Source organism: Erpetoichthys calabaricus, chromosome 17, assembly GCF_900747795.2.
Source record: "Erpetoichthys calabaricus chromosome 17, fErpCal1.3, whole genome shotgun sequence".
In the NCBI taxonomy this organism is placed as follows: Eukaryota; Metazoa; Chordata; class Cladistia; order Polypteriformes; family Polypteridae; genus Erpetoichthys; species Erpetoichthys calabaricus.
The window spans coordinates 37,367,972-37,512,150 of record NC_041410.2 but is presented as its reverse complement, the minus strand read 5'-3'; positions in this window follow the sequence as shown (position 1 = coordinate 37,512,150).

Here is a 144,179-nt window from a genome sequence, read left to right as displayed (position 1 = left end):
CAGTGCAGCATTTGACACTGTCAGACATGACATCCTACTGTCCAGAATGGAGAACATGCTGGGTATCTCTGGCACTGCCCTCCAGTGGCTCAAGTCCGTAGCTATGGACTGGGTTATCATTTTTATGCAGATGATACTCAACTCTACTTCAATGTTAAAAGTGGAACTTCATCAGAGCTTTCTCAGCTCACAACCTGCCTTAGTGAAATTAAAACCTGGATGGAGCAGAACTCTTTAAAATTAAATTGCAATAAAACTGAACTCCTGCAAATTGGGACTAAAATGCAACTTAATAAAATGAGCTCCTTCCCCGTTCATCTTGGCGGTGATCTCATCAGACCTGCCTCTACTGTAAAAAATCCTCCCTCTCTTATTGTGCCCACATAAATCACATTAAGAAACTTTCTTACTTTCACTTCCGTAACATATCCCGTGTTCGCTCCTTTCTCTCCTTCTCTAATGCTGAGAAACTTGTCCATGCTTTTATCACATCCCGCATTGATTATTGTAATTCCCTACTGGCAGGTGCCCCTTCTAATCTTATATCACAGCTCCAGCTTATTCAAAACTCGGCTGCAAGAGTCCTTACTCGAACCAGCAGCAGTGAGCACATCACACCCATCCTGCTCCATCTTCACTGGCTCCCTGTGTCTTACAGAATCGAATATAAAATTCTGCTAATAACCTACAAAGCCTTAAATAACCTCGCGCCAAACTACATCAGTGACCTTCTCCATCACTATGTGCCTGCCCACCCACTAAGGTCCTCTGATTCTGGCAATCTTGTTGTGCCCCACACTAATCTACACTCCATGGGTGACAGGGCCTTCAGCTGTATAGCGCCCAGACCCTGGAATGACCTACCGAAATTAATCAGGTCAGCTGACTCCATGAATTCTTTTAAAAAACAACTCAAAACTCATCTGTTCAGGAAGGCTTTTAGCTCTACTTGACTTTATTACCCTTCTCTCAGTTTACTTCTCTGTCAAGATGCTCATGTAACCTGTATGTGTCTGTGTGCTAGACCACCAATGATGTTGTCTGTTTTTTTTTTCTGAATTCACTGTCATAATCTTCTTTACTTATTTATCTGGTTTGTACAATGCTATATACTGTATACCCTGCCATTCTTTATTAAATTCTGTAAGTGCCTTGAGCATGGGAAAGGCACTATATAAATAAAAAATGTATTATTTACTAAAAAAAATATTTTTTTCAACCAGAGATTCAATATTCTTAGTTCATTTTCTTTGTTGAATACATGTCACATCCCCACAAACATATTTATATTACATTGTTTGAGTTTGCTAGACCCTGGGCATATCGGTTGCTGGGGTAGCTCGCTTGTGAAAACAAATCTGAAACGATCTCGGTCACGCTATGAGCACCTACCATCAATGGTAGCTGAATAAAGTTGGGTTTGCTAAAGTACTGAGACTCAGCCTTGTATTTTTTTTACTTTTCACAATTTGGGACAGGAACTCCTGAAGAGAAAAATGACAATGGCACGAATAATAAGAAAACAACGAGTCAGAGCTCCCATCTCAGGTGATGAATGCAAAGAACAGGCCTGTCAATTCAAGTAAATTTCTATTAAATCCCTGGTGATTAATCATTCTGAAGGCCGGTGCCTTCCATCAGAATGTTCACACAAACACAACAAGCTGGACCTGCTCTATTCAAATTTCAATTGCCTCTAAATATAAACCTATGGTACAACCTGAGCAGGCTTGTCCTCATCTTACTTCCACCTACAACCCTGTTATTGACAGCAACTGTTCTCTGTTATACAAGAAATGCTTAGTTTCCCAGAGTTCTTGTCTTATTTGCATCCCAGTATTTAATGTTCCATTCAAACACCTTGTTATTCCTGTCAGTTTGTTTAGATGATAGTTTAGAAGAATAACGGATTAAACACACCTTTTCTAAAGTGGTCTCAAACTTGGTTTACAACGGTTTCTAAATTTTGTGAATGTCATCATTCACTGTTGAACCTTTGCTGCACCTCCTCCTCCCATCCCCTGGCTGTCCCTGATGTTATGATGTCATTGCCTGCATATCAGCTTTTCTCCAAACCTTTAAAACTTATTAACAAAAATGGAAACCAGCAATATCTGTCAATTAATTAACTGATGAACAATGATCAGTTGACAGTGGAGGAGATTAAAATTGTGAACAAGAAAATCAGACACAAACACAGTCCTGGAGACGTCGGCGAACTGGCTGCCTACACCCCACTCCTGGACATTCTGTAGTGGACTCCAGTCTGATGAAAGAATTCTATCCGATGATTCCAATGCTCCTTTGACTGAAATGACTTTTCCATATGCAGGAGAGCAGCTTCACAGGACAGCAGTGGCACCAAATGCTATATACGATACTGAGATGAGAAACGGAAAAGAGAAGGGTTAGTAACAGTTTGTAAATATTGTGATACTTAGATTTCGTTACAAATTACTAACAAACAGAAATAACATACTGTATGCCTAGCTAATCGACAGCTCTAGTCAGGTTATGCTAAACTAAAGGTTCAAGTCTTCAGTCTGGATTTAAAAGCTGGGACTGAAGAGGCACATCTTGTATTAGCTGGCAGATCAGTCGACAGCTTTGGGGTCCTGTAACCTTCTAGACCTCCCACTGTTATTTTATTAATCCTTGGAATCTTAAATAGGCCAGCATTTCAATGCATGGTCTTGTTTGTAAGTAACAATAAGCTCAAATTAGTAAGTAGGATCTTGGCCATTTAAGGCTTTATTAGTTAAAAAGAGGATTTTGAGCTTAAGCTTCACTGAGACCCAGTGTAAGGACTTAAGCACTGGAGTTGTGTGTTTGTATTTTCTGGTTCATGTAGTAATTCTTGCAGCAGCATTTTGAATTAAACTGAAAACTGCCAGTGAGCAATACGTTGCAATGGTTGATCCTGCTAGAAATAAATGTGTCAATTAATTAATTATAATAAAAATAGTAGTTATAAGCTCTATAATGTAGTTATAGTCAACGCAATCTGACTAGGTATAAATGCAGCCCAACATATTTTGTCAACATCCTTGTTGCCACTGAAACTTTGTTAAGAAAAGGGAACACCTCAAATTGTGCTCCATGAAGAAGAATTTTATTAGTTTGGAAATCAATGGCTTTGAATAAAAATGATAAATGCATTTGGTACCATGTTGATGTAGATGTTTTGGAAAGATTCATTGAACCATATAGTCTTCAATTAGATTAAACAAGTTGAAAATGTATGCGAAAATAACCCAAAAATGTATGGGAAAATACTGTCTAGAATTTGGTAGTACTTTGGTTCTAAGGTTAGTTTTTAATATTTTTATCAATGTTTGAAATGCCAAATTTTAGTACTACTATATTGATCTGAATTGCACACGTGACACTTTCATACAACATAGCCCTAAATATAATTGAACACATTTACAATCGGATGATTTCTATTGAAGAAGAAATCACAATAAGTGCACTTCCTGTTTCTAACTTTTTTTTCCTGTAGCTTTGTTTTAATTTAGAGAATGGAAAAGTTTTGTTTTATTTATCATAATTATTTTAAGTGTTAACAATCTGGAAGTCTGGAAAGAAGTTCTAGAAAAAAATATAGTGCTGGGATGTTTTCTTTCATTTTGTGTACTTGTCTCTGTTAAACAAGGTATGTTACTATAGACTTTGTTTATTTTGATAGGCCAGGCTCCCATATAGCCATGATTCTATTTGTTAATAGAATTTCATGCTCAATAATAAAGTAGTAGATGCCTATCATATAAGGAAGCAGAAGCCCCTGGCCTCAGTCTTCTTTGTTGTTAATCCGCCCTGCAACAAGCGACTACACCAACATTTTTTTTTGTGTCTTCATCAATTCTCGCCTACCTGTAAACTTGGCAAACTTTAAGCATTCTCTTATATAGAAAAACCTCAGCATCTATAGGCCAAGATAGTCCCTAAATTTGCTGACATATGAATCTACTAAAACCAATGTCACCTTACATAACTTTTGTCATGGGGTATGTTAGACTTGTCAACCACCGTTAATTCTTTGTTAGTTGTGGTAATTGCAACTCAAAGACACATGATATCCTATATGGTGTTCCACAAGGCTCTATCCTGGGTCCGCTGCTCTTCTCAATCTACATGCTTCCATTAGGTCAGATTATCTCAGGGCACAACGTGAGCTACCACAGCTATGCTGATGACACACAGCTGTATTTATCAATAGCACTGATGACCCCGATACTCTTGATTCACTAACACAATGTCTTACTTGTATTTCTAAATGGATGAATAGTGATTTTCTCAAACAAAGAGATAACTGAAATTTTAGTGATTGGCAATAATGGATACAATGAGGTTATCAGAAATAAACTTGATGCATTAGGATTAAAAGTCAAGACGGAGGTAAAAAGCTTAGGGGTAACTGTTGACTGTAATCTGAATTTTAAATCGCATATTCATCAGACCACTAGGACAGCATTTTTTCACTTAAGAAACATAACAAAAGTTAGACCTCTTATATCATTGAAAGATGCTGAGAAATTAGTTCACACGTTTATTTTCAGTCGACTAGAATACTGTAACGCATTCCTCTCAGGACTACCCAAAAAAGACATAAATCGTTTGCAACTAGTGCAGAATGCAGCTGCTAGAATCCTAACTAGGAAATGAAAATTCGAGCACATTTCTCCAGTTTTGATGTCACTACACTGGTTACCTGTGTCATTCAGAATTGACTTTAAAATTCCGCTTATGGTTTATAAAGCCTTAAATAATCTTGCCCCATCTTATATATTGGGATGTCTGACGCGATATATTCCAAATCGTAACCTTAGATCCTCAAATGAGTGTCTCCTTAGAATTCCAAGAGCAAAACTTAAAAGAAATGGTGAGGCGGCCTTCTGCTGTTAGGCACCTAAAATCTGGAATAGCCTGCCAATAGGAATTCGCCAGGCTGATACAGTGGAGCACTTTAAAAAGCTGCTGAAAACACATTATTTTAACATGGCTTTCTCATAATTTCACTGTAATTTAATCCTGATACTCTGTATATCCAATTCATTATAATAACTATTCATGGTGGCTCTAAAATCTGTACTAACCCCTACTATCTCTTCTGTTTCCTTTTCCGGTATCCTTTTGGTGGTGGCTTGTGCCACCACCATCTACTCAAAGAACCGTGGTGTTCCAACAGTGATGGATTAAAAGCCAGAAGTCTGCATGACCATCATCATCAAGTCCTTCCGTGAGAACCCTAAATACAAAGAGGACTATTTCATTTATGTTAGGTAGAATGCCCAGAGGGGACTGGGCGGTCTTGTAGCCTGGAACACGTGCAGATTTTATTTTTTTCTCCAGCTGTCTGGAGTTTTTTTTTTTTTTTTTCTGTCCTCCCTGGCCATTGGTCCTTACTCTTTTTCTATGTTAACTAATGTTGTCTTATTTTAATTTCTTATTTTGTCTTTTATTTTTATTTTATTTTCTTCATTATGTAAAGCACTTTGAGCTACTTTTTTGTATGAAAATGTGCTATATAAATAAATGTTGTTGTTGTTATCTGGTTCACTGTGTTTTCACTTATTTATCTCAGTAGTTTATCACAAGGACCATCTTTCCTAGATATTTCTTCTAACTTCCTTTGGTTTGATTAAAGTACCAGAGCAGATGGCCATCTCAAGTATCACCTTAATTAAATTTTACTCCAAGGAGACATGGTGGGTTGGCTCAAGCTTTCTGACAGTGAATGGCAGTTGTTGTCACTCATGCTTTCAAGACTTTGAGTCACCAAAAAGTACAGCACATTCTCACCAGCATCTGCTGCCAGCAAGTCTTAAGGATTACAGAGAGACAGAGCTGGGTCTTTATGTGATACCTACTACATGGCTTTTTAAAAGACTTCTGTTTGCAGTGCCTGATAAATAAATACACCACACATTTACTAAAACGAACTGCCACTTTTCCCAAGTCTCATCAATAAAACATTCACATTCTCTTAATACTGATTGGACTCTGCTCATTAAACATGTATGTCACATTTATTATATTTGATGGATAACTTCTCTTCACTCCATTACATTACATAAAACTGCTGACCTTTATCAATGGCCTAAGTCAATATCTGGTATTTGCCTGCAGTGAATATTCTAGAAATAAATTAAAATGATTTTGTTCTTTTGTGAAAAGATTGAACTATTAATTAGTCACAACTTATGAAACACATTGACAGGCACATACAGTATATTTAGAATGTATATTTTTGAGAAGCATTTAATGGGTAGTAAAAGTACAGTGTATTTATGTGCGAGTATACTTGTATTTGGCTGTGTGTTAAAAAGTCTCAGAGAAAAGGAAATCTTCTGAAAATTAATGTTTCTTCTATAAAGAGGAGTGTTCCTCTAAGGAAATAAATTAAATATAAAATTAAGTGCTGATATTGGGCAAAATCTTTCAAAAATCTATTTTATAAATAATCAGGTCTGTCATGAATATCAAGCTGTGTATTATGGCTATAAGTAAATCTTAAAAGAAATAAATCTTTTCCAGACTAAGGACCACCAAGGAAGTGGAATAGGCTGAAACGCTGGCAAAATTGATGTGGCAACTATTTGTTCATTGCCTGTAATAGCAGAAAAGTATATAAGGCAGTCTTTACTATCATCGTACCACAGAAAAAAATCGGGAGTGGTCTCACCTAGACTTTCTCATATACTCAGATATGGGGATGGATATTTGAGGAATAAACCACAAGACAATGATTATATTGTTATATTATTTTTATAATCAAACTCTGCAGCTGCATGAATAAAAGGAAAAGTACCACTTCCGGTTAGCGGAAATAGCCCAAAAGTTGATAGAAATCTACATTTTGTACCTAATACTTGTAGGCAAAATTTTGTTAATCTAAGTGAAAGCGTACTTAAGTTATCATGTTTACATACACACACACAGACAGACACACAGACATAATTCCAACAGTATTTTCTGACTCAGGGAGGTCTAAAACGTCGAGATTCATCAATATCTCGAAATGGAATTTTTGGAGGATTTCAATACTTTCCTTATAATTCATATACGAGAAAGTAAAAAGCAAAACAAAAAACAAAACAACTAATCCTATCTATTTGGCCAGCTCAAAGAACTTAATGAGCACTGGTCAGTATTACGAACAAGCCAATTAGGTACCCCTCAGTGAGAACAAGCCCATAGTTGCAAGACATCTCTTGCTCATAAGAAACAGGAACCCAACAGAATCTAAAATGAGGTAACAGTTTCTAGTTATTTCCTGCAGGTCTCTATGGAAAGACCATTGGATACTCCTGAATGTGCCTGTGTGCCTGAATTCTTGAGCTTTTACTGCAGTTTTTGTTTATGTTTTTGGATGTGATGGATCGTTAGGAATGACTCTGTAATACGTTACATAAATTGATCTTCACAGAAGCTATTACAAAGTATATGCCTCTCTGGGGCATACTGCCGCTCAATGCACAAACTGGTGTAGTGTCTACATGGGTCCCAAGTTAGAGTTGCAGTCCAGTTCCCACTTTTAACAGTTATTCACAACAACACTTTATGGAAGGCAGGAAAGAATAACCCTTTAATTTTCCAAATGCATACATAGATAGGCATGACTCAATGAGAGAACATTCAGAGAATTGGACGGGAATTTAAAAGCACTAACCTGTGTGCATTTCAGTTTCCACAATGTTACATGTATAACTAATTTAACAATTGGCAAGGAGTGTTTTGTCATGTTCTTGTATTGTACAGTATATCTAAGTTATTGCACACTAGGCAAGAGACAGGAGTCTTGACTAAGCGAATGAGGGGCAGAGGTGGGTCTTCAACTCAAAAGTGTAATCCACTGTGAATGGACTTCCTTTTTGTAAACTAATTTTCCGTTAGGTATTTATTTAATAATATTCTAGTAAAAATACATGTGTTTGGGACATGCTGAGCATATGATTGGATGACTTGACATGCAGATTATGGGTAACCTGAGGTTTTTTATGGATGTTTTTGATAATGCTTACTGTGGTTTAGTGTTGGTCACAATAGATTCCCATTCATAAGAAATATGATCTCCATTCTCCATGAAATCATGGGTTTCAAACGTTTTCTCGGCTATCAATCCAAACCAGTAACATTAAATAAATTCAATTTTTAATTTTATCTATCTATCTATCTATCTATCTATCTATCTATCTATCTATCTATCTATCTATCTATCTATCTATCTATCTATCTATCTATCTATCTATCTGTTAAAATTACCATTTCAATTTTAAAATGAGTGTTGAAGCAAGAAAAATCCCACATCAGACATATTCATTGTGGGTTTTTTTAATATGTGTAGTATTATTTTCCAGCTTTGTTTGCCTCAAGATGCCATCATAAGGAACAACACTTAATTTTGTTGTATTTAAACTGAATCACAAAATTAGACTTACATTAAGTCAGACAATTAGCAAACACATCACACTGTGCTGTTTGTATATTAACAGAACAGAAATTGATATGAGCAGTAGAATTTTTAACTTTTTATGTTTCAGACTTTCTTTAGGGAAAGTCTGTTCTATTTATTTAGAATTCATAGTTACCTTGATACACAGCAAACTTCATAACAGTAATTAATACAGTGAGTAACGGCAACAGTAAGTGTATTTTGTCATATCCGTGCCTTAAGTCTTTAGTTTTGCACTTTTATGTTTTTGTACTTCGCATTTGCATACTTTTGTATATAGTGTCAGGAGTGTAATCATTTAGCTGGTGTATGTGAACTAAATTAAAGGAGACACACAGAGGGTGCTGTTTATTGATGCTGGAAATAAAACAAATCTGTGTGTTCTCTTCATAATGGAGAGAAAGACTTTTAAAAGCAAAATAAGGCTCCTTTCTCTAAAACTGATTTTACTACAACAAGGCAGCATACCAGAGAAGTGATCACTTTCTACATCAAAAAGAGTTCTTACTTCACAAAATTTGACTTGATGTGCCATCCATGTCATTGTAAGATTATGCCTGTATTTAAATCAAATTGCTAATTGAAATACCATGCAAAAATGTGGTAGAGTTAACATATTTAAAAGATTCAATTCAGAAATTTTATCTTACAGTAAATTTGAGAATACAAAAGTATTATGATGTGAGCATAAAAAGGTGTTGTTGTTTGCATGTAATTATTTGTGCAAAACTACTTTAGTGTCCTTCTCTTCATCAAGTCAAAGTATCAATCCCAGCTAGACACAATCGCAGAGAAGAGATGCAGTGTAAACCTCCCAGATTATGAAAAGCTGGTTGTGACGTGACATTTCATTCATTCTAATACATTTGGTAACTTAGCAATGTACTAATACAAAGATATTACTTTCATAGTCAGGCAACATACAGTAGGATAAAAATAAAGTAAATATTAATATATTAATATTATATCATTTGAGGCTAAAATACAGACAGAAATTAATATACATGATATATATTATTCAATGAGAACATTAAATGTAACTAGAATTTTTTGTCTATATACTTTATATATACATTAAAGCCTCAGTTAACATATCCTCTGAGAAGAATGCTTCTTTATAACAATATCAATAATAGAGTAAAATGTGTGATGGTGCAAGCACAAGTTTAAGTACCCATCTTCTAGAATGCTGTGGCAGTCATTGTGCAATTTCACTACATAAAATAGTCATTCTCTGTCATAGATATCATGTGTACTGTAAAACACAAAGTATTTCTTGAGTGTTCTGTGAGTACTTTATATTTCACACATTCTGTAATTTATATTTTATAAAGTAATAAACACAATTTGCCCAGTATGCCATAAAAATGTAAAACAATATCTTTAGAATATAAAATGTACTATATATATATATATATATATATATATATATATATATATATATATATATATATATACTGTAAAGATAATAGAAGCTGGAGAAAAGAAAGGCCACATAGCAGAATCATCAGGGTTAGGACATGGTCATAAGATGAACAGGTGCAGAGTGCGGAAGAAGGACACAGGTAGAGAGTAATTTCCTGTAAGTAGTTACAAGGTGCTTCATATCTGCAAAAATCCATTAGCCTGGGTGTGTGGCCACTGGTGAGTCTCCTTAAAAATCCTGCTGGGATAGTCTCATGGAGTTGGAGAAAAGTGAAGCAGATGGTGCTGCCTCTGACTACATGTTAGGTGTGAGGTTGAGCTGGCAGCGTGAATAGACAGGCATTGAACAAAATACATGAGAACATGAGCAGTTGCATTAAAGGAGCTGTTGAAGATCATGAATGGAGCTATGAAAAGAGAGGCTACAGAGCATTGAAGAGTGGCACAGGCAGAGAGTGCTTGATTCAAACACCTAGAGGGCACTTCTCCACGGTTAAAATGAATGTGCCCGAGTGTGTGGCCACCAGTGAGTCTCCTTAAGAATCCTGTTTGGATCGACTCGAGGAGTTTGGAGAAAGTGAATTAGATGGTGTTGCCTATTACTCCACATTAGCTGTGAGGTTGACATGGCCGGCAGTGAGCATGACAGATGAGAGCATTTGGAGCTGTATTAAAGGAACCATAGAAGATCAGGGCAGTAGCAGCATTGATGTAGATGGCTGAAGAAGCAGATAATATGCTCCCCACTAGGCATTGTTCAAAATTTGCATCTATATTCCTCCTGTGCTAAATATATCTCCAACAACAAAGCTTCTCATAAGAAACTAAAGTCCTGGAACATACAGTGGTGTGAAAAACTATTTGCCCCCTTCCTGATTTCTTATTCTTTTGCATGTTTGTCACACAAAATGTTTCTGATCATCAAACACATTTAACCATTAGTCAAATATAACACAAGTAAACACAAAATGCAGTTTGTAAATGGTGGTTTTTATTATTTAGTAAGAAAAAAAAATCCAAACCTACATGGCCCTGTGTGAAAAAGTAATTGCCCCCTGAACCTAATAAACTGGTTGGGCCACCCTTAGCAGCAATAACTGCAATCAAGCATTTGCGATAACTTGCAATGAGTCTTTTACAGCGCTCTGGAGGAATTTTGGCCCACTCATCTTTGCAAAATTGTTGTAATTCAGCTTTATTTGAGGGTTTTCTAGCATGAACCGCCTTTTTAAGGTCATGCCATAGCATCTCAATTGGATTCAGGTCAGGACTTTGACTAGGCCACTCCAAAGTCTTCATTTTGTTTTTCTTCAGCCATTCAGAGGTGGATTTGCTGGTGTGTTTTGGGTCATTGTCCTGTTGCAGCACCCAAGATCGCTTCAGCTTGAGTTGATGAACAGATGGCCGGACATTCTCCTTCAGGATTTTTTGGTAGACAGTAGAATTCATGGTTCCATCTATCACAGCAAGCCTTCCATGTCCTGAAGCAGCAAAACAACCCCAGACCATCACACTACCACCACCATATTTTACTGTTGGTATGATGTTCTTTTTCTGAAATGCTGTGTTCCTTTTACGCCAGATGTAACGGGACATTTGCCTTCCAACAAGTTCAACTTTTGTCTCATCAGTCCACAAGGTATTTTCCCAAAAGTCTTGGCAATCATTGAGATGTTTCTTAGCAAAATTGAGACGAGCCCTAATGTTCTTTTTGCTTAACAGTGGTTTGCGTCTTGGAAATCTGCCATGCAGGCCGTTTTTGCCCAGTCTCTTTCTTATGGTGGAGTCGTGAACACTGACCTTAATTGAGGCAAGTGAGGCCTGCAGTTCTTTAGACGTTGTCCTGGGGTCTTTTGTGACCTCTCGGATGAGTCGTCTCTGCGCTCTTGGGGTAATTTTGGTCGGCCGGCCACTCCTGGGAAGGTTCACCACTGTTCCATGTTTTTGCCATTTGTGGATAATGGCTCTCACTGTGGTTCGCTGGAGTCCCAAAGCTTTAGAAATGGCTTTATAACCTTTACCAGACTGATAGATCTCAATTACTTCTTTTCTCATTTGTTCCTGAATTTCTTTGGATCTTGGCATGATGTCTAGCTTTTGAGGTGCTTTTGGTCTACTTCTCTGTGTCAGGCAGCTCCTATTTAAGTGATTTCTTGATTGAAACAGGTGTGGCAGTAATCAGGCCTGGGGGTGGCTACGGAAATTGAACTCAGGTGTGATACACCACAGTTAGGTTATTTTTTAACAAGGGGGCAATTACTTTTTCACACAGGGCCATGTAGGTTTGGATTTTTTTTCTCCCTAAATAATAAACACCATCATTTAAAAACTGCATTTTGTGTTTACTTGTGTTATATTTGAGTAATGGTTAAATGTGTTTGATGATCAGAAACATTTTGTGTGACAAAAATGCAAAAGAATAAGAAATCAGGAAGGGGGCAAATAGTTTTTCACACCACTGTATCTACTTTGTTAAATTAGGCATTATTGTATTTTTTTTGTGATTACATTTTTATTAAATGTTGTAAATGAATAACAGAATATAACAGAAGCTTGCAATTATATTTGAGTAATACATATGAAAAAATAAAAAAGAAAGAATTTCTCCTCTTTTGGCAATCGCTGGGGTGAGAATGCTAGTAAGTAAGACATGCAGTAGATCTTACACATGCTAGCCCACTACTGAAAAAAAAAGGATAGTAAAGGAGGTACGACATTCCCAATGAATCTTTTTTTAATTAATACTTTTGCCACATGACCCATTGATCTTTACTGCTAAGAGTCTGTGATGAAATTAATGCATTTTCTATCTATCTATCTATCTATCTATCTATCTATCTATCTATCTATCTATCTATCTATCTATCTATCTATCTATCTATCTATCTATCTATCTATTTTGAGTTATGTTATTGGTTTATACAGCGCAACTTCTGTTTTTAAAATGTTCTTATTGTTTTATTTATTTTGGAAAAGTTTTATTTTAGTACTTTATCTACATAATGCAGTAGGATTCATCACATGACCATGATTGCCACATTGGCTACATCACAGGACAGTATAAATATGGCGGCGGTTCCATTGTAACTTACCCCTCATTTGGATAAAATCTCTAAAACTCTCTTTAGCAATACTTAGCTTTCACTTGGCTAGTGTCAGGTTTGTTTTGGTTTACTGAACTCTTTTCTGCCTTCGACTGTGATTCTCCTTTTGTTGTCATGGTTTGTTTGCCTAATCGTTTTGCCACTTTTGTATTTGAACTTTCTCAAGACACTTCTATACTCACATAATCATTTCCTGGATATTTTTTACTTCTCTCACAAATATCATCAGTCTTGGTGTCTCACTACAGTTTGAGGATAAGTTAATCGTAATAAGATGATTTCCACTGATCAAAAGAACGAGAGTATGTCACTATTCAAGAAAGAAGCCAATGTCAGTTTAGACCCAATGGTACCTAAGTAGAAAATTCAATGCTGCACATTGGTGATATAGAGAGAGACAACACTGTACAGCTGGGTCCACAAATGCCAGAAAGACCTGAAGCTCAAAACTAGGTCTTTAAAACTTTTATCAGGCCTCCAACCACAAAGAAGATCTAGCCCAGAAACTCAAGACAGAAATGGACCTGTACCCTCTAAAAAGTTCAGGTCTATAAATTCCAAAATGGTAGAGGGAGATCCCATACATTCCAGGCATAAAGAACAAAACAGAGTTTCTTATAATAAGAAGAAAGGCTAAACATCAATACCTAACACAGCCTAATCTTATGTACGAATAAGGGCTTTATCCATGGCTTGAGTGTGTTTTATTTTTGTTGTATTTTAGATATTATTTTGTGTTATTAATTATGATTTTGTTTTCATTCTGCATTTTATTGAATTTTCTGTTGTGTGTTAATTACTTTGCAGTTTTGTATTATGTTAGTTTTATGTGCTTGTTTTTTGCCTTGTTCAGTTTATACAGAACCTAAGTGACAGAACCACCTAATAATGTAGTTGGGGGACTGCCACCAGCAGTATATATTGGAGAAGATGATGTTACACAGCAGCCTGATCATTGCAGTTGTTTCTGACTACTTGGTTTGTGCTTTTTTGTATTTCTCTGGATTTGGGGCTCCTACTTTGAAATCACAGTACTGTCTGGTTCTGTTTTTGGATCTGTTTCCTTCGGGTTTTCCTTTTTGGCAAACCACTTTGGTTTCATTGATTTTTTTTTCTTCTGCCTCTGTTTGTTTTAGAGTCCCTGTGAATCCTTCCAATTAATGATAAATATTAAAGGAACTTTGCAATGGTTGACCTTTTTCCCTTTTGTGAATTTATTCACTTTCCCTTTTTTGTGCTTTGTGAAGGTAAGCCAAGCAACACAGGATTACTAATCAATGTAAAAAGAGCAGGGGGCTATTTTCCGTACGTCACTTAAATCATCCGAGATCAGATGCCTCATCTTGGATGAGTTAATGCCAGTGAAACTCATCCGGGATAAGTCAGTTTTTCAAACGCAACCGTGTAGTAGATTAGTCTAGCTGAACCTAATCATCCGAGATGAATGTGCTGCGCCCACGCTGACTGAAAAGCCCATATATATTGAGTCTAGAAAACATGATCAGCAAGTCTTTGATAGGCTGTAACAAAATGACAAAAGAACGGGCACATTTTTTTTTCACATAAGCGGAGCAAGACCTTTTATTCGAAGGACATGAAGAATTTCAAGATTTAATATGCACAAGGGGTAACACTGCAAAAGCAGCAAAAAACAGAAAAGACGGCTGGCAAAAAGTGGCCGACAAATTAAACATGTGTGCATTGTACTTACTGAAAGCAGCGTTTCATTTTCTATGTGTCAGATTAATTATTATTTAATATGTCATAATTCCAGATCAAACGTGAGCACAAGGAGAACACGGGAACAGGTTAAAGTGAAGTATAAGAATATACTTCAGACTGGTAAATATTGGTATATACAGTGGGGCAAGAATGTATTTAGTCAGCCACCAATTGTGCAAGTTCTCCCACTTAAAAAGATGACAGAGGCATGTAATTTTTATCATAGGTATACCTCAACTATGAGAGACAAAATGAGAAAAAAAAATCCAGAAAATCACTTTGTCTGATTTTTGAAGAATTTATTTGCAAATTATGGTGGAAAAAAAGTATTTGGTCAATAACAAAAGTTCATCTCAATACTTTGTTATATACCCTTTGTTGGCAATGACAGAGGTCAAATGTTTTCTGTAAGTCTTCACAAGGTTTTCACACACTGTTGCTGGTATTTTGGCCCATTCCTCCATGCAGATCTCCTCTAGAGCAGTGATGTTTTGGGGCTGTCGCTGGGCAACACAGACTTTCAACTCCCTCCAAAGATTTTCTATGGGGTTGAGATCTGGAGACTGGCTAGGCCACTCCAGCACCTTGAAATGCTTCTTACGAAGCCACTCCTTCATTACCCAGGCGGTGTGTTTGGGATCATTGTCATGCTGAAAGACCCAGCCACGTTTCATCTTCAATGCCCTTGCTGATGGAAGGAGGTTTTCACTCAAAATCTGATGATACATGTCCCCATTCATTGATCCTTTAAAAGGATCAGTCGTCCTGGTTCCTTTGCAGTAAAACAGCCCCAAAGCATGATGTTTCCACCCCCATGTTTTACAGTAGGTATGGTGTTCTTTGGATGCAACTCAGCATTCTTTCTCCTCCAAACACGACGAGTAGAGTTTTTACCAAAAAGTTGTATTTTGGTTTCATCTGACCAAATGACATTCTCCCAATCCTCTTCTGGATCATCAAAATGCTCTCTAGCAAACTTCAGATGGGCCTGCACATGTACTGGCTTAAACAGGGAGACACGTCTGGCACTGCAGGATTTGAGTCCCTGGCGGCGTAGTGTGTTACTGATGGTAGCCTTTGTTACTTTGTTACCAGCTCTCTGCAGGTCATTCACTAGGTTCCCCCCGTGTGGTTCTGGGATTTTTGCTCACCGTTCTTGTGATCATTTTGACCACATGGGGTGAGATCTTGCGTGGAGCCCCAAGATCGAGGGAGATTATCAGTGGTCTTGTATGTCTTCCATTTTCTAATAATTGCTCCCACAGTTGATTTCTTCACACCAAGCTGTTTACCTATTGCAGATTCAGTCTTCCCAGCCTGGTGCAGGTCTACAATTTTGTTTCTGGTGTCTTTTGACAGCTCTTTGGTCTTGGCCATAGTGGAGTTTGGAGTGTGACTGTTTGAGGTTGTGGACAGGTGTCTTTTATATTGATAACGAGTTCAAACAGGTGTCATTAATACTGGTAACGAGTGGAGGACAGAGGAGCCTCTTACAGAAGAAGTTACAGGTCTGTGAGAGCCAGAAATCCTGCTTGTTTGTAGGTGACCAAATACTTTTTTTCCACCATAATTTGCAAATAAATTCTTTAAAAATCAGACAATGTGATTTTCTGGATTTTTTTTTCATTTTGTCTCTCATAGTTGAGGTATACCTATGATAAAAATTACAGGCCTCTGTCATCTTTTTAAGTGGGAGAACTTGCACAATTGGTGGCTGACTAAATACGTTCTTGCCCCACTGTATATACCAATATTTACCAGTTTGAAGTATATTCTTGTACTTCACTTTAACCTGTTCCCGTGTTCTCCTTGTGCTCACGTTTGATCTGGAATTATGACATATTAAATAATAATTAATCTGACACATAGAAAATGAAACACTGCTTTCAGTAAGTACAATGCACACGCGTTTAATTTGTCGGCCAGTTTTTGCCAGCCGTCTTTTCTGTTTTTTGCTGCTTTTGCAGTGTTACCCCTTGTGCATATTAAATCTTGAAAGTCTTCATGTCCTTCGAATAAAAGGTCTTGCTCCACTTATGTGAAAAAAAAATGCGCCCGTTCTTTTGTCATTTTGTTACAGCCTATCAAAGACTTGCTGATCATGTTTTCTAGACTCAATATATATGGGCTTTTCAGTCAGCGCGGGCGCAGCACATTCATCTCGGATGATTAGATCCAGCTAGACTAATCTACTACACAGCTGCGTTTGAAAAACTGACTTATCCCGGATGAGTTTCACTGGCATTAACTCATCCAAGATGAGGAATCTGATCTCGGATGATTTAAGTGACGTACGGAAAATACCCCCCTGCTCTTTTTACATTGATTAGTAATCCTGTGTTGCCTCTTACAGAAGAAGTTACAGGTCTATGAGAGCCAGAAATCCTGCTTGTTTATAGGTGACCAAATACTTTGTTTCCACCATAATTTGCAAATAAATTCTTTAAAAATCAGACAATGTGATTTTCTGGATTTTTTTCTCATTTTGTCTCTCATAGTTGAGGTATACCTATGATGAAAATTACAGGCCTCTCTCATCTTTTTAAGTGGGAGAACTTGCACAATTGGTAGCTGACTAAATACTTTTTTGCCCAACTGTAACTATTTAAAGAACTGTTGACATAAAGAATCATATATAATGTAAAGAACGTTAATTTTAAAGCTAATACAAAGGCAGACAAGCAAAAAACAGGTGGAGGTCCACGCAGTCCAGACCTAACCCCTGCAGAAGAGCTGGCTCTCCAGCAAAATGCCCATTGCCCTGTTTCTGAGGGCATTCCAGGGTAACGCTCCTCCTCAGAACCAGTGGCAGGATGCAGTGGTCACTTCATTTCAGGTAAAGGATGGTCATTGCATATATTTGTCCTCAATGTGTGCCAAACGTAGGTTCCATATAGCCCTCTTTTTTTGTTGGGTCAGTTGCAGGGAATGTCATATCCCTAGAACCTGTGTCTGACCAACGAGATATTTGACGAAGATCAAATATTTGATGAAGACACTGTGTCTGATTATTCATCAGGAGGAGAGGTACATTTTCCAAATAATGTTTGATCAAACTCCACTGTGATCAGTCCCATATGCCCCAATCACATTTGGAAACCCTGGGTAATGAGAATGTTAGGCTGATTGTGAGATTCTTTATGGAACTGTGGGTGTTTTTGCCTGTGTATTACCTACCTGCAATGGCATGAAACTCCTCTTTTGTCTGCACACGCAGGTGTCCAGGAAACACTATGAAAACCCGAAGGAAATATTTCAGAGCCAAACAGACTTTATGAATTGCCTGGCAAACTGCACTTTTAGTTAGATTTTCCGCATCGCCTACAGTATATAAAAAAAGTGCCTCTTGCAAAAAACCTCAAAGAAATGCATACTGTCTGTGTGGTTGTGAGAGCCCGACTTCGCCGAGTTTGACTTCGAATATAAGGTCCTAATAAATTTTTGAGGTACAATATTCCCCCTTGGCTAAAGTGGTATCTTTCGAAAAGAATTTCCTCCGGGAGCAATAAAGGATCTTGCCGATCGCACAAACCCCTCTCTATATGAAATTCTCTTCTTATAATTTGCGTACCGATATCAATTGGTCGCTCATTCATGAACGGCGAAGTCATGACTAAATGAATTCCACGCACGGAGACTGATTAAGTGTGTGAGCTAATCCTTGCTATGACAACACTTCCAGCAAGAGTTTTGAAAACTGACAGATCCAGGATCATGCCAAATCATCAACAATTATATCCAGCTAAACGAGTAATCCATGTACGAAAAATACCCCCCAGAAAATAGAGCAAGAAAAAAATAACGAAATCAGGAAACAAACAGAAACATGCAAAAACGAGTAAAGAGCAAAATATCAAATTAAAAATCAAAATAAAAAAATTTTCAGCAACATATATCACAAAACAAATAAAAAAAAACAACAGAATAAATAAAAATAAGGGAAACAACAAAGCAATCTTGGGAGGAAGGATTGATGAAGCCACAACAGATGAGTGGTCTAGAAAGAGGAATACAATGGAACCTCGGTTTGCGAGTAACTTGGTTTACGAGTGTTTTGCAAGATGAGCAAAAATTTTTAATAAATTTTGACTTGATAAACAAATGAGGTCTTGCAGTACGAGTAGTATGTATACGCTTTGTCTGCTGAGTGTCATGTAATCACAACTGAGCTGATGGTTCTTCTCTCTCTCTCGCTTGCGGGATTGGGGGCAATTGTCTCCTATTCTCCGTCTGAGTCGGCGTGCCTCACTCATATAGTCAACATCAGTACGAGCATATACTGTTTACTGCAGCATTAGCATTGTGACTGTGTGTGCGCACGCTCGTGTGTGCGTGTATGTGTGTGTGTGCGTGTGTGTGATCGCGCGCACGTGTGTGCTGTGACGTGCGAGTCCCCGTCTTGCACCCTAAAACACGAAGCTGATTCTCAGTACTTTAGCAACACCAGCTTTATTCAGCTTGAAACAGCAACAGTGCGGTTATTTATTGTAGCGGGATCTGCCGCTCTCCTATACACAGACAGAGCAGTTAGGCAGGGCCCTGCCTATTTATAATGTTCCTTGTTCCTTGTATCACCCATCGACGGCAGGTGCTTATAGCATGTCCATGATCTTTTCGGATTCACTTTTATGGCGAACTGCTACAGCGCCGGGAGACTGCGATTGTTTTGGGACGTTCTTCCGCCTGTCGTCCCATTGGGTGCAATCCCACAAGAGTTTAGAAACTCACTCACACCAGCCATGATTTTTTTTAAAGGTAAAGTGTAGGTTAATTTGTTTTATGTATTTTTACTTTATATTTTGTATTAATCATTTTTATATGAATAGTTTTGGGTTGTGGAACAAATCATCTGAGTTTCCATTATTTCTTATGGGGAAATTCACTTTGATATACGAGTGCTTTGGACTTACGAGCACATTTCCGGAGCGAATTATGCTCGCAAACCAAGGTTCCACTGTATATAAGGAGAGAAGGGAATACGCTAGGAACTTTTGGTGGACATTACTGAAGGAATGGGTTGGGGATAGTCCATTATGACATGCTTATAAGAAGGAGGAAGACAAAATTGTTGCACAAGTTGGAGCTGAGTATGATGATGATTGAATTTTTTAGTGGAAATTGAAATATTTTTAAAGTACTGTTTAAATCAAATGGTGATATAGGGTTCTGGGTCACAATAAATTTAAAAGGCACAAAATAGATCAATAGGAAGTCTTGTACAGTGAGCATATAAAGTGAAAACAGTTTTTTACAAAAAGTAAACAAATAAGTAAAGGCTATTAGTATATATGCCGAAAGGGTTGATATGGAAACACCTTATGTTTTGGAAAAAGAAGAAAAAGAAAGAAGAAATAGTGAACCTGGATCATCAACAGCATCACTTAGAATAGATACTGTATAAGTCAATGAGGTTTTTTAAACCTAAAAATACATTAATTACATAACATATTTTTCAAAAGTCGTAATACCTGCCAGTCTATGAATATCTAGAAATTCTAGAAATACTCTGTAAAGTGCAGCCTTAACTGAATATATAATTATTTTAATAAGCAAATGAAGGAGATAAACAATGAATCACTTCTGATAGTCTATTAATAAAATAATTAACAATTTAGAAGAGATTATACATAATTCATAGTACTAATCTTAAATGGTATTCAGGCTTATTCTTAAAAAAAATATGAAACGTTCACATTCAAATACTGCAAAATAACTGGCCCTTGTCAGGCTGTCTGTTATCAGGAATGGATGTTATCCTTTCAAAAATTTCAACACAATATAAAGTTCATCATAAAGGCCACATGTACCTTTGGAGAAGATAAATGTTAATGTTGTACCTGGAGACACCGAATGGACACACATATTTTCATTTGTGAATGTTTCATTTATAAACAAAATATGCAGTATGCCTCAAGTCTGTCTTTTTGTCAGTATAAAAATATAACCTGTTAAAGTTTCCAAGTCTTTTTCACCATTCTTTTTTGAAATGTACAGGGGAAAGTAGGGTGAAATGACACCTTTTATTGGCTAACTAAACAGATTATAAATGTAAGCTTTCGAGGCAGCTAAGGCCCCTTCATCAGGCCTGTAATCTATTTAGTTAGCCAATAACAGGTGTCATTTCACCCTACTTTCTCCTGTATCAGTCTATGACTAACATGGTACAACACTCTACTTTTTTGAAATGAAAAAGACAACAGCAGTTTAAGTGTAATGTAATTCCAATTTAAAAAAAAATAAATGCATGATATTTTATTTTCTGAGGCAGCTTCCTGACAATGTAGTAATAGATATTATCTCTCAAAACTTTGTTCAAATGATTGAATAGGACTGTCATTCCTTCTGTGAGCAGGGGAAACAGAGAGATAGGACTGTGAACTCTGATTTGGTCAAAACATGGTAAATGTGTTGTAAAACAAAAGTATTATAAGTTAATTTTCTTTTGAGAATGTTGTCCATTGAGATTTTTTTTGTACCATAATTATGTATAACAAAATTTAATGCAATCCATTATTTTATAACTTTTAATCATTTAGGCTTTAGTTTGCTGTCTACAAGTTATTAAAAATATGAATAACAATTTAGAATTTTAATAGTAAATTGTATTGCTAGTTTTAATGCACCTTGTAGGAAATGAAACTTAATTTTAACTTGCCTACCCAGGGACAGTGATAATAATGTGGGAAGGAGGAGTGATTTAACTCAGTTAATCAATTACTGGTCTTACTTTCTGCAATGCCGGTAATTAAGTACATAATTTGACAAGACTGCTACTTTATTTACCTTACCTTTCTCTATTGTTGGAGGTGCATCTCCAGCCGTTAGACTGGACACAATCGTTTTAAGAAACAGAATAATACAATTTATTGATAAAACACTAGGATTATAGAAATATAATAACTGCATATATATATATTGTCAACGGAGAGACAAGTGAGCCACAAAAAGAGTTGGGGCAGCCACCCGTATATTGTTTCCTGGCTGAAAAGAGTTAAGTGTTGTATACAATTGAGTACAGATTTGAGTTCCGAACAGAACTGTCTTGATGAGGCAAAGATGGTAGTTTTAAAGGAGAGGACAGGAAGTGACATCATCAGAGCCAGAACCAGAAGTGACGCCCTCAGAACCAGCCGAAATTTCCCATAATTGGTCTGCAGTGGAAAGAGAGAAAGGGTCAGTACACTCTGCCACCCCCTGGTCTGGTGTGTTATTTCCCTCATTCAGGTCCTTAAACTACCTCCCATGCACACATATGTCACTATAATTATATATATATATATATATATATATATATATATATATATATATATATATATATATATACTGCGGTGGGTTGGCATCCTGCCCAGGATTGGTTCCCTGCCTTGTGCCCTGTGTTGGCTGGGCTTGGCTCCAGCAGACCCCCGTGACCCTGTGTTCGGATTCAGCGGGTTGGAAAATGGATGGATATATATATATATATATATATATATATATATATATATTGTGAAAGAATAACTCCAGGCACATAAAGGTTTGGGGTTTCTGGCCCCGTATACTGTAAAGAAATATAGTTTTTACAGAACAAAACGTTCATAAACTGGCATTCAATATACAGCGCCATAATGGCGGAGAGAGGAACATTTATATGGGGGGACTGGAAGTACGTGAATGGACTGCTGGGAAGGAACTGTGATGGATGCTGGGATTGCTGACGTCATCTGGGAGAGACAGAGGGAAGGCGGAAGTGAGGTATTGTTTTCATGTTTTCAGGAGGATTCATGGCGGTGGTGCGTCCCTTTTTCTGCAGAGATAAAGTAAGAGAGGTTAGTACCCCGCCATTCCCGTCTGACATATGCTTTCGCGTCACGTTTTGGGTCATTCCACGGCTCCCTAATCGTGCATGCGTGACAATATATACATATATAAAGATAAAATGATGTCTGATGTTGTGCTGAGTATTTACTTTGTTTCCGGTCTGGGTTCAAGTGAAGGATTCTTCTTGCATTGGAGTGCAATCATTCTCTTTGCAACATGGTCCTTGTTCAGGTGTGCAGTTAAGATCTTTGCTGTCTCATCTGCAACTTCATAGGAAAAACGATTACTCTTTCTGGCACATGAGTTTAGATGCTGGAATCCCCTACTTGAAGTAATGGCTTGTTCTTAGCCTTTTCAGCCCACTGGCCCACAGCTTGGTTTGGCAGAGAGATTGTCGCTTTCCTATCCACAAAGAGTAAGACATTGGCAGTTCTCAGCTTTTTATTTTCAGAGAGATGTTTCAGAGATTTTCAGTCATTTTGGAGAGTGTGCTCAGGAGCGACCCTGGGCAGAGTGCCCCAGGGAATCCCTTGAGAGTTCCCTTGAGAGAGCCACTTGAAAGAGCCAAGGATAATTTTCAGGATGTTGTAGTGAGTTTTAAGGTAATGTATAAATTCTCCTGATTGGATTAAAATAGCTTTCACTTATATAATTAGTGTCTCCTCATAGGCGAGTTCTTCTGTTCATCTGAGTTTCCATGCGTTGATTTACAGCTCTTTGTTTTTTGCTTGAGTCCATTTCACACCTTCTGGCTCAAGAAGCCTGAAGAGGGGGGCCTCTACAAAGATGTCACTTCAATGCTGATTTACACCCCTGTTATCAGATAAAGTACAGGCAGATCCTGGAATGAAGACTTCGGTCACTTACATTGGAATGTAAATTGGGGTTTGGCGCAGCTGGATTTCTGTTAAATCTCCTTTCTTGTAAGCCTGGTGTGCCCCTAAAGCCTAGAAGAATGAGCAGCGCCCATTTTATCCTACAAATTTATTATGCATACTGTGAAATGACTTCATTGGTGGGTGAAGGGATGAGGATTTGCTCACTCTAGGTAATTTTATAACATTTCTATTTATGCTTTAGTTAATTATTGATGGTCAGATGTTTCCTAGAAAGTAGTCAGAATGAGAGTTACAATGTGGCTGACCTGTAAGTACAACATTTTTCTAAATGTTTCAGTAAAAATGCATAAAAATGCATTGTGGTGTGTTACATTCACCTATGTTTAAATTAATACATACCAGAACCCAAACAACATGACAGATACCAATTTAAGTATACAACTTAGATTCCCCAGAAAAGCTAAAAATGTTCATGATTGAAGCTTTCTGAATATCCCTTCAAATTTTGCTATCTAAGAATTAGGAAAACTTGTGTGTATTAACTGCTGTTTTTTATACTTTCCACAACTGAATCTGGTAACTAGGTACTTTACCTCTGCAACTGCATATTAAAAAAGTGGGCAAAAAGAAAAAAAATCTTAAACACCCACCTGATTAGTTTTTTGTTTTCTAATGACCGTCAAACAACTCTGTCCTGGTTGCAGTTAATCTTACATAAAGGGAAAGAAACACAGGAAAAACACAATTCCTAGCCTATACAATACAATTTTTGTATGTTTATTAAAGCCAGGAACCTTTGGACTTTGGATTATATAGTGTTCTGCCCTGGGGTTTAAAAGTGGCAGACAGTAAAGCAAGAGATGACCAGAAAATGAATTGTAGTCAAAAACAAATAAGTTTGAAACCAGGAAATCAAGCCATCCTTTAAAAAAAAAGAAATTTCAAAAACTTACACACTCTAAGTATTCGAGAAATTATAATAACCTTGAATGATGTTCTGTGATGCCAACCTTTATACTATCAAACATGTGACGCTATCACATACAACTCCTGCGCCAGTAATGGGTTGCCGATTCATAGCAACCTTTTCCTAAAATAGTGGTTCCCACTAAAGAACAGGATAACGTTGTGGGAGAATCCAAAACAAACTAACATTAAATAAGTAACTCTTAAACAAAATACTATATTATCAGATGCAAATATGAATACTTAATACTTCCAAATATTAATAAGAAATAACAACATATGAAAAAATGTTTAACGCTCAAAATAAATTTATGAAACAAACATACTCAGTATTTGTTTTTGAAGTTGTCCTAGTGAGGTAAAATTTATAAAATTTAAATTCTTATATTATGACCTATAATTACCCAGCAATTCTATTGGAAGAATTTAAGATGAGGTGTACTAATAGCCAGTGCTTGAAGTGTGCTGGTACTCCACTCTTTTCAGTATCATGGGCTTTTCTTGCCCACTGGCAGTGTTTGAACTGAGCTGGTACTCCTCAGTATGCAGTCCCAGTACTTCTGTGTTTTACTCTTTGGAGTTTCGTCTGTTTTCTTTCATACCAGCACTTCTCACAACTCTCCCAGTACTATTATGCCAGATGTGTTGGCCTGTGACAATTTCTGGGGACTGTATGCTGGAAGTGTAGCTCTTGCAAAGATTTTTTTTACCCAGGATGCACTAAGTTACTTATGTCATCTCACATTATGATTACTGTGTTTCTCCTGGTACTTTCCTATTCTGCTGGTTTCAAGCTAGCTATGAATATCTCTGATAATGTTCACCTGGTTACAAAAGAGTGTGGCAGAAGAAAATGGCAGAAGAAAAAAAACGGCATTTCATAATCAGTGTGAATCAAAACATGCTGAAATACATACCATTAGTCAGAAGCATCATCGTTTTCAGTAAGCGAGCGCCTCCCTTAAGAGCACTATTAGCAAACAGCCTGTTGACACAGCAAATAACAGCAATATCAATATTGATGAATGGCCAGACTGGTCGTTCAAGGCAGCAAATGCTGTACTTTTAAAAGACTAAAAGCTGGGGTGCTTTTAATATGATACCATCTTACATCAAAGTTACAGATTTTCATTTGAATCACTGGAATTTATGCATCTTCATTAAAGAAAAATAAGTTGTGAGCATCTACTGCTATATTTAATATGTTGCAGAATTTTAAAATATACTATGACTTTGATTTTGTGGTATCAACAGAAATGCATACCAACATGTGATTTTTTTCTCTATCCTTAGAGGAGTTGCACAAATTATTTTCACTTTGTGTCCCTTTTAGGGCACTGTTTCATTACGTTTTTGTTATGGAAAATGCAGAGTAAAGTATTAAATGATTTAGCTGATATCTCTACAAGATATTGATTAAAAAATAATCAAAAATGACACAGTACTACACATGAAAATGTTAATCAAATACCAAAATAGTAAAATATAGAATAAATAAAATATATACTTAATTTTACTTAGAATTATTTCCTCCTGCACTGGGTTTTGCATTAGGCATCAGGCAATTGCAATCAAGCTCCATCAACTTCAATGGCCTCAATTTCGTTGCATGCCAGGTTGACTGTATGGAGGTCTTTGAGAAAGGTGAGCCTCCAGGTTTGCTTTGGTCAACGTTACTTCCATTTCCTGTGCACTGGCGACCACAGTATGGCCACCTTTGGTAGTTTTTAGTGATAATATCGGCTAGAAGGTGGTTGTTTAACGATGTACTTCTTCATTTCCGACATGGTCACGGTATGAGATACAATGGATCAGTCAGAGGCACCGTTGCTGGAACACATTCAGGCATTTTGCAATAGTTATAGGTGCCTTCCACATTTCACTGGCATAGATAGCAGTAGGAATTACAATGAAATTCATAAGGCGAATTTTAGCAGGTAAGGCAATGCTGTTGGATTTCCAGATAGGGCAAAAACAGCGCATAACAGCCATTACCTTTTTAATCCGACATTGGTTGGACTCGCCGTCTGTCGCCACAATGTTACCAAAGTAGGTGAAGTCAAAATAACCAAAATATTAAAGGTTTTGTGCACTGTCTTTAAAATGTATTTAAAAGCAAAAATATCAAAGTTAATAAACGTAGGAAACAAACAAAAGATAATATCTAGTAACGTCACTGGAACACACACACATGGACTACAGTACAATACATATATGTTCCTTCCTACCATCTATTGCTCGTTTTCTCTGTCTTGTCTCTGGCCTGTCATCGGGACTCTCTTATTTACTGCCAATGCATGCATTTTTGCCTGCGTAGCTTCTGAAGTAGAATTACTGTTCCACTAGCAGGCATCAGCATTTAAACCCTTTAAACCCTTTTCCAGCATGCCTCTAGGGCTTAGCCATTGGTAGGTCTACAGAGTGAGTCTGATGGTTTCTGTAATTTCTCAGGTAAATACGATGTTAAATTGGTAGCAGAATCCTTTCCTATCCTTCAAAAAACCGCTAAAAGCTCATTATTTTAATTTGGTTTTTTTTTGTAACTACATTTTAGTTTTATTTCTAATAGACAATATGGGCATTGAATTATCATGTTTTTCAGGGACCAGCAATCTTTACTAATCTCTACTATTTTCTGTGGTCTTTTTCAGTTCTTCTGATCAAGGCGCACCATAAAGCCATCTGTGATGATGGAACGAAGGCAGATGACTCCGCTGTCCACAAGACCAGCTTCATCAAATCCTATCATGTGAAGCCTGATAACAAAAAGGAATGATTTAGGAACATTTATGTTGGGTAGAATGTACAGTGGGGACTGGGTGGTCTTGTGGCATTGGAACCCCTGCAGATTTTGTTTTCTTTTACAGCCTAACTGGAGTTTCTTTTTGCTTCTTCTGTCCTCCCAGTCATCTGACCTTACCTTTTGGTTTTTGCTACTTATTCATTATTATTATTGCCTAATCTTAATGTTTTTCCATGTCTTATAAGGCACTTTGAGCTACATAGTTTGTATGAAAGTGTAATATATAAATAAATGTTGTTGTTGTTGACTTGGTGTCCAAATTCCTCAAACTGCAGTCCTATTGAGCCTCTGTGTGATATGCTCGAAAAAGAAGTCTGATATGTAAAGGCCCAATCTCGAAACTTACAGGACTTAAAGGATCTGCTTCTAGTGGCTTAGTGCCAGATACCACAAGACACCTTCAGAGGTGTCGTGGAGCCCATGCATCAACAGGTCAGAGCTGATTTGGTGGCACTGGGGGGGCCTACAAAATATTAGACATGTTGTTTTAATGTTGCAGCTGATTGTACACACTAATATACAAATATGTATACCACTGATATTTATGGTGAAATTATTCCTAGCCAGCAGCAAAGGTTACCGTTTGCTGCTAACATCACTTCTGCTGTTTTAGCTACAGTACATGCTGCTTCAGAATATTTCATGGATTATTAATGTTCATTGTTTCCTTATGTGAAACAATTTGTTATTGGCTGCAGAAAGAGTTGTGGGACTCACTGCTGAAGATGTCTCAATGCTAGTTAAGAGATGTTCCAACTACACAAAATAAACACCAGTTATGATGAAGCAGGGTGTGGTAAGCACTCAACGGACAGGCAACACAATGGTAATAGTGGAATAATGTGTAAGAGTGGAGTCTTGTATGTGCAACCTGTTGGTGGTTTGTCCAGGTTTTTTCTCCCATAATCAACACATAGCAATGGGTGTTCATAAAGGTGTTATGAAGGTTTCTTGAATAATGTGCTGGTCCATAAATGCTAAACCCTCACACCGTGCTGGTCCTTACATTGTATTATTTCAATTGATCTTTACTAAATCGTGTCCCAGCCCTTCTCAGACTGCTAGTGTTGAGTATGTACTATGATACATGGAGTCCAGGGATTTGACCCCAACCAAATTCAATCTGTTGTTTTAAGACTGAAGTCAGAGGCAGACCTTTAAAGTCTTTCAATTGCTAAGGTTGTTTGCATTTTGATTCTAACCCATGATAACTCATTTTAGCTCATAGATTCTCTTATTCGCATGGAACCTATTTCAGCTCTTTTAAATCCTTGTGAAGAATGCTAAAAAAGTAACAGGACTGGCTGATACAACTGACAATATGCTTGAACGTAGTTCTGCTTACTTAGCAGGGATGTGCCACCTTCATTTTCATTTTGAAAAAAAAAAAAAAGTTAAAGACCGAATAATGGAGTTGCATTTTATTACGTTTTGAACATACCTAGGATGCTGAAAACTGTTACCATCAGTAATATATTGCTTCTAGAAGAGCTACAGATAGAGGGAAAGTCAGACCAGCGGCATCACATTAAATCTCATTAAAAGTGTTTTTTCTGCAGCCACAACTTGACTATCAAGTTATTTCCACCTCTGCAAAGAATGATACAGAATCATATATTAGCATATTACTAAGAAACAAACATCATCTTTTCATAGCATAGTACTGCAAGATGAACCCCTTTGTCTTAGAAGGGATACAAAGATATGCTTTCAAAGTGTGTTGTTTTGTCAGTTCAGCATAGTGAAGCTGGGTCTCACCATATTCTGAACCAGCTCAAAGAGCAGAGAGGGGCACAGCACTTCTCAGCACATTACTTACTAGCTGCAGAAAATGTTGTGTCACCTCACTATGCAGAAAAGAAAAAGAGAATGTTGAAGAAAGAGCTAAATACGACAACTGACACAATTATTAAAAACAAATACAGGCAGCCTGAACAGTAATTCTAATCATACATTTTGAGCTTTGATTAAAATACAGAAAACAATGGAGCATCTCTTAATTAATTCAGTTCAGTTTAATTTATTCTTAATATGATGCATTTCAGCAAATAAGCCCGGAGCTTTCAGCAAAATTACATTATAGTCAAAATAAAAAAGAAAACATGCAATAAAATACAAAATCACTATGCAAACTACACAGATATATACAAATATATTCATATCTATAGACTCATTTTAAAATATTCAGTTTTTAATGCATTTGGATTCATTAAGATGCATATGCATCCAAGAATATATCAAGTTAAGACCAGCAGGTAAAAATTTGAGGAAAACAAAATCTTGTAGTCCAGTAATGACTTACCTAGGCCTGCAAGTCTTCTACAGTACACATCCCATCTTGTCATCATCAGAGGTTATTGGCATTTGTCTATTTATTTAATGACTGACCTGCCACTTTCATTATTGTTCTGATGGTAATGGATTGTTATACAGTATGGCTGACATGTATGTGGAATATATGGTTTTTTTCATTGTTTTCTTTTGCACAGTGAATTATTTCTGGGTTAATGAATGTTCTTTGTTTTGACATAATAAACTGCTCAAAACATGTAAGGGAACACTTTGACAGCACATCAGATCTTAATGGGAAAAAAATCCTGCTCAATATTTTTACTGATATGGACTGGGTAATGTGTTATGAATGAAAGGATGCCACATCATTTGAAATGAAAATTATCAACCTACAGAGGGCTGAATTCAAAGACACCCCAAAAATCAAAGTGAAAAAATGATGTGGCAGGCAAGTCCATTTTGCTGAAATTTCATTACATCAACGCAAAATCATACTCAGTATTTTGTATGGCCCCCACATATTTGTTTGCATGCATGACAATGTCGGGGTGTAGGGTGTGGCATGCTCCTAATGATATGACAGATAGTATCCTGGGGGATCTCCTCCCAGATCTGGACCAGGGTATCACTGAACTCCTGGACAGTCTGAGCTGCAACCTGGCGGCATCGGATGGTCCGAAACATAATATCCTAGAGGTGTTCTATTGGATTTAGGTCTGGCGAGCATGGGAGCCAGTCAATGGTATCAATTCCTTCATCCTCCAGGAACTCCCTGCACACTCTCGCCACATGAGGCTGGGCACCAGGAGGAACACAGGACCCACTGCACCAGATTGGGGTCTGACAATGGGTCCAAGGATTTCATCCCGATACCTAATGGCAGTCAAGTTGCCGTTGTTTAGCCTGTAGAGGTCTGTGCGTCCCTCCATGGAAATGCCTCCCTAGACCATCACTGACCCACCATCAAACCGGTCATGCTGAACAATGTTACACGCAGCGTAACATTCTCCATGGCTTCTCCAGAGCCTTTCACATCTGTCACATGTGCTCAGAGTGAACCTGCTCTTATCTGTGAAAAGCAAAGGGCACCAGTGGTGGACCTGCCAATTCTGGTATTCTGTGATAAATGCCAATTGAGCTCCGCGGTGCCAGACAGTGAGCACAGGGCCCTCAGGCCACCCTCATGAAGTCTGTTTCTGATTATTTTGTCAGAGACGTTCACACCAGTGGCCTGCTGGAGGTCATTTTGTAGGCTCTGGCAGTGCTCATCCTGTTCCTCCTTGCCTAAAGGAGCAGATACTGGTCAGTCCTGCTGATGGGTTAAGGACCTTCTACGGCCCTGTCCAGCTCTCCTAGAATAACTGCCTGTTCTCCTGGAATCTCCTCCATGCCATTGAGACTGTGCTGGGAAACACAGCAAACCTCATAGCAATGGTATGTATTAATGTGCCATCTTGGAGAAGATGGACTACCTGTGCAACCTCTGTAGGGTCCTGGTATTGCCTCATGCTAAAAGTAGGGACACTGACCTTAGCCAAATGCAGAACTTGTGAAAAAACATTCCAGTTTTTGGGGTCTTCTCCTTGTTGCCCCTCTAATGCACCAGTTGTTAATTTCATGAACAACAAAGCAGCGTGAACTGATTAACATCCTCCTTTGCTACTTAACTGACCAGATCAATAGCCCAGAAGTTTCATTGACTTAATGCCATACTCTGATTAAAAAGTGTTCCTTTAATTTTTTAATTCCATCAACTGATTTTATTACAGATGCTTCTTAAGAAAACATTAAGGATGAAGGTTGGATGTTGAGGTTGTATGTTGGTTCACTTAAAAACTCTTAGTCATTGTTATCTTGTAAGTCGCTAGCTTTGATTGCTGCCAAGAAATCAATCTCTTGGAAATATATTTACCTCCAAGTTACTGCATAATGAGGTGGTTTTACTGATAATTAGTCTTGAAGTTCCTTGAAGAAAAGTTATTCTTTTATACTACCCTTATTTTGTCTTCAGTTTTAATTACATTTAATGAACTTTCTCTAGTTGGTACATCCCTAACTAGGCATGGCTGTTTTCAGCGTTTACCATTACTTGTCCTGACGGAATCTAAACAAAGAGTGAGTTACTGAAGTAGGTAGAAAATCACCTACCTAGAGGCCAAAAACTAATTCTGACTTAATGCATTAAACTTATGTTGTTAAATGAGTGCTCTTTCAGAATTAAATGTTCATAAATATCCCAGAAACTACTTCACTTTTTCCTATAAAAGACATGTCACCTTATAGCAAGTAACAGATTTGCAAAAAAATGTTTTGAAAGTGATTCCAATTTAATTTGCTGTGCCTAGAGTATAATTCTCCTTAGACTAACAAACATTTTTTCAAACCTTGTCCTGGATATTTTGCACATTTATACAATCACTAATTCACAAAATTGCAATGACTATTTGAGATGTGGAACTAGTTGTATGCTTGATTTATTTCTTGTTGGCATCATCACCCGCTTAATACTGCAATTAGTGCACTTGAAGTCTCCTGCTGGAATAAAACTACAAAGGACTCTACATTTATGTTTGCCTTTTTATGATTATGATCTGCCTAAATATACCCTTGATCTACCTTCAAGAGGCAAATTAACTGTCATGATCAAGTCAACTGAAAGAGGAGAAAGGTACAAATTCTCCTTCATGGTTGCTAGATTGCACCTTTCATTTTATTTTCAGTGGCAGAGGTTAAGTACCTAGATGGTAGATAAACTTTAATCAGAATTCCAAAGCCGGAGTCATAACCAGTACATTCAGCTTGGAAGTAAAACCAAAATTCTTAATAAGAAGCAGGCAAGGTCAGAGTACTGATTGTTATTAAAGCACTTTCAGGATAATGGTTATTCTGGACCACGTTTTGACAATTTTGTAACATTTTCAGTGTAAACTTGGTTGTTTGAGTCCTTTCTTTGTGATCATGACATTTTTAATTGTTGCTGGCCTGGTGTGTCAGTCATCTCAGGGCATTTTGTTCTTTCTTTGCCTATATTTTTCATTTTTAATTGTTTAGTTAATGATCGTACATTGTTCAAGGGATCTAGGGTGGCCTCAATGTAGTGGCATCACTGGGAATGGACTTTGCTTATTTTCCCTTAGAATAAGAGCAGGTATGAAAAAGTGGAAGCTGTTCTAATCTTATTTTGAATTGTCAGATTTTTTTACTATTCATTTACTGGAACTTTGAGTCTCTTTTGCTATCTGTAATTTTGCATATTCATTTATTAGACTTTCAGAGGACATTCTTTAGTTTTTAAAGGCTACGAGCAATTTAATTTAGAAGCTACAGTAGTTATGTAGGTGGATGCGCAAGGTAACTGTGCAGAATCAGGGGAATGAAGCAGACTCTTGCAAGTTTTACATAGGGCTGCTCCTTAGCTTCTTTTTTTCAAGAATTACCATGAGTGCATTGAACATGACTTCCTTTATCTCCCTGATAGTTCTAAACCTGACCCAGCACCATGTTATGGGCTTTTAGCCATCCATCCATCCATTTTCCAACCCGCTGAATCCAAACACAGGGTCACGGGGGTCTGCTGGAGCCAATCCCAGCCAACACAGGGCACAAGGCAGGAAACAATCCTGGGCAGGGTGCCAACCCACCGCAGATGGGCTTTTATATGCTTTATTATTTCTGTTGCTTTTTGAGAATAATGTCATCTGGTTCACCACAAAAGAAGCTTTGTCACATGCTTGATATGTGCTGCATTAGTGCCATCTTGTAAAAGACAAATTGCAAAAGTACATATTATTATTACAAAGCAGAAGAAGACACTTGTCATCACAACAGTTTTCATTCTGACAAAAAAATCTTGTTGGTTCACAAAGTTAAACAAGCAATTTTCTTTGCTTGTAAATAAATCTCCTTTGTTTTGTCTTTCTAAGAGTGTAAAATGCAAAGATGAACGCATTTATCTGTTGGTAAACTATGAATTCACTCGGTTGAATTTTAAAGTTTTTCATTTTTTTGTGACAATGTAGGATGGGGACCACTAGAGAGTCAGCTGGTTTGTTTGGCCAAAACAAGAGGCCCGTTCTCTGCTTTGTTCATTTACCTACTTGATACACATATGCTTATACGACTATAGATGTGTTTGTGATGTGATTATGTTCTGCTTTTTGGTGGTGTAATTCTAAATGATCACTTAAAGGATAAATCTGGTATTTTTCAAATTACATTTATTTCTTCTCAGTCATGGTATATATTAATTTGCAAAATGAAACTGAATTCTAAATAAGTAAAACATTTTTTATAGATTAAAAAAAATTCTTCTTAAATGCACTTGCATTTCCCGACATGAAAATAACTTAAAACTTACCAAATGCGTTCATTATGAAGCAGCAAGTTTTTGATTTGTGATAAACAAATAAACTGGAAGTAATACATTTTATCACAGATTCTTGGTACTATTTTCATGAGGTAAGGATATGTTTCTTGCTCACAGTGGGCATTGTGGGTGAAGTTTTGACACCCACCTCACCTCCAGAGAGCAGATGTTCGAAGCTACAGGCTATATATTATTCTGCTTTAGTCTCTGCAATTCTGTTTCTTCAATAGTTGTATTCTGCATTTGACGTATGCTCAAATCCTATGACTTTTTTTTTCCTAAATGGTGCCTGTTTTTTGCCTGTTGCAGTCTGTGTTATTTTCATAGCCTGCGGAGAAAGATTCATGCCAAGTGGTGTTGTAGTGGTGAAGAGCACACATAAGAGTTAAATTGTACTTTATACACAGAACAGTGAATGTGAAATGAACTAATCACATGGTATTGCATTTTTTTATATAAGCCTTAGATTTTGTAAAAGCCAACCTACCTGCACGTCGATACTAAGTTCACAGAATCAATCAACACCAAATGTTACGTACTTTCTGTGTGCACGCGCAATAAAAACAATACTGACAAAATGAAAATGGCAAAGTTTTCAATGGAGACAAACCACAATGAGACAGACTGCAATGGCACAAACCATTATTTAATTTTATAATGTTTGCGAAGTTGCTCTTGCTGAAGATATGGTAATAAAAGAAGATAGAACAATGTTTTTGAATGAGTAAATAAATACAGCATATATATATGGTTAGAACATACAATGTCCGTGCCATGAGGCAGGAACGACAGCTCTGCACTACAACACTGTGTATGCTAAAACATCTGTACTAAGCTTACTAAACTTCAATGGATGCCTGTAGCACACAACATGCATGCTCAAAATTTCTCTTGCTGAGTATATACCATCAAAGCACACGTGTATTATGATACCAGTGATATTTTTCAATATAATATAATAATATATATACAGTAATCCCTCCTCCATCGCGGGGGTTGCGTTCCAGAGCCACCCGCGAAATAAGAAAATCCGCGAAGTAGAAGCCATATGTTTATATGGTTATTTTTATATTGTCATGCTTGGGTCACAGATTTGCGCAGAAACACAGGAGGTTGTAGAGAGACAGGAATGTTATTCAAACACTGCAAACAAACATTTGTCTCTTTTTCAAAAGTTTAAACTGTGCTCCATGACAAGACAGAGATGACAGTTCTGTCTCACAATTAAAAGAATGCAAACATATCTTCCTCTTCAAAGGAGTGAAGCAAACAAATCAATATGTCTGTTTGGCTTTTAAGTATGCGAAGCACCGCGGCACAAAGCTGTTGAAGGCGGCAGCTCACACCCCCTCCGTCAGGAGCAGAGAGAGAGAGACAGATAAAAAAATCAATACGTGCCCTTCGAGCTTTTAAGTATGCGAAGCTCCGTGCAGCATGTCTTTTCAGGAAGCAGCTGCACAAAAGATCACAACGTGAAGATAATCTTTCAGCATTTTTAGATGAGCGTCCGTATCGTCTAGGTGTGCGAACAGCCCCCCTGCTCACACACCCTACGTCAGGATCAGAGAAAGGCAGCGCAAGAGACAGAGAAAAGTAAGCCGGGTAGCTTCTCAGCCATCTGCCAATAGCGTCCCTTGTATGAAATCAACTGGGCAAACCAACTGAGGAAGCATGTACCAGAAATTTAAAGACCCATTGTCCTCAGAAACCCAGGAAGCAGCGAAAAATCCGCGATATATATTTAAATATGCTTACATATAAAATCCGCGATGGAGTGAAGCCGCGAAAGGCGAAGCGCGATATAGCGAGGGATTACTGTATATGTCTTTTTTTGAGTGGGGGGGGGAATAAGCTTATGTATAAGGAACGTTTGTGAGTGATTGTGTGACTATTTTCAGTGATTATTTTCGAGTTGTCTACAGAACAGAGAGAGCAATTCACATCTGCTCAGATATAATAAAGCACTGGTTATAAAACCGTAACATTCATGCAGACACTTCTCTGCACATGCCAGAATGTCCGATTGGGGTCTGAATAGGTTTTTCTGGGCAGAATTTGGTGAAAGAATTGTGCATCTGAGTTGATTACTTAATCAGGAAGAGGTGTGAAATTTTCAACATTTTGTTGTTTTTTTCTGCTTTTGAATTAGTGCACCTGGCATTAGCATTATGACAGGATATTTATGGAATTTGATTGATGTAAAAAAGTCAGGGACAGATGGAGAATAGGTTGGCCTTGTTTGTCCACCTCAGCATGCTGCCAGTGCAACCCTCACCAGGTTAAGTAGATTGAAAGAACACAAATTTAAAAAAAGAACTACACAAGGTCAATGTACAAGTTATTTATTGTGATACTGTTAAATAACAAACATGTCAGCTGACAATACTTTTATGGTTTTGTTTGCCTTCAGGATTTTTGATTTAAACAAAAAGCTGTTTAGAGAGTTATTTGTCATCTCCCAATGTCTTCTACTCATATTCCTAATAAAAAACTTGCACACTTATATTCCTCAAGTCATGTTTAAATATACATAATAAAGCTAGAAAAAAATATTGAATTTCCAAATAAGTTTTCTCATCAAGGCTGTTTAGAAAATGCTGAACAGAACATTTAATGCTAAACTATAATAAAATATATCTTCTCTAAGCAGTATTTGAAACTGTGCTTTTAATGACAAATTCGACCTTCCAGCTTCTGTGAAGGGGTTTTGAGGGATAATCCTTGAGATTTAATCGCTTAATCCTCAAGGACAATATGTGCCCCTTTGAGATTCACAAACAACTTGAATTCCAATATTTCAAATGCAGTTAACCAAGAAGCAAATGCTTATGCCTGTGTAAGATGTGACTCATCCCAAAGCTCAATGTGAATCACAAATTATATTGGTCTGTAGCAGCAGTAGAAATTTCAACGAAAAATTCGCTTCTATTTATAGAATCTGAAGTCTTGGGAGATATAAACTTTATCTTAAAACTACAACCTATTCATGAACTTTAAACCTGATGCTTCGGAGAGAAACTTTAAAACCTCAGCACATACTTTCTTTTTTCAAAGCACAGCATGTTGAGAGCCACACAACACAAATTGATCCATAATGCAGCCAAGGAGACTCTAAGAAGTCAAATTCTTGGTTTCCACAAAGGGAAGCAATTCCAGAAAACGGAAGGAGACTGACTGTATGCCTCTCTTTTAAAACAGTCCTTCAAAATGTAAGAAGATACACAAAGCAATTGTCTTTTCATGGAACTACTTTATAAGCTTATTTTGCACTTCTTCACTTTCAAGGCAACCCTTATAAAGAAAAGAAATGCTTCAGAAAAACAAATTCCTTTGGTCAAGTTGGTGTTTGCATGAAGTATATGTTCAATACTTCAACCTGTTTATCATGTTTTGGTCATTATTTATTGTGCCAGACTACCTGCCTTTGTTTCCTAGAATCAAAATGGTATTTTGTATTTGTTCCTGTTGCTACTTTTACCCTTGCTGTTATGAATTGCCAAACATGGAAAGAGAAACCCTCAGAAAAACCCTGGCCACTATGAAACTATTGAATAAAGAATAAGTAACACAAGGAAATCAATAAATTCTTTAATCAAAGTTTGGAACACCCAAAAGAAAAAAGGTAGTGAATAAAAATACAAAAAATAATACATACATACATACATACATACATACATACATACATACATACATACTGTGGTACCGCCAGGTGGAGCTCTCCCGACAGCATGGACGTTCCCCGAATTCCAGCAGGGCCTCATGGACTTTGTAGTTTATATGCACAGCGCTGCTGGATACCATGGGGGCCTCCAGGAGTCGCTGTAGGGAGGCTGTCGGACTCTTATGTGCCCTATAACCCGGAGGTGCGTCATGATCACATGACAGGAAGAAACGACGTGCCTCCGTGGTGAAGAAGAGTTTTTATATGACCCGGAAGTGTTCCTAATCACGTGGACAGAGAGGGCGAAACACTTCCGGGTCAAGAACTATAAAAAGACTATGGGAAATCCCAGACGTCGAGCTGAGCTGGGTGGAAGGGTGGCAACGCGTCTGGGAGAGGAGGATTGGATTATTGATTGATTATTGTTTATTTATATGAGTATTGTGGAGTGTAGGGTGCTTTGTGCACCGTTTATTGATAAAATAAAGTCATATTGGACTTTTATCTGGTGTCTGACGTCTGGTCTGAGGGTTCAAGAGGACAACCATGCCTCAATCTTTCACAATACATACATACATACATACATACATACATACATACATACATACATACATAAAATATCAGATATAAAATCACAAAACAGAAATTCAAAAACAAACAAAAATGTACCAAAATAGTAAGGAATATGCCAAAATCAAAGGACTACACAAAACACCTTTAAATAACAATTTATAGATTAGTCAACAGACTACTCTATAACCACATAACTCACTCATACAAAATGGAGATTGTAATTTTTTTTTTCTTTTTTGGCAACGCCAATATATTCGGGACCATATACATTACTGGTTCTGTAGGTGGCAACTTGTAAAATAATATTGTAAATTCTATATTAACTAACATAACATACAGAACAGTGGTGATCAAATCATGTTTCCTTTTGCTTGATGGGATTTCATAGCAATTTGCCACACCAAGGGAAACCATAGATAGATTTTTGACAAAATACAAAAGCAAAAGCATCACAATTCAATATGTTAATAAAAATGTTAAAGATGAACAGGAAGGTGTGCTACAGCCAAATGAGACTACCACCAGGAAAAAGAGGAAAGGTATGATCTATACCTGATGAGCACAGAAAGTTCTAAGACAAGTGGATAGCTGAATTTTTATTTGTACCTCATGGAGCTAATCTATGGTCAATGGATCCACGTGTGATGGATGGCCAGCAGGACACCCAAAGAATGGAAGGATAGGGGAAGGCAGCTACTCTGTGACAATGCCTCCCCCAAGACGCTAGATGACGATTTCCCTGCAGCATACCGGTGCCCCGGATACCGTGAGATCTGGAGTTTGGCTTCACAGCCCTGCTGGGTACTGTTGGTGCTGCCAGGAGACGCCGCAGGAGGATCTGGGTATTTCTACTTACTGCATAGCCCGAAAGTACTCCCAAGTCATGGGGACGGAAGCCCCAAAGTACTTCCTGGCTGAAGAAAAGTCAAGTTCTCCATCTGACCTGGAAGTGCTGGCAAGTCACGTGGTCGGAAGGACAGAAGCACTCCGAGTCGAGGACTATAGAAAGGACTGCTAAAGACCCAGCAAGGGAACCAGAGTCGGGAGGGTAGTAGACAACGCTGGGAGGTGTGGAGGAGATAGAGAAAGAATTGTATGTGTATTATAAGTGTATTTATTTGCATGTGTATGGTGGCTGTGATGCTTAGGGGCACTATTTATAAAGGAAGAAAAAGAATTAAAATACTTCGTAGTACTTTTACCTGGTGTCTTAAGTGTCTGTCTGTTGGAGGAGCGACAGTGCCCTCTAGTGTCCCACATGCAATTACAACTCAATTTCCAAATGAGAGACACACAATTTAAATGGCATTTCCCCACCTGCAAGTAATAGTAGATAAAACAAAACCAAACAGCTTACAGTTTTGCTGGATGAGCAGCAAAGACTCATTCTCAGAACAAACTCAATGTCTGAGTATATAACAGAGACACAGATAAAGAGTGTTTTTTGGAAATACTATAAGTTGGTTTCTGCAACAAAGATGTGATATAAAGCAACTTATGGCACTGCAGTTATCAGATTTGAGTATATTGAGGCTGGTTGAACACACTGGTAAAGGTCTTAACATCCAGCTAATAGCAGATCTATCCACTGGTTCCTGCTTCAGTATCACATTGGATAGCATAGACCAGACATTGTCCAGTTATGAAAGTCAATTTATTTAAGGAAGAAATGTTGTGTTTACTGCAATGTCTTGACCAAACTAGTGATAAAAAATAGGTGAAATTCCAAACCTTGTTAGTTTTCAATGCATCATTTCCCAAGAGGCTCTTGTAGCAAAACTCGGAATCAATGAGTTGCAAAATGTGATGCAGTTATCCTTGTACGTAGTTAACTCCCTTGTTTCAAAGGCCCTGAATCACTGACAGTTTTGCCTGCTGAACAGTAAAAGACACAGTACAGTGATTTAGTGATGTACAACAAAATGAGATGGTTATCATGTGACAGAGTACTCAAGCTCTTTCTGAGCGCCTCTTAGAAATACAGCAAAGGGAAAAGGGAGCCAGAATTGAAAATCCCTGAGTGGATGATCAAACTGGCCCCTTTGACTGACGTCACACTTCATCGGAACACTTTAAATCTCCATCTTCCAGGAACAGAGAAACACCTGAGCAACTTGATCCTTGTAGTAGAAGAATAGCTGAACAAAATCATGAAAGTGTAAACGCTCAACAAAGACCTCATTCATTTTCCAAACCGAGAGGTGTTACTACAGATAACCCTGAACTGCTACATTACTTCAAACACAGGGCATTTATAGAAGAGCCAGAGGAACTAAAAGAAGAGTTTGAATCCAAATCTTATGATTTATCTTTTGAGTTCAAAAATTTTTTAAAATTTCATTGATAACCCTTTTCTTATGACTGTTACCTATGATGTCTTGGTTACCCAAACTGGTACACTTCTCTTGAACCTGGGACATAGATAGTCATGAAAATGAGGATGTACAGGACAATGAGGACACATAACAACTAATGTAGGTGCAAAATAGTGCTTTTATACTTTTATTGCACAATAAAGTCTTCAATAAATAAATAAATACTCCAAAAAATACAGTGTTTTTAGTTAGGTTAAGAGCAACAATAAACAATCCAATAAATATGTTTAAATGTGAAGTTATAATTTTGTCAAAATCTGACCATTAAAATGAATACTAGCTTTGATGGTTCTTTCTAAAATCAACGTCTCCTCTGCTCAACCATTTTTGACCTTCTCACCAAGCGCAGCCATGCCTGCAGCTTGGCTTTTGTTGCAGTTGCCATCCCCCAGCATTCAGTGGTAGCTCACTCGACTCATTTGGTCGCTCCTGCTCCTTGAAAGTTCAGCAGGAGCAACCCTGTTCCATGAGTGCTGCCCTCTCACTCCTCTCCGGGCCACTTCCTGACCTCTTGCCTCCACACTCCCACACCAGATCTGCCACAATCCTGTTTCAGTTGCTTTTCATTTCTTTTGCTTAACCATACAACTTCTCCTTTCATTTATTTTTTTTCTCTTCTCCCCTTCTGTATCCTACTCTGGCTCCTTGTATACATCAGTGGGTTCAGGCACCTAATTACACACCCCAGAGTGCTAATGAGGAAATTGGCTGAATCACAAGCTCTGCCAGTTCCCTCATCAACACCCTGGAGCTATTCATCTAAGCTACGGTGCGCACATTCGCCCTCCTGGAGCCTAAGCTCATTGTTTTTTTAAAAAAACTCAAGCATTGCCCAGACTCCAAATGACTTTAACCACATTACTTCTCTTGAGTGCAGTCATTACACAGCTCTGTCCTAGCTACCATGCTACATTTGAAAAAGAAAATATGGATTTACAGACAAATGACAATCTGATAGCTGAGATACCAGCCAAGACTGGTAGCGATTTCTGTAGTATGGTCTCTGTGGTAGACTGTCCTGTGAAACAATTCGTGTAAAGGTCATGTCCTGTTTTGTCAGCACATACACATGTGAATCCACATTTTACTCATGAAATGCAGTGGATATGAATCACATAAACAGACTAACCAATGTACACCTCAACTACCTTACTAAATTATGAACAACAAGCTACAAATACATCAGTAAAACTGTCAGACTTCGCTGTTCTCACAATTAAGGTAGGGCTGTTTTCATTTGCACAGCTATATTTGTGTGACTGCTTAATGATCTTAATACACTGCATTGTAAAAGACATCTCTCAGTGAATGGCAGGGAGATTCATTTATAGCTAATTTAGAAAGGTATGTTGTATGGTGGTCCTGTTTGGTAGATGGTGGTGTCCCCTCTAGTGGTGTCCCCTAATGTGGATCTCATGCTAGCAATAGTCAGGAACACTGCTGTATAAACTAACCCGACTTTGCCAAGTTTGAAGGACATTTTGGATAACTGAGTTTTAATAAAAACAAATAAGTTTGTAAAATGATTTTTTACACAAATAAAATATTAAATTATTACTTGATTTTAAAGTAAATAAACCTAGGCTCTGTTCCAATAATAACTGTGTACTAAAGATAAATGTAGTATTAAAGTAGGTCTCTTTTATTTAGCATTTAGACTTTCATGTCTCAACTTTCAAAACATTACACTTCACAAAGGGATATTATATTAAATGATATCTCATCACCATCTGCCAGTATTTTTGAATAGCTGCTAATCTTTTAATTTATCTGCTTTGAATGACTACCTTTTTAGCCTAGATGAATGACAATAGTTATATATAAATCATTCTATTTTTTTTAATTCTGTTGAGTACTATCTAGGAGCAATTTTAATATTATCTACAAAGCTAAGTGACCTTTCTCTGAAATGACGGGACACATTTTAAGCTTTAATTTGAAGCTAAAACACTTAGGAAAACAGTTCAAGAGAATTATTTCAAGCCTTTGTCTTCAAGCTTTGTTATGCCTTCCTACCATTAACTTTGTTCATGGGAAAGTGGCTTCTGCTGCATCTTACTCATTTGGATAATCAAATATTTTCTTAAGTGGTGGCAGGCATTGACTTCATTAAAAATGCATGAAAAGCATGCAGGAACAATTAAGAAATCATTATAACATATCAGACATACTGCTAGTAAACGTAATGCGTGAAATACCACATTAGCACCTTGGGTGTTTTTTTTTTGTTTTTTTTTAATTTGTGGCACTGTGGCGGACGGAGTGATGTAACAACGGTCAATGGAAACCAAAATCACCAACTCACTGAGGGTTGAATTCAACATCAAACTCGAAAATCAAAGTCAAAAATTGAAATCACCAGCTGATCCAACTAGCGTGAATTTCACCATGGCAACTCATAATGTGACTCAGTAGTATGTATGACCCCAACGTGCCTGTATGCATTCCTGACAATGTCTGAGCGTGCTCCTGATGAGACGGTGGATGGTGTCCTGTATATTATAAAATAAAATATTATATCTTTCCCTAATGGTGCGACAGTAATTCTAAAATGAAGAAAGAAAAAATAACACTAAAAAAAGGATAGATACACACTAAAACCCACATTAAACCCAACAGTTTCAGAGGAAAGCTCCTGGCAAAGCATGCCGTTGTGGGTTTCCAACAGTTGGCTCTGGCCACTTTGAGAGAGTGTGGGAGGCGTTTATTCTAGATATGGGCAGGAGCGATGTCTTTTATCCATCTGTAGGTGAGATCTAATTTTGCTGTGCAATACCAGAGCTTATATACTTTTCTCACAGTCTTTGGTGCAGTTTCCAAACATGGGATATAATCTTTTGCTGGAACAGCACACAGTAACTACAGACCATAAACTCACTGCCAAACCACAGGGTACACCTACTCTCCTTTAATAGCCTGATTGAGTTGTCTTCACTTATTCTCTTCCCATTTATGTTTCATCTTCACCCTGTTAGTTTGCTTACATGGCAGTAATGCTTTTTTCCCTTTCAGTGGGCTTGCATAGTTTAGATGTTTCCACTGGGTCTATTCATACCCTCAGTTACCCGTCCAAAAATGTAACGTGGAATTAAAACCTTCAGATCACAAGGACACACTTTAAACTTTTGGCCAGAATATTGTGTCTTTAATTGATTCTTATGAAATATGTTGTCTTCTTTTTGTTCTCCATTAAAGTACAGTGACAGAGTTCTCTATTATGCTGGTCAAAGTTCTGGAACTAAATGATGGCTTCAAAATTTTGCAAAATATCAAATAAGAAAACACAAAGGAAAAAAAAAATTGTGCTTAAATGTTGAAGGTCTTAATGTGGGCATTAGTTGATATTTAATACTAGCTGTATAAGCCCGTGCTGTAAAAAGCTCCTAGAAACCATGGATTCTGGCACTTCAATCAATCGCATCGGTTGTGTATTAGCGGCTCCTTGTCGGTTTCGTTTTGCTGACTTGCTCGCTTCCATTGTCTGTCAGTATCTAAGCGAGTTTTTCCTCTCCTCAGAGGTTTTGTTTTGCCGATGTGCTCGCCTCGCTTATGTATCAATGGTGGCGGTTTCCCTTTGGCGACAGAGTCGCTTTCTTTGTGCTTCATGTTGTAGTCTCGCACTTCCAAGATGCCACGCATTTCCGGGATGCCTCCCACTTCCAGGCTGGACAGACAGACAGACATACTTCCCAACGTAGACGTTTATATATAAGACCAGCTGTGTAAGCCCGTGCTGTTAAAAAGCCCGGGGTCCTAGAAACTATTGAAATCATTAAAAAAAAAATTGAAATGTAGAGATGTCAGGTAATTGACAGGAACTACTCTGGGCGTCTCTCTCCTAGGTTTCATTGTGGTGATGTGCTCACCTTGCTTGTGTATTAGCAGCGGGAGGAAAAGTAAAAGGGATACCGTTTTGCTGATGTGCTCATCTGGCTTGTGTAATAGTTTCTCTCTTTTCTCGGCAGTTTTACTTTGGCGACAGAGTCGCTTTCTTCTTCCAACTCGTTAACTTGGGGCTGCCTTGCCGGCTCTCTGAGCTTCATGCTGTAGTAGCCTTGCACTTCCAGGCCGGACAGACAAACAAACACACTTCCACGCGTAGACGTTTAGTTTTCTGTTTCCTCGGAGGTGGAGCTCTTACTCTGACTTCACCCCTCACTTCCGAGCCAGACAGACACACACACTTCCATGCATAGACGTTTATATATAAGATTATTTGGAATTATTTTAAAAAGAAATCACATCCTTTAGCCTGTTGAAAAGACAATGGCAGGGTCACATCTAGTAATGTGGTCTCCGCAGTGACCATGGAACAGTGGACTAGCTCAGGGGTGGGCAGATTCAGTCCTGGAGGGCCGCAGTGGGTGCAGGTTTTTGTTCCAATCCAGTTGCTTAATTAAAAAACAATCCTTGTCAATTATTTAATTGCATGGCTTGCTAGTGTTTTAACTCTGCCATGTCAGGTCATTCTCATATCCTAGATTTATTTTCCTTTCTAAGGATATCATCCAAATGATTTGAAGTCTAAAACAGATGAGTAATTCTCAGTGCTTCACTTTTTTCTCTTCACTTTCCTTCCAAGTATTTAATTAAATCAAATAGTGCGTGATAAATACACACAGGTGTAAATGAAAACAAGCTAAATGGAAAAATGCTGGTCTCTTTTGTCATTTGCATGGTATTGCTAATTAGGAGCAATTAAAAACCAAGAATACAGCTGTTTAAGACTAAAATAAGCAATAAGGGTTCAAAATCTTAACGAACGAGACAACTAAAGTGAAGCTGAAGTGTTACTTGAGCAATAAGGGCTTCTTATTAAGCAATTGGGTTGGAGCAAAAACCTGCAGCCACTGCGGCCCTCCAGGACTGAATCTGCCCACCCCTGGACTAGCTGTTTGTCATTCCACAGATACTTGTGTGCGGTGGTCGTGTGAGTCTGTCAGTCTTATCTACATTTTTTTAGAGTTAATGAAGCATTATTCTAGCATAACCAACTGAATTTTGTGCTAAGTACTGCATGTGGTAAAGTGTGTGCTGTTTGAATTTGCACAACAAGAATGCATCTGGTCTCCTATTAAGTTTGTAATTTTCATGGCAGGGATATTAAAAGGAAGCCAAGGCACAGAGTGTATCCAGATTCAGAAACTATCAATTGGATCTTTGTTTTTTGTAGATTATGATGCCATAGTCTTATTTGAATATGAATTAGTGGCCAGTTCACAAAACTATATAACAGAAGCATCTGGACTGTCTTGTTTGCTCTGTGCTATTGATGTTTGTTATTATTGGATTTTGTAATTATATGCTGTATCAATTCATTGTTTGGTTTGCGATTTAGTGAGGGTGGCAGTGTTAGTGTGCTTAGGTAATATGATAATGATTTTGTTCTGGTCTTTTGCTTTGATTTGATTCATTTGTATAATGTAACAGCTGTTTACTTTTTAGGAGGAATTTCCAATTAGTGATTTGCTTTATGGGATTGGTGTCCTCTTGATTTAGATCTTTTTACAGAAATTGATTTGTTAAAGCTTGTGAAGTATGGTACATCATCTTGTTTGCCTTTAAAGGCAAATCATTATAAAGTCTACTGTGTATTTTCTCTTCTGCAGAGATACATGTGATTTGTTTTTCCTTTAAAGTAGTTTTTTTTTTCAGATAAGCACTCCTACTCTGTCGTTTTAAAGACAAATGACTGAAGAAAACCATTAAACTTTGGAATTTGGGCTTTTATATTTAGCTTCTTTTTGGTACCAGAGGTAGGAACTGTTAGGGAGTTTAAATACATGATGGTCTCTTGTTTGGTCTTTCAGATGTTGCAACAATTTACATGATTCACAGGTTAGTTTTTGTGTCATTTGAACATTTATTCCTTTTTTCCCTCGACTTAGTTATGACATCTAAAGTGCTGTGGTAAAGTAAGTGCATCATTATAAAAAGGTTTAAATCTTTTAATATAAGTGAATATATATTATCTGAGACATAAGTGCTATGATTATTGTAAAATTTAACAAATAACACTAAAATGCTACAATTTTTTTAAGAAAAAGTGTCCAGAATAGTAAGTGTAGCCTGGACTGCAATAGATTGTGTTGCTACTTTTATCAGATATATTTTGTAACTGACACTTCAACTGGTAATAATAATTACCTATTCCTACATATAGAATGTATGCAACTCCTTCATGTGTGAGACCTTTCTTCAATTAACTGGTATTTCTTGTCTTGACAGCATTTCACCAGAATTCAGATCAGAGCTTTGACTCCCTGGTAACTCTCAATTAGCTGATCAGGTACAACTTCATCCTGAAAAATTCTGAATTTACATGGCTGAATGAACTCCCAGAGTGCCAAAGCAAACCAGGCAAGTGAGTTCTTTGTCCTGTAAATGTAGCGATTAAGACAAGCAGCAAGCAGCAATCTATTATTTCCACTCTAAAGCTCCAGCACTTCACTCCCAGATAATCAAACAAGGCATGAGCTGGGAGAACTTTGTGAACGTTCTGCGATGGTGGGGGGATGGAATAGCAGGCTGCTTGTCTTAATCGTCACATTTACAGGACAAAAGACGCTGACGGAGAGGTGCGAACAGATTTAAGGTGGGCCAGATTTACGAGTTTTCTTGTAGGCTCTGGCAATTCTAGTGTTAATAAAGTGGTCTAATGAGCTTGTGCCTTTAACAATATTTGGCTCTCTACTGGTTATTGTTATGACTAACATAAGTTAATTATTATTTTTTAATTTGTTTTCTGCATCTTGTGAAAATAAATTATACATGAATCCATTTCTGGAATTTCTGTTTTTTTTAATCATTATTTTACAATGCCATATAGGGCTCCATCATTTTCTGCCATTTAGCATTGCAGTTTCCATGGGGATTTTACCAGAAGACATCCCTTGATTATCCAAAATCAGGATTTTTAGAGTTTTTTAATGTGTTTTTGTGGATGAAAAATTTAGCTTTTGTGTAAGGATTTTGATTTATGGTCCTCGTTTAGGATTTAAACGATCATTTTGTCTTCCCAGTTATTAAATTTGTATATTTCCTTGCCATATCTCTTCTCCCGGACCTCATCATCAAAAGGCCTCTCTGTCAATTGCAGACAGAAGTATTACATAAAAACTGCCTAAGGAAATGAATAACAGACAATAAGGCTGTCTGGTAAAATACTAAGGAGTGTATCAGCAAAAGAATACATACTGTCAAGCATGCACACCAGAGGGTCATCTTCCGGGTTCGCCTAAAGTAAGTAACAGTTTTTTAGCAGTCTTGCCTCCTTTTTTTGCCTCACAGCCTTGAGAAACCGGCCCTTGAGAGCACTGAAGCAAAGGAAGCCCCTCCTGGTCCACAAAATATAAAAGCGGAACGCTCCCGGAAGGTAGATATTCCAAAGAGGACAACAATAGTCAATAAGAAGGCGCATTGAAGTGCATAATTTTCTGATTTCTTTTTTTTTTTTTGTTCTAGTGGAGCTTTTCTTGGCTGGAGCCACAAGAGTTTGACTTTGTCCTGATTCACCCCATTACACTTCATAGGCAATATATAGTTTGTGAACCAAGACATGTCTTATAAACAACACTGTTGACATATCACAGAGAGCTTTGTTTTCTAAACATTCCCCACAACACCAACACTCCTTACACAACCTGTGAAACAATCAAATTGAAATGAATGAGAAGCAAAAACATGTATAAGAAAGGGGCAGACAGGCAAGCTTGTCAGTTGAAGGCACCGCGGCACTAGCTTAAAATGTCAATATGAAAATAACAGGTGAAAAACAAGGATGTGATGATTTTCAGGATGACTCAGTAGGGTGGGGTATACATAGTGGTGTGACAGTGTTGTAGTATTAAGTTTAACATGCTTTGGCAAGGGTAAATTCCTCCTCATGCTGTATTATTATTTTAAAGTGGTCCAATAAATTTCACTCCTGATAGTGGGAAAGAAGTGTTTGTTGGACCACTGAGAACTGTTAGGATACCAGAAAACATCAAAAGGGTGAGGCTGTAGGCAGACCCCTTTGCATTTAGCACAATAATACAGTTGGTAGCATAGCATTAACAATTTCAAACTGGTCTGTTCATCAGTAAGATGTATTTTGTCACCCATATAAAATGCAAATAGCACATCAATTTTTAGGAATAAGTTAGCTGCAAGAGTCATCTTTGTACTTTCTCGTATACGAAATATAAGGAAAGTATTGTAATCGTCCAAAAATTCAATGTCGAGATTTTGATGAATCTCGACATTTTAGACCTCCCTGACTTTCTTGTATACAAAATATAGGGAAATTATTGGAATCCTCCATAAACTCTATTTCGAGATTTTGATGAATCTTGACGTTTTAGACTTCCCTGAGTCTGAAAATACCATTTTTGGAATTATGTCTGTGTATGTGTATGTAAACACGGTAACTTGAATACACTTTCACATAGGTCAACAGAATTTTGCCTACAACTTTTAGGTATAAAACGTAAATATCTAGCAACTTTTGGGCTATTTCCGCTAACCAGAAGTGGTACTTTACCTTATAGTCATGCAGCTGCAGAGTCTGATTTACTCAACTTTACTTTTATAATAATTGTTCAATGTATTATTAATTTAGTTTGATTTGTTGTTGATGGTTCTTTAATGTACATAATATAAAAATATAATCATTGTCTTGTGGTTTAATCCTCAAATATCCATCACTGTATCTGACTACACGAGAAAGTCCAGGGGATACCACTCACGATTTTTTATTAAATTGTTAAATGAAAACCAGCATATGCTGAACAATTTGTGAACCTATTTAGAGGAAAGTACTATTAATGGTGGAGTTCATTTAAAAAATGTTATTTTAAAAAAACAATATTATTTAAGAAAAAGTAAGTAAAGTGCATAAATAATTATTTGTTGACTGTCTTATTCCTTGTCCAGCTCCATTATTCAACTCACTAAGTATCCTCATATTGAACCCATTATAAGTAACTAATTTCTCTCAATTTTAAGTGTGCATTAAGCATTTACACTGGCTATTTCCTATTTTGAGTTGTTGTTATTGTTTTTTTTTTGTAATATGCTTGTTTTCCACTTTTCTATTTTAGCAATATTCTTTTAAGAAATATGCTTGAGTTGAAACTAAAACATTTACTGTTTTTTCATTATATGGTGAATGTTAGTAGTCTATGTATGGCTCTGCTGTCACTATGGTTATAATATTTTTCTTGCGTCTCACTATGATACCAATTTTGTTATTTAGCTCCTCAAATTTAAAACGTTTAAGAACTCCTGTCTTAAAGCAATAGGCTCTGTTAACTTTCAACAAAATTATATGTAACTGTAAAACAGTGCATATGCAGTAAATACCATTTATGTAGCAACTGCTACAAACTAATAAGTACATCCTGTCAAAGGGAATTGAAACGACAGGATAAAGGGTGGGGTATCTCCTCAGTAATCCCTGTTTAATAAGAAAGCCTACTTTCAAAATAAACAAAAAGCAAACAAAGGATAATTGTTAGGGTCAGCAATAAGTGTTGCTCCTGTACTGTAAACTGTTACTGCCAGACTCATGTTCCTGACTTAATGCCAACTTACAAGGTAAATTGATCCTTATAGTAGAACTGAGGCAGTAGAGGTGCGACTTTCAGTTCGGAGGCATCAGCCTCAGTAGTCTCCTGTTCTGAACATTGTCTTCTGAGAGCGAAAGGGGAAAGGTTGTTAGTGAATCCCCACTATAGTGGTTGTAAAGATTCTAAGATTCACACTGTCCAGAGATTGCGATTTATTTATTTTACTACAGGGATCCCTGGAACACACCCAGCTTTGACTTGGAACACATACACGCAGACAGAGAGACACTGATAAAGAGGATCGATGAATCAATAAATAATAAAGATGTGTAGCACCCTTTCAATGATTTCTGTAACTCTCCTCTTTTTACAACTTTCTTTAAAGGTTGTTCTAGATGTCTTAGGAAATCATAGTTTCTCTCCAGCTCTTTGTCATGAAGAGCAAAATTCAAAATAAAGTTCTTCCCAAGATACTCTCACCAAACATAGATGCCAAAGCCTCTATATGTTCCATAGGGCCAGCATCAGAATTCATAACCTTCACAGCCTCTCTAATTTCTAAAGCTGGTCCTTGCACACTTTCCACAATTTGCTTTTTTTTCTCTCTGTCAGAACAGTCACATTCTTCTACTAATAATCATACTTGTTCAATCCAGTTATCAAAGCATTTTCTCTTACTTGAGTTGGCAGACATCCTGAAAATGAGCGAAGTCCACGATAGGCTGTATTCTCATTATAAGGCTGCGTAAGTCTTAGCTAATAACTCACCCACAGCTCTAATAATGGACTCAGGAGAACTAGACTGACTTAGTCCTAAACATTCTTTGTTTTTCAGAGGTTGTCTATCATTATCATCATCAGGTGTCAAACCTGAACCACTCTCTGTCGCTGTGATGGTAGCTTGAACGACCTCAATAGCAACCACAATTTTCCAACAATTCCAGCCAAAAGAAGGTACTATCTCAGGGGGAAGGAGCATATGTGTTACTTTGTGATGACATTCATAAAGCATGATCATACAGTCCAAGAAGGTATTAAACACCTAAGCTCTAACCTTAACTTGGTGTCACACTTTGATTGTGTGCATTGTGTCCTCTATTACTGCAGTCTTTGTGTCAGCAGCAACACTTGTCAGTAATACTACATAAGCAGGAACTATTCCCTCATAACTACACCAGCTACACAACAGTGCCCGCAGATCTGTACTTGTAATACTAGCCATATTGCAGTATATACAAATATATTTTATTAGTGCTCTCTGAACTCTAAATCAATGTCAATTGTCAAATTACTCTTAACACTAATGATTAATGACATCACAAATGAAAATATATGCAACCCATATGCAATCTTCTTACATATAAAATTATCACAGTTCCCTGTTTCAACACAGTATCTTCAATGGTATAAGTTAAGAAAACATGTCATATCATATCACTTATAAATACAATATCCCAGCAGTGCCTCCACTTCATAGCACCCTTTCAATGATTTCTTTAAAAGGGGCTTCCTGATTTCCCTTAAAATATTAATAACTAGCTGTCCCTTGCAGCTCTGCCTGCATCGCAGTGAAAAAGGACAAACTTTAAAAATCAATAAACAAACAGGTAACAAACTAGGCAAGGTACTCTCCAAAACTTTTCCAGAGGTAGACCGACTTGAACGGAGGCTGGCGCGTGAGTGAGGAGGACCCCACCTGGCTCCCCACTCCCGACGTCACTCTTCCCCCTCCTCTTGGCCTGCAGCCTCTGTCTTGGATTAACGTGAAAATATTAATCCTGCAAGTGAACTATGATACTTAGCGTGATGGGAGCGGTTGCAAAATCAACCGGAACGTTCAAGAAAATTATAGAAAAAACCAGACCTAAATCCGTTAAGTAATTCTCTTATGAAAACCGGATAGGCATACAGACAGACGTTGGATTTTCTGTATACAGAGAGATATATCTGAAATTAGGTTGGTGTAATAGTAACTAATTCCAGAGTCCTAAGGAAAAACACTAAACATTCAATAAAATACAAAAAAATAATCAAACAATGCATTTTAAAACTATTTAAAGGCCTTTACTGAACAAAAAAAGAAAACATTTTTAACCCTTAATATGAAACAATAATACAGAAATTTTAATGGTCCTTTTGAAATGATTTGAACAGTTACAAAACATAATCCCGGGTTTATTTAATTTTTCCTTCTCAGAGAGGGCCCACTTTATAATTAAAACACTTTACGTCCTACCATTGTAGGCCTGAGACGACTATTGATCGGACAGGTGGTAATGTAAATCCGTTAGTGGGAGCCACTAACCTATCTCTCTCTCTCAATCTTCCTAGGGCACGAAGCGGAAGCGGGAGCAGAAACAGAAGTGGACAATGGCCGATAGTGAGGTGAATCGCGTTGCAATTGTAGTCGAGGAACTCCAGGCACTCGATGAACAGATTCAGAAACTTCTGTCCAGACGAAGATACCTCAGAGATCTGAAGGCTTGGCTGTTGGATAAACCGTCCTCGCCATCTGTTACCGGCATAACATCAACCCCGCGTTGTGCCGCTCAAGTCAACTTCACCCCCGCGCCTCGTAGGAGCGACACCGATGATGACCTCGGTGTATTTCAGCTATGCAGGTGGGGGTTCAAGGCCAGAACACCTCCATCGGCACAGGCAAGCATTGTAACACAGAACCGGTTTGACCCTCTAAGCATCCCCAGTTTGCCTTCAGCTCCTGGTGATGTAATAGCGGTAGGTGATTCTATTGTTAGGAACCTCAATATCACTTGCCCTAATAGAAAATCTTTTGTTTCTTGTTTTCCCGGTGCTCGTGTCCGAGATGTGACGAGACGTGCGCCGGCAATCTACAAGAACAGGGCAGTTGGAGCAATTGTTTTGCATGCTGGCGTAAACGACATAAGGCACCGACAGTCGGAGATCCTCAAGGCAGACTTCACTGCATTAATTAAAGACACAAAGGAGAGGACCCCATCGGCAAAGATATCCATCTCGGATCCACTCCCTCTCGTCAGACGATCAAACGAGTACTACAGTCGTCTGCTTGGTTTAAACAACTGGCTGCAGGGCTTCTGCAAGAATCAAGACATCGGGTTCATCAACAACTGGGACCTCTTTTAGGAAAGACCGCGTTTTTTCAAGCGAGATGGCCTGCATCCGAACAGCTTCGGTGCCCGGGTCCTCTCCGAAAACATATCCAAGGTAATTCGTTTGTCTTGACTATCTATCTCTGCTTTTAACCCCTTCCGAAATGCTACTCCTGTGCTTGGTCATGATAATTGTTTAATAAAATCTTCCATAAAAGTGCACAACATAAATACTGTAATGACCAATCTTAATGCACATAGAAAATCTAGGCAATACGGTATAAACACCAATAATTTAATTAAAGTTACTACCTTAGATGAACAATGTATTAAAACTGTAAAAACAGATCATAGATTAAACAAAAAATACACACAGAGCGGCGCTAATAAAAATAACTTAATTCCTGTTCCATATATCAATAACGCACATAGTATTCATCTCTGCTCCTCCGAAACATTGAATATGGCACTATTAAATATTAGAGCTTTAACTAACAAGACGTTTTTTATCAACGATCTTATTAGTGATAAAAAAATAGATTTTATTGCACTAAGTGAAACGTGGCTTAGCTCAGATGGCGCAGCTGTTTTAATCGAATCTGCGCCTCCGGATTACAGTTTTACTCGTGCAGATCGCCAAGGAAAGCAAACATTTACTCAAGCAGGTTAAAATGTAAAAATATCAGTTTTGGTAAATTCAAGTCTTTTGAGTATCTCGCTATTGTTATTCAGGGAGATTCTCACGTTATAGTATTATCCGTGTATAGAACTCGAAAATTCAATGCGTCTTTCTTTGAGGAATTCTCTGACTTGATGTCAATCTTAATTACGAACTATGACACACTCTTAATAGTCGGCGACTTTAATTTTCATATAGATAATCAATGTGACCAAAAAGTAAAAGAATTTATGAACCTCCTGGACTCTTTTGATTTGATTTTTAATCAGCCTACACATAAAGCAGGTCATACGTTAGACTTAGTAATTACTAAAGGACTAAAAGTTGATATAAAGCAGGTCATTGATACAGGTCTATCAGACCATTTTCTTCTACTTTTTAATATAGAAATAATGATAGAAAACACTCATGAGTAGCATATTGTTAAAAAACGCTTCTTTGACTCATCAGCAGCTTTAAAACTTACAAACATTCTAACCAATCAGGCCGTTTATAGTGCCAACTATAATAGCGAGGAGAATGTAAATAGTAAGGTGGAAAGATTTAATACTAAAGTGAGGGCTGCTGTTGACTTAGTTGCACCTGAAAAGACAGTTAAAAAATCTTCTAGCATTGTTATACCATGGAAGACCCAAAGAGTGTCTGATTTAAAGAGAACATGCCATAGAGCTGAGCGTAAATGGAGGAAAACTAAACTAACTATTGACTATGAAATATTAAAAGTTAAAATAACAGAATACAATAACACAGTCCGTCTTGAGAGGCGCTGCTATTTCTCTAAGATTATAAATAACAATGCTAGTAATCCCAGAGTCTTATTTTCGACGATTGATCATCTGTTAAACCCAGGTAACTCAAAGGAATGCCTCCTAAGTGCTTCCAGTAAAACCTGTGAGGCTATCGCTGTATTTTTCAATCAAAAAATTAATGATATTAGAAATAACATAGTATTTCTCCCCAACACTAAGGATCCTCCTAAACCCCAGTACTCCATAAAAAACAAATTAAAGTCTTTCACTAGGATAGATTTACCTGATTTACATAAAATAATTTCTCAAATGAAACCCTCCACCTGTGCCCTTGACCCAATACCAACAAATTTTTTCAAAGAAGTATCGGGCGTGCTTATTGATAATGTTCTTGAGACTGCGGTAGTTAAACCCCAACTTAAGAAAAATAATCTCGACCCCTCTGCTCTTGAAAATTATAGACCCATCTCTAACCTACCTTTCTTAAGTAAAATTCTAGAGAAGGCAGTCATTATACAGTTAAATGAGCACCTCAATAAACATGCTATTCTTGATAAATTTCAGTCAGGTTTTAGAACAAATCACAGCACAGAAACTGCACTCGTTAAAGTAGTAAATGATTTGCGGGTAAATGCAGACAGAGGCCATTTATCTGTTCTCATCCTCTTAGATCTGAGTGCCGCATTTGACACCATTGATCATAATATTCTTAAGAATCGCCTAAGTCAATGGGTGGGCCTCTCTGGCAGTGTCTTAAATTGGTTCGAATCCTACCTGGCAGGGAGAAAATTCTTTGTTAGTTGTGGTAATTATAACTCAAAGACACATGATATCCTATATGGTGTTCCACAAGGCTCTATCCTGGGTCCGCTGCTCTTCTCAATCTACATGCTTCCATTAGGTCAGATTATCTCAGGAGATAACGTGAGCTACCACAGCTATGCTGATGACACACAGCTGTATTTATCAATAGCACCTGATGACCCCAAATCTCTTGATTCGCTAACACAATGTCTAACCTGTATCTCAGAATGGATGAATAGTAACTTTCTCAAATTAAATAAAGAGAAAACTGAAATCTTAGTGATTGGCAATAATGGATACAGTGAGGCTATTAGAAATAAACTGGATGCATTAGGATTAAAAGTCAAAACGGAGGTAAAAATCTTAGGGGTAACCGTTGATTGTAATCTGAATTTTAAATTGCATATTAATCAGATCACTAGGACAGCATTTTTTCACCTAAGAAACATAGCAAAAGTTAGACCTCTTATATCATCGAAAGATGCAGAGAAATTAGTTCATGCGTTTGTTTTCAGTCGGCTAGATTACTGTAACGCACTCCTCTCAGGACTACCCAAAAAAGACTAGTTTGCAACTAGTGCAGAATGCAGCTGCTAGAATCCTTACCAGGAAAAGAAAATCCGAACACATTTCTCCAGTTTTGATGTCACTACACTGGTTACCTGTGTCATTCAGAATTGAATTCTGCTTATGGTTTATAAAGCCTTAAATAATCTCGCCCCGTCTTATATATCGGAATGTCTGACACCTTATATTCCAAATCGTAACCTCAGATCCTCAACTGAGTGTCTCCTTAGAATTCCAAGAGCAAAACTTAAAAGAAGTGGTGAGGCGGCCTTCTGCTGTTATGCACCTAAAATCTGGAATAGCCTGCCAGTAGGAATTCGCCAGGCTAATACAGTGGAGCACTTTAAAGAACTACTGAAAACACATTATTTTAACATGGCCTTCTCATAACTTCACTGTAATTTAAGTCCTGATACTCTGTATATCCAATTCATTATAATAACTATTCATTCAAAATCTGTACCAACCCCTACTCTCCCTTCTGTTTCCTTTTCCGGTGTCCTGTTGGTGGTGGCTTGCGCCACCACCATCTACCCAAAGCACCATGATGATCCAACAATGATGGATGGATTAAAAGCCAGAAGTCTGTATGACCATCAGCATCAAGTGACTCCGTGAAAACCCGAACTACAAAGAGGACTATTTCATTTATGTTAGGTAGAATGCCCAGAGGGGACTGGGTGGTCTCGTGGCCTGGAACCCCTGCAGATTTTATTTTTTTCTCCAGCTTTCTGGAGTTTTTTTTTTTGTTTTTTCTGTCCACCCTGGCCATCGGACCTTACTCCTTTTCTATGTTAACTAATGTTGTCTTATTTTAATTTCTTATTTTGTCTTTTATTTTTCTTTTCTTCATTATGTAAAGCACTTTGAGCTACTTTTTGTATGAAAATGTGCTATATAAATAAATGTTATTGTTGTTGTTATTGCATGTGGTGTGGCAAAATTCATTTAACAATGTCTCTTTGCTTACCTAACGTACACAAAAATGAACAGGGAAAATTTTTGTTCACTATAAAACGAGATATAATACAGCTCCTCACGATGTTCCCCAGCAATACTTCTAATCCCTGTTGCTGCCGATCCAAAAAAAAAAAATTTGTTAGAGTTCTTGTCTTCTTTCACCCTTCTTTTCAGCCATGCCCCTCTGTTTTAACTCCCATAACCAAGTTATTTCCTTCTCATGCCTTTTTATTCTACCTATATTTTATTGCAATGAAAGCACTAATAAAACTAAGAAATAATTGTTACCTAAAGACATCCCTGTTTCTTTCTCTCTTTATTTACGGTAAATATTTACCACGGGTTACAGATATAAAAATGATAATATAGTATACAGTCATATGAAAAAGTTTGGGAACCCCTCTTAATTCTTTGGATTTGTGTTTCTCATTGGCTGAGCTTTCAAAGTAGCAACTTCCTTTTAATATATGACATGCCTTATGGAAACAGTAGTATTTCTGCAGTGACATTAAGTTTATTGGCTTAACAGAAAATATGCAATATACATCATAACAAAATTAGACAGGTGCATAAATGTGGGCACCCCAACAGACGTATGACATCAATACTTAGTTGAGCCTCCTTTTGCAAATATAACAGCCTCTAGACGCTGTCCTGCTATAGCCTTTGAGGAGTATCTGGATTCTGGATGGAGGTATTTTTGACCATTCTTCCATACAAAATCTCTCCAGTTCAGTTAATTTTGATGGCTGCTGAGCATGGACAACCTGCTTCAATAATCTCATAGATTTTCGATGATATTCAAGTCAGGGGACTGTGATGGCCATTCCAGAACATTGTACTTCTGCCTCTGCATGAATGCTTTTGTAGATTTCAAACTGTGTTTTGGGTCATTGTCTTGTTGGAATATCCAACCCCTGCGTAACTTCAACTTTATGACGGTTGCTTGAACATTATCCTGAAGAATTTGTTGATATTGGGTTGAATTCATCTGACCCTCAACTTTAACAAGGGCCCCAGTCTCTGAACTAGCCACACACCCCTACAGCATGATGGAACCTCCACCAAATTTGACAATAGGTAGCAGGTGTTTTTCTTGGAATGCGGTGTTCTTCTTCCGCCATGCAAAGCGCTTTTTGTTATGCCAAATAAGTCAATTTTTGTGTCATCAGTCCAAAGCACTTTGTTCCAAAATGAATTTGGCTTGTCTAAATGAGCATTTGCATACAACAAGCGACTCTGTTTGTGACGTGAGTGCAGAAAGGGCTTCTTTCTCATCACCCTGCCATACAGATGTTCTTTGTGCAAATTGCGCTGAATTGTAGAACGATGTACAGATACACCATCTGCAGCAAGATGTTCTTGCAGGTCTTTGGAGGTGATCTGTGGGTTGTCTGTAACCATTTTCACAATCCTGCGCATATGCCGCTCCTGTATTTTGCTTGGCCTGCCAGACCTGCTGGGTTTAACAGCAACTGTGCCTGTGGCCTTCCATTTCCTGATTCCATTCCTTACAGTTGGAACTGACAATTAAACCTCTGAGATAGCTTTTTGTAGCCTTCCCCTAAACCAAAATATTGAACAATCTTTGTTTTCAGATCTTTTGAGAGTTGCTTTGAGGATCCCATGCTGTCACTCTTCAGAGGAGAGTCAAAGGGAAGCACAACTTGCAATTGACCACCTTAAATACCTTTTCTCATGATTGGACACACCTGTCTATGAAGTTCAAGGCTTAACGAGCTGATCCAACCAATTTGGTGTTGCAAGTAATCAGTACTGAGCAGTGACATGCATTCAAATCAGAAAAATTACAAGGGGACCCACATTTTTGCACAGCCAGTTTTTCACATTTGATTTAATTTCATACAACTAAATACTGCTTCACTAAAAATCTTTGTTTGGAAAACACCCCAGTACTCAGATGTTCATAGGAAATGAAAGACATACCACTGTTATCTTTTTTGTTGAAAGCAGAGTCAATTATTATGCAGGCTGAGAGGGGTTCCCAAACTTTTTCATACGACTGTATATTATGCAAATAATGAAGAGAAAAAAAAATAAATAAAGGGCACACAAAAGCCCTCTATTGTTCCCCTGACGACAAAAATAGTTTATGAACACACCATAAAAGAAACCTAACAAATCATTAAGCACTAAACGACAATCAACACTTACAACCCCGTCCAAAACACAGTCCAGTACAACAGAATGAATTGAGATGCCAAGTTTTCTGTATGTTATGAAAGTTTTATCCTACCGTGCTCCAGGTGTTGTGTGAAGATCTGTAGAAGTTGGGGTTGCTCCCTGAAAGAAGACGCTTACCAATTAAAATGGATACGCACAAACAAGCAGGCACAGGATAAGCACATAAAGAAACTGTAATCCAAGGCTAATTGTGGTTGTAATCTAATAGTGAATGATGCATAGAAACAAATATACACAGATGACCACCATTCCCTCTGTGTCTTTTTGGCTCCTTTTTAAAGAGAATGCTTAATTATTCTTCCCAGCAAACCCTGTGACCACTGAATCTGCCCAGTGTTATAACATTACTGAGGCTGTTGAAGTTGTAAATGATTTAAGTAGCACTGTTACACCACCTTACTATCCAGAGGCAAATTACCTGGTTTACCAAAGCCATGAAGAAGCCCCCTAAGCGTACATGACTGACAATCTCAAAGAAGATTTTTACTTCCAAACATATATTAACAATGTCCCCATCCCCAGCCTTCGTGTCATCTGTCAAGGCAAACAAACCCATTTTAAAGCTGCATACCTTAATATAACACTCCTTTAGTTGTTGTTGCATAACAATAGTAACGTCACCATCATAATGTTTAAAATAAAAATCATACAAAAAACAAAAGCAACACGTGCAAAATTAGTCTGTTTATAAGAATAACTGTAGATTACTGACTAATAGGAGGAGTTGAGAGATTGAACATTTCAGAAGGAAACACATAAAGTGTTAGACACCATAAATATAGATTTTCAGGGTTAATACCAAAAGGAAAAGTGTCAATAAGAATACCTTAGATGCATTTCAATTGATGTTATATATGAATCTGGTATCATGCAAAGAAGAACAAAACTTCTTATGAATGCTGGTTTGCCTACAGCAATGTCCACGTAACAGATTGGTACATTTGGTTTATATTTTGGAAGATTTAAGAATTTATTGTTACTGAACCATACAATTATAACACAGGCATTTTCTTAGGTGAGGTTTAATTGAAGTCACACGATGGGCTCCTTTTGGACTACATACAGTACATAAAATTATACTTGATGAAGCACAGTACAGTGGTACCTCTGGTCACGACTGTAATTCGTTCCAAAACTCTGGACGCGATCCAATTTGGTTGCAACCCGAACGTAATTATCCCATACGATTGTATGTAAATACAATTAATCCGTTCCTGATGTATGAACTGTATGTAAATATATATATTTTTTAAGCACAAAAATAGTTAATTATACCATAGAACGCACAGTGTAATAGTAAACTAAATGTAAAAACATTGGATAACACTGAGAAAACCTTGAACAACAGAGAAAACTAACATTGTAACAGTTCGCGCTAGACGCTTACGAACTGCTCACTTTTAAGCACAGGGAAAAAAATTAAATGCCACTTCTCTTGCAAAACTTTTCAAACCATCCTCTACTAGGCTTTAAATTCCTCACCTTCGCAAATCGACATGAATCTTCCTGGCTTTCGCGCATATGATCGTCTCGCTTACTCTATCCCCTGTAAGTTGCTTCTTGTTCAACCACACTATCCATCCATCCATCCATCCATTGTCTCCTGCTTATCCGAGGTCGGGTCGCAGGGGCAGCAGCTTGAGCAGAGATGCCCAGACTTCCCTCTCCCCGGCCACTTCTTCTAGCTCTTCCGGGAGAATCCCAAGGCGTTCCCAGGCCAGTCGAGAGACATAGTCCCTCCAGCGTGTCCTGGGTCTTCCCCGGGGCCTCCTCCTGGTTAGACGTGCCCGGAACACCTCACCAGGGAGGCGTCCAGGAGGCATCCTGATCAGATGCCCGAGCCACCTCATCTGACTCCTCTCGATGCGGAGGAGCAGCGGCTCTACTCTGAGTCACTCCCGGATGACTGAGCTTCTCACCCTATCTTTAAGGGAAAGCCCAGACACCCTGCAGAGGAAACTCATTTCAGCCGCTTGTATTCGCGATCTCGTTCTTTCGGTCGGATCGGTTCGCAGCCGAGTGTGAAGCGGCTGGGATGAGAATCAGCACCTCCAAATCCGAGACCATGGTCCTCAGCCGGAAAAGGGTGGAGTGCCCTCTCAGGGTTGGTAGCGAGGTCCTGCCCCAAGTGGAGGAGTTCAACCACACTAGCAACAGTTTTTCCACCTCTTCCAGCACTTGAAGCCTCTGCTTGGTTAACATTATAACTCCTTTTGCAACATCAGCTGCTTTGTTAGGCCCTGTATACGCAAACAAAAGAAAATGGGAAATGGAAAATGGGAAATCATTGGCCCATACGAACACGTGTAGGGAAACTGGCCACCAGTGTTTTTGTTCGCCACCAGAGTGTGTGGTTGTGAACAGATGCAAAATTTTGGCAAACATTTTGATCGCAAACTGATTTGTACGTGTTCGGAAACGTTCATGATCAGAGGTTCTACTGTACCTTGTCAATGTTTCATTACTTACCAAATATCTAATCCAAAACCTCTGAGATTTTCTTTTACTAAATGTCACTCATTTTAAGTTTTTTGTTTTCTTTTGTATATGATTTATTGACCTTTTCAGATTTGCTCAACAAATTCATGTCTTTACTTAGATAATAAACTAATTCTTTTCATCATTCATTTCAGTTAATGTTGTGTTCTTTCTTCTCTGCTCAAGAGGAACCACACCATAAAATTTCTGTGCTGCAGATCTAACACTTACTATTTTCTCCCAATCACCCTCTGTCTTCTCCTTTATCATTTCCATATGCTGACATTGCTTACCACCCTAAGAGATTAGTCTGAGCTGATGATTTTTTCTTTTTTTGCAATCTCAGCCTTTGTTCTATCAACAGTATAGACTCACCCTATCACTCTGATACACATAACCAACCTATCTGACTCAATTCAAACAAGCCCCCATTGAATTGCTCATGGCTCTGGTTCTCTGATAAATGTGAGTCACAAGCTCAAGTGATAAAGTTCTTTTGATCTCTCAGTCCACAGAGGTATTTTCACAGCTCATTACAGTCAATGGCTTGCTAGGGTCAGAAGAATAGATTTCTCAAATAAGGAAGTGACAGAATAATCTTAGGTCCTTGTTTCTAAGTATCAACATGATTCCTCAGTCAGGGAAAAAGACAAATTTCCTATCAACTCAAATAAACCAGCATTTCATGCCAGTGTTTCCAAACAGAATAACTGCTCCCTATTTGCCTTTCCCCAGCCTTTGTCTTTCTTAGTTTATCCCATCTTTGTATTTCTCCTATCTTTCTTATCTAGAAGTATTCGAAGCATTATTTCTTATAAAGGAGGGCCACGTAGGATTTAACTAGCATATTTTTACACTCTAAATTCTGAATTATGACAGCATTGAAAAACTGCATTAATAATGATAATAATAATAATGATAATAATAATACATTGTATGTATATAGCGCCTTTCCCATGCTGAAGGCATTGTCAGGAATGTGAATGTCCTCTCAATGCACATGATGTCCTTCTGCACTGCTACTCCTTGTTCATGCTCCTGCTTTTGACACTGTTCACCACAATCACTGCTCAATCACTGCTTTATAAAGTTGTTTTTTTTAATCCAGCAGTCTAGAATAAACATAAATACCTTTTAAACCGCTGAGATCCTCTGACACCAATTGTCATACTCTTCTAGAGCCCTATTGTTCAGTACTTGACAAACAATTTGTAACTTCAGTCTATTAGAACTCACACCATTTGATTTATTCAAGAAGCTCAGTTTTTCCTGACGTTCACATCCAGGCCGAATATGCACCTTCTCTGTCTGTGGCTTGTATAGGATCTTTTCTGTTTTATTTCTGTCTTGCTCCATCCATTTGCCCCTTATGGTCTTATAAAAAATAGTGACTAATAAATTAATAATATGTTTGAACCCAATAAAAATCAGCAAGCATTTTTGTAATAAAAGAGTGTGGAAAAGGAATGAATGAAAGCATAACTGATTGACTAACACACTCTCTGTAGACTTTTTAATATTGTGCCACTTTTGAACAGGAATGGTAAGTTAAGTCATGAAGAAGTGTCCACCAGGCACAATAAAGTAGATACAGTAAGAAACTGGAGTGTCGCGTCATACTGCATCGCAAGCAACAGACAGGTGAGTGTGATAATTATTTGAAATCTTCACAAGTTAGTGAATAGACAATGAAGAGTTACATTATGACAAGATAAAGGAGAAATCTAAGATGTAATCAAAGCAAGCAATTGGCACAAAAAGCTATTGACAAATTGTACTAAAGATAACATCTACTCTTAGATTCATCCGTAGAAAAAGGAACTGGCAAATGTTACCAGTGTAATAAAAGGAGCCGATCACACCGGGTGAATCGAACATTACGGCAGGCTTGACAGAAAATAGTTCTATGCCTGTCTTCCTAACCAACCTGTCTCCATTGAACAGTTTAATAGTGTAGGACTTCGTCAGAGAGGAAGTCAAGTTTGAAACACAGTAGAATATCCATGTATCATTTTTCTAGGAACTGTCAAAAGAAAAAAACTGTTAAATGCAAAAGAACTGTCATTGATTTCTCAGGATCACATTAAATAATTCAATTCAACAGCTATGATCTTCTCTTTCCTGTTTATCTTGTACTGAAACAATTTGAAGTAGCACAGCAACCAACATAAATGACTTGTACTGCTTCAGAAAATAGTTGTTTTATGTTCAACAATGGCATCCAAAAACATTAAGTGTTTGGAAACACAAAATTTGGACCCACATATTTCGTAGTACACAGATGGATAAGATGTGATATGAATTATGAAAGAATACAGTCTGATTGGAAGAAATGACTGCACCAGCAAAAGTCTTAAATCAAAGCATAAAGAAAGATAACAGTCTTTGTTGGAAGGGGCACATTAGCAACGGGTGGACTGGCATAATAAAGCTGGTTAAAATAAAGGCAGAGGGAAATAATATTTTTGCCATGTTAAAATATTTTATGCCAGGACCACAGTAAACATAAGACCAGATACGACTACTGACATTATTTTAGATTCCAATGAAACAAAAGAAGTAGATTAGGGATTATGGTAAATTGTCATAATCCCTGCAGTCAATTGTAACTGATATCAAGTATTCTAAGTGCATGCTTAAAATGTAATAAAAAAGCAGGTCAAGAAAATGGATATATAGTTGGAATTTCCCATCCATGTTTATCAGTGAGAAGAGCCACCTATACATACAACAGATCAAAGGATCTTCAGTTTAAAAAGGGATCATTACTGAGTCGATAAAGGGAGGAACAACTGTCTGTCAGAAAAAGGCAAATACTGCACAGTGCACACAGCAAAGATTCCACAAAGATTAAACACTTTTCATGCTCAGGTTTTGCAGTTTTGTTGGATGAATTAATATTAAGTATTGTTTTTAAACAACATAGAATACAATACTATACTCCATATATTTTTATCTTTATGCAAGCAGAATATATCTTATGATATAAGGACTAATTTAGATTCATTTATTTCAATGCTATTTATAGTACACATTATTTCACCTAACTAAAGCAATTTATAAGGCTGATCATAATATATCACTAATTGATTTGCTAAATACACCTTATATATATATGTATTGTGGCGGATGGCTGGGGCTCTTGCATAGCCAGGATGCCTGGAAGATGTAATGGCCGGGAGATAGGGAATATCTCCCCCGGGACACAAGAGGGCAGCCCCCCCGGTTTGCATCAGAGCCATGGGACTGGAGCTTGGAAGCTCAACCCTGTTGGGGAGCGTGGCCACTGCCAGGGGGAGCCTGGACAATCCCGGAGCCCTGGACTGCAACACTTCCACCACACCAGGATGTGCTGTCGGAAGAAAATACAGGAACACCTACAATGCTTCCGGATGCCCATGCAGCACTTCCACCACGCCAGGAAGTGCTGCAGGAAGATCATCAGGGAGCACTATAGGTGAACTATAAAAGGGCCCGCCTCACTCCTGTCTGAGAGCCAGAGTCGGGAGGTGGAGGACAGAGCTTGTAGAAGAGGAGTGGATGCAGCAGAAGAGAGAAGAAATAAGGAAAAGAAAAGAAAAGGACTGAGCCTATATTGTTGATTGGTGCACTGTTTGCTGCGCAAGAAAAATAAATAGCGTGCCTCTTGTGTCTGTCTGTGTCGGGTTGGGTGGCTGGCATGCCCCCTAGAGTTGTCACAATATGTATACAGTATATATATATAAAAATATATATATGACCCTGTGGTAGGATATAGCGGGTTGGATAGTGGATGGATAGATATATTATATATATATATATATGTATATATATATATATATATATATATATATATATATATATATATATATATGTATGTATATATATATATATATATATAGGCCAACCACAAGCGTTACCTGGTAGGTAACCACCCATACAATCAGATTGTGACACAGACTTCGAATGCCGTGAATGTAATTACCCCGATCTACATGCTGTCAAATAAACGAACCACACGCCATGGCGCAACGTTAGGGGCATCGCCTCTGGCGCTGACATCCGAGGTTCGATTCCCAAGAGGGAGTGCAGTGGAGTTTGTACGCCTGATGAGCCCAGAATGAGGGCGAAACACGTGTCGCCTACTCTTTGCATTTATTTGACAGTAAACTATTTCAACCATTCTATGATCTGCTCCTCACAAACTGAGGGCACCGTGGCGGATGTTAGCAGATTGCTGGCCAACCACAAGCGTTACATGGTAGGTAACCACCCATACAATCAGATTGTGACACAGACTTCGAATGCCGTGAATGTAATTACCCCGATCTACATGCTGTCAAATAAACGAACCACACGCCGTGGCGCAACGTTAGGGGCATCGCCTCTGGCGCTGACGTCCGAGGTTCGATTCCCGAGAGGGAGTACAGTGGAGTTTGTACGCCTGATGAGCCCAGAATGAGGGCGAAACACGTGTCGCGTACTCTTTGCATTTATTTGACAGTAAACTATTTCAACCATATATATATATATATATATATATATATATATATATATACATACATACATACAGTATGTATATATATATATTGTGACGGGCAGCCATGGCCATTAACTGGCCAGAACGCCAACTGTATGGAAGGATTGGTGTAGAGAGAGCATCGGCAAGGCAATACCTTCCCCAGGATGCTAGAGAGCAGCTGTCCAGGGCATCTGTGGCACCATGGATTCCCACAGGGTATGCTGGGAGTTGGAGTTTGGCACAGCCCTGTTGGGTTCCATGGGGGCTACCAGGGGGACCTGTAGAGCCCTACATTGGGCTGTCGCTACAACTGGGAGTGATTCCAGGTCCGATTAATGACCCAGAGTCGGGAGGAGGAAGGGTTAAGCTTGCAAGGGAGGAGTGGAGGTGGAAGGACTGGGAATTGGTGGGTGAAGGAAGGACTGTGTTGGGGTGCTGTATGGACTGTCCTGTACTTTAGGAGAGCAAAGAAGAAATGCTTCCCCTTGTTGTGTGTCAGTTAGGGCAGCTGTATGCACTCCGGTGGTCCACAATATATATATATATAGTAACAGATGACACACATTAGCTGGCGTGCCGGCCAGCATGGAGGCTAGTGCAATGGAAGGATTGGGGAAGACAACAACTTCAGAGTACTTTTTCCCATCATGTTTGGTGGAGCGTCCCTGGGCTTGGATACCTAGTTGGATACCCACAGTCCCAGAGTGCAGCCCTGTTGGGTTATATGGGTGCTGCCATGGGGTGCTGCAGGGATTTTCAGTATAATCCCTATTTTAGGAGACATCCATCTAACCCAGAAGTGCTTCCACAGGATCATGCCCTGGCACCGGAAGTACTCATGGGTCTGAGATAAAAGGAGACACTCTGCCTCATGCAGGAGACTTGGAGTCAGAAGTGGAGGATGGACAAAATCCGCCTGGGAGATGTGGAAGAGAGGAAACAGAGACAGAGAGAGGGATGAACAGTTGTCAGTGCTTTTGTATTATAAATATAAAAGAAACCTTGTCAAGGTATTTGTGTTTAATAAATCTTTTATTTCAAACCAGGGTTTGTGTTGCTGTGGTTGTGTCTGGGATTTGGGGTGCTGCAATGACCCCAACGAGGCACAATATATAATAAAAAACAGACACATTGGTTACATCAAGATATTATATTATTCTATGATTCAAAAAGGACATTGTCAGTCAGACAGTCATTTTCCAACCCGCTATATCCTAACACAGGGTCACGAGGTACTGCTAGAGCCAATCCCAGACAGCACAGGGTACAAGGCAGGAACAAACCCCGGGCAGGGCACCAGCCCACCGCAGGGCACACACACCCACACACCAAGCACACACTAGGGACAATTTAGGATCGCCAATGCACCTAACCTGCATGTCTTTGGACTGTGGGAGGAAACCGGAGCAACTGGAGGAAACCCACGCAGACACGGGGAGAACATGCAAACTCCACACTGGGAGGACCCGGGAAGCAAACCCAGGTCTCTGTACTGCAAGGCAGCAGCGCTATCACTGCACCACCGTACCGCCCAAAAGGACATTGTACAGTAACCAAAATGTACTGTAATAGCATTGTCAGTCTAGAAATGGGTGGGTTCTGGACAGTTGATTCACAGCAGGGTATTCACAGGTGTGCTGAACTCTGCTTTCCAGGAACCCCTGGAACTTTTTCATTATACCTTTCAAGTCCGAGAAGGCTTGAGGAGGCAGGTGAAGATTCCCATGGCATTAGAAATACACTATTGAAGATGATAACGGGTGACTGGGCAAAGGGACACTATACAAGATGCTGGACAATGATCAGGAACACTGTGAGAATGGAATAACTTGCCCACTGAAGTGACTTATGTTTACAGGGCGTTTGCGAGTCTGATTTTGCTAGAAGACTGTTGTAAATTATTTGGTGTGGAATAAACGTGCCCGTTATTGGGCTTTACCTCCATTCAGTGTGTGTCTCGGTTTTTCCATCTCGGTGTTCTTTACAATTGGTGTTCAGAACTGGGATGGGACTGGCAAACGACCTGAGATGGAGGGCCGGTACTACCGACTGATAGAAGACTGTAAACCACTGGCTGGGCAGACCAAGATCAATCAGGAGAAATCATATTTGAGTCCCAAATGGGAAGCGCAGGAAAAATGTAGTGAACTGAAAAGTTGAAAGTTGGCCGGTACAATGGATCGGGTACCTGGGAGGCTGATTTGAGCCGATTTATTGTTATTACGGCTCCTAAGTGAGGGAACTGAGGGAGCAAGCAGAACATCTGGTCGTGATGTTAGAAGGTGATGCGCTAGTAATACTGGATGATTTGACACCAGAATATCAGATGGAGGTGAGTGCACTTTTGGATATGGTAGCCCCCTTGGATGATTGTGACAATATACAAATTGTGATTATTATTATTATGTGGAATATTTTGCTTGATGTGCTCCAGAACCAGTCTCTCAAAGCACATCAACAGGACAGGAGTGAATGCTACTGGTCTGTGGTCATTTAGACAGTCCATTTTTGTTTTCTAAGGTGCAGGGATAACTGTCGTCCTTTTGAAGCTGGTGGAGACCACTGATTTACCCAATGAAATAATAAAGATATCACTGAAGACATCACCTAATAATTGGTTGTTGCAATTATTATTATAGTTGTTGGAATGGCACCCAAGTCAGGGTAAGTTTCTGCCTTGTGCCTGATACGACCAGGATAGGCTTTAGCTCTTTGCAGCCCTGTGTTGGAATAAGCAAACTTAGAACATGAATGAATGAAGGACTGGCAACTCAGGTTTAATACAGAATCAAACCATAGATGTGTTGTTTTTGGAAAAGTATTTTAGGAACTAGTAGCTTTTTATTTGGAAAGGAATATTGTAAAAAATATGCAAAGTCAAGGAAAAGAATTATTAAAATTATTTTATATGATTATTATTTATTACTAATAGCATAATACTAGTAACTTTAAACATGATTCTGTTTATCAGTTCTTTCATAAACATTCTGCTTAATCTATTTTAAAATCTGCCAATTCAGATATCATTTATGTTTTCTTCTTGTCAGTCTGATGCTTTTTGGTAGACATTACAAAGTTTCTCATCTCCTTCAGCCTCAGGGTTCAATTTTGTAGAGCATATAGATATCATGGTCATAGAAATAACACTGTGGCTATTATGTCCGCATACCTCAGGCAGAAGCCTCTCTAGTTCCCTAAAGACCACTTACTTCACTGAAAAAGTCATCAGGTTGGTTTCCAAATACTCTTATAGCACTGCTACTAAGAAATTGTGAGTAGCAATTACAGTCTTTAACATACCAGTTCTACATTAGTGTAGTGCCTTTTACTTCTTCTTCTTTTGGCTGCTCCTGTTAGGGGTTGCCACAGTGGATCATCTTCTTCCATATCTTCCTGTCCTCTACATCTTGCTGTGTTATGCCCATCACCTGCATGTCCTCTCTCACCACATCCATAAACCTTCTCTTAGGCCTTCCTCTTTTCCTCTTGCCTGCCATCTACGTCCTTAATCTTCTTCTCCCAATATACCCAGCATCTCTCCTCTGCACATATCCAAACCAACACAATCTCGCCTCCCTGACTTTGTCTCCCAACTGTCCAACCTGAGCCCACCCTCTAATGTCCTCATTTCTTATCCTATCCATCCTCGTCACACCCAGTGCAAATCTTAACATCTTTAACTCTGCCACCTCCAGCTCTATCTCCTGCTTTCTGGTCAGTGCTACCAACCCATATAACATAGCTGGTCTCAGTACCGTCCTGTAGATCTTCCCTTTCACTCTTCCTGATAACCGTCTGTCGCAAATTAGTGTTGTGCCTTTTACAATGGATAATAATTTAAGGTAGTGTATTTTATAATGGATAATAATTACTTATTACTTTTAATAAAACAATGTGAAATGTTATACACAAATTTCAAACAATTTTGGAATAATGCATTGGTAATTAAATGATATAATCAATGTATTGCTAACCAGTGTAGAATGTTGCTGGGTTTGCTTTTAAGTCTAGTGTAGAGGCTAGCTTCTCTAATCTTCTTTTTCTAAATTTGTCAAAAAAAAGCTCAAGGAAAACCTGCAGTTATCTGTCCATAATCGTAGTTGGGTTACGCAACAAAACAATCATCAAAAAAAAAAAGTCCATATCAGAGTGATGAATGGTCTGTGGTGCAGGGCACATTCTTAAAATAAATAAATAACAATGACACACTCGCATCTTGTGGGTCGTGGCAGCTCTGTGTCAGGAGCAGCTTCACCGTGTGATGTAGGAGCGGACGGTCTTGCACTTTGTTCACCTGTTGCTGGATCACCCTTGACCAAATTAGTGCTGGAGCTGTGATTGCCACAACTGCGCCTCATCCCACTTTAAAAAGGGAAGTGCGACTGTTAGAGGGAATGATAGAAAAGAAGGAGACCACTAAGCAAAGGACAGAGGTTAAAGTGAAGAGAATAGAAGCAGGAATATGAAAGAGAGATGGTGCAAGTAGTGAGGCAGATGGACACCCCAGGGAGGAGTGTAGGTGGCCAGCACTAAGGAGTGGGCTGAGAGGTTTCTTAGTAGCAGAAGCAACCGTTATGCTCAGAGCACTTGTGCTGGGAGGAACTGACGGTGTCACACACGTATGATTGGGAAGCTACGAAAGGGCCTGAATAATGGTAGTACCACACCAGACCAGGGGTTGACGAGCTGCACTGTCTTTCTCTCTCAATCCTCTGCAGAACATCCAACGGGAAATCCTTTCTGGTACCGGCACCATTGATGACATCACTTCCGGTACTGGTACTATTGATGATGTCACTTCCTGTCCTGGCCTTTAAAGTCACCGTATTCTCATTCTCAAATCAGTTCTGTTCTGGACTCAACCCTAAATACAACTCATCTAAACAACCCTTTTGCAGCCAGGTCTGCCCCAAACCTTTTTAATGTCTTCTTGTTATTCTTGTGACAATGGACTGGCAGCTATTATGAGCGGAGCAGGGCTCAGTGGCTCCCCGTGGAACACTGAGGAAGTGGAGATGGGGACACGGGCCAGGACAAAAGATCGTCTGCTCTGCTGTTAGACTTCTCCTTGGTCTGTAAGATCTTAGAAAGGATAAGACAAGGAGAAAGCTGTTTTAAAGGTTAGTGTTTTTAAAGAAGTTTCCTGCTGTATTTTTAACCTCATTTTAATAGATTTATTTATGGTGATTTAACCTCGTCTAGCACTTTGATTTTTAACGGATTATTTATTAATTTATGCAGATTTTTGAACACTGCACTGATGGACACTTTTGTTTTTGGTTATATTAACACTTTTGCACTGATGCAACTACCACTTGCAGTGCGTGAGTGTTTTCATTTGCTTGGCTCATCCCTCGGAAACATCTTGGCGGTGGCAGGTTCAAGAGGCTCCCAAGTGCAACAGGAGACAACCTACACTGTCACAATCAGAATGGCTAAAAAAATCTAAGTTATTATTACCTAAACCCAATAAAGATGTAGTGGCAGACCCTGAAACATGCAGTTTATGATGAAAAACCAACAAGTGTTTCTTAATTAAGGCAAGTCTGCAAGGAAGAGGAAGCTAAAATGCCTCCGCAGCGATGTCAATGACTGATGCAGAATTAGAAGAAAACAATTAGTTGCAGTCACTACAGCTAAAGGTGGCACAACGTGGTATTATGTAGAAGGAGGCAATTACTTTTTCAGAAGTGCCAGTTGGTGTTTAATAACTTTGTCCATTCAATTAATTACATATTAAAAAAATGTATTATTTGTTCCCTTAGATGCATTTATCTAATATTATAATACTTTTGGTTGCAGACCTGAAAACATTATCCTTCAAAGATGTGGAATGATAAAGGAAATTAGGAAGAGAGAAAATACTTTTTGATGGGATTGTAGTTTTGCTTGTGTAATGTTTCTGTTGGATAACTCTGCCTGAAAAATAGGTTCTTAAATCATGCTCTACTGTGAGATGTTTTGTCATTTTTAGAGGTCAGTGACAGACTTCTGGAGAGAAAATATATTACAGTGAGGCTTAATTTCTAATTATGAGATAATTAGCATTAGTTTTAGTTATTATGATGAACAGATGAATTTTGCAAGTGGAAACTAACAGGCATATGTTTCAAATGAAATTCAGAGCTCAAAGTCTGAGAATCAAAACTAGAGGCCCATTCATTGTATTTTTTGATTTAATTCTTAAACTTACATGAGACAATTTTTGATGTTTGAATGCTTCATTTCTCAGACTTCATCTTTTAAGAGTGCAAAAATGCTGATGTGACATCCCAGTCAGGTGTGCACCACATCCACATTCATAAATCATAGCGCCCATTGACAAGCACTGAGAATGATACAAGTTTTTAAAAAATACATTTGAACAATTAACATTTACAAATCAGAGAAAATGTAGAACACGTACTGTATGTCAAACACATTCCTAATAATAATTTTATATTACTGAGTGATTAATAAGTACCTAAATACTGAGTATTCCGTTATTTTCTCTACAATTATCCATAAAGTAGGGGTGTCTGTTCAGGCCTTAAAGGGCCACTGGGGCTGCCAGCTTTCATTCCTGACACTTTCTTCATTAGTAATCATTGTAAATAAAATCATAAGCTTTTGGATGTCTGTTTGTTTGTTTGCCAAACATAAAAAAATGACTTGTATGTGCTTTGCTGTTGGTCTAAGTTAAGATACAGGCTTCATGACATATTGGGGAGAGGGGTTATAATTTGAAGGGGCCTACCCATCAACCAGTGCCAATGTGGGGACTATAATTCCTGTCAGGCAGAAGGAGTGTGCTGGGGCTGCTGATAGGACACGTAAAGCGACAATAAGATTTATTATAACTTCAGAGCACCTTACTGAAACCCTATCAGATTTTAAAAGGATCCAAACAACCTTACAAAAATGTGCTTCACAACAATACAGTAAGTCCCCTACATACGAACGAGTTCCATTCTGAGAGCGTGTTTGCAAGTCCACTTTGTTTGTATGTCCAGCAAAGTTAGCCTAGGCTCCCAAGGAACACAATGCAACCCACAACCCTCAATTCCTATAGATAACATGTACATGTACATTTGTACATAAGAAAATGCTTTTAAAAGATAATATTTGTATTTTGTTTTTGTTACAGATTTCTTGTGTATTTAACAATAAACAACAGAAAGTAAATTTTTGTTTCCATTGTTTTGCATCAGCTCATATTGCTGTTTACGCTATCTGGTAGCCTATGTATACAGACCTAACCTCATATTGAAAACATATTTTTACAGTGAAGTACACAAGAAAGTGCTTCTAAAAGGTAATATTTCTATGTTTCTAGTGCATTTTAACAGCAAACTACTGAAAGTTATGTTTTATTCTGACTGTTTTCCATCAGGTGATCTCAAAGCAGTAGACTCACTTACCGTTACAGAACGAGCCACGTGATTGCCTTCAAATCCAATTCCGGTCACCACACACAAAGTGAGCAGTCGGATGACATCATCGCTTGACACCTACTGCCCATCACTTAATATTGATGTAAGTGTTTCCAGTGATGGTTCATGGAAGGTTCTGAAGCGAAGACAATAATAAAAAAAAAAAAAAGCATCACAAAAAAAAGTTCTTCCGGTGCTAACTCCAGTTTGAGTGTATCAAAATAAAAGCCCTTGCTAAACTCACGGTACTCCTGATGGAATGCTCATATCTGAAGATGACACATTAAAGCCGATTAGGACAAATTGACATGAACAAGTGGTTCACAAGATCTGACCGAGGTTCCCTATTGCGCCTGCGCTCCACCACACCACTTGGTTTTGTATTGCATGTAAATGTGGTTCTCTGATTGAAGAAGAACTTACCCTGAAAGAGTTTCTAACTGTGTCCCCGTGTTCGGACAATGAAGAGCACAGCTCGGCAACCATATTGAGACAGACAATGCGGCCTGTTCTGAAGAAAGCTGACCACAAATGATGCCTTAACTAGAGACATTTTTAAGTAACTAACAAGTCTGTGTGCTCCCTGAAACTACACATCACCATTTAATCAGGTTGTATGGTTGCCAATATTCAAATGTACTTTGCATATTGTTATTATTTATGAATATTATCAATAATATATTGTTTAAATTGTAACTTAACTGCTGCTTATCTTTTACTACACCTAATTGCCTGAGGTTATAGATGTAGAAGGGAAGGTGGGGAGAAGTTATATACTATAATACCTTATAAACAGTGGTAAGTCTGTGAGATTTGAGGCATTCTGACAAAGGCTACATATTAATAATACAAAAGGGGAAAGTACCAAGACAAAACAACTGTATATACTGTATATCATTATTGAATGAGTAAATGTAAAAAATGCAAAGTAAAAACAGAAAGAGAAAAAATGCCAATGTTATTTTCTCACATATGCCAAGGCCCCTTGGCAAACAAGATGCTAGGGCCTGCACCACCAAGATACCCTGATGGTAGATCCACCCATGAGTTACACAGAGACAGTTTCACTTTAGATATAATTCTAGTGAGACTTGCTTCTCATTGTCATTACTTCCTGTGACCTAAATTAGTCTTTAATATTTAAATGTAAATAAGACTTTTTCTTTTTAATTTGTGGATGAGACACTTGAGATATCACAAATTATAAGGTTTAATTAATTATCACTGTTATGCTGTTGTTATACACGTGTGATTAGAGGACAATTTCAGGGATCATATAGTACCTGTAATACCACCCCGGGCCAGAAGGTGGCGGTCTCTGACTCATTCCTTTCCCTTTTCCTTCCTCAGGAGAAGAGACCTCCGGAAACAAGACTTGTGATGTCACTTCTGCTTCTGCTTCTAACCCCACCTCTTTCTCTTAGGAGCCTTATAAAGCCCAGCAACACTCAGGACCAGTCAGTCTAAAAGAAGACATGTGTCTGAAAAGACGTTGCTATTGGCACCAGCATATGTCAGCTGACTGCTGGTGTTTTCTTTTTATTGCAAATCTTCACCATTTTTTCACCTTACAATATATGGGGATCACTCTCATGCCCCAAACCTTTATCTTTGTTTTTATATTTTATTACACTGTCTGAAACATACTGCAAATGCCGTTTATTCTTTTAGTTGTAGGTTTCAATTTTTACTCAGAAAATATTTTGTTCTTTCTCCATTTAACTATTGTAAATGTTCACATACCGAATCCTGCAACCAGCAATATCGCAAAACAAGCACATGTGAAAGAAAGACATTGATAATAGCTCCTCCGCCATTTCCCCCCAACACCCAGTCCTCTTTTGCCTACTTAAATCGGCTAAGACGTAACACGTGAGAAGTCAAGGCTTCAGACATGTCTCACAGGAAGGCATACTAGAAACAAACAGCCAATCCCCATAATGAGTATGGATAAGAAGAACTAGCAGAAAAGCAACAGTAAATTGTGGTTTGTAACATGGGCACTGCTATAGCTGCATGTTGGTCAGACATGCAATTAAGAATTTCAGGGCACTATGTACATGAGACAGTGCCATAGCTGCTATTAAGGTGCTAGATGAACTGATTTTCTTTAAATCTCTTGATTTTCCTATCTGAGTCTTAGCTTTTTTTTAAACACACAGCAGGCATGAGTTAACATGTGGCTTGGTTTTAAATAACCAAGTCGTCATAATGGAAATTGATGAATCATGCATGTGCGTGTATAGCCCTAAAAAAATGCAGTCTCTAAGCAACTGAACACAAAATGACACAGGCATGACATCATCAAAATTGAACACCCTGAAAAACAAGGTATTTCCTAAAAATAACAAATAAAAGTATAAATCACATAAATCCTGTCATGCTGTTCTTTTCTGCATGAGAGTTAAACTGTATGATTCATTCAGTACTACTACACCATGAACATACTTTGCAATCTATGACAAAATAGTATTCCGCCAGCCATGAAACATGGAGAAATGAACCTTAATCAGCTTAAAGCTTAATGTTAAATGGCACTAAAACCCTGCCATAGCCATATTCAGTATACCTTGGCTTGAAGAAATGTCACCTGATACCCCAGATGGCCAAATCCCACATTACCCACTTAGTTTATTAATTACAAACATATTTCTATTGATAGATGGTAGCAGAAGTCAGTACTGACTTCTTTCCATTTTATGGGCAGGTTGATGATAGTAGTCACTGGCAGCAACACATCAAATGAGCGGATTGACAGAAAAAATAAAACGTCAGGGGAATGTGTGCTAAAAATGTGAAAGGAGCATGCTGATAATTTCACCAGATCAATTTTTTCCCTCTTTGCTTAAATTGTTCTTTATTAACTACAAATGTATTATCTTTACCTTAAGAAAAATCAGCCAACTCATAATGATGTGAATTGTTTGTTTAGTGTATAGCAGTCTCATTGAATGCAGCCTTCTAGTTATGGTGGATTTAATAATTACAAATAGTACAAAAAGAGAAATAGACATCTTTCAGCAGTAGCCTTGCAGATTATGTGCTCTTATATTGAAGTTTCAAGCATTTCAGTAATTCCATTCTGTATTTCTGTCTAGAAAAACCTTTGTAAATTTAGTGTCGGGGGAGTTAAAACAGAATTTGAGGCACATAAAAAAACATCTTTTATGGTAACTTTGATAAAAGTATTGAGCTTACAAAAGAAAGTTTGTTATTTGAAAGGCTACAAGAGAATTTTTTAAAAAAAATAAGTGGCTTACCTTTGATTCATTTGCTGCAATTTTTAATAAAATTCATGTCTTGAAAAAACTAGCACAGGCTTCAATGTTCGCCATGATATGATGTGAAGTAATGAGTGACATAGGTTGCATATTCAATAATATACTGTATATTTTGTCTTATGGTTCACAACGCATCACAGGACACGTGAATATGCACACAATGGCTGACCCTGCGCTCTGACCTCCAGAGGTCAAGAGAAAAGACAGTTTCCCCTTGGGGATTAATACAGTGTACTAAATACCAAAATACATGGTTTGACGAAGAATGAAAAATGAATAGTAATATTGAAAAAATTCTTTGGAGTTATGAAGCAGCAACACTAACTACTGAGCTGGCTTCTTATGCAAATAAAAATTCACTGATTCCTGCTACTGTGTGCTTTAACTATGGAAATAATATGATATATATATAGAGAGAGTGACGCATGAGTCACTGTGTTGCACCCAAGAGAAGACGATGGGCCCAAACGCTTCAAGAAGCCCAGCTTTATTCCAATCAAAACAAGAACAGTCAGGTAGTTTATTCAAATGGCAGCTACCACTTTAATACACAAAAACAAAGCAAACCAGCAGTGACAGGGCCTGGTTAGGTGGTGGCTTAGATTGTGCCCACATACGCTAATTGGTCAACAGGCACCAAAGCTGTGAACTTGCAATTGCCTTAGTGGTGCTGTGAAACTGCAGTTGCCTTGGCAACATAGAAGCAATCCTCGACAGACACCTCAACATGCAGTACAGTTGGGGAGGGTCTCAGATATATACAGTATATTGTGAAGAAGTGGGCTCTGCACACCCCTGGAGGATGGGGTAGCTCCTCCGAGGTCCCCTCTTGAATGCTGTTGCAATGGGAACAAATATAGTTTGCCTCCTCTTTGCTCCTTTAGATGCTGGGCTGCTGCTGCTGTGTTGTGTGATATGCTTCTTACGCAGCACTTCATATATTTAAAAGCCTGTACAGCAGCTGTCCATTTTGCTTATTGCCTTGTCACTTCTCCCCCAGATATTGTGAGCTGCGAATTTTTATTTGCAAGTGGTACCAGGAGTGGTTGCACAGATGGATGCATTAGCACAAGCGGAAGCCGAATACCTTTTCCAAATCGCCCAGAATGTTCCTATCCCATATGATCCGGAAGATGATTTAAATTCCGAACGTCCTTCGTCTAGCCTCCAGCCTTCGTCTATCAGACGAACAGACACCCAACAATATATTCAGCCTCGAATATATTCAGCCTCTCCAATCCCTCAACAGTATGTTCCGCCTCCACCAGCACCAGCACCTGCGCAAGTTACTAGACGTGTTATTCCTTTGCCTCCACTTCCGGACAATGCTAAGAATGTCCTGTCGAAGATGGGCCCATCTGATGACCCAGAGCTATTTCTTTTGGCTTTTGAACAAGTGGCGACTTTGTTAGGATGGGACAAACGTCATTGGGCTGTTATCATCACCCCGTTTTTGTCTGGTGATGCACTACTTTCATTACGAAATATACCTAACGACAAACTTGGCGATTATGATTTTTTGAAAGATCAGCTTGTTTTGAAGAAAGCCACGACGTTTTTGTCAAAAGGTTTTGCACTTTACAACTGGAGGTTGGATATGGACAGGTCTGTTCGTGCACAGATACAAGATTTGATTCTTAAAGTGCAATGCTGGTTTGAGGGAGATAAGGTTGAGCGCATCGTCGAAAAAGTTGTTATGAACATAGTGCTGTATGGAATACCTGCACCCATCCGAGATGAATTTCTTCGTCACAATCTTGAATCTCTAGATATTATTTCACAACGTCTAGAAGGCTCCCAGACCGCTTTCAAAACAAGCGGTAGCTTCGGTACTCAGTATCCTGTGTTAAAACCTATAAGGGAACGCCCAGAGTATCCTCGTCAACTTGACCGTGTACGTCGTAATCCTTCAACAACTGATATTCAGATGTCGTCAGCTAGACCACCAGGAAATGCAGTTGCTGCAACCCCAAATGAGATGCCTGCTACCGGAGACAGAGGTCGTGGTCGTGGACGTCGCCGATTTGGTGCCGGTGAGCGAAGATGTTTCCGGTGTGATCAGCCTGGTCATTTGGTGAGAGATTGTCGTCTGTCTCCAGCCCGTTCAATGGAAATTGGCATAGCAGAGGTTTGTTGCTCGAATGTCCCGGATCCGTCGAAAAACAAAGATGGCTTATTTTTCTCTGTGAAGTTCGGGGGCCGACAGGTGACAGCGTTTTTGGACTCAGGCAGTGACCTTTGTGTTGTCAGACGCGACTGTCTTGACGACAGTTACCATAGTAATACTGAGACTGTTAACATACGCTGTGTACATGGAGATGTTAAGAACTATGAGACATTATTTCTTCCTTTAACTTATAAGAGTCGTCACTTTAAAGTGTGGTCTGCTATTTCTGATTCATGCCCTTGGCCTTTGCTGATAGGCAGAAGGAATGCTCTTTTTCCTATATTAATGGCTGAACACCGGTCACTAATCGACTCACCTGTTAAACCCATTCGGGGGGAGGGAGACGGGAAACTGGTGGCAGTAGGGAACAATTTAGGTCCCAATTTACATATTGAACCAGATCTCTCCAGTGAGTCGATGGAAAACTCCCTGGAGAATTTCTCAAATTGTCAAGACCCTTGCACGTCCTCTCAAATTGTAAATGTCTCAGAACCCAAACCGAGTTCTAGCGAGCAGCAGGATTTTGTGCGCTTACAGCGTGCTGATAGCTCGTTGGAATATGCATTTAACCAGGCTTACACTGCTAGTGACTCCTATTACCAAGACCGATATAATGGGAGCCTAAAAACACCACACTTTCTGGTGAAAGATGGTTGTATTTTCAGAGTGATTTCGGACCATTTATTGGAAGAATTTATTGAGCAATTAGTAGTACCTGAAGCACATAGGGAAATTCTTTTACAGCTGGCTCACTCTCATATCTTGGGAGGACACCTGGGATCTGATAAAACAAGAGAGCGATTATCGAAGCGATTTTATTGGCTAAATATGGGAAAAGATGTTGAACGGTTCTGCACTTCATGCCCTGACTGCCAAATCATCTCTGCTCATAAGCCTCCTCGGGCTCCCCTTTGCCCTATGCCTATTTTGGATGTCCCCTTTCAGAGGGTGGGTTTAGATATTGTAGGACCTTTGCCTAAAACTAAAAATGGTTTCCAGTATATGCTGGTGTTAGTTGACTATGCAACGCGATATCCAGAAGTAACTGCTTTGAAAAAGACAAACTCCTTGTCTGTAGCCAAAGCTCTCTCTGTGATGCTCACCTGTATTGGCATTCCTAAGGAAATTTTAACTGATCAATGCACACCTATCACTTCTCGTGTGATGAAACAATTATGTAAACGGTTCGCTATTAAGAAATTGTGCACCACCGTTTACCATCCACAAACTAATGGCTTGACTGAACGGTTTAACAAAACCTTAAAACAAATAATCAGAAGAGTTGCTCATAATGATCCCACAACATGGGACACTGTCCTGCCTTTTGTTTTGTTCGCTGTACGAGAATCGCCGCAGGCATCCACTGGTTTGAGTCCCTTCGAGCTGTTATTTGGCAGGCGCCCAAGAGGCATCCTAGATGTTGTTCTAGAAGAATGGATAGAGTCATGAAACAACCTCTCTTAGGGAGGGTTTTGCAGAGCGAATAGTTTCCTTACAAGAAAGAATTTCCAGACTTTCTTCTATTGCTGTAGAGCATCAACAACGAGAACAGGAAACACAAAAACGTCTATACGATAGACGCAGTCAGCTTCATGAATTCAAACCAGGCGATCGTGTTTTAGTATTAATACTGTCAGACCCACATAAATTCCTAGCTAAATGGCAAGGCCCAGCAGTTATCGAAGAGCGTATGGGACCAGTAAATTACAAGGTTAGAATTCCTGGTCGACGAAAACCATTTCAAATTTTGCACATTAATCTCTTAAAGAAATGGCAGGACAGACAACAGGTTCACAATACCTTGACTGCTGTTTCTCAGACTGATGTTGTCATTGGCAATGATTTGACTGATCCACAAAAGACAGAATTATTAAACTTAATAGAACAGAACACTGATGTTTTTTCAGACTTACCAGGCGTCACTAATTTAGCAGAACATAAAATCACAACTGAAGCCGGTGTTCGGGTGCAGATGCGTCCATTTCGAATTCCGGAAGCACGAAGGAATATTGTGCGCGAAGAAGTCAAGAAGATGCTGGAACTAGGTGTGATTCGTGAAAGCAAAAGTGACTGGTGTTCTCCGGTTGTGTTAGTCCCCAAGCCGGACGGTTCGGTTCGTTTTTGTATTGATTTTAGGCGCTTGAATAAGGTGTCTAAATTCGATGCTTACCCAATGCCCCGGGTAGACGAGCTCTTGGAAAAACTGGGTCAGGCGACCTATATTTCCACACTAGACCTCACAAAAGGTTATTGGCAGGTGCCTCTTGAGGCTAATAGTTGTGAGAAAACAGCATTTACGACTCCTGATGGACTTTATGAATTTACAAGACTCCCGTTTGGTCTTCATGGAGTCCCTTTAACTTTTCAGCAAATGATGGATCAAATACTACGCCCACATTCTGAATATTCTGGGGCGTATCTTGATGATGTGGTGATTTTCAGCAATGATTGGCATTCACATTTACAACGCCTACAAGCTGTACTTGATAGCCTGAAACAAGCTGGATTAACTGCTAACCCTAAGAAATGTAAACTAGGTATGTCTGAGACTCATTATCTAGGTTACTCGATGGGCAGGGGTTTACTTCGTCCACAACTAAGGAAAATAGAGGAGGTGCTTGCTTACCCACATCCTAAAACGCAAAAACAGGTGCGCGCTTTCCTCGGACTAGCTGGTTACTACAGAAGATTCATCCCTGACTTTGCAAATAGAGCTGCTCCTCTTTCAGAGCTTACTAAAGGAAGAAAAAACCGCCCTATTATATGGACAAAACTTTGCGAACGTTCCTTTTCAGATTAAAAAAAAGCCTTGTCATCTTATCTAGTGCTACGAAATCCTGATTTCTCTAAAGATTTTATTCCACAAACAGACGCTAGTGCATTCGGAGTAGGAGCGGTCCTTTCCCAGGTATTTGAGGGTGAAGAACACCCTATCACGTACTTGAGTAGGAAATTACTCCCAAGAGAACGCAATTATTCAACTATTGAAAAAGAATGTTTAGCAATTAAATGGGCTATAGAAGCACTACGCTATTATTTATGGGGACGGAAGTTCACATTAGTAACTGATCATGCTCCACTTCAATGGTTATACCGTCAAAAAGATACAAACTCCCGTCTTATGAGGTGGTTTTTAGGATTACAACCTTACAGTTTTGAAGTCAGACACCGACCTGGCTCTGAGCACATAAATGCTGACGTGCTGTCACGTCTCTTTGAACCGGGTCTGGAGAATTGCTTGATTCACGGAAACGTGAATAAAGCTGAGGGGGGGGGGGTGTGAGCTGCGAAGCTAATCCTACCCCCAAAAAGATACAGACGCCCCTGGAAAAAGCCCTAGGAAACCCCTAGGAAACATAAACAGACTACCTTCACATTTCTCCTTTTCCTTCTGGCCGGCTCTGTCGCGTAATCTGCCTCCCGCGCGCTACTCCGCCTTGTCAAAAAGCCTGTGCCGACTTCTCTCTGTTGTTAAAATTGATTTTCTGCTTCTTTCTCTCTCTCAGACCTCTGGTGCTCCTGGCAAGTATTCCTCCTCCGAAGAAGAAATCCTTGGTTGCTTTTAAATGACAAGCGGAGGTGTAAACTCTTTCAGGGAGCACGTTTGAAACACTTTTAAAAAGATAAATGTTTGTTTGCAGTGTCTGAATAAAAATTCGAGTCTCTTCAACTTCCACTGGTCTTCTGTGCAATTTTGTAACCCAAGCGTGACAATATCCTCTGCTTTATGCTTTATTATGCTGTTTACGAATAAAGTTTATTTTTCTTGAAAACCTTGAATGAATCTGTGCAATTGTGTAACCCAAGCAATATATATATATATATATATATATATATATATATATATATATATATATGCACAGTATATATATTAAATTTATTATTATTATTATTATATATACACATATACTGTATATATTTATATATATATACACATATATATACATTATACTGTATATATATATATATATATGTATATATATATATATATATATATATATATATATATAAATATACATACAGTATATGCTAGCTGTGTAAACGGACATAGAAACTATTGAAATCGGCAGAAAAAAATTGAAATGTAGAAATGTCATGTAATTGAAAGGAACTACTCTGGGCGTCTCTCTCCTAGGTTTCGTCTTGCTGACGGGCTTGCATCGCTTGTGCATTAGCGGCAGAAGGAAAAGTAAAAGGGATACCGTTTTGCTGATGTGCTCGTCTCGCTTGCGTAAGAGATTCTCTCTTTTCAGGCTGGTCTTACTTTGTCAACAGAGTCGCTTTCTTCTTCCAACTCGTTAACTTGGGGCCACCTTGCCGGCTCTCTGGGCTTCATGCTGTATTAGCCTCACACTTCCGGGCCGGACAGACAGACACACATAACTTCCACGCGTAGACATTTCGTTTTCTGTTTCCTCGGAGTTGGAGCCCTTACCTCGACTTCACCTCTCACTTCCAGGCCGGACAGACACACACACTTCCATGCGTACACGTTTATATATAAGATATATAGTGCCACAATGGATGGATTCTCTGCTCTTTATATGGCTCTTTGAGGTGGCTCGTTATCCTTAAAAGGACTGCTTGTCTTTTGCTGAACGTTTTGTAAAAAGCACATGTGACTGAGCAGAGTCGTCTGGCACAATGTTTGAATAATGCAACATATGTCATTTACCATAAGTCTGATCATGTCTTGAAGTGATTGGGTGAAAAATCCATAGCTAGTCTGTTTTGATATCAACATTGGAATCTGGAAGAGAGTGTGCATATAGCCTATTCTAAGAACTATCTTGAAAAAAAAACACTTTAGAGGAAATTCTTGAGCTACATTTATAAAAAATATTATCTTCATTCAAACTGAGCAAAATGTGATGTTTGATTTATTTAAGAAGATGATTTTTTTGTAAAATAATTGATTAATTTAAATTCTGAGAAAAGCTACAAAAGAGGCAGGTTAGGGTTTAGTGCATTAACTATATTATGTTTATGAATCTGTTTGTTTTACCTTTTGAGATGAAGTCATAAGAATTAGCTCAAATTTCCACAGAATTTGAATTTCCATCTTGATAAACCACTTACAGTTTTTCATACATTCATGAACATTGCATCCATTTTACCAACATTCCTCTTCCTAGTTTCTTTATTCTGTGTGCAAGTTGATGATGGAATATTATACTTTAAGTAAGCTGACAGATGATCGAAATGCCTGGTGAAGATTTCTATACAAATTAGTTGCTTGTGACACGTTATGAAAAAAGTGAGAAATACAAAAAATCTAAAAGGTTCCCATCTTGCACTCAGTGGTACTATGAATTTATTTTTTAACAAGGCACCTTATAATCTTGACTGATGGAAGTTTGACTATTTTTAAAGGTTTCAGAGGATCTTCAGAACACAATGGAGAGTCAGGACAATTAAAACAGGCAGCATACTTGGCCCTTATGCCAGAAGGTTTGAGTGCCCTCATCAAAAGATTTCTACTTTTTGATCTCATATAATAGTGTAGGGTGGCAAAAGAAATAGATTTGCTTCAGTTCCATTGATCTGAATTCTCTCTTTAACAATCTGGCAAGCTATCCTCTCCTGTTCTGTGCCACTAGTACTGTGCAGTCTTCTATGATTTTTGAATGTTTGAATGAAAGCGGATACCCCAACCTGCCATGAGACCCACTGCATTGAATATGAAGCCTAAAAAAAAATAAAGATACAGAACAACTTAAGAGCATTTATGTTAGGCAGAATGTCCTGTGTGGGCTGGAACCCCACAGATTTTTTTTTCTTCCATCTTAACTAGAGTTTTTTTTTTCTGCCCTTCCTGACCTTATTATCAGACCGCCATTTAGACACATAAAAAGAAAACAATTCAATATACTGTATAAAATCTCTATTTCTGTTAATTATGTATCTTACTAGGGGGCTGCCCTTCCAAACCTGCCAGCCCTATGTGCCGTTGTGAAGAGGGATGCTGAACTCACCCAAAGGAGACGCGGTTGCTCCTACAAAATCCCTGTTAAACAGTGATACAATGGGAAACAAATACAGTGTTTTTAACCTCCTCTTTGCTTGATCAGCTGCTGGCTTGCTGCTGCTGCCGTGCCACGTTATCTGCACTTCGCTCGCCTAGCCCCCCCCCCCCACCAGCGCTACACACCGTTGTGAAGAGGTGGGCTAAATGCACTCCAAGGAGATGTGGTCGCTCCTCTGAAACCCCTCTTAAATGGTGATACAATGGGAAAGAAATAACAATTGTTTTTTTTTCCCTCCTCTTTGCTCGATCAACTACTGACTTGCTGCTGCTGCTGCCATGTTGTGTGATCTGCAGTTCGTGTGGCGCTTTAAACATTTAAAAGCCTGTACAGCACCTGTCCTTTTGTCTCACTGTCTTGTCTCTCTTGTCCCCCAGACATCCTCAAACACTATGCGATCTCTTTTCGCTTGTTCTGTTATTTCACCGAGTAATATTTTCCGTTTGTTTGCACCAATGCAACCTTTACTCTAATTTTTTTGAGACTTTCGAATCTCTGACCTGCTCTGCATGTGTATCACGGGACTTGCTTCCAAAGGTTGTAAGTATGACGTGACTTGTCCGTCTCGCGGGACATGAAAGTGTCTCTCTGTCTCTCTTCAAAAGATCTCTCTTTCAAAGATCACGTCTCGTCGCAAGATTTTTTTTTTTATAATAGAGAGATGTAATTTCTTTTTGTATACTATTTATGCATCATTATTTTTATCTAATTTGAGTTCATTTTCTTTGCATGTAACCACTGACATCTTGTAAAGCACTTACATCTTGTGTATGAAAATGTGCTAGAGAAATAAATATTGTTGTTGCCCATTGACAACCAATAAATGACCTCCATTATTATAAGCCAAGTGACAAAGAGGAAAAATGGCAAAATCCATTATGTTGGGCAAACTGAGCCAGCATTGACATGACAACACCATTAACACCAATGCATTAATCTGAAAGCCTAACACAACATGCATCCAGCCCTGCAAGCAGGTCCTCCAACTTGCAGGGAAAACTTGGAGGCTGGTGGCAGGATTGGCACTCCAGCCACCATTAAAAAACCTCACACTGTCCCAGTGTGGTGCTGAGGTGTCACCCACTGCACTCAGGTCCCAATCCAGAGGGTGTGGTGGGTGTGGCCACATCCAATACCCAACCTTCAACACCACATTCTTAAAGCCGCCTAATTCAAAACAGGGTCACAAGGGCCCAGAGCCTATCCCGGCAAGGCAGGAATCAGTTCTAGACAAACAATACATCTCGAAACAGCAAACTGTAACTTCAAACTATTTATTAGATTAAATTAGACAATGTATGTGGTAAAATTGAAATTCAAATGCATGCAGCAGCAGAAACATAAAAAAACAAGAATACAGACTCACAGGACAGATAATACAGTTAATCAATCAATCAATAAATAAATAAATGTAATTAATACATTGGGTGGAAGCATTGAATTGCCTGATAGCACTGAGCAGAAAAGACCCCCAGAGGCACTTCTTAGCACATTGGTGGTGGAATGAGCCTGTGGCTAAAAGTGCTCCAAGACAGCGTCTTTTGCAGGGGATGGAGGGGATTTTTCATGATGGCATCTAACTTTGCCATGATCCTCTTTTCCACAACTGCTTTCAGTGTCCCCAGGGTTTGCTCTGTGAATGGAGCAGACTGTCTTGATAAGTTTGTTCAGGCATTTTGCTTCTTTTGAGCTCAAGGTGCTTCCTCAGGAGACTACAGTTTAGAACACCACAATGGCTACTATGGACTGATAGAACATTACCAGCAGGTTCAAAAGACCTGAGAGTCCTTAGGTAGTACGGTCTGCTCTAACCGTTCTTGTCTAGCACCACTGTGTTGTCAGACCAGTCCAGTCCAGTTTGTGGTTTATGTGAACCCCCAGGTACTTGCAGCTCTGCACCACTTCCACATCATCCTCTAAGTGGTGACTGGTCTCAGAGGCTTCTTGGCACGATCAGGTGAATGTGGTAATTGGAAATAAAGGTTTTTAAAGGCTCAGAAATCCATCACAAAGCCCACTCATACACACACTCCACACTCACCTTCAAATAGGCCAAATAAGGAACTGCCAATTAATCTAAAATGCACATTTTTGGGATGTGGATATGGGAAGAAAACTGAAGCAAACATGGGGAAAATGCGCAAACTCCACTGAGGCAATGACTGTGGTGGTATTCATCATGGTCCATGTGAGGAGGCCAGTCTAACAACAGTATTGTATCACCATGACACCGCAGAAACTAAACTGAACAGTTTTAATTATATAAGGTGCCCACCATTAAATGCGCAAGATTATAGACGAACTTGTTTAGTTCAATATCCACATCCGTAAACAGATCAGGCAAATGCATTAATATAGAGAACCTGTTATTAAGAATTTCACAGTATGCTGCATAGAATAAGGTAATTTACCATTAAATACTGAAACAATGACATTAATAATTATAATAGGATGGTAATTGTTTGTGTTTTTGTGGACTACATTTTATGATTTATTACTTTGCTTGTGGAGAATATTTTTCTGCAAAATAATAAAAAGCAGACACTATTTATGCATCCATTTCCAACCATAAATATCTTCTTGATCTTGAATAAAACAGATTTTCACAAAGTAAATGTTCTCATTATTGCTACCATATGCTTAATGTTAGATACAATCTTGTTCTTTTAAATGCATTATAAAATAGAAAAAGAGGTCAACCGGATTAATTTAAAAGTACAAAATAACATGAAAAGGTCATCTAAACTAATGCTGATGTACATTATTATAGGCAGATAGCTTAAAAACGCATGAAATTGAATTTGAGAAGGGATCCACAGTGCAGCAAAGATAAAACTCGGATCTAACTGAGATACTTTTCTTCTATGTGCTGCTTATAGACACAATGCATTTTATTGTCAGACTGCTGTAATGGGAAAAGTGCTATGTTTCACTCACACTTACCATAATACTTCAGCTTTATTTGCACAATAGAAAGGACGGTAAAGTCAAGGACTATATAAGTCATATTTATATTTTTTAAGCCAAACTCTTAATTCAGAGAACTGACTTGTTCTTTTATTGATTGTAATAATGGAAAATAGCAACTCATCCGTAGTATTCAATGAAACAGTTTAGTAATGTCCTGATTTTGCAGATATTCATCTGATTCTGTACACATAGGTCATATTACCTTACTGGATGTAAGTTGACTGACATCTAATTATATAATTGCAAGCAAATTAACTGTAACAGGAATGAGCCCAACACAATTGACTTCCCTTGCTGAGCTAAATTCTGATGATCTTCATCAGTGCAAGGTACCAAGGCGCCACTACACCTTTATTGTTACACATTCTCTCTTTTAACTCGACTCTACTCTCACCTACCTGAAGCAACCATTTATGTCTTTCTATCTCTAATGAAGCAGGTTTCCAACACTACACCCTACACAGCTCTTCATTTGGTATTCCAATCTGTGATCTTGTAAGGCGCCAAGAATGTACAAAAGAAACAAAAAAGATAACACACTTGTAGTCAACAATTTGGATACGGACAGTTTTGGCATCCAAGCTGTGGAAACATCTTGGGTATCCAGGGACTGGTCTAGGAATACAGGAGCAAAGACATGTTGAGTACTCTGACTAGTGTTGCAGCTCACGTACATAGGAGCAGAGTGGTGGCTCGGAGGCTAGGGAACTCCGCCAGCATTCATAAGTTTGCTGGTTCGAATCCCGTAAAATGCCAGAAGTGACTCTACTCAGTTGGACCCTTGAGCAAGGTCCTTAACCTGCAATTGATCTTCCTGGGTATGACGTTAATCTGCATCCGGACTGAAGGGAAAACTTGGTGGCAGGATTGGCACTCCAGATTCTGTAAAAAAAAAAAAAAAAAACTCACACACGCATGCTCTCAACCTTTCATAACATTGATCTCCCATACGGTGACCAAGTATAGTTGTTCTAACCACCATCTTGAAAATTATGACTAGATGTGAAAGAAGCATGTTGTTAATTTTGCTGCCTGGCCTTGCCTACCAGTTTTCAACACCACAAGTGGTTGTCATTCCAAAGCTACAAACCTAAAATGAAACATTGAACAATAAGAAACATATGTACTATAATCAAGAAGGTCAAAAAAACATGAAACGCAGAGGTATAAAGAAAAAAACCAAGAGCAAAAAGGAAAGTACAACTTGCTTCCATCATCTAAAATCATCTAACATCGGCCAATTTTTTTAGTTTGCCAGGGCAGCTGCTATTACAGTGGTTCTTGGGTAGCAAAACTGCTAATGACGAACAATACACTGGTGGCCTGATTGTCAGGAACCTGCATAACGATATTTTGGTGAAACTAAACTTCCCCATGAGACTTAAACTTTTGTTCACTTACTGTGTAACCATGCAAGAGATGAAGTAACAAAGCATGCTTGTGTGTTTACTGGACAGAAAAGTGCAATCAGGACGATGGAATGGAATAAAATTCAATGACTTCTCATTCTCAGGATTGCTGCAACAAGAGGTTAAAAATATGCCACTGTTTTACTCTGTCCAAGGATTTTTCAATAAGTAAAAATCTCAGATAAGTCTACGTTGTATTAGATTATGGCCAGATACTTTTCTGTTTATCTCACCTTTAGTAGAAACCAAAAACAAGAAAACTATAAATATTCTGCCTTTGCATATGCAATAATGGAGGAGATGTAGTGCATTATAATTCTTAGACATCATCAGGTGCTGAGTATCTTCTCTGGAGATTCTCTGTCAAGCCTCTAATGCAGCCATCTTCAGATCCTGCTTGTCTCAGCTATAACACCCCTACTACCATGCTTAACAGATGAGGTGGTCTGCTTTGGATCTTGGGCAGTTCCTTTACGTCTCCACACTTTCTCTTGCCATCACTCTGATACATGTTAATCTTTGTCTCGTCCGTCCACAAGACCTTTTTCCAGAATTTTGCTGACTCTTTTAGGAACATGTTGGTAAACTTTAATCTGGCCATCCTGTTTTTGTGTCTAACTAGTGGTTTGCATCTTGCAGTGTGGTCTCTGTTTTATTGTTCATGAAGTCTTCTGCAGATGGTCATCTCTGACACATCCACATCTGTCTCCTGAAGACTGTTTCTGATCTGTCAGACAGGCGTTTGGGGCTTTTTTCGTTCCCATAATGAGGATTCTTCTGTCATCAGCAGTGAAGGTCTTTCCTGGCCTACCAGTCCCATTGTGATTACTGAGCTCACCATACATCCTTTGTTGTTAATGATATTCCACACAGTCTTATGGTAATGCTAGGGTTTTACCGATGTCTCTAATTGTGTTATTCTTGCTTTTCAGTCTCATAATGACTTCTTTGACTTTCATTGGCACAGCTCTTGTTCTCATATTGAATAATACCAACTACAGACTCCCAAGGGTAGAAGCAAGCCGAGGTATCTTATGCCTTCTCTAACAAAGCAATGAAACACACCGGATTAATCAGAAACACACATGACACCAATTCTCCCAAACATTATGGTGCCCTGAAATGAGAGGACCATGTATAAAAAACAAATTCTACATGGTGTGACCAAAATATATACAAATACCCTTAAATAAAAGTCTGCAATGTGCATTTTAGTCATGTCTGAGTTGTTTGATTTGTAATTTCAAACTGTGGAGCAGAGGGGTAAATCAAGGAAAAATGGGTCTTTGTCCCAAACATTATAGAGGACACTGTATATAACCTTTTCCTTTTGCTGTGCATTCACTTTTGTACAGTAATTGTACTGGTGGTACCCACTATTAATATTTGTCAAGGGGAAGTTTCTAGCTGTATTTTGTTTAATTTTAACTTTAATTTTCTTTTCTTTACAGAATTGTGTGTACATTTGATATTACAAAGTGTATTGCTATAGGTTAATACAACTATATAAAATAAAGATTGATTTTTGAATGATATACACAATCTATGATAAAAACAAGAAATCATCAAGCAGTTTTACTGTAAGATGCTTCTTCTATTAGATTAAAGCAATGCATTTTTAAATCTTTATGTTAGGATTATATTCACTAACTTGTTCTTCTGCATACAATTTGAGTCCTTGACCAGCGCAGCAGAAAGCCTGGATCTACTGCAAAGGGCTTTGATTTAATGGAACTCTGACTGGCTTTTGTTGCAAACAAAGGGATGCGCAGGGATAATGCCAAGTTTTATTTTCAGGGTCACTTAGGAAAATCGTTTCATTTTAACACAAAAGGATTGCTTTAAATTCAGATTCTAAAAAAAGAATCAAAAAACACACAAAAAGGAAAAGAAGTTACGTAAAAACTGACATGTACTTTTAGTAAGGAAAAATATCCATTTGAATTATGTAAATTATAATTACTTTCACACACTAGCTGATAAGAGAATGTTTCCGTGCGCACAAGACTGGAGAAAAGACCATTTCTTTTTCCTTTAATTACCCAATGGCTGAGTGTAATTCAGTGCAATTATTCTAGTAACAAGTGTCTGCTGATGAATCATAATGAATACAGTCGTATAAACTCTGTTAAAATCCATCAGTCCATCCATTTTCATTCTGTTCACTTACAGAAAAAAAAATTGTCTTCTACAAAGGAAATAGAAAACAATTTACAAAGTATAATAAACTAGCTATAGTAGAATAGGAGATGCAAAAAAAGATACTGCCTAATTTCAGTTGCATTAATTTCGATAAAAACAAAACATTTTCAGACCATACAAGCTGAAGAGTATTTTAACTTATGTCATGCACACATTTTATGCCAATACATTTATAGAAGAAAAAAATAATTTCAATAAATACACAGTAAATCAACAGATAAACAATGTTCTTCAGTTCCTCCTAATCAATTGCAACAGCAGTACTCCTTATATTGCTTGTGCGTACAGCATAAATATGTTTTGCAATATCTTATAACTTTTTATACATAGGTCCGGTTCGTTTTCTAAAATAGGTTTTAGTTTTTCAAATACTTTTAAGAGCAAGGCTTTAGCAAGCAGAGAGCACTCACGTTCACACCCACATTCGCTTATACATGGCACCTTTAAATTCATGAATTAGCCTAATATCTATAGTTTTGTAATTCTAGAAGAGCTCAGAGTACCTGAAGAAATTGGGACAGTACGAAGCTACAAATTGAGAAGGCAGGCCAATAATTAATCTCAGGTCTCAAAATCTATGATTCAAAAATCAACTACTGCAATTTTTTTGCATACATTTTAAATTATATTAAATACAACTTTATTTACCCCAGGGGAAATTTGAATTTTCACAGAAGCTCTTTAAATAAATAAATAGAAAGATAGATAAATACATTTCTGACTTCTGACTTGGCAGTCCCACTCCTGGCGAGGCATTATGCAGGTGTTTAGCTGTTGGTATAAAGGAATCCCAGTACCGTTTCTTGACACACTTCTGCTGAATGATTCATTGGCTGAAAGTCCTCAGTGTTAGTGTGTCAGAGAGAGGATGTGCAGCATTGTTCATAATGGCACTCAGTTTTGTTGTAATTTTCTCCTTTATTGCTACCTCCAGGTAGTCCAGAGTGCATTCTCTAACTGAGCCTGCCCTCTTAATTAGCTTGTTGATTTAGTGGGCCTCTGTTGAAGTGATATTACCAGCCTAGTACACCACAGCGTGGAAAAACTTATTTACACATTATGGAAGTCAAACGTTTTTTAGTACCACTAAATAGGTTTACTTGCAACATTGGGATCCTTCTTGACATTGCTATGCCAATAGTGTAAAATTAAAATTAATTGAAGGCACTGGACCATGCTGGAGGATTACTGTTTTTCAGCTTCATTAAGATGGCAAGTCTCTTGCTGTGTTCAATTCGAAAACACATCAGGTATAGCTAAGCTTCCCTCCTCAGACATGAAGAATGAAACCACATAGTAAGTGCACTGACAAAATATCTGGGCCACCAAAGACAGTGTTGTGCATGAACTTGTTCAAAAGAGTACGTTCATTGAAGAACTTAACATGACGTATTTGCAAGTGAGGAACTTGAATGTGAGCTAGTTCAGTTTTATGTGACATTCTGGATCTGGTTTAGGACCAGATTAAATGTTTTGCCTTACCTTGTAATGTAGGGGTGGAGCTGAACTTGAATCCGGTATTCGGATAAGCACAAATAGTGGATTTTTAGAAATATTTATTTTGTACGAATTTTTTGCCATTTATTTGTATTCGGAAAAAATAACGTGAAATCAAATAGGCACTGTCTGTGTCTGCCTGCTTGTGCTTAAGTTGCACTCCCGCTGACATGAGCACGAGGTCAAGCTCTGCTTTCACTTTTAGGAACACGTTGTACTTCGCAAGGCCTATTTATATTTTTGCCCATTGGACATGCAATATGTGATGCGAATTTTGACCGGCAGTGTAATGCGTTAGTTCACCTACATGCTGGTTCCACATTCACCATTTGTGTCACACAGTTGGAAATAGAGTGGTCATTTATATGTGTACTATTTAATTTCTTTTTTTGACCGAGAGGATATTAGCATATATGGTTATACGTGTTTGTTTCTGGGTATAACTCAATAAAGTGTATTTAAATATAAAGCCTTCCTAATTATTGTATTTTATTCAAGAACACTGTAATAGCCTAATATAAGGCATGGAAAATTGAAAAAAGTAAACTCATGGGTCATTTATTGTCACTCCTTAAACAATACAAAATGAACTGAACATGAACTAGTTCAAAATTGAAATGGTGAAATATGAACGTGAATTTATTCATTTTAATCTGTGTGAAGTGAACTTTGAGCGAGTTCTTGTGAGGTGTGAACTTGCACAACACTGACCAAAGACTCGCCCCTTTTTGACGATTCATTATAAAAGGACTTCCATCCAGGAAGTGAGTGTAATTTTCGACCAAAGCACCAAACTTATTTAGTGACATGTTTAGTCTTTTTGTGTTCTTGTTGACTTACAATCATGGCAATTAAACAGGGTGACTGGAGCTCTGTCACATTTCACATCTCTTTTTGCTTACTGTACACAGTTTAGACCAGGGGTAGGCAACGTCGGTCCTGGAGTGCCACAGTATGTGCAGGTTTTTGTTCCAACCCAGTTCCTTAACGAGAACTCAATTATTGCTGATGAAGCACATATTGCTTAAGTGACATTTTAATGCTTCATTTTAGTGGTCTCGCTTGTTAAGGTTCTCCAACCTTAATTGCTTATTTCAATCTTAAACTGCTGCATTCAGTGTTTTAATTGCTCCTTATTAGCAATAAGATGTAAAAGACAAAGCAGCCAGCAGTTCTCCAGCTAGCTTTTTTCCAATTACATCTGTGTGTGTTCATCATGCACGGTTTGATTTAATAAAACACTTAATAGAAAAATGTGACAGACTGAAAATGATCTGTTTTAGGCTTCAAATCATTTGGATGATATCCTTGGAAAGGAAAAAAATCTACGATATAAAAGCCTTACATTGCACAGACTAACAAGCCATAAAATTAAATAAGGTCTGAGATTGGCAATGATTGGTTTCTAATTAAACAATTGGGTTGGAATGAAAACCTGTAGCCACTGCGGCTCACCAGGACCGACATTGCCTACCCCTGTTTTACATCTTATTGCTAATAAGGAGCAATTAAAACACTGAATGCAGCAGTTTAAGATTGAAATAAGCAATTAAGGTTGGAGAACCTTAACAAGCGAGACCACTAAAATGAAGCATTAAAATGTCACTTAAGCAATATGTGCTTCATCAGCAATAATTGAGTTCTCGTTAAGGAACTGGGTTGGAACAAAAACCTGCACATACTGTGGCACTCCAGGACCGACGTTGCCTACCCCTGGTTTAGACCATGCAAATGTATTGATTCTGAATGATGCTTAGTTGTTGCATAGTGGAAAACTATAGTATTTGATTTGTTGTATCATTACTAATATGTGATCTCTTAATTGTCTTCTCTGAACAGAAGAAACTTTGAGCCTGCGCGATTATCTCTATCATAGTTCAATCGTCATCTTGCTATTTAACTTAATGTAATAAGATGGCGCCGACTGTTGAGGCACGCCGTCAGCCGCTCTGGCTTTTGTGTTTCTCGTTACTCCTGCTTTTTTCTCGGCTTACTTACTCCTGTGATGCTCTTCCTGACTCGATCATTCGTTATGATCGCTTCACCCTTCTGGCTCTTCGAACGAGTGCGGGGGTTTCTCGACATTTGACTCCGGAGTTCAGTCAAACCTTTGGCCGACTGTTTGAGGAAGTCCCGGCCTTCCTCATCACTGTCCACAGCTTGGCCGGTCGCCGATGGAAACGCCGCCGCCGTGGGAAGCGTGGAGGCACCAGGGCTCGGCTCCGAGCCTCCCGGATCCTCTCTAGGAACAACTCTCCTGGCTCCCAACATGAGTCAATGCTCCCGGAATGCCTCTTGCCCTCGGATGCTCTGGTACACTTCCCTGCCTCGCTCCGTCACCGCCGCCGGGGAGTGAACTTTAACAACCTACGCCGCATCACGACAATGTCAGCCGCCACGGCTGGTGCGTCTTTGTTAACGTCGTCCCAGCCGGTTCGTTTTGCGCTGATAAATGCCAGATCGGTCGTGAACAAAACTTTCATCCTGAAAGACTTTTTTCTTTCCAATGGCCTGGATTTTTTATGTACTGCTGAAACCTGGATTTTACCGGGCGAGACGCTCTCACTCATTGAAGTTTTGCCCCCGGGATGTTCCTTTATCAACACGCCGAGAGCGCTGCGCCGCGGCGGGGGCTTATTGACCTTATTTAAATCTGATTTTATCTGCAAACGCCCTTCCCTTCTGCTTTCATTTTCCCCTTTAACTTTTGAGCTCAGTATGTTTGAACTTGTCTGTTCTCCACCGCTGCTGTGCACACTCATCTATCGCCCCCCAAAATATAATAAGGACTTTTTAGACGAATTTGCAGCTTTTTTGGCTGATATTACCTGCAGATATGATCGCTTCCTTTGTTTGGGTGATTTTAATATCCATGTTTGCTGTCCCGTTAAACCTCTAGCAAAAGACTTTCTGGACATTATTGACTCCTTTGGTCTTTCTCAACTAGTCAATGGACCAACACATGGACAGGCTCACACACTGGACCTGGTTCTTTCTCGCGGTCTCAGAATCAGTGACTTGGACATTCTGCCTCCCAGTTTTTCTGATCACTCGCCTGTTCTGTTTAATTTGGATTTGGTCTCTGCTGAGCATGGTAAATCCACCACTACCCGTCCCTTCCGTGTCATTTCCCCTTCTGCTGCTGAAGATTTTGCAGCTGCTTTTTCATCAATCTCCACATCATGTGAATCCACGGATGCTGATGTTTTATTGCAAACCTTCTATACTTCCTGCTGTTCTGTGGTGGATGTTGTAGCCCCACTCAAACAGAGACAATCCAAAGTCAAGCATGACCCATGGCTAAATGAACAAACTCGCTCCATCAGGCAAAACTGTAGGCGGCTAGAACGTAAATGGAGGAAAGATGGTCTCACTGTTACCTTTGACTGCATGAGAGACATGTGGTCTCAATACCAGAGAGCAGTCAGAGGTGCAAGGAACAGTTTTTTTACTGACATCATCTCAAAAAATTCTGGCAATCAACGTGTCTTATACAAAACACTGAATGCTGTCCTCTCTCCAGCTGCAACTGTTTTCTCTTCTCCCTCCAATGCTCTTTGTAATCAGATCCTTACGTTTTTTCTGGATAAGGTCACGAACATTAGATCCCAGATCTCCATTTCTTCTTCTGGCTCTGTTGATTTAGCCGTTCCTGTACACGGCTCCCTCACTAGCTTTGAACCCATTTCGCTCCCCCATCTGGAAAAAATCGTCGCCTCAATGAAGCCTTCAGGCTCTCCGGACGATGTGGTGCCGTCCAGACTGCTGAAAGATGTCTTTCCTGTGATTCGATATGATGTCTTAAAGATCATAACTAGTAGTCTATCTTCGGCTACAGTTCCTTGTGCTTTCAAACACGCAGTTGTACATCCAATCGTGAAAAAACCTGATCTTGACCCTGCCGTCTTCTCCAATCTTCGTCCAATTTCCAAACTACCTTTCCTGTCAAAATTACTCGAAAAAGTAGTTTATGAGCAATTAATTCACCACCTACAGGACCATCAGGTAATGGACCTTTTTCAGTCAGGCTTTAGGCCCCAACACAGCACAGAAACCGCGCATTTACGTGTCCTAAATGATGTCCTTTTGGCATTGGACTCAGGACTCTACGTGATTATGGTTCTTCTCGATTTATCTGCTGCCTTCGACACAATCGACCACGACATCATGATCTCCCGACTTGAATCCTGGGTTGGTGTATCTGGCTTAGCCCTCGACTGGTTCAGGTCATATTTCTGCAACAGGACTCTTAGAGTCATGCTAGATGATTTTTCATCTGAATCAGTCCCACTCCCATGTGGTGTCCCCCAGGGTTCCATTTTGGGGCCACTACTTTTTTCAATTTACATCCTGCCTTTAGGTGCAATTTTTAGAAAACATGCAATCTCGTATCACCTATATGCTGATGACTGCCAAATTTATTTCTCCCTCAAGTCAACTGACTCCACTAAACCTCTTCTCAACTGCTTATCTGACATTAAGGACTGGCTGGCTGTAAACTTCCTTCACCTGAACGATTCAAAAACCGAGGTCATTGTTTTTAGTCCCGACCGCAAAAAGACCCTACCCCTTGACCTCGACTTTCTTCCCATTCCAGTAACTTCGTCTGTTTCCAATCTTGGAATCAAAATGGATATGGTCCTGAAAATGGATGCTCAAGTCAACAGCACAGTAAAATCCTGCTTTTTCCATCTCAGGCAAATTGCCAAACTCAAACCAATTCTGCCTTTCCACCTCCTGGAATCAGTAATCCATGCATTCATTACGTCCCGGCTCGACTATTCTAATTCCTGCCTATATGGTATTAGTAAAGCCACTCTTTCGAGACTCCAATTGGTTCAAAATGCGGCTGCAAGACTTTTAACTGGAAGCAGCAGAAGCCAACACATTACACCGATTTAAAAAACCCTACACTGGCTGCCGGTTAGCTTCAGAATTGATTTTAAGATACTCCTCGTAACCTATAAGGCACTAAATGGTCTAGCCCCTGCCTACTTGAGTGTCTTGCTCCATCGTCACAATCCCCCTCGTGTTCTTAGATCCGCAGATCAGCTGCTCCTAACCATTCCCAAGGCACATTTTAAAGTTCGTGGTGAAAGGGCTTTTTCTGTCTGTGCACCCAAGCTCTGGAACTCCTTACCTTTAGTGGTTAGGCAAGCCACTTCAGTCACCACATTCAAATCACACCTAAAAACGTACTTCTTCACATTGGCTTTTAATTCTTAACCTGTCTTATTCCCACTTGCTTTTTGCTATTTCTCTGTTTTATTGGGTCCCCTGACCTGTTTTTTAGTGTCTCTGTTTTAATTCTCTCTTAATGTTTGTTTTTAATATTTTGCTTTTAGTCTTGCTTGTTTTAACTGTACAGCGCTTCGGTCAGTTGTAATGCTGTGTTTTTAAGCGCTTAACAAATAAAAATGGTATGGTATGGTAATGGTGAAAACTGCTGCTTTTAAATCCCAGTGTCGTCTCGGGGAGCATACTGAGGCTACAGGAGTTGGACATGACATCCATCAATTCTTCAGCAAAACAGCATGTGTCACCAAATGTAACTGACAGCATACACAGCCATACAATCAGCTCAGCCACACGTAAGCAGTTTGATTGGAAGCTGGTTAGTTACCTGAGTGGTAGAAGCAGCTGCTGGGAGGGTCCAGTGACACTTTAAGTGATCTCACAGCAAAGACAATGCATCATTAGTTGACGGTGGCTTTTTATGCCATCATTACAGCTTTCCCAACTCTATGAGGTAGTGTGTCACTATCAAAAACTGTAGGATGTTTAATCATAAGGTCAACATAATGTATACAGGCAGTCCCCGGGTTACGTACGAGATAGGGACTGTAGGTTTGTACTTAAGTTGAACTTGTATGTAAGTCGGAACAGGTACATTATTTTAATAAATGCTATTTTTGACTGACTGTAACCAAGTGCTCTGCCAATGAATGATGGAATTTCACCTCTCTCTGACCTTTTTATTATTTCTACGTTATTTTCAATGGTGATGGTTTTTCTCTTCTTTACTGTCTCACCAGCACTTGCATCAGATTTGTGTTTCAGAGACATTCTTGAAGGGTGAAGAAAAAGGTTAAGATGAGCTCTTCTGCACAGCACTGTACACGTTATCACAGCAGGAAGGCACCAGTCATCAACACGTCTGATGTACTGACAAGAGACAACTTCCTGCTATGTGCCTAACAGTACAAACAGGCTTGCTATTGAGAATGAATGGGGTGACGAGGGGCCACCTCACAGTCACCTCCACTACAGTATGCTGTAGAATGAACACGGTTCGGCCAAAGGCGAGTAGTGAATTGCCCAACCCCAATTCAACAGGCAGCCATCCAAGGCACACTACAATTCTACCCCCGCCGACCCGTTCAGCCACAACCAGGTCACTGCTTGCAGCAATACGAGCCGTGTGTGCTGGGCGGGCAGTGAAATGCCCCCCTCTGCTCCATCCAGCCTGCGTCCAGTCAGGAGCAGTAGCTGCGGCAGCGTAGTGGGCGGGCAGCGAACCATCGTCCTGCACACGAGCGATAGCTGTGGCCCCGGTGACTATGGACCACGGGTCACCGCTTGCTGCTGGGAGCTGCCCGAGGGACAGTACACTGTGCAAGCAGTGAAATCGCCCCCCTCCAGCCACTGCTTGCAGCATCCCCAGGCCGAAGATGACGGAGTGGCAGTTACTGAGGCGCATGCGTCGCAGCTGCGTCCTCGTTTGTAAGTTGTAGGTCGGGGGTCCGTAACCTGGGGACTACCTGTATACCTGTAGCTCATTCTTTAGCTGAAGTTGTTTGTTTTTTTGATTTAATGTACAGTAATATAGCTTCACTGATATTCTGTTTGAAATTAATCTTCTGAAAAAAAAGTAATAAAGCTTTCTACACTTTTGCCAATATTTTCATTATTGGATATTTTCAGTGCAAGTTACATACAAAATTTGGTCATGAACATCAGCAGGAATAATACTCATTGGTATCCCAATGGCCTCTGTATACAGTATATATAATAATAAAAGCAACATTAAATGTAAAGCTCCAAAAGAAAAGTGAAATCTCAAACAACAGAACAGAAGTCAAATCAACAAAACTTTAGAGAGAAAAATAAATATTTTATCAAATATATATTATGCCCTGCGGTGGGCTGGCACCCTGCCCAGGGTTTGTTTCCTGCCTTGTGCCCGGTGTTGGCTGGGATTGGCTCCAGCAGACCCCCTGTAGTTAGGATATAGCGGGTTGGATAATGGATGAATGAAATATACAATATTATTATTATTATAAAACACAGAGAATAGAGACAAAGTATGGGAGTCACCAGACTGAAAAACTAACAGTGGTGTGTAAGCCCATTGGTAGCAGCAACTGTTGCATTGGGAGGGTAGCTAGCTATGAACTCAGGGTCTAGTCAAAAGGCAACTGTAGTGCAGTTAGAGGAGAATTCAAACCATGCGTTGAGAGTTGGGACGGGTGTGTATTTCAGGATCAGATGTTGCAAAGTAAACACCAGGGCACCACAGAAATATGTCACCTTGTGGTTTAGCAAAATCCTGCTGCTGTGTTCTCTTTATTTTTGTTCCTTTAAACCTAGCTGAAGAGGTATACACTGAAAATATAAGGAGACAATGAACTCATCAAGCTGTCTGGATAGAATTCTTGGTTCATTCCAACGGACTACTAGCTAGTTTTGCTGGCAGTGCTCAAGAGCTCATTTTAATTCAATTTCAGGCTCATTCTTACCTCAAGACGGAGGTAAAGAATTTAGGGGTAACTGTTGACTCTGACCTGAATTTTAAATCACATATTAATCATATTACTAGGACAGCATTTTTTCACTTAAGAAACATAGCAAAAGTTAGACAACATTTCAAGATGCTGAGAAATTAGTTCACGTTTTTGTTTTTAGTCCACTAGATTACTGTAACGCTCTCCTCTCAGGACTACACAAAAAACACATCGATCGATTGTAATGAGTGCAGAATGTAGCTGCTAGAATCTTAACTAGGCAAAGAAAATCAGAACACATCTCTCCAGTTTTGATGTCACTACATTGGTTACCTGTGTCATTTAGAATTGACTTTAAAATACTGCTTATGGTTTACAAAGCCTTAAATAATCCCACTTCATTTTATATTTCAGAATGTCTTTCACCTTATAATCCAAACCATAACCTTAAATCTTCAAATGAGTGTCAGCTTATTATTCCAAGAGCTAAACTTAGAAGTGGTGATGCAGCCTTCTGTAGTTATGTACCTAAAATCTGGAATATATTACTGATAGAAATTCACCAGGCTAATACGGTGGAGCACTTTAAAAACCTGCTAAAAACACTTTAATTTAACATGGCTTTCTCATAGCTTCATTTTAGTTTAATCCTGATATTTTGTATATGCATTTAATTATCATTATCATTCATGGTGGCTCTGAAATCCGTACTAACCCCTACTTTCTCTGCTGTTCATTTTCCAGTTTTCTGTGGTGGCGATCTACGCCACCTCCACCTGATCAAAGCACTGTGATGTCCCTACATTGATGGATTAAAGACCAGAAGTCCACATGATCATCATCATCAAGTTCTTCCATGTGAAGCTTAAATACCATGAGGACTGATTAAGGTCATTGATGTTAGGTAGAATGCCTACAGGGGGCTGGGTGGTCTTGTGGCCTCGGAACCCCTGTAGATTTTATTTTTTTCTCCAGCCGTCTGGAGTGTTTTTTTTGTTTTTTCTGTTCTTCCTGGCCATCGGACCTTACTTTTATTCTACGGTATGTTAATTAGTATTGATTAATTTTATTTCTTATATATTTTGTCTTTTTTCTCTTTCTTCATCTTGTAAACACTTTGAGCTACATCATTTGTATGAAAATGTGCTATAGAAATAAATGTTGTTGTTGTTTGTAATAACACAAAGAAATATTCCAGTCTATCACTAAATATATGAAGCAGTTAGCGTCAGACATGATTAGAGTTTCTTCTTTCACTGTTTATAAAGGGTAACTGCATAGATTTAGATCAGTGGTCTCTGGTCCTGGAGTGCCTCAGTGGCTGCAGGTTTTCATTCTAACCCTTTTCTTAATTAGTGACCTGGTTTTGCTTCTAATTAACTTCTTTTGAATTAATTCCAATTCTTTTTCCTTAATTAACAGCAAAACAATAATGAGATACAAAATGAGCCAAAACATGACCAGCAAACTGTATCCATCATACAATATCTGCACATAAAGAAAGATTCAGGTCCACAAAACATTTTAGCAGTGCTATTAGTAAAGAGCAAATCGAAATGTCTGCTATTGTACAACAAGAGCAGGAACAAGCCATGGAATTGAAGAACGAATTTAATTAACAACAAGACTCAGCGCCTCATTAAGCAACTGGTTGGAGTGAAATTGGTTGGAGTTTGAGGCCCTGACTTAGTTGGTCTTCTGTTGGCTCACTCACTTCACATTTCATTTCTGTTTGGGTGCCATTTAATGAAAGAAATGAAGCAATTCAGAGGAACGATGAAGAAATTCAGGAGAACAAATCTTAAAAAACAATCCAATTAAAATGAAAGGAAAAGGAATTAATTAGCAGCAAAAAAACAGGTTGCCAATTAAGAAAAGGGTTAGAATGAAAACCTGCGGCCACTGTGGCCTTCCAGGACCGAAGTTTGAGACCAATGGTTTAGATAATGACGGCTTTAATATAAGTGGCGATACTTGCAAACTATTACCTTCTACATCACTTTATGTTCACTCATACAGTGTTACTGTAAGTATATATTTAAGTTGGCATATATAGTCCATGCATTTCAATATCCATCCATCCATCCATTTTCCAACCCGCTGAATCCTAACTACAGGGTCACGGGGGTCTGCTGGAGCCAATCCCAGCCAACACAGGGCACAAGGCAGGAACCAATCCTGGGCAGGGTGCCAACCCACCGCAGGACACACACAAACACACCCACACACCAAGCACACACTAGGACCAATTTAGAATCGCCAATCCACCTAACCTGCATGTCTTTGGACTGTGGGAGGAAACATTTCAATATCTATTGTCTATATTATTTTGCTTATTATTTTTTATTGTCTTTATAACACAAAAGAGATGATGTCTAGTATTACCCTTGCAACCTGTGTAAAATTATTTGAGCCACGTGTTTCTATTAATATTTCAGTAACTTGGATTAAATTATTATTTACCTTTTAAGTATGGACTCAATTTATTAATACTATAAATGTGGCAGCACCATTACAGTGAGCAAAGGTACCATTTGGTAATATTTAAATATGTCATCTGTGCAACAAAACTTTTAATGTACTCAATATATGACACACATGACTGCCTGCTTGTTAGATATTTTTGTCAGTTATCCCTTAAATCCTTTTCTACTCTGTAAAAAATACAGAATACAGAATTCTTTTCATGTTATTTTTATATTAGAAGACTGCATAATAACTCAGAATCCAACTCCCACAACCAGCCTACTGCAAGTTAGAAAAAGAAAAAGGCTCATAGACCTTGTTGTGGGCAGCACTGGTGCCTCACACTAAAGAGGCCAGGGTTCATGTCATGGGTCCTCTGTATGTGGAGTTTGCATGTTCTCCCCGTATCTCCATGGGTTTTTTCTGGATGCTCCCGTTTCCTTCCACAGTCGAAAGACATGCAAGTTAGATGAATAGGCAATCCTAAATTGGGTATAAGGTGTGTGTGTGTTCATTCTGCGATGGACTGGCACCCAGTCCAGGGTTTATTTCTGTACTAGTGCCCTATGTTAGCTGGGTTAGGCTCCAGCACCCACCCTGTTCTAAGTGGGTTAGAAAATGACTTACGGGCTGATTTTGTTTTCCTTCAGGACATTTTCATTGTCATAAAGATTCTCATATAACCTTTCCCTGAATGCTGATTTTTAATAATTGTATTCCATATTTGCATTGTCTTCATAATGTACTTTTTTCCTTAGGATGGGCAATTATCTACCTTTAACGACTTTCCATAGAAAATATAATGAACTTAAATGAATGTGAAACACTTTAATTGCACACGTGTGGCCTGTGTTCAGCTAATTCTGTAAAGAAGATTGTACCCAAACCTGTTATTGCAAACACAGTGAAAATGTGTGAAGTTAGCCATGTTTATGTACAGAAAACGTCCTTTAGATTTGATACAATTGTCTTAAGTTTTACTACAGAAATGAATCTGGATAGATCAGACTGGAATGAAACTATTTTCCCATGTAATCACCACTCTATTCACAAAGTCTTTACTAATTAATTTTATAGTTAACAGGAAATAACCTCAATTAAAGCATATATTTAAATTGAACTCTATAAAATACTGGCAATTTTATATTCTATTGTCCCAAATTGTAGTACAAATTAAACACTGTTACATAACCGACATTTTCTATTACATAATGTGTCTGTACTGATAAGAAGGCACTATTAAGAAAACAGACAAAGCTGAATAAGATGGTTACCCAGCTAGAATTCCATGTATTGATTAAAGTTTTGAGCAGATCAAGTGCACTGCTGTCAACCACCACAACACCCGTCCTTTTTACTGGGAGTATTCATTTTCATCTTGATTAACAACTTGACAGCTACAGTACATTGGAGAAACCCTGTCTTTGGGGTTCAATTTAAAGGTGAGGCTGGATTGCAAATTAGTTATTTTTCTGATCAGCTTCGTTGTTGCTGAAGAGGAGACAGACAAACGAGTTAGCCATAGGCAGTTTGCCTTCACAACCTCATGTGTTCCCATTCATTTGTTTCGTTTAATGTCAGCTCAGTGTCACATTCCTCACAATCTGCTAAACATTCTCTTAAGAAATGTCTTTTCTTGCTTGCCCAGGCAATTAGTAGCGTGCTTTTTAAATTAAATGTGTACAAAATAATCATAATTCATAACATTTTATATAATTTCACAATGGAACTTATGTAAAACGTAAAAGTTACAATCATTGTATTTTTTAGCAGTTTAACTAGTAAATAGTGGCCTTCAAAAAGCTTGATACTTAACTTTAATTCAGTAAAGTGCATTTTTATTATGTTATATATTCATAAATATCTTTGCACTATTTAGAATGGAACAAACAAGCAACTTTTATTTTATATACCATCTTATTCTAAGGCGGAGTGGTGGCTCTGAGGCTAAGGAATCTACACTGGCAATCAGAAGGTTACCGTTTTTGACACCCACTGCACGCCCAACCTACCTGGAAAGGGGTCTCTCTTTGAACTGCCTTTCCCAAGGTTTCTTCCATTTTTCCCTACTAGGTTTTTTGGGAGTTTTTCCTTGTCTTCTTAGAGTCAAGGCTGGGGGGCTGTCAAGAGGCAGGGCTTGTTAAAGCCCATTGCGGCACTTCCTGTGTGATTTTGGGCTATACAAAAATAAACTGTATTGTATTGTATTGTATTATTGTATCATTTCAAATCCTGTGAATGCCAAAAGTGACTCTAGTCTGTTGTGCCCTTGAGCAAGGCCCTTAACCTGCAATTGCTCTGTCCTGGGTATGATGTTAAACTGCATCCAGCCCTGCATGTAGAGGCTCTCCATCCTGCAGGGAAAAACCTGAGGGTTGGTGGCAGAATTGGCACTCCAGCCACCATAAAAACCTGTCCATAAAAACCAGTGTGGTGCTGAGGAGTCACCCGTTGCATGGCTGCACTCGGGTCCTAATCTGGGATCCTGAGTTGGTTTGTCATGTACTGGGTGTGGCAATGTGCCGTATCAGTGTGTGCTCCTAACCTCCTCTTCCACCTTATTCTAAAGCAAGCCTCATTACAAGTATAGATTCAGAGACAGTCAGAAGTCCAGATGCTCAGTTTATCCATTTACATTCATTTTTTGTACAGAGATTTGCTTACAGTCATACCACCTGCACTTCAGAACAGGTCATCCACCTGAATTAAACATGTTCAGGCCTGGCCAGTAATTGGATGGGGGACCAACCAGGAAAATCTGGGGATTTTACTGGAAGAGATGTTGGTGAGGTTAGCAGGGGATGCTTACCCTGTGGTGTGAATGTGGATCCCAAAGCCCCAGTACAGTAATGGGAATACTGTGCTGTTAAAGTGGAGGAGATGTAACACCAAGGTCCTGACTCTCTGTGGTCATTGAAGATCCCTGGGCCTTCTTTGTAAACAGTAGGGTGTATACCAATGTCCTGGCTACATTACTCACCATGACCTGGTCATTCTGGGCCCCTAATCATTTCCTGTCTCTAATTGGCTATCTCTCACCACTACACCACCTCACACCTAATGTGTAGTGAGCGTACTGGTGCAAACTGGCGGCCATTGCATCATCCAAGTGGATGCTGAACATTAGTGGTAGTTAAAGTTACTCTCCACTTACTGTGTGAAGTGCTTTGAGTATCTTCAAAAGCGATATATACATGTAATGAATTATTATTATTATCATTATTAGGGTCATTCAGACGGTCTAAGATGTGAGTTGAACTGGCAGCCCAATGGTGGTAAAACTTTATTTTTCAGTTATATTACATTTCTTGTTCATGAATAGTAACTACCATATAATAATATTGCTATTTCAGTAATAGAATGGAAGGGTATTTTATAGCTCCCCTCTTCTGGTCTTGCCCATACTAGCATGCATTTTTCATAGCTTTCACATCTCAGTGTAGCATTGCCAAATTGATGTTGGTCATGTTTTCTGTTCCATTTCTTTTAAATAATATCTTCATGTAGTGAAGGAAATAGTTTGTGTTGAGGTTATTGTCTTGAATTATAATGTTGTTTTCTCACGTCAGAAATGTTTTAATCGTCATATATTTTTGGCTTATGAGACCCACCATACTTGTCATGGTGGCATCAGTAAAGGCAGCTCACCTTTTAAAAAGAAGAGGAGACAGGAAAAAAGGGAAAAAAGCAATTTAGGTCATATTTAACTGGTAGACACTTTTCAGTGACTTTTAATTCCTCTTCTTCATCTACTGCTCCTCTTAAATATGGTGTTCCTCAGGGATCCATTTTGGGTCCTATTTTATTCTCCATATACCTTCACCCTATTGGAGCGATTTTTAGGAAATTTAACATTTCTTTTCACTGCTATGCTGATGATACACAGGTTTATATTCCTGTCTGCAACTCTACAACAAATCAACTCCACAACTGTCTGTCTGAACTAAGATCTTGGATGGCTAATAATTTTCTTGATCTAAATCAAAATAAAATGGAGGTGCTTATAATGGGTCCATCAGCTAAAGCCCAAATTGTTCTTGGACTTCTTGGCTCTTTCTCTGTCTTTTCCAAACCTCAAGTCCGCAATCTTGGTGTTACCTTTGATAGTAACCTCTCATTTGAGAAATAAGTAAATTCTGTAGTCAAGAGTTGCTTTTTCCAACTTCGTCTATTAGGTAAGATAAAGCCTTTTTTATCTTCTAGGGATCTTGAGAAAGCTACTCATGCATTTTTTTCTCGCCTCAATTACTGCAACTCGCTGCATTCTGGGATTAACAAATCTCTGATACACAGGTTACAGTTGGTCCAAAATGCTGCTGCTCGCTTTCTGGTTGGGGCAAGAAAGTATGACTCTGTTTCTCCTATTTTAGCTTCTTTACACTGGCTGCCTATAAGTTTTCGAATTGATTTTAAAATCTTGCTGCTAGTTTTTAAATCTTTACATGGGCTTGCTCCTGCCTATTTATCTGAACTGTGTGTTTTACATCAGCCATCTAGAGTGCTTATATCTTCTTGTCAGTTGTCTCTTGTTGTCCCTTATACCAAGTGTAAAACTAAGGGGGACAGGGCTTTTGCAGCTGCTGCTCCTCACCTTTACCTCATCACATAAAGGAGTCGTCTACAATTGAACTGCTTAAAACAAGATTAATGACTCATTTCTATTCACTTGCATTCCGTGACCTTCAGTAATACTGATGGTTTCCTCTTTGTGATAATATAACATTACTTCTGTTTTTTATGTATATAACATTACTTCTATTTATTATGTATTTTATTTTATGTTCATATATTTTATTTCTATTTATGTTTTATGTTAATTGGTTTTTTTTTATTATTCTATTATTGTAAAGCACTTTGGCCACAGCATTACTATGTTGTTTTAAATGTGCTATATAAATAAATTGACATTGACTTTGACAATTTGGAGGGTCATAGAAATATTCTGCTCCTAACCACATTTCACCTTGTTTCAAGTGGTTGGATCTGAATAAATAAAGTTGGATTACCATGAAGAGAGGCCCTTGCAAAAGGTTTTTGAAAAAGAAGCTGAACGTCCAAGCAGTGCTTTCTTTGTGGATGTCAGTTTCTGGCCAAGGTTGGAATACATCCATCTGGAGGACAGGTGAGAAATAACTGTTTGTTTTTGACTCAACTCTGCTTCCTGAATGACACGATATTTTAATTATTGTCAAAAAGAAGGAGCTGAAAGATTAGGATGGTATACACCATGGTGCTGTAGTAACACAGTTGACAGAGAATATAATTTATAGTCCGTTATGTGTTAGTTGTTTTTTCTTTCTCTCTTTTCTTCTTTGGAGTATTATGATTCAGTGTAGTGAGCTTGAAGGAAAAGTGGGATTAATTTACAAATGTATATGTTTAATATTAATAGAATAGCACTGTTTCAATGTTTCAAATATGAAAAGATTAAAATTTACAATCAAATTGTAATATTGATTACTTAATTCTAGCTATTTTGATTATGCTTGCAGACTGAATAAACACTAACTTGAATCTGTATCAAATAACTTAAAATAAAACCAGGAGTTCTTAATTCAAAGGAAATATAATTGTATCCATCAGTTGACTTATACTGTGGATTGGCAAAGTCATATCAATTCATGAGTAGTGGCAGCACAGACTAAACTAGGAGGAAACACATGGGACAAAAATGAACCATTTCCAGTGTCAGGCTCCTCAGATATTTCTGTCTCTTTGGTGCAATTTTAACTTTTTATCATGTTTCCTTTGTTTGCTGGTATTCTCTCATTGTTCCCAGATGGCTGCTTAAGGTTGACTATCCCTCCTTTTCAATATGCTTTGAATGGCTACATAACCTAAAAAGCAGTAATGAGCATAACAATTTTCAGCTAGCTAGAACAAATATATTTTTTTAATGTGGACATGCAGCAAAGACTTGGTAGTAAATGAGAAAGTACTATTGGGAAGTATTTTGAGTAAGGACCTAACTTTTACAATACAAAATGTGTAATTAATAGAAGCAGTTAGGTTTATGAAGACCTTATGAAGAGAAAGAAGCAAACATATTTAAAAATACACAAACATCTTTCAAAAGGATGCCAATAAAGAGGCTCAGGATTGTAACACACCGAAAAACACAAACCTACCAAAAACCAAAAAAGGTTAAACAGCACACTGTGGTGGTCAACATACTTTTACTTCTTGTCTGCTGAAAGCTGCTCTTTGCTCATCTCAGCCAATTAAATTAAAAAAATGCTGTGCAGGTACAGTTATTTGGTGAATTAGGAATGTCTGGAAGGTTGTATTACTTGCCTTCATAAGTATAAAAAAACATGAAAAATAATAATTCAAAAACAGTAATAAAACAGAAAATACACATAAGGACAAATTGACATATAAGAAGGCAGCTGAAGACCATTGCTAGATAACTAATGCCACAGCTGTTATGTTACAACCAGGGTTCTTTTACTGGCTTATATATAATTTCATTTTTATTGTTGCTTTTGCTAATTTTAGAATTATTGCTTTTCATGTTTATATTGTTTCTGTTCATTTTGCTTATTTGTTTTCTATGAGTTTAAATATGCTGCCATTTTCTGTGCTTTGTGGGTGGAGCCTCAAAAAGTGGGCTTCCCTTCCACTGTCACAGAGACATGCATAAGTACTAAACTAAAGTGTTATTGGCTCTTGCTTTCTGCACACTCATATTGCACATCCTTTTTTTTTTCCTTTTCTAAGTTTAAATTTTTCCATGAAAGTCGTGTGGTGTGTTGGAATACAGCTTTTAACATGTGTCACACACGTGCGCATGGGAGGCAGCCAAAGGGCTTGAGTAAGGGCAATTCCGAATCAGACCGGGATGTGGCAGAGTACACTGACTCTTTTTCTCCCTTTCCTGCAGACCATTCACGGGAGATTCCACCTGGCCCTCTTGACGTCACTTCCGGGTCCGAGCCTATGGAAGAAGACCTTGCCAGCTCCGGCCCCTGTGATATCACGTCTGGGCTCGAGCCTATGGCTGAAGACCCTTATGAGTCCAACCCCTTTGACCTCACTTCCTGTCTTCCCCTTTAAAAGCCTCCCCCTTTTCCTATTCCCTCAGTTTTGCTTCGTGACTCAGTTTTGTGCACAGCAGTGCTATCACTTACGACAATTTGCAGCCAGGAAACCAAATATATGGGAGGCTGCCCCAAACCTTGCTATGGCTCTTTGTGGAGTTTGTGATACATGCTAGTGTAAGTGTAGAATGCAGCTTGATTTCTGCTTGATACTAAAGAAATTGTTTTCTCTTGTGTTGGAATTGTGTTGCAATTGTTACAAAAGATTATACAAAAACAGAACAGGTGCCAGAGTGGCCAGGATGGGTGAGACTCATCATAAATGTGGTGGAGTTTGGGGGAAACAGAAAAAAATCATAGGCTAATAACATTAACAATAATAATCATCCTTGAACTGGTGTAACATCAGCAAGAGTGAAAGGGAAGGTCTATAGGACGGTAGTGAGACCAGCTATGTTATATGGAGTGGAGACGGTGGCACTGACCACAAAACAGGAGACAGAGCTGGAGGTGGCAGAGTTAAAGATGCTAAGATTTGCATTGGGTGTGACGAGGATGGATAGGATTAGGAATGAGGACATTAGAGGGTCAGATCAGGTTGGACAGTTTGGAGACAAAGTCAGAGAGGTGAGCCTGCATTGGTTTGGACATGTGCAGAGGAGAGATGCTGGGTATATTGGGGAAAAGGATGCTAAAGACAGAGTTGCCAGGCAAGAGGAAAAGAGGAAGGCTTAAGTGAAGGTTTATGGATGTGGTGAGAGAGGACATGCAGATGATGGGTGTGACAGAGCAAGATGTAGAGGACATGAAGATATGGAAAAAGATGATCCACTGTAGCAACCCCTAACGGGAGCAGCCGAAAGAAGAAGGAGAAGGAGAAGAAGAGGACTGGGGTAACATTGAAACCACAGATGCTTTAAATTATAATAAATGATTAACATGGCAAGGAGCTGTAGGATTTGACTACATTGCTAAAGACTGGTTTAATTCAAAGTAGATTGATGTTCATTGATTGGATGGTGAGATTGCCTTATTTGCATTCTTTTGTAAGGATATATGGATATGGCAATAAAGAATTTAAACTACTGTCTGTATTAGAGGGTCAATAGCATACACCTAATATGAATCCAAACATCCTTACTGTGGTTAACCATCAAAATGAAGAATTGTTGCATTCAGCAAAACTGTGCTAAGAAACACTACAGGGACCCCTTTATACCAACAGCAATACCCCTGCATAATGGCTCATTGTGGCTGTGACTGCTAAGACAGACGTTTTCTTTCTTTTTAATTTTTGTTCATTTTTAGCTATTCTGATATGTTTTCAGATCATACTAGGTGAGTATATATATATATTTATCTATATATTTATGTATTTATTTATTTAACAAGCTTTGTAAAAAGCCAAATTTCCCCCTGGGAACAAATACAATTCTATCTATCTATCTATCTATCTATCTATCTATCTATCTATCTATCTATCTATCTATCTATCTATCTATCTATCTATCTATCTATCTATCTATCTATCTATCTATCTATCTATCTATCTATCTAAACCTGCCTTGTCATTTACTCCCTGTCCCCCATTCCATTGTTTAAACATTTCTCAACTAACCTATGCCTCCCCAATATATTGATACACCGTCTGCTCAAATGTTACCCATTCCAGTGAAACAGGTCCCATCTGTTCCAGAAGGAGTCTCAATGCTCCATAAACCTATGCCATCCTATACTACATCAAGTTCTGAACCATGCATTAAACCTTCTAATCTCCTCAGTCTACCTTAGACTGGCGCATGGCACATGGCACTTGTCAGTTCTGCTCCTCAGCTTGGCACGTAACTCTTCAAAAGGGGATATAATGTCCCATAGACAGAGAATGAGATGCCTGGGAGATAAAGAAATATTACTTCTTCCAGACAGTAGTGAGCGGGCGACTCACAAATTATGGAGATTCCTGATCCTAAACCTAGAGAAAGACTTAAAACAAAGAGGGGAATCTGGCAGTGGCCATACTTCCTGGATACTCAAGGCACACACTCTAAAATAGGGATATGCTGCTTTTTTAACTAAACAAGCAGCCAGTTGACTGTAGGGGGATCTCTGCCCTTTTAGGCCAAGAGACACTTTGGGGAGTGCTAGTCTGTTGTCCCAGGTGACTATCAGGAAGTGGAACATAAGCATCAGTTGATCTCAGGCAGGGTTTAAAGCTGCCTTGTAGTCAGGACTTAATTGAGTATAAAGTTGACTTGTGGGATTAGGAGGCCTGGAGGTGGTCAGTACTGTCATGGATGTGTCTGAAACAGTTCATCAGGGTCCTAGTTGTTACGGTGCGTCATTTGATTTTTCCTTTTTTATCTGGCCTTGGTGGCATTTCTATACTGCGTTTAAACAAGGAGAAAAAAAAGGTCCAGCATGCTTTGTCTCGACTTCAACCTTTACAGCAACAAAGGATGAAATCTCAATATAGGAATAAAGATTTTTGCTATCCACTGTTTTATTCCACTTATTACACAGAGCTTCATTTATGGACTTATTTGTTTTGCTTTCTTTGTATGTGTGGATTACTTGGGTTGTTACATCTGGTAAAAATTTCTTGTCACTAGCCCCATTAGAAATATATTTACTAAGAAAAATGTTAATGCGTCTAATACTTATTTTCCCTGCTGCATTTTGGTGTAAACTACAGTAATCCCTCGCTATATCGCGCTTCGCCTTTCGCAGCTTCACTCCATCGCGGATTTTATATGTAAGCATATTTAAATATATATCGTGGATTTTTCGCTGGTTCGCGGAATTCTGCGGACTATGGGTCTTTTAATTTCTGGTACATGCTTCCTCAGTTGGTTTGCCCAGTTGATTTCATACAAGGGACGCTATTGGCAGATGGCTGAGAAGCTACCCAATCAGAGCACGCATTACGTATTAAATAAAACTCCTCAAATATATTGTGAGCAGGGGGGCTGTTTGCACCCCTAGAGGATACGGACGCTAGTCTAAAAAATGCAGAATGACTACCTTCACATTGCTCCCTTTCTTGCTGGGCTTACTTGCGGCTGCTTTGTCAAGCGATATGCTTCCCGCACGGTGCTTCACATACTTAAAAGCTCGAACAGCACCTATTGATTTTTGATTGTTTGCTTTTCTCTCTCTCTCTCTCTGATATTCTCTGCTCCTGATGCACACTCCTTTGAAGAGGAAGATATGTTTGCATTCTTTTAATTGTGAGACAGAACTGTCATCTCTGTCTTGTCATGGAGCACAGTTTAAACTTTTGAAAAAGAGACAAATGTTTGTTTGCAGTGTTTGAATAAAGTTCCTGTCTCTCTACAACCTCCTATGTTTCTGTGCAAATCTGTGACCCAAGCATGACAATATAAAAATAAACATATAAACAAATGGTTTTTACTTTGCGGATTTTCACCTTTCGTGAGGGGTTCTGGACAACCCCCTTGATGGTGGAAGGATCACTGTATACAAAATGTACCAAAGGATGACTAAGAAGTCAGCAGATGTCCTACACAATCAGAATGGACCGTTGTTATATGCACAGAAATTTCAAGGGTGGAAACTCAACTCAAAGGTATAAGAAGAACCAGGAAAATAATAAGACTGACTTTTATTTTATATGTCATTTGGGTATAAGATGATTAACCAACCAGAGTAAATGCGTGTATTGATTGATACTGTTATGTAAATTCATTTGCTTATTAAACAGACCTTTACCCTTAATATCTGGACCATTCTGACCATGCTGTAATAGACTGCTTGTGAGAATGCTCCCTCTTCATGAAGTGACATTAAAAGATGTATAGAGCGGTTCTTCTCCTGCCTGGTTTCTAATAGTAAGAGGTTCTAAATTTAAGATAATATTCTATTAATATATGTAAATTTAATTTCTTCCACAACACCTTAAAGGTAGTTGATATCAGACAGTGTGAATATTCATATCGTATATGGAATCACTCTCCTTTCCCTGACTCCGATGAAGAAATATTAGGTGCTTATTCGTGTTAGGTGGAATTTACAGACTAAATTCATTGCATCAGATGAGTGACAAAATGCACCAGTTGTGTGTTTTATGTACAGAGGCTGAGAGGAAAGAATATCTTATTTGCATTTCATTATACACACACAACATACTGTATAAACGGACTTCTTATATATAAACGTATACGTGTGGAAGTGTGTGTGTCTGTCCGGCCCGGAAGTGAGAGGTGGAGTCGGGGTAAAAGCTCCGCCTCCGAGGAAACAGAAAACTCGCTTAGCCAATAATAACACAAGCGAGGCGAACATGTCAGCAAAATGAAACTTCAGAAGAAAGAGTCACTTGCTTTGCAGCTAACATCGGCAAAATGGTATCCCTTTTACTTTTCCTCCCGCCGCTAATATACAAGAGAGGCGAGCACGTCACCACAACGAAACCTAGGAGAGAGATGCCCAGAGTAGTTCCCTTCAATTACCTGATGTCTCTACATTTCAGTTTTTTTTTCTTTTCTGACAATTTCAATAGTTTCTACGACCCAAGGCTCTTTACAGCATGGGCTTACACAACTAGTTCTTATATAATATCTGCTTAATTTTGAGACCTTGGTTATAGATTCAGTTATTGATAACCCCTCCACAACTCTGCAAACCTTTTCCTCTTTCCACCAGTACGCTTTGCAATTTTTGAGTGGATTTCAGTCTAATCAATAACTGTTGTCTTTGAGATATATCAGCCAGGGAATAATCTTTCTTTTCTCAGTCCAAGATTGATCATATGTATTTTCTGAGCACTGGTTTAACTTATTCTAAATTCCTTACATCCATTCCCCCACTAGTCTGATAAGAAAGTTGTTCTTAAAATCTATCATTCTCAATTGCAAGCCTGTTGTAGTAGATGGAGAATCAAAACATCTCTGTTAAATAATAAACACTCTTGTGATCAGCTATCTGCAAGACTAAATATTTTCTTAGAGATTAATATTGGCTCTGTGGAGGATGCAAAGATGCAATGAGAAGCTACGAAGAACTGCATTTGAAATTTCCTAAGCTCTTTTATATCACACATCAATCACTCTGAAAGTAAAATAAATGTGAACTTGAGTCTCTGCCCCATGAGTTGAAACAGTCATACAGATCATAGTGGATGCACACCTTTTGTAAAGCATAGAGTTTCCCATCCATCGCATCAGGTTTTGATATAATGTCTCTCAGGCTATGCCCAGCATAGTTTTGGCTCTCTGCCTCCTTCATAAGAGTGTTTTGCCATCATTTCTTTCATTAAGACTGAATCAGGTAAAGTCACTAATGACCCAAAGCAGATTAAATACGTGTTTAATGTTTTCAAGGTGGGGATTCTGCTATTAAAAACAAAATTAAAATTATAAAAACAATTCATGCAAGCCAAACTATGCACTGTAGTTTGTAGCAGCAGACATATAAAAAGTTCCCATTGTAAAATATATTACAAATAGTTTGACAAACACTGACAAAGTTTCAGACCATTGTACTTAATGAATTCAAATGCTGAAATTGCAAACTGATCCAGGCATGTCAAAGTACCATTATATGCTCTCATTTAGTCTCAAATAATCTGTGTAGACTTCTTTATTTAATAGTTGCAGCCTCTTCTTTACACACCCTACATTGTTCCTCTCTCTCGATACTGAAAAGAAACTTGAAAAGAATAAAATGTGCTTTACTTTGGTAGCTTCTGGGCAGAATGTTTTCTTTTTTGTGCAGAGTTTGCTGGTATGATCCAAATTCTCTGCCATACTGCTCATGAATTCAGACAGCTTTCACTCCTTTCTTACCAAGAATGCATGGAGAGTGATAACTCTTCTCTTTAAATTATAACCAAGGTTATTAGCTAGGGCTATGTATTTATTAATTTCTCCTTAAGGACAAATAACAACAATTAATGGGTAAGGTCCTTGCTGGGGTCATCCTCAACAGGCAATAAATATAAACTGTCCTTTGCATCCATGGGGGATTAACACCTCAAAGACACCAAATTCTGTCGATGCTCAAGTTCCTTATATAAAATGATGTAGTACTTGCATACAACTGATACACATTCTCCCATATTTTTCAAATAATTTCTAGATTACTTATAATACCACATTTACAAAGTAAATAGTTGTTACACTCTATTGTTTAGACCAGGGGTAGGCAACGTCGGTCCTGGAGTGCCACAGTATGTGCAGGTTTTTGTTCCAACCCAGTTCCTTAACGAGAACTCAATTATTGCTGATGAAGCACATATTGCTTAAGTGACATTTTAATGCTTCATTTTAGTGGTCTCGCTTGTTAAGGTTCTCCAACCTTAATTGCTTATTTCAATCTTAAACTGCTGCATTCAGTGTTTTAATTGCTCCTTATTAGCAATAAGATGTAAAACAGGGGTAGACAATGTCAGTCCTGGTGAGCCGCAGTGGCTACAGGTTTTCATTCAACCCAATTGCTTAATTAGAAACCAATCATTGCCAATCTCAGACCTTATTTAATTTTATGGCTTGTTAGTCTGTGCAATGTAAGGCTTTTATATCGTAGATTTTTTTCCTTTCCAAGGATATCATCCAAATGATTTGAAGCCTAAAACAGATCATTTTCAGTCTGTCACATTTTTCTATTAAGTGTTTTATTAAATCAAACCGTGCATGATGAACACACACAGATGTAATTGAAAAAAAGCTAGCTGGAGAACTGCTGGCTGCTTGGTCTTTTACATCTTATTGCTAATAAGGAGCAATTAAAACACTGAATGCAGCAGTTTAAGATTGAAATAAGCAATTAAGGTTGGAGAACCTCAACAAGCGAGACCACTAAAATGAAGCATTAAAATGTCACTTAAGCAATATGTGCTTCATCAGCAATAATTGAGTTCTCGTTAAGGAACTGGGTTGGAACAAAAACCTGCACATACTGTGGCACTCCAGGACCGACGTTGCCTACCCCTGGTTTAGATAATAATGATTTTGACAAGCAAAATGCAACTTTTCAAAAGATCTAAGCATTTTATTTTCTCATCAAAAGATAACACTTTACATTCTCTCTCAGCCTTTCTGGGATTGCTTTGACTACTTAATTGCTTTTTAGGAGCCATTTTATTCACAACAAATTGATGCACACAATGTTGCACCAATAGCCTCACAGTGCCTTACTGTCAGGATTGCCGACTGAACGTATTTTGTTTAAAGAAATGGGGGGTAGCTGATGCTATGCACGCCTGTTTCCCTGTCAAAAATGATTTCTAACTAATTTTAATGTTTTCAATTGCTGTTCTTCCTTTTTACCAAATTCTTGTTGACCTGTCCGTTCTTGGTCTTTATGTGGAACAATGTAGTTTCCTCAGCTTGGAGATGGTAACTGCAAACTTGCTCCTTCTTTCCAAATGGAAGATTTCTCGGATAACATGAAGAATTGGCTTCAATAATAGTCCTCTTTATTGAAATTGTTGTTACAATCTTCCCAGTCTATTTAGAGAATCTTATCTATACAAAATTTGATTAATCTGTCTGTAATTATAACAATAGTTTGCTTGAAATTTTGCAAAAGTATTTAGTTAAAGTACCACTTCCAGTTGCCCAAAAGTTGATCGGATTCCTTATTTTTGATATAAAGCAGGTGTACAAAATCTCATTGACCTAGGTCAAAGTGTTTTCGTATTATTGTGTTCACACACAGACACACAGACAGACATAATTTCAAAAATTGTATTTTCTGACTGAGGAAGATTTAAAACGTCAAGATTCATCAAAATCTCGAGGTCGAATTTTTTCACGATTCCTATACTTTCTCTATACTATGTAGATGAGAAATTTACAAAGGTCTTTTTAGGGAGAGGCAGACACAGTCACCAAAAAAAAAACTGGCAAAAAGTATCAAAAAAGTCATATTGAATAGCAAATAAACGTATGAGGAGCAGGACAGAATCATAGTCAAACTAACAGAGCAGAATTCAGCAACTGAATTAACCAGATTTTGCCTTAACCAAAAAAAATAAAATAAAATAAATAAACACAACATCATACAAAAATTTTTAAATTTAGACTTCCAAATTTAGGATACTAAGTATGTTGTGTCGCCATCTTAAAAAATCAACAAGTCATGATGTTACATGTTGCATTGAAATCAGTCATGTGATAGAAACCAGTGTACAAAATGACCACTAGTATAGGAAGACATCACAAAGAGGCAAAATGACAGACAAAAAGAGACAGAAAAATGATAATGGAGTGATGTCAAATCATAGCAATGAAAATGAAAAAATACTACAAAACCCAAATATTAAATCAACATGGTGTTAGTGTAAAATTGATACAAAGCCTAAAAATAACAAGATGCACAAACGTGTTGCACTTCTTTCCTAAAAATTGCCTTTTGGAGTAGTTGGCACCCAAAGTATGGAACATGGTCAACAACCCCCAGAGAGTCTCCTAAGGTTGTGATTGCAAGGTGCAGATAGAGTTATCTGGACAAGGTCATTTTAGCTGACAGTCTTGTTACGTCTGATGTTAAAGGAAAAACCTTTGGCCTCTACATGGCGTCACACGTGCGCATGGGAGGCAGCTAAAAGGCTCAAAAGACGGTAATTCCTTGCCAAATCAGGGGATGGCAGAGTGCACTAATCCTTGCTATTTTCCATTGGCAGACCAATTACAGGAAATTCCACTTGGGTCCGATGATGTCACTTCCAGTTCTGGCTCCAAGGATGTCACTTCAGTTTCTGGCCACATCACTTCCGGCCCCTAGGATGTCACTTCTGGTTCCTGCCTGATGACATCATTCCCCATCTACCTTATATATAAGCGCCATGTTTTCCTGTTCTTGTTGTTCTTTGTTATGTACCAATCTATATCAATTTGAACCACATCTTTGCTACATTTTTGGCAGCCAATTACAAGTATACGGGCGGCTGCCCCCAAACCAGTTTCTGTGTTGTGTGGATCATTTACAATATTAATATGTAGTCGACGTGCAGTTTTCCTCAGGTTAACCCTAGCAGTGCAACATTTGGACACTGTTGTGAGAAAGGCACTACACCCTCAAGGAACTACAGCAGCTCCATCGCCCAGTGTTACAACCAAAGAACTTAATGTTTATCCAGGTAGGTTTGACAGGAACCTCTTAGCTTGTATGGTGTTTTTAATCCAATGCAGTTTGACATTACAACAATATCTGAATTCTTTACCTGAATTTACAGAAATATGAATGGTAGACCCTCTCTTTTGGAAGATTGGTCAGACAGAGGAAGTCAGACAATTGAGCTTTGGGTGCTATTGTCAGTCAGTCGGTCATTGTCCAACCTACTATATCCTCACTACAGGGTCACGGGGGTCTGCTGGAGCCAATCCCAGCCAGCACAGGGTGCAAGGCAAGAACAAATCCTGGGCAGGGTGCCATCCCACCGCAGAGGTGCTATTGTGGCGGAGCAAAAAAGAAGAGTTAAGAAAGACATGTTGGTTTTACTGGTAAAGTGCTGGGCATTTACAAAACTGAGACCATATAGCAGATCCAAGCACTAAAAATGTCAATTCCCTTATGAGGCTCGAGGGATGAGAAGGACCACTGAGCTTAACTTTTTGTCTTTAATTATTTGATATTGTCAGCACTGATTAAAACTCAAAATATGCAAGTGACTGTGGAGGTTTTTATTGATTCAGATATTTTGGGAAAGTGATGCGCCGCATTAAAATAGATGCTTTAAAAACAAGAGCTTTAAATACTAAGCCAATCTCAATTCTTGATAGGAACACCCCGTACATAAAGTAATTCAAGAATTACTGCTGGGTATGCATAAGGCTAGAATAAATTAGGCAAGCAGTGAAAGTGCAGCTGGGTGTGCACACAAGCTTTTTCATGTTTTCATAGCTCCTTCCTGATTTTCTGGTCCAAACATGATTTATAGGAGGTGGTCCAAAGTCCTGAAACTGCAGGTTGTTCGTTCAAACCACTTATGCTTAACTGAAAGATAAATTAAAAGCCTTTCTTGATTGTTTGTCTTCAGCCTCAGAAATGGCTAACATTGTGAGTTGTACTCCATTAATATTTAGAAGTATGAGTTTAAATCAATTTATATATATATATATATATATATATATATATATATATATATGTATACAGTGCATCCAGAAAGTATTCACAGCACATCACTTTTTCCACATTTTGTTATGTTACAGCCTTATTCCAAAATGGATTAAATTCATTTTTTTCCTCAGAATTCTGCACACAACACCCCATAATGACAACGTGAAAAAAGTTTACTTGAGATTTTTGCAAATTTATTAAAAATAAAAAAATTGAGAAAGCATATGTACATAAGTATTCACAGCCTTTGCTCAATACTTTGCCGATGCACCTTTGGCAGCAATTACAGCCTCAAGTGTTTTTGAATATGATGCCACAAGCTTGGCACACCTATCCTTGCCCAGTTTCGCCCATTCCTCTTTGCAGCACCTCTCAAGCTCCATCAGGTTGGATGGGAAGCGTCGGTGCACAGCCATTTTAAGATCTCTCCAGAGATGTTCAATCGGATTCAAGTCTGGGCTCTGGCTGGGCCACTCAAGGACATTCACAGAGTTGTCCTGAAGCCACTCCTTTGATATCTTGTCTGTGTGCTTAGGGTCGTTGTCCTGCTGAAAGATGAACCGTCGCCCCAGTCTGAGGTCAAGAGTGCTCTGGAGCAGGTTTTCATCCAGGATGTCTTTGTACATTGCTGCAGTCATCTTTCCCTTTATCCTGACTAGTCTCCCAGTTCCTGCCGCTGAAAAACATCCCCACAGCATGATGCTGCCACCACCATGCTTCACTGTAGGGATGGTGCCAGGTTTCCTCCAAACATGACGCCTGGTATACACACCAAAGAGTTCAATACTTTGTGAATATTTTCCGGATGCACTATATATATATATATATATATATATATATATATATATATATATATATATATATATATATATATATATATATAGTGGAATATGACCCGGACACAGACAAGCAGACACGTTTAAATTACCCCACACACATTTATTTATGGTCTCCATTACAATAAGTTACTCACACAAGCCCCAATACCCCTCAGTCCAGACCAACACAATGCCTTCCTTCTCTCTCTCTGTCTGTCTCTTCAGACCGCCTCCTTCTCTCCTCCAGAAACCTTGTCCTTCTTCCACCCGACTCAAGTCCATCTCTGAAGGGAGGCGGCCCCTTTAAATAAGCACCCAGATGTGCTCCAGGTGTGTTCCCGGCAATCTCCCACGAACACGCCTCAGTGTGGCACTCCGGGTGTCCCTGTTCCTCTTCCCCCCAGCACTTCCTGGTTTGGCGGAAGTGCTGCGGTCCAGGGTTCTTCAGGTATTGGGGTCCCCCTGGTGGTGACCACGGGCCCCTACAGGGTCGAGCTTCCCAGCTCTGTACCCGCGGTTGCCCCCTCGAGGTCTGGAGGAGGCACAAGCCCTCCTCCGATCTTCTCGGGCGTCCCGGCTGGGTACCACCCCCATCCGGGTACCACAATATATATATATATTTGTTTCATTTAAAATATTTTTGTCTTTCCAGGTCTCTGACATACAAAGCTGCTGTTATTTTGCTACAGAGTTTTCAGTTCTGACCTTAGGATATTGACAGATTCAGAATTGCCTTTATAATTTTTGATGCTGAAGAACTTATACTGCTTATAATGCTTTGAATGCTGAGGGCAATTTTGTTTAGAAACTATGTACTTAACCTATTCCACTTATACTGTAAAACAAAAGGCAGTGTTGGTAAGCAAAATGTTCTCTGCAAAGTGTTGCTGAAATAAAATTGGTTCAGGCTCAATAAGGGTCCCGGACAGCAGCTGATTCAGGAACAGATCCGGCCACAACATGGCAAAGTCATATAGCAATCACATTCTTTTTTTGATTCCGTAACAGATCCATCTGTATTCTGGCAAGCTCAGTTCATGGTTCTGTGGGAGGGACAAATGGATCCGCCCACATTTCATCATGTACATTAATTGACAGTTCAATCCCTTTCCGCGAGAGCTTAAGTTAACGTGAGCGAAACAACCACAACAACAACATTTATTTATATAGCACATTTTCATATAAATAATGTAGCTCAAAGTGCTTTACATGATGAAGAAAGAGAAAAAAGACAAAATAAGAATTAAAATAAGAGAACATTAATTACATAGAATAAAAGTAAGGTCTGATGGCCAGGGAGGACAGAAAAAACAAACAAAAAAAAAAACCGCCAGACGGCTTGAGAAAAACAATAAAATCTGTAGGGGTTCCAGGCCACGAGACCGCCCAGCCCCTTCTAGGCATTCTACCTAACATAAATGATCAGTCCTCATTGTATTCAGGGTTTTCATGGAAGGGCTTGATGATGACGGTCACATGGACTTCTGGCCTTTAATCCATCAATGTGGGGACATCATGGTGCTTTGATTAGGTGGTGGTGGCGCAGGTCGCCACCACAGAAAACCGGAAAAAGAACAGAAGAGAAAGTAGGGGTTAGTACGGATTTTGGAGCCACCATGAATAATAATGATAATTAATTGAATATGCAGAGCATCAGGATTAAATTAAAATGAAGTTATGAGAAAGCCATGTTAAAGTAATGTGTTTTTAGCAGTTTATTAAATTGCTCCACCATATTAACCATGGCGAATTCCTATTGGTAAGCTATTCCAGATTTGAGGTGCATAACAGCAGAAGGCCGCCTCACCACTTCTTTAAAGTTTAGCTCTTGGAATTCTAAGCAGACACTCATTTAAAGATCTAAGGTTACAATTTGGAATATAAGATGTCAGACATTCTGATAAATAAGATGGAACGAGATTATTTAAGGCTTTATAAACCATAAGCAGTATTTTAAAGTCAATTCTGAATGACACAGGTAACCAGTGTAGTGACATCAAAACTGGAGAGATGTGCTCAGATTTTCTTTTCCTAGTTAGGATTCTAGCAGCTGCATTCTGCACTAGTTGCAAACACGCTTAGGTTTTGTGTTCGCGCTCAAATTTGCATGCTTAAGTGAGCAGTCTGAAAACATTTACAAAGAGAACGGAATTGTTCTGGGAGGAAATAAGTCAAAAATTCATTTTTAAAAGTTGCGAGAAGTTCAGCAGCTTTTTATATATAGTTAGCTTTGCTAATTATTTTTTAAAGTGTTGCCATCATAGCAGGTTAAAGTGAAATGTAATGAATTATGTTAGCATGTAAATGTAATAATTTTTAGTATTTGTACATATTTATTCCACGATGTTAAATTAAACGTTTTGTGTTGAACGTGGGCTTATTTCAGATACGCTACAGAAAAAGGCATTGTTTTCTAACCTTTTTGTTATTCCCATGTAAGTGCCTTCGCGACTGCTGGAGAGGGTTAGGTTGGTGAATCATCCAAGCAGTTTTTGGGGGTCAGAGGACCGCCTAGTGAATCAAGTGGAACGTTCCGTGGTTGGGTGTTTGCCCAGCGAATACGGGGAAATGTGGTTTAGGCATGAAACTCTTAATTGAATGAACCTACGCCTGTGGTAGTTTGTTTTACTTTATAAACTTTTTCAGTGTCGGTTTATTTTATGGAAGATTACACAATTTAGTCTTTTCTGAGTTCTTCACTTTAAAAAAGTGCCAATAGAATTCAGGTTGCACTCCTTATTTGTACAAAAATGACATGATAAAAATATATAAATGATTTCTTAAATTTAGATACAAAAAGTGCTAACATTAATGTGTTGTTATTTTAAATAATTTAGTAGAATCCTGATGGGTATATATACTTTAGCAACACAAGCATAATCTCTACATTACATGTATTTTCTCTGTCCTTTTAAAGTTTAATGGTTGTGAAAATTCATATTAGACTGGTTATATTCACATTAAAAAAATCTTTGTAAATGAATTAGTCTCTTTTTTTTGTCATATTACAATTTAAGTGAGGACGGCATCACAGCAGTGCCTGCCTCGCAGTAAGGAGACCGCAGGGTTCACATCCCAGGTCCTCCCTCTGTGGAGTATGCATGTTCTCCCCATGTCTGCGTGAGACATGCAAATTAGGTGGATAAAATAAATTGGCCGTAGTGTGTGGTTGGTGTGTTTATTCACCCTGCGATGCGCTGGCATCCTTTCCAGGGTTTGTTCCTGCCTTGCACCCTATACTATCTGGGATAGGCTCCAGCAACCCCCACAACACTGCTCAGCGTGTTAGAAAATGACTGACTGATGACAATTTAAGTGATATGGAGGCATTTACCTGTCAGTAATGATTTCATTTATTATTTTTCTTTTGATGGCTTTTGTCTAATCCTGGTACACATTTAAAAAGCTGTTAATTAAATGTGTTTGTAGATATGTTTTATTTAAGCAAGGATCATCTGCAGTAGTTGGCTTTATGTCATTACCTCTTGCATTATTGCTGATAGGTAGTAGCTATATTTGTCAGTCAGTCATTTTCTAATTCACTTAATGCAAACCAGGGTTGCATGAGCTGCTGGATCCAATTCCAATTAGCATTGGGCCAAAGGCAGGAACAAATCCATGACAGGGCACCAGGGCTACTTTTGTTTTAATGTCTACAGTAAAGATAGCAGCATTTAATGTTTGTATCTTTTTTTGGTATAAATTAAAATGTGGAATTCTAGTGCAGATCTGGAGACATCACTTGAATGTTTTTTATTTTTATCAAATTGACAGTAAAAATCATCTTGTTTTTAAGACAAATACAGTATTTTATATTTTGTAGCATGCTATTCAGTGGGATTTGTGTGCAGCCCAAGCTTAAATTTAACAAAAATACTGTTGCTGGTTTATATTTGAATTAAATATTGTAAGCTTGTTTTTTAGCTAGCTCAAACATTATTAACATATGTGCTTACCAGTAAGCAGTGTGTACACAAATTTACACACACAATATTTTACAATAACATGTTAAACTTACTTATATTTCTTTCTGTGTATATTTATGACCTGTAGTTCATGCATCATGATAATCAGCAGTGAGAAATGGCTGATTCTGTGGTATCGGGTTCAACCCTCAGACGGAGAGCATGCAGAGGTGTTGATAGGAGACTTCAGCAAATGAGGCAGATTTAACTTTGCATTCGGAATTAGGAATGGGGAAAGGATGGAGGAAGAATGTAGCGAGGCTACATAGTAATAGTGTTTTCAATGTATGTGCGGAGTGCTTTTTGTTTCCATCATCCCGTTTGCTGTTTATAATGTGTGCGTCAGTGAATGTTGTCCCCGTAAATACAGAGGGGACGGATGAGGGAGAGAGACCACAGCCCCAAGATGGAAAGCACCTGTTCACAATCAATTACATCTGGCTCTTTACTATTTAAACAATCAGGAGGGAAAAGAGAGGAGGAAGGAGAAAGATGGAGATTTCAATTAACGACAACGAACCACCATTACCTGCTATTTTTCACATTGAATTTTGTATCCAGTTTGTTTTTCATTCCGCCGGATTTACTTCAGTTCAATCATCACCAGGGACCCCGGGGTTGGACTTCATTATCCACCACACGCTGAGGAAACATGGTGAGATTGTTCCATTTTTCCTGAGGGATTCAAACACATCCATTCTTTGTTGACCAGTCATCTGTATTCAGGACAGTAATATACCCGGACTCAAGTTCACAATCATTGTCATTTCCGTATTCATCCATTATTGTTATTTGCGTTGTGTGTGTTATATGTTACAGGGGCAAGGGAGGGTTTGTTATTGTATATATGGTGTTTTCACGTTGTTGCTTTGGTGGAGGGATATACATATTTATATATCTATATATATCTATATACATCTATATATATTATATTATATAATATATATATATATATATAAATATATATATATATATATATATACAGTAATCCCTCCTCCATCGCGGGGGTTGTGTTCCAGAGCCACCCGCGAAATAAGAAAATCCGTGAAGTAGAAACCATATGTTTATATGGTTATTTTTATATTGTCATGCTTGGGTCACAGATTTGCGCAGAAACACAGGAGGTTGTAGAGAGACAGGAACGTTATTCAAACACTGCAAACAAACATTTGTCTCTTTTTCAAAAGTTTAAACTGTGCTCCATGACAAGACAGAGATGACAGTTCTGTCTCACAATTAAAAGAATGCAAACATATCTTCCTCTTCAAAGGTGTGTGTGTCAGGAGAGAGAGAGAGAACAAAGCAAGCAGTCAAAAAAAAAATCAATAGGGCTGTTTGGTTTTTAAGTATGCGAAGCACCGCCGGTACAAAGCTGTTGAAGGCTACAGCTCACACCCCCTCCGTCAGGAGCAGGGAGAGAGAGAGAGCCAGAGAAAAACAAAGTCAAAAATCAATACGTGCCCTTTGAGCTTTTAAGTATGAGAAGCACCGTGCAGCATGTCCTTCAGGAAGCAGCTGCACACAGAAGGTAGCAACGTCCCTATCGTCTAGGTGTGCGAACAGCCCCCCGGCTCACACCCCCCTACGTCAGCGCAAGAGAGAGAGAGAAAGTAAGTTGGGTAGCTTCTCAGCCATCTGCCAATAGCGTCCCTTGTATGAAATCAACTGGGCAAACCAACTGAGGAAGCATGTACCAGAAATTAAAAGACCCATTGTCCGCAGAAACCCACGAAGCAGCAAAAAATCTGCGATATATATTTAAATATGCTTACATATAAAATCCGCGATGGAGTGAAGCCGCAAAAGGCGAAGCGCGATATAGCGAGGGATCACTGTATATATATATATATATATATATATATATATATATATATATATATATATATTTTTTTTTTTTATTTTTCTATGTGGGGTTTTCTTTTAATGGCAAACTGCTCTTTCTGAAGGTAGATTCTGTTGTGTGTGACATACCTGCCAGGGCTTTTTTAAAGAACACAAAAGCACATAATGGATATCATGGATGCGACAAATGTGTACAGCGAGGGCAGTATGTCAACAAAAGGATGACTTTTCCTTTAACTGAATACACACTTAGAACAGATGAATCTTTTTCACAAAAGCTTGATGAAGAACATCATCTGTTCGGCTTGCATGTTTTTCAAGGAACAAGCATTGGCATGGTATCACAGTTTCTAGTTGATTACATGCATTTGGTTTGTTTGGGGTTGGCAGGAAATTGTTAAATATTTGGCTCAGAGTTCCTCTAAATTTTCGATTACCTGCCAATAGTGATGCTCTGTGCATGAGGACAGAGCCGACTATACTTACTTAGAAGGTTGGCGTCCTTCAACATCTGCAATAAGATGCTGCAGATGTTCTATCAGACAGTTGTGGCGAGCGCCCTCTTCTATGATGAGGAGGATATAGGCAGGGTGAAAAAAGCACCTAAACCAGTGTAAGTTTGATTCGACTTCACCTGTGTTTTGTTGAATGTATGAAACCTTTATTCTGAGTAATATACGCACATTTAATCTTATCTGAACAGTCACTACTATGGTGACACTGACTATGAAAGTGAGCATGAAGACTTAGCTAATAAAACAAAAGTCCCCTTAACAAGATCATCAAAACCTCAACAGTCAACCTTGAATGTTATCCCCACATTCTGCACCTCAGGTACCATCACCACCTTTACCATCTGTTCCACCTTGTTGCTCACCACCACATTCTTTTCTTCAGGTGCCACCTCCTTACCAGTCACTATTGCTCTCTGAAAATACATCTCAACAAATTTCCAGGAACCTTCCAAAATTGCAAAATACTTCTGAACTGCAACACCTTGCACTGGTAAGTTATGATCAGACTATTGATTGTACTTGTTTCACATATACAACAACCTTTTGAACATATCAGAGCATAAGTCAACAAGTTATTAGTTATGTTATGGTACTTGTTGTCATGTTCATTTTGTGCTAGTATATTCCTTAAATTTTAGTCTTTTGCTTTTTAAGATGTCATATTTTATATGTTCCAAAGGATGTTCTTTTAACATATATGAGAGTTGTGTTTGCTCCAAAGTGCAGGAGTAGGATTCACTGCCTTTTCCAATAAAGGACAAAGTATTCAAATGAATAGTATCCTTTTTATATTTTATTGGTATTTATTTTTCAGCTGCAGATCTTCATATCCTCACATTGCTTGAAAATACGAAGCTCCAGCTGTCACAATTCCAATTATGTGAAATTAGCAAATTGTATTAAGATATTACATTTTATGCCTTTGGTGGCTCAGTGGTGATGCTGCTGCCTTGCAGTAAGGAGACCAGGGTTTGCCTCCAGGGTCCTCTCTGTGTGGAGTTTCCATGTTCTCCCTTTGTGTGCTCTGGTTTCCACCCACTGTCCAGTATTACAGATTTCTGGAAAATAGCAATTATTAAATAAAAGAATTTTCCAGGTCTCTCTCTAGCACCTTCTGCTCCTCCTAAAACTCCTGCCACATTCTTAGGAGTACTTGAAGTTTCCTCTATATCATGATGTCATGATAAGTTCACTGTCTGGGCAGCTAAACATTCAATGCTCACCTGATATACCTGAGGAGGTCCAGTTTTCTTTACAATCATTGGAGGAAGTGGATGATTTTAAGGCCTGGTTGAAACAACCAACCAATACTTTGAAGAAAAAGAACATGGTATGGATTGCAAGGCTAGACTTTGTTCTTTTTCTGGTGTTGTTTAATTTAAAATATTCACTTGGATTTTGTGTCATAATTTTAAACAATTACTAATTTTTTTGTACATAATAGGATGAGACCAAATCTACACATTATATGCCAATCATAGGCAACATAAACTGTCAAATCAAAGTTACTTCTCAATGGAAAAATATTTTGTTTCTAAATAAACTACTTTTAAGGTATGGCATGACATGAGTAGAATGTCTAAAAGAAGTCTGAATTTTCTTTTTTTTCTTTGGTAATTATTTTTCACAGGGGAGTACTGTATATTTTGCACACAATGCCCATGTGACTTTTCAAATATTTGTGCGTGGCTATGGTGCTGGAAATGGTATGTACTCTTTAGCTTTAAAGTCTGAAGAATTTATATATATAGACTGGCCGCTCGGATGACTCAAAGAGCAGCAGCACTTCCGGGTTCCTTTCTTCCCTGTGGTCCCCGTTTGATGACGTCAGCCACCCATCCACCACCACGGTTTTCCCAGCATCCCACTGTTTAATTTCCGGTTCGACCCTATAAACTGTCTGTCTACCTATCCTTCTGTGTCTTTTGAGTTTGGAAAACATTTGACGAATTTTTGTTACTGTATACAGGTCTAAAAACCCCAAACCTTTATGCATTTCTGTCTTTGTTTATTACAATTATATTATATATATATATATATATATATATATATATATATATATATATATATATATATATATATATATATATATACACACAGTGGAACCTCGGTTTGCGAGCATAATTCGTTCTGGAAACATGCTTGTAGTCCAAAGCACTCTTATATCAAAGTGAATTTCCCCATAAGAAATAATGGAAACTCAGATTATTTGTTCCACAACCCAAAACTATTCATATAAAAATGATTAATACAAAATATAAAGTAAAAATACATAAAACAAATTAACCTACACTTCACCTTTGAAAAGAATCATGGCTGGTGTGAGTGAGTTTCTAAACTCTTGTGGGATTGCACCCAACAGAACGACACGCAGAAGAGCGTCCCAAAGCAATCACAGTCTCCCAGCGCTGTAGCATTTCGCCGTAAAAGCGAATCCGAAAAGATCGTGGACATGCTATAAGCGCCTGCCATCGATGGGTGATACAAGGAACAAGGAACATTATAAATGCGCAGGGCCCTGCCTGACTGCTGTGTCTGTGTATAGGAGAGCAGCAGATCCCGCTACAATAAATAACCGCGCTGTTGCTGTTTCAAGCTGAATAAAGCTGGTGTTGCTAAAGTACTGAGACTCAGCTTCGTGTTTTAGGGTGAAAGATGGGGACTCGCACATCACAGCACACACACACGCACACACCCACACACACGAGCGAGCACACACAAATACACGCACACACAGTCACAATGCTAATGCTGCAGTAAACAGTATACGCTCGTACGGATGTTGACTATATGAGTGAGGCACGCCGACTCAGACGGAGAATAGGAGATGATTGCCCACAATCCCGCAGCAAGAGAGAGAGAAGAATCATCAGCTCAGTTGTGATCACATGACGCTCAGCAGACAAAGACCTCGCTCGTTTATCAAGTCAAAATTTATTAAAAATTTTTGCTCATCTTGCAAAACACTCATAAACCAAGTTACTCGCAAACCGAGGTTCCACTGTATATATATATATATACAGGTGCTGGTCATAAAATTAGAATATCATGACAAAGTTGATTTATTTCAGTAATTCCATTCAAAAAGTGAAACTTGTATATTAGATTCATTCATTACACACAGACTGATGTATTTCAAATGTTTATTTCTTTTAATGTTGATGATTATAACTGACAACTAATGAAAGTCGCAAATTCAGTATCTCGGAAAATTAGAATATCAATTAAGACCAGTGCAAACAAAGGATTTTTAGAAATGTTGGCCAACTGAAAGGTATGAACATGAAAAGTATGAGCATGTACAGCACTCAATATTTAGTTGGGGCTCCTTTGGCCTGGAGTATTGCAGCAATGCGGTGTGGCATGGAGTCGATCAGTCTGTGGCACTGCTCAGGTGTTATGAGAGCCCATGTTGCTCTGATAGTGGCCTTCAGCTCTTCTGAATTGTTGGGTCTGGCGTATTGCATCTTCCTCTTCACAAGGTTAAGGTCAGGCGAGTTTGCTGGCCAATCAAGAACAGGGATACCATGGTCCTTAAACCAGGTACTGGTAGCTTTGGCACTGTGTGCAGGTGCCAGGTCCTGTTGGAAAATGAAATCTGCATCTCCATAAAGTTCGTCAGCAGCAGGAAGCATGAAATGCTCTAAAACTTCCTGGTAGACGGCTGCATTGACCTTGGACCTCAGAAAACACAATGGACCAACACCAGCAGATGACATGGCACCCCAAACCATCACTGACTGTGGAAACTTTACACTGGACCTCACGCAACGTAGATTTTGTGCCTCTCCTCTCTTCCTCCAGACTCTGGGACCTTGATTTCCAAAGGAAATGCAAAATTTACTTTCATCAGAGAACATAACTTTGGACCACTCAGCAGCAGTCCAGTCCTTTTTGTCTTTAGCCCAGGCGAGACGCTTCTGACGCTGTCTCTTGTTCAAGAGTGGCATGACACAAGGAATGCGACAGCTGAAACCCATGTCTTGCATACGTCTGTGAGTGGTGGTTCTTGAAGCACTGACTCCAGCTGCAGTCCACTCTTTGTGAATCTCCCCCACATTTTTGAATGGGTTTTGTTTCACAATCCTCTCCAGGGTGCGGTTATCCCTATTGCTTGTACACTTTTTTCTACCACATCTTGTCCTTCCCTTCGCCTCTCTATTAATGTGCTTGGACACAGAGCTCTGTGAACAGCCAGCCTCTTTAGCAATGACCTTTTGTGTCTTGTCCTCCTTGTGCAAGGTGTCAATGGTCGTCTTTTGGACAACTGTCAAGTCAGCAGTCTTCCCCATGATTGTGTAGCCTACAGAACTAGACTTAGAGACCATTTAAAGGCTTTTGCAGGTGTTTTAAGTTAATTGGCTGATTAGAGTGTGGCACCAGGTGTCTTCAATATTGAACCTTTTCACAATATTCTAATTTTCTGAGATACTGAATTTGGGACTTTCATTAGTTGTCAGTTATAATCATCAACATTAAAAGAAATAAACATTTGAAATACATCAGTCTGTGTGTAATGAATGAATCTAATATACAAGTTGCATTTTTTCAATGGAATTACTGAAATAAATCAACTTTGTCATGATATTCTAATTTTATGACCAGCACCTGTATATATATAAAGAAACAGTTTAACCACTGCTTGCATAAAGCTGTAGTATTTACATAAATTTGCACTAATATAGTTGTTTTAGCTGTTAGGTGGGTTATCTTATACAGGATGTTTATTGTGTAAGGGACTATGTTTAGGAAAATATTTAATAGCTCTAGTGTCTTACAGTTACAAGAAAACTTCCTTGTACAATAACAAGAGTTGCAAATATAAATGATGATATTTGAGCTTTCTGAACATTACTATCCATGAATTTTGTGCTTCCTTTGTTATATACTATTATTATTACAAAATTAATGTCTACTGGATTGAATTATAGTTAACATTATGATAACATTATGGTTAATTATGGAACAAATATTCAGCTGTTTTTCTTTGTTTTACTTTGGGAAGTGTAACTTTTTAGCAATATTTGTCAGAATGCCAATCATTGCATCAAAATCAAAAGACATATGCTTCAGAGTGACCATTGATGCTGTTTCTGCATATATTTGAATGTTTTCATTCTAAAGCCACTGCCTGTATATTATCTTTCGTCCTTGTAGATTTCTGTACTGGCATCTATTGGAGGATGAGATACCAGGTGTGTCACTTGAAATATTCTTTCACATACTTTTGGAGATGAAGTTGCAAAAAAGATAAACTGGAAGGGAGTGAATGAAAAACAGGACTTCAGACAAATGGCACCCAAAACTCTTATTATGCGTAAGTATCAACAAATCCAATTATGTGAAATTAGTCTAATTGTATTAAGATATTACATTTTATGCCTTTGGTGGCTCAGTGGTGGTGTTGCTGCCTTGCAGTAAGGAGACCAGGGTTTGCCTCCTGGGTCCTCTCTGTGTGGAGTTTCCATGTTCTCCCTGTGTGTGCTCTGGTTTCCACCCACTGTCCAAAGGCATATAGCTTCAGTGTATTGTAAAATGGCCTTTGTGTGTCTTCACCCTGCGATGGACTGGTGTCCTGTCCAGGGTTTGTTCCTGAATGTGCCCCAAAGCTGACTGGGAAGGTTCCAGCCCCCCCATGACCCTGGTCTGAATTAAGCAGGTTAGAAAATGTCATGACATATTATTTTAAGATATAGCCTAAGTATTGCAGATTTCTGGAAAATAGCAATTATTAAATAAAAGAATTGTCCAGGTCTCTCTCTAACACCTTCTGCTCCTCCTAAAACTCCTGTCACATTCTTAGGAGTACTTGGAGTTTCCGCTATATCAGGAAAGAACATTAGGAGAGGGTTTCAGGTTTTTATGTATTTATAACACAGAATCATGTATTTAAAATAAGCTGATTGTACTATTTTATCCACAACCCCAAATAATAAGTAAAGAATAAGAGAAAAACTGCAACTTTAATTCAACCTTGCAATTGAATTGTTGTCAATAAAAATCTTGAAGGTGTGAGTTGGTCAGTGCACAATTTGTACTTAGCCTTCATTAATCAGTATTAAAATAATTTCACTTAAATCAAGCATAGATTAATTTATATCATAAGTAAAACTTTTGCCACTCCTGTATTCAAAAAACTTTGCTGTGTGGTCATTATGCAGTAGTGCAAGTGCCAACCCTTATTTCACCATTTCTATTAGTGGGAAATGCCTTAAAGCAACTTTTTGCCATTTAATGTTTCTGATAATTATTTTTCTGTGTTTGCCTGTAGGTGCAGTTCGCCAGAGTCACATGGCAGCCAAAGCTACAGATGTGGACATTAATAAATTTGCCATTAGGTGGTTCAGTTTGGCATCTGACCGTAGTGGTGGTCGCAAGGAGTGCTGCAGGAGAGTACAGGCAGCAGTGCCTTCTAAATCAGGACTGATGTAAATACACTTTAGTAGTCAAGTTTATTGCTATTTTACTGTTTTGGGTAGATTTCTTCATTTTTGTACTTGCATCCTACACTTCTGTGCAAATGTGTTCATTTTATATTTCTATATTTTAACTATGTTACTGGATATTTGAATTGTTACAATACTCAGTATATTAATATATTATGCTTGCTTGGAATTGTAGTTGTATGTTGACAGCTCTTGGTCCATGCAACTGCATTGAGTTTACATAACATGACAATAAATTAACTAGTCATATACTGAAAGTTGTCACTCAGTTTTTTTTTCTCTTAATTTTTAATACTAGACACTTAAATTCTATGTAGGAGGGAATGTGGACAAGAAAATACTATTTACCTCAACAGGGCATGTAGGTGATATTGCTGTAAATTAAGGATGTCATGAGTTGCAGGTTTTTTTTCTTTTATTTTCATGCTATGTGTTTGTAAAGTGCCACCAAAAAAGGTATAGTCCACCAACTCATCTGGAGTTGAAGTAAGCTAGCATCTCTGTAGAATGCTTTTGAGACCTTGATTAGCCCATTCCTTGATTTCCTGAGGCTGTTCTTATAGGCAATGGCATAATTAGGTATAATTAAATATTAGAAGGATGACCCTGTATTACTCACTCATTAAGGCAAGATCATCATTTCACCTACATTTTCTTCAACATTTCAGCAGAAGTTAACCCTATTTGCCTTATCCAGATTAGAAGCTGAGGTAATTTTAAGAACTTGGCTCTACAGGGGCCAGATCTGGCACAGAGTCCATCTGGGGCTGTAATGGATGTGTGCCAGAAAAGGCCCGGATTTTAACAAAATTATTTGATGCTGGTCCAGCTCTGGATTAAATCTGGCCTAGGTAAAAAATCCTGATCTGTGCCGGCATTGGGCCGTTGTGCAAAAAGACACTGGACCTGGTCTGTATGCCAGATCTGGTCCTGATGTTATAGTATATCCAGGCCATATCTGGAACTGTGTCCATTTGCTGTCTGGGGAGGCTTGAAGGGCAAAATATAAAAACAAAACAGACTGTGAGCAGTTACATTAAAACTATATACAGGAGATTAACATCAAAAATAGCTGTATTAAATCGCCAATTATTTCACAAACACTTGTGGTGGACAGCCAAGGCTCTTACACAGCTGGGACACCTCTGTAGTGGAAGAAGCAGGGGAGAGAGTGGGCGCAGGTCATTATCTCCCCCGGAGTGATAGATTGTGACCAACCTGGGTTGCCGGGTGCCTTGCATTCCCACAGGGCTCCATGGGAGTTGGAGATTGGCACAGCCCTGTTGGGTTCCATGGGAGCCACCAGAGTGTGCTGCAAGGGCTTCCGCCTCAACTGGAAATATTTTCAGATCATGCTAATAGGCCCCTGGAAGTGTTCCTGTGTAGGATATAAAAGGAGCCCACTGCCACTGCTCCAGGAGCCAGAGTCGGGAGGAGATGTACAACACTTGCTGGAGGAGGTGTGGTGGTGTAAGACAGACAGAGAGAGAGAAAAAAGAAGAAAAGACAAAGTTGTTGCTGCTGGTCACTGTACTGCATTTCTGGGAAACAATTTGGGAAGTGTTTCCCAAGAAAAATATAAAAACGTGCTGATGAACTTGTGTCCTCTGTCTGTCTATGTCAGGTTTGGGGAGCTGTGCAGCCCCTCTATAGGCCACATTCTGCAGGGGCTGATACTCCTGGGATCCTTGCTTCCAGCTTTATTCACACCTGTCTTGAATCCTGAAATTCTCAGCTAAATGCTCTGCGTTAAAGAGAAGATGTTAATTTTGAATGTTAACTTCATCCACCCATTTTTGATGTTAATTTTAATAATTCAGTAAAATAAAGAGGCATTGTGCTGACAAAGGTCTGAGTTACCAGAACAGGATAAAAGTGAGTATCATCACTGGCTGAAATGTGATCCCACTATATATATATATATAATATATATATATATATATATACATATATATATATATATATATATATATACTTACATATATATGTATATATGTGTGTGTGTTTATGTAACATAGTGGTATAAAGAAGAAGAGATCGCCAAATCCTAAGGCTCTTTGAAATTCTGTATTTAACTTACAGCAAATCAGGACTTTTGCAGGCCTGGGATGTTACCCTTGGAATTCTATTAAAAGTTTCTGTTCAGTTAATACCATTACTGTTAAGTAATGTTTGAGAAAGCTAAAGAGTATAAGCCAGCAAAAACTCTTTGGCAGGCATCAGTCGTGTTTCAGAATGGATTTAAAATCACTTCCACTCCTTTACCAATAGTTTCTGGAATAAAACTGCATTGGAAAAAAATGTATTGTGCTAGCCTGTCCTACACTGCTTTCAAAAAGACCCATCATGTTTAACTGGAAGTACTCTAACCTACTCACCATAACTGACTGCATTCTATATTAGAAATAATTAAATTATCTACAGTATCTCTCTCTCTCTCTCTAAGGACTGGTTCAGGCATATTTTAAAATCAGGTTTATTATTCTAAACACGCTGCGTATTTGTGAAAACAGCTTCAGTTTTCGTATATGTGTGAGGGATTACAAAAATCTAGGTACATTGGTCATGCAATTCTCTAAACTGGGTAAGGGAAGAATGTTGTATTCATAGTGTGGTCTGTAATTGAGCCGAGATATTTTAAACAGTGCCTGTCTAACATTTGAAAGCTATTTATTTCAGTTGACAGTAATTATAAATAGGTTACAGTTCTATTTTCAATAAAATATGTATTATTGGCCTAATATTAAAACCATGTACTAGAATTATTAGTAATTTATCCATCCATCCATCCATTTTCCAACCCACTGAATCTGAACACAGGGTCACGGGAGCCAATCCCAGCCAACACAGGGCGCAAGGCAAGAACCAATCCCGGGCAGGGTGCCAACCCATCGCAGGACACACACAAACGCAATTTAGAATCGCCAATCCACCTAACCTGCATGTCTTTGGACTGTGGGAGGAAACCAGAGCGCCCGGAGGAGACCCACGTAGACACGGGGAGAACATGCAAACTCCACGTAGGGAGGACCCGTGAAGCGAACCCGGGTCTCCTAACTGCAAGGCAGCAGCACTACCACTGCGCCACCATGCCGCCTCTATTAGTAATTTAAATAAACATAATTAAAATAATACATGTTTATTCTTCAGTAAACAAGAACTGTAAGTTTCATTCACTATGACTAATTAAATAAAACTAAGGTAGTTTTCATGTATTTGGTGTTCGTCCTTATGTATCTTCATCATGCATTTGTTGCATCATTATTTTCTTTCTAATAAAAGTACAAGGCAGCAGCCTACAATGTTTATTATGTACTTGCTATTGGTTGTCAATAAACTGACATTGGTGCATCCCTAATGTTTAATTTAAGCTGTGTACCATAAAGTTATAAAAAAGGAATAAAACTGCAATTTATAATTAAAACCTTTTTTCTCTAGCTGTCACCGTTCATTTCCTACTAATGAAAATAATACAACTATCTTCACCAGAAAAACCTCCTGTCTAATTTCATTCTGATATTCTAAAAATGTCTGTTCATACTGAATCTTCAAGAGGCTTCTGAACCTCACTAATTCTCAAATTGCCCCATGCTAACATACACTTGTAAGAAAAAAACATTTCATCTACCATTTCTCTTTGTAAACATTTTGCAGATGGCTTTACACTTGCTGTACACTTGTTTACAAATTCCTGTATTAAAAGATGTGATGGAATAAATGAACTTGTCAAGGTTGTGAATACGAATGTCTAGAAAGTATTGGTTGCATCAAAAATTAACACTTTTTAATGAGCTCCTCGTGGAGGTAATTAAAGATGAACAATCCCTGAATTTACGGGCGTGATAATCCTTGTGTTCATCATATTTTAACAATTTCAGCTAGACATCCTTATGAAATGCTGCTTTTTGAGTTGAAAGAGGTTTGAAATAGTAGTCTTAGTTTTAGAGTTTAGTCAATAGTGATGGAAAATATTGGGTGTTTCAAGTTTTGATCCATTGTCATACAAACGAGCCAGAGATATCAAAAAAGTTTGGGGCAGCCACCCTTATATTGTGCCCTGGCTGCAAATGGGTAAATTGCTGAGTTGTTCACCGAACCGAGTCTAAAACAGAACTAATTTTAGGATGGGAAGATGGAGGCTTTCAAGGCCAAGACAGGAAGTGACATCATCAACAGCGCCAGCACCAGAAGTTATGTCGTTGGGACTGGAAGTGATGTCATCAATGGCGTCGGTACCGGAAGTGACGTCATTGATGCCACCGGTGCTGGAAGTGATGTCATCATAGGCACCAGAAGCGAGTGGGATTTCCCGTGGATGGTCTGAAGAGGATTGAGAAAGTCAGTACAGCTCGCCACCCCCTGGTCTGGCGTAGTATTACTATTTTCCAGGCCCTTTAGCTGCCTCCCAATTGCACGTGTGTGACATCATCTATTTTCTAAAGGTTGTTTATTCAACTATGGGTTGAAAAAACTTAGAAGGCTTGATTGGTAGATTTGTGACCATAGGAAATGACATAGTAAATCCAGTAAATTATTTGTTTCACTTGTACCCATTGTAGATACAATATTCTGTTTTAATTCACTATATTGATAGGTTTTGTAATGAGAGGAAAATGTAATGATCCACCAGGGAATAGATTTTAAGTTCATGATTGTGTAGTGATGGTGAAAACAGATTATGAAAAGTTGCTGGTCTATCAAGAATGTGACAGAGACAGAAGGGGCATAGGGAAAAGAAGCAACAAAAGTCAGGTCCAAGAAAGTTTGAACAATCAAAGAGAAGGCGATACTGCTGTGCACTATTAAAGTGATTACTCCATAGTCAGCAAAGTAAGGCAGAGGGAGAGAGAGAGAGATGTTATGGTGGACAGACAGAGGATTTAAAGAGTTCCCTGAAACTAGTAGGTTGCTGCAGAGGGTTCCCATTTGTTACAGGTTATTGAGAACAAATATGGTTAGAGACACCAAGAGAGATCATTTTCAGAAGGCATTCCTGACTGTAGAATTTAAAGGCTGCTCCGTCAGCAACCATTGAGCTTTAATTTGGAAGGTGTTGAGAGAGTAAGAGGTAAACAAAATAGCTTTCTTGTCCTTGAAACACTGTGTGTTTTGGACAGGAGACAAGAAAATGCCACCTCACCTTCTAACAGCTCAGACTCTCTTTAGCTAAAATAATTGATGCAAGAAAATAAAATCCCACTATTATACGATATATTCTTCCATGGATCATTACTTCCTTGCGGCTATTCTACAACATTTTGCTACTAAAGGTTTAAACTTAGGCTCTTTTTTAAAGTGGAACACAGATGTGCTGACAGTCACTAAATGGTAAACTAAAGTACTGATGTAAAACATGAATTAAAAAAATGTTTACATGTGAACTTCTAAAATTAGAAGAAGAACATAATAGCAAAAAATGAAATGAAGCCTACCAGAGTACCTAGGCCTGAAGAAGCATTACTATTAGGAAAAGAAGGAAAGACATAATGTATAAAGTATAATGCAACAATCACTTCAGATGGTTGACATCTTTGATGAGGTAAGAGCTGCAAATGTAACTTCAATTCAGAAAAAGTCAAACAAATGCATTTCATTAATTAAACACCAGTAAACTTTATTTCTGTCATGTTAGATTACTGTGTAGAAAATACAGTCTGAAATAAACGTGGAGCTTTGTCAAAATAATAGTCTTTGAAGCAAAGCAAGTTCTCAACCTCAGGCACTGGTACCAAAAGAGTTCTAACCAGATTGGATCTTGGACACAACCCCACTGTAGCATTTAACACACACCAAAAAGTTATATAAAGTTGGAAAAAAGATAAGTGCTTAGTAAAAAGTAAAGACTGGTGTACAATAGAAAATGAAGGCCAGGCACATAATAGATATGAATACTCATGGTACATGTTTGTCAAAGTACACTCACATGTACCCTTAAGTTCATTACCTGGAAAGTATTTGATCAGAATGGTACAGAGCAGGCTGAGATGTGAAACTATAGATTTACAACAAAAATGTGTCATTCTGCCACATAAAAGTAGAATATAGATATTTATATGGTATTGGTCTATATTTTTCAAATTATGTGTTTTAAGTTTTAATCCAGTATATCCTTAATTAGTTTTCTGATTAAGTGCAGATGTAAGATCTTGCATGTGGCATTCTACAACTTTTAAAATCCCTTCACTCTTTGCAATGCATGCAGACGATTATCATAAAATTAAACACTTACATATCATTGTTTTCAGACCATACTGGATCTCTTTAACACTTTCAGATGTATCCAAATGTCAAATAAGATGAGTTATATTAGTACTAAATGCTAGTAATAAATACTTTTGATTAAGTGACATTTCCACTTTAAACTACCTTTGCAGCATCTGTGAGTAACACTTTTAAGAAATACACCTGTCCCTTGGCAGCATACATAACTTCAGAATGTTTTTTATAATAACTTCGAAAATGCAATGATTACTTTGCCACCCATCTAATAAGTTGTAAGAATTGATTTATCATAGGGACGGGTTTGCCTTGTAGTTCTCTCAGTAACTTGAGATATGAGTCCATAAAATGTAGGACAGGTTCAACACAATTATTTTATTTTTCTTAAATGCATAAATGAGAGGAATACTGAAATACAATGACTATGTCTTAGCCATATTAAATACTTATTTATTTTACATTTTTATTCCTGTCTGGTGGCAAGTCTTTAAAAAGTATCTGATTTTTTTTTTTTAATTCAGCATTGGAAAAGTAATAATTTCATATGCATGGTTAATAGCCGTGGTCCACAGGCAATATATTTTAAATGGTGAATTTACATACTTTTTGCTCAACATTTATCATATATTTTTTTTTTTGATAGTTTAGTGATTTGCCAATAAAAGAATTACATATGTAATACAATTTCTACACCTTAACATTCATTCTGCTGTTTTCCAGAAGGAGATCACAGGACCAAATATAGTCTGTTATTAGTTATGTGGCAGTGGCTTTGTAAGATTTAAATAGATTATCAGTCTGAAGGTTGAGCAAAGGATCAATAACACTACAAGAGATCAACTTAGCTTTTAGTTATTAGGCTTAAAAAGTGGTAAATGACCTTAGTCTTTGTTATTTTGGATTATACTTATATTTGAATTCGGTTTGTCTGAGGGAAGGTTTACCTTATCTTTGAAATTTATTGACAGTATAATTGCTATTTTGTAATACCGAACATACTCACATATAAGTTGGGTCTTGAAACCCGAAAAATCAATCATAAAATCAGACCCCAACTTATATGCCCGTTCAAAAATACAACACTTAACTTTTTTTTTTTACATCTTCTTGCCTCCTCCAATCTCGCATCAGTTTCTCAGATGCATCGAATTTTGTTGCAGCAGCACAGTTACCAATTTCTTTCGCTACTTCGTCATTTAATTTAAAACCAGCTTCATACTTTCTTCTGATCAAACACTCCATCGTAGATTAGGGATGCTCTTACGGTAACAAAAAACACAAAACAGCGCAACATTGCTTCGGAATAGTTTGGGTGTTACCGTGTGGTCACATAGGCACAAAAGAGAGAGAGAGAGAGGTTAGGAGCATGCGGTGATACAGGCTCTTCCCTACTGACGTTAGCAATGCTCATTTGAGGCTATGAGTCCAATTTTCAAACTGGCACTCCTGCCTTCAGTTCCAGCTGCAGTGGCTCAATTAGATAAAAACAGGCAGCTTAAAAACTAAGGAAGGCATTATGGAATCAACATGCTAAACATGTTCACAATATTATGGCAAACATATTAAGAGTCTAAAGGATTTAATAAAACAGGACTTTAGAACATTACACACATTGATAAGCTGCTGTCACATAATAATGGCTGCCCATTTGCTCTTAAAATGTTCATAGCAAGCTGAATTAAATCTGAAATTCTAACAGTCCCCATGAACAAAACCAAAGCAAGAAAAGTGTCCTAGGGCAGAGAAAATAGATTTACAACAATGGGAGTGAGGTAGGGTTAGCCATCAGAAACTCACCTCCCTCCTTATGTGTAGTTTATGCCAACGATTTCAGTGAATTCCTGTTGGCTGACTTTATAAACAAATTTCTTGGTTGGGTGCACAAGTGATACAACAACAACAGTAAGTGTTTTGTTTTTGATGTACTATTTAAGTTTCACTGAACTTGTCATCACTGTCTGGTCCTTAAATTTGTATTGCTTTGGAAATGAAAATTGAAAATTCCAGACCACATCACTGCCTGGCTTCTATTGGTTTATTGGGAAGCTCATGATCTTGGAAAATGCCCAGACCTTCAAATCTTTTCCTAAAGTGATAACAGTCTTCATTGAAAAGTTTTAGTGTAAAGTAGAGAATGCTGTATAGAGATGTTTGACAGATTCTGCACTTTAAGCCCATCTGGAAGTACACTTAGCATGGCTGTTAATGGGTTAGGAGGGATTGTGACAGCAAGTCTGTCTGATAGGCATTCACAGATTTTCGTCCAGAATGTTAATTTGGTGCACGTGTGGACCAGTATGGCAGGAGCTAGACTGCAACATTCACATGTTGAAACTTGGCCTTGTTACATTTTGGACAATTTTAAATGAGATAAATGTGATTGAACGATTGAATGCTTTGGACAGATGGAGCTGGAGTGTATTCTATGCATGCATTAAGAAGCATACCCTAGAATCTTTAAAAGGGACAGACTTTAAGATGTTTTGTATATTATTGACATGCTATCACAATCTTCAAGACTGATCAGTATTTCTTTTGGAATAGAAATGGGTGGGAGGTCTGGAAAATTGTGTAGGTTTCTTTCAGTAAAATTTCTGATTTGAAAGTAATGGAAATATTGTGTTAGTGGGAAGTTAGGTTTGAAGTGTAATTGTTCATAAGATGCAAAATAATCATATATATACAGTTCTCCAATTGCTTTAAACATGGATGTTTTCCAAAGATTAAATATTGTGTAGGTTTGAGAGGGCTGAAAAATGTGATTATTATGTAGAGGAGCAATAGATAAAAGTTTCTCTGCCTTGAAGTACATCTTGAATTGGTTCCATATTTTGAGTGAATCACAACTAAGCTTTTCTAAGGTCTAAATAGTAGGTAGTCTCATTCCTGCTCTTGAAAAGGTTTTTTGTTTAATAGTTTTTTTCTTTATAGTAAACTACACACATATTTCTGAAGCTTGCTCTTAAGTCTATGTGTTGTAACAGATGGTCAGGGTCCTTGCCCAGTTGGGATACCCTTTTGAGGAGAGGATCGGGGGAGAGAACTTATCAAGAGCAGTGTCTACCCCGGGACACAAAAGGGCAGCCTCCCTGGGTTGCATCAGGGCTATGGGCTTGGAACTTAGAAGCACAACCCTGTTGGGGTCCATGGCCACCACCAGGGGGCACCTGGACAGCTTCTGAGCTGTGGTCTGCAGCAATTCTTCATGCCGGAAAATGATAAGGGAGCACCTGGAGCACTTCCAGGTGCAGTATAAAAGAAGTCGCCTCACTCCATTCGGGGAGCCGGAGATGGGAGGCAGAGGACAGAGCTTGCGAGAGAGAAGTGGAGGCAGCAAAAGAAAAAGGACAGGAAAGTGATGAGGACTGAGCATTGTGGGGTTTGTGCACTGAGTGCATTGTGTTGTTGTGTGCAACGTTAATAAATGTGTGTGTTTTTGGGACATTCTGAGTCCTGGCCTATCTGTGTCCAGGCTAATCTTCACAGTGTTTATATCCATTTTTATATCACAGTCCAGCTAAAGAAACAAAATATATATATTTTTTTATACCAATCAAACTACTCATGTAGGATTTTGGTCTCGTCTGTGGGATTTTGGTCTCGTCTGTTATAGGAGATGGACGTCTGAAGCAGAGCTCCGCTAGCAGCGGCTTTATTTTCCCACGTATTTCATATAATTTAGAGGTATCCTGTATTTAACCCTACGCAAGGAACTTCCACTACAGTATATAAGCATGAGTAACAAGAAGAGAAGTAAGAAAGAACCGGAAAAGAAACTTAAAGCTGCATCAAGTGCGAGGTATGGCCTCTCGGAGACTGACCTGGAACAGGGAGACAAATGCACAGATTTCCTAGGACCCCGCTCCACTGTATCGTCTCCAGTCGAGAGTGAAAATGTGAGCGAAGGTGCAAGTGATACAGGTCACGATGGATCGCCGATTTCTGAGGATCATTCGAGACTAGAAAAGGCCCTGCAGTACGTGCTCTCATCTACTCATCGCGAGCCTGCAGCATCTGCTGTAACAGGAGCTGCAATCCCACTCGTGGCACACGACAGCTGAAGCGAACTGTCTGAACTGAGAGAGATGATGAAAGAGATGATCTCTACACTGGCCACTGCCATGGCTACGGCCATAAGTGAG